This window comes from Plectropomus leopardus, chromosome 11 (assembly GCF_008729295.1).
Source record: "Plectropomus leopardus isolate mb chromosome 11, YSFRI_Pleo_2.0, whole genome shotgun sequence".
Classification (NCBI taxonomy): domain Eukaryota; kingdom Metazoa; phylum Chordata; class Actinopteri; order Perciformes; family Serranidae; genus Plectropomus; species Plectropomus leopardus.
Genome location: NC_056473.1, coordinates 1,617,789 through 1,761,967, shown reverse-complemented (window position 1 = coordinate 1,761,967; position 144,179 = coordinate 1,617,789). Strand labels below are relative to the sequence as shown.

Genomic DNA, 144,179 nt, shown 5'->3' with positions numbered 1-144,179 from the left:
TCTTGTTTATTTGTGAAAAAAGCACATCTGCACATTTAAATCTGTGCAAAAAATCATGTTCACTGTGCAAGCTCTTGGTCAGAGACCTCCTTTAAGGCAATACAAGGGAAAGCAGCAGTATGGGAAATTGGGAGAACATCACTTGATTAGCCTTAATGCAGAATGTTTGTGTCAATCTCTGAGTCTTGAGTAGCAAGACATCAAGGGGATTGTAGTCCTTGGGAAACTGACTACAAAATGAGCACAGTCTAACTACAGAGACAGTCAAACACTAAGCACAACATATTTACAAAATTTACCATATTTACAAAAGAATAAATAACAATAGAAATAGATGCTATTCTTTTTACTGTTGATAATGATTCAGCTCCAGCACTCCAATCTACGTCCACATACCAGGTGAGCTGTGTTTCTCCATATGATTTGTTGTTATTTGTGAAAAAAAAAACCCTTAAGTGAAAAAAAATAATTTGCTTGTTTTGCAATAATTTGCAATTTCTTGCTGAACAGTTTCTACATGCATACAGTTCTTCTGTGCAGCATCTCTCCAGGTTTCCTGGCATCCTCACTCTGACAACAAGAAGTTTAACTAAAAACTGTGACAAAATGTTGAGCCATTTCTTTAAACACTTAGAGGTATGTGTTTTCCTTCTGCAAGTCATCCTGTTCTCTAAAAATATGACTTTGTGTACATTTACAGCTGAACTGCTGCGGACCAACTGGTAGTGTAGATACTGCCAAAGACACCTGTCCCCAGGGAGAGCCTCTTGAGGAGCTCATTACAAAGGTACAACTACTCTGAATGTGTGTATAAATTGAATGCCAACACAGCCGTGTGCATCAGCCAAGAGCTGCTGAAAGAAAAAATAATATTTCAGCATGAAAGATGATCCAAAAGATCTAACAGATGTCAGACATGCATCAGCTCTGTGAGAGCTGGGCAATTACTATACATGAAATGATAGTGTGACGTGTGTCACAAGTTTATCAGTCTTCCTTTTGCAGACTAATTCTCTCAATCGCCTTGCAGTGTTACTATGGAAACAATGGTTTACTGAGCCTGCATGCTCTCTGGCTGTCTGTTCTATGTGCCGTACCACAAGTCATGTTCAGCATAGGCTCAGAGAAAGCTGAAATGAATCATATTTGTGTGTTGCAGAGCTGCCCAGACGCCATCGACGAGGTGTTTGACTCCAAGCTACATATCATAGGAGGAGTGGGCATCACTATCGGTGTTGTCATGGTAAGAACGTGATTAACGTCTCATATTCCAGTGCGTGCTGCCCTGGAGGATGAACACAGTGCAGAGATGAGCTAACACAAGTACTGTACTCTCCCTCTCTCTTACAGGTGTTTGGGATGATCTTTAGTATGCTCCTGTGCTGCGCCATCAGGAAGTCTCGGGAGGTGGTGTGACACCCACCATCACATCTCAGAGCCCTTGTTAATGTTGCATGATGTCATTCCCAGAGTCACATGACTCTCCGCTGCCAATAAAAACACTGCTTGTTCAAGGGGGCTAATCTAAGCAAGACTGGGTGCAGATATTTCAGATTATTACATAGTTTATGTATGCATCAGTTATAACTGTGCTGCCTACACTTAGGCCCACCTTCCTGGACTAGATAGATGCGATGTGGTTATTAGGCCCAACTATAGAGTGGGTATCATCTGTGCTTCAGTGGCAATGTAGTATAGAAATGTGTAATTTTGTGGTCATTTGATTGAAATTAGTGTTTGTGAACTGCTAATTATCTAAACAAAAGATCATATTATTATATACTGATCACATTTCTATTGCTATCAGTTGGGGTCACCTACCAGCCAGAAAAGTCATGGACCAGCGCCATAAAAATGACAACCACCACCACTTCACCACAGTACAGCAGTAACCAATGCAATCCTACAGTCCTTTTTCTTACAACACCGAAGCCAAACAATGGTGAATAGTAGCCAACTGAATGCCGAGCTGTGAACTGCAGTGACTGGTCTCTTCCAGATTGGTACGAAGTGTAGCATTTCGGTTCCGTCATTGTGACATTTCATTTGTTCCTCCTCTTTCTGTGTCCATCCCCTAACTCGCCCTTTCTGAAAAAAGCCTTTAATTTTTTTTGTCACATTTTGTAAATGTCTTCTTTTTTATTTGTAAAAGATTTATATACTTAGGTAGTTGTATGGTACATGTGGTTTGATGATGTATTTTATAATGTTCTTCTCATTTTACAGAGATTTCGGGTTGATTTATACCATATGCACTATTTCACAGAGACATAAAATAATGAGAGCAAAATAAACCAAAATATTCTGAATGAGTCTGGCAGTCAGTCAGTCATTTTCTGTAACCGCTTGTCCTCGTAAGGGTCGTGGGGGAGTGGGGGGGGTGGGGGGGCTGGAGCCCATCCCAGCTGTCATCGGACGGAAGGCGGGGTACACCCTGGACAGATCGCCAAACTATTGCAGAGCCGACACATATAGACAGACAACCACACACGCTCACAGTCACACCTAAGGGCAATTTAGAATCACCAATCAACCTGAGCTGCATGTCTTTGGACTGTGGGAGGAAGCCGGAGACCCTGGAGAGATCTGAATGAGTCTGCTCTGTGGCTATTATATTATGGCATATAACTACTTACACACAGTCAAGAAGTCAAATTAGCTTTGTTTTTTTATTAAGCCTATTCACGGGAGGCCGCTGAGTACAGTTCATTACTGAGAAAGCAAAATCTTAACTATTTAAAGCCTCTGGGAACCTAAATCACCAAAATCTTTCTTAATATGTAATTTACTGTCTTACAAGCATAATAAAAAGCATAAAAAATGATCAGATACAATCCAAATTTAAAATATTGTCATTTTAGTTTTTTCAGTTTCCTGAAGCTGGCTTGATTTGGGCATCGTTATCCCTGATGCATATCACGTAATATGGATGAAGCCAATCAAAAACTCAAAGTTAGGTGTCATTTGATGCCAAATTGAAATTCCTCAGTGCTCCTTTCAACACTGTAACATGTAACATTACCAGACGTGGCAATGCTATTCTGGCAAGTCTTCAGCCAAAGCTTTGATATAAATGCATTCTTATTATTTAAAGGCACGCTTCCAGAAGCTTTAAGAAGAACATAACCTACATTAAGAAATTCAGTATGTTATTTCCATGGCCTAGGGAGATTCAATTAATATATGTGAGCATGAAGCTAGGAACCAGAGAAATCTCGAAATTGTGATGTCATAGGCTAAAAAGTCAGGAGCTCCCATGCTTAACCTCCAAAGCTGAAAAATGAAGCCAAAGCAGTAGTGCCAAAACTGCAGATCATCCACTTTAACTGCTTTAGGCTGTCTCCAAAACCAAGTAAATCCCTAAAGACCTCCATGTTAAAACTTTCAACATCCAGAATAACTGTATTGGGGTGATTTTGTTTTAACAACTTACCTGTTTACACTTTATTCCTATCACTTAAATGACTAGCTACCTGACACGACCAGGCACTGCAGTCTGTGAGTCAGATCAGACACAATTGGTCAGATCCTCTCATCTAAATAAAGTCATTTCTAGCTCTAAAATTTCAAGATGGCGACAGCTGAAGTCCCCTGGGTTGTCTCAGTGTCATCCATCACATCTTTTTTTCAATTCATTGTTAATGAAGCAGCTCCAGAATGTATATGCTTGCTTACATCACAAATCAGAATTTTAGCACTCTAGTTTTTTGATTTGAGAGAGTTCTTCAGGATACTAATCTGGACAGTCTCAGAGCACAGAAATAAAATGTATACATTTTGAAAATTGGGGTAGTTCTTTTTTAAATCAACGCAATATCATATTGACTGCTCAGTGTGTTAGAATGAGCTGAGCAGGATACAGGGGGCATGTACGGGGCAGAAGGGCGTAGCTGCCTTGATAAGGCTGAAAACAACATCCTGGTTCCTTTCCATGTACGCAGTGGAAAAAAACATTCTCCCCCCAGCTTTCCCCTTGTTTGATATTTGTGATCCTTTTGTGTGACTCATGTAGAGTTTGATCCAAAGCACAAACCAAGCCAAGACTGGTCTCTGAGTCATGCAATCCCAATTAATTTTTGAGTTAAAAAATGATTACAGTAAACAGTAGACAATAATATGCTTAAAGAGTCAAGTTATTTCTAATGACCCACAATTTCATCAAGAAGAGGTGAAAGTAGAGTCACCCTGATTATAGCACAAGGAAGACACTTTGATTTGGTTGTTGACAGCTGGGTGTTTCCCTCCCCCACTCTGGAGATAACACTGATTATAAAAAGGAGTGTGTATATGTGAGACGACATCTCTGTGTTGTTCTGTGTTTATGCAATTTTTGTAACAGAATGTGTTCTGGCCAAAAGGAAGAGGGCAGGAAAACTGAGATAAGCAGGAGAAATGTTGAAAACATAGGAAGCATGATGAGAACCCAAGAGGAAAGAAGCCAATGTCAACATTGAGTCAATCAGACTACTTCACATTACCGCAGACTAAATCATTTGATAACAGCTGCACATTCTGTCCCATGCAGACATTAACACTATGGTGTATGATGTTTTCCTTTTTTACTGTTATTGCTAAACCTAGACTTGATTCAGGACAGGTTGGTGCACAATCAGTGCAACATTTTATTGGCCCATAAACTGTACTTTACAATAGTTATGCCATTAAATGTAATTTATTATCTCAGTGAAAGTATAAACTTGCATTACAAATGTGCATCACAAATATATTGTTGTGAGGGAAATAAATTATTTAAAAATGGGTGTCACCGTCAGAAAATTGCTTTAACAATCCGCATCAAATTGCAAATTATTTCCTCTAACTTATGAATGATACCTGAGTGTGTGTGCAGCATGCGGTATGCACTGAGAGAAAATGTGTTTATGGCTTACAGATGGGACACAATATAATCTCAATCTTCAGCCTCGTCCTCTGTGCCCTCCCAGGAAATGTTTGCAAGTCTGCGTGACTGCTTGTGTAAGGCAGTGTATGTGTGCAGCACAGCGTCCACATGGAGAAGACTTGAAACACACTGCAGCACAGCCAGAAGCAGCTTGTATTTACAGGAGACAGATTCAAGGCCCAAGTCCGGCATGAAAACTTTTGATGACATGTCAGCTTCTCTACAACAATGCATGCTTTGTTTACGCTCCTCTAGAGTACTTCTACCCCCAGCCTGTAGGAGGTTTTTGTTGTTTTCTTGTTTGTATACAAGGCTGAAAGGGTGGGAATGATTCTGAATAAAACTCAGGAGCCTTGTTTGAGTCTGAAGGAAATGTTGTGGACTGTGGGAGTAAATCTGTTGGGGAACGCTCAATAGAGCATTTGCCAAGAGCTGGCAAACAGCAGGGACACCCACAACTGTGTCATCAGAAACTGAGCTGCTGCGACCATGCTGTATGAGGATATGGTTTAAAAGAAACTCAAATGTCCCACCAGCAGGTACAACACAGCCGGGCTCCAACACACAGTGCTGGAAGGGCGGTGCACTGGGGATTTGATTGTCTGTATGTAAATACAAGCTTTCATTTGACTGAAAGTTCCTCTTTGAAGCTGTTTTTGCGGTCAAACCCATGGGCTCCGAAGCTGAATGTAGCATGCGGATGGCATCTTGAAATGAACATGCATACTGGTCAGTTTGCCCTTCTCCTGCACCACAGATGACCAGTCCACAGGGTTTGACCCTTTCCTCTGAATCATGGAAAGCCACATGAACATACCTGCGGAGGAGTAAAAAAAAAAAGTTTAATTTTGACTTCCATTAATCAAACCAGATGTAGAAAATATTGATCGAAACTGCATACAGTAGAGATGCGCGGGTTGACCCATCCAAGGTCTGGCAGTTCGGGTAAGCTTGTTGGAACACACAGAAACACTGCAGGTTTCGGTCGGGTGACTCATACAGTGACAAAGTAGCGTTCTGGTTTAATTATTTATAACTTTCAGAAACAGGCAATAATCCAGCTTCGACCTTCTATTCCCCTCTCTCCATCGCTCTCTGTCTCTCACACTGCGCTTCATCACCAGCACTGCTGCGCTCAGGCTTTCCGTTATTCGGCTTTTTAACAGATTTGACGAATCTGATGAAAATATGACATATTAAATCTCTTTGGTCATAATGTCCTGTAAAAAAAATTCTTTCTGCAAATACATGGCCTAACACCGTGTCCTAACAACAAGCAAGTGCCTCTGTCCACGCTGAATCTGTTAAATATGCACTTCTGTAACGTCATCTAAACAAAGCACTGTAGGCTACCTGTCGGCTAAATGCTTATCTAAACAGACATGTAGGTTATCAGCTGTGTGTTCCAGATCATACTTAACTCCCTTGAAACCTGGATTAACATCAGTTTTCTTGTGCTGCATTCCAATGCCTTTCATAAACTATTTGACCCTTTGTAACCTGAGCATTTGGTTAGATTCCTTCTTAAAATATAGAGAAAAAAAGGCAATAACCATCTTGGCAAGAAATGTACCACAAATTGCAATTAGTATAATTAGCAAAAGCTGACAAGAAAATTACTTAAAATTTAGTTGTGCAAAAGAGGGGAGGATAATTAGAAATCCAAAAAATTGGCAAAAATGTACAGAAAATAAAATTATAATGTTTTCATATTTACAATTGTGTTACAAATAATATAAAAAACACATACATTTTTCAGCACTTTTTTAAAGGTCATTTACTTGTATGTTTTTGTTTTTAATTTATTTTTTGCCTCATTTACAGGTAATTTTCTTGTAACCTTTTTTTCCCCAAATTTTGAGACCATTGCCAGTTTCTTGTTGCATTCTCCCTATTTTTTCTTTTTTAAAGAAATCAAATTATTTTGCTCATGTTTCAAAGGGTTAAGATGTAACCACTTGTAACCACTACTTGCTGTCTTACTATGTTTGTAATTTTATTTTTAAAAAAAAGATAATCACATTTTATATTGTGGTATTTATGAGAAGTGACATACAACAGAGGCAACAGCGAGTAGGTTGTTATTAGCAATGGTCATAATCAGAAAGTTTCAGCTCCGGTTTCTGGGTTTGAGGGTTGGGTTCAGGTTATTGATTTACACATATGTTTATGGGTCAGGCCAGGAAGACTGGTTCTCACAACGTGCGTGGTTGGTGTGGGCTTTCGAAAAACCCTGACCTGCACATCACTACCATACAGATATATGTAATCCATAATTCATAACTCTTTCTATGAATATATGTGGTATTGTATAAGCACAGTATATGAGATAGAAAGAGAGGCATGATTTCACACCTATGGGCTCCCAGCAGTATGGGTCTGCAGAAGGTCAGCGTAGCAACGTGCTCTGGTTCAATCATCCAGCAGTCGGAGACAGGTGTGGCCCCACTTAGCTGGGCAAAGAGAGACAGCTCATCCTCACTGACACACTCCACAATGCACATCCCTGCCTGTGCAGCTAAAGCCAGGCCGGAAGCCGACTGCTTCACTGCAGACAGGAGCACGGAGACGCCCAGGCTCTGCAGGTTTGCAATGACACACTCCAGTGACCTTTCTGCCCATGCACTAAACTGACCAATATTTCTCTGCTTCCTTGAATTCTCCTCCAATCCTAGCTCTCCACATCCCAGCTCTAGCACTTCTCCTGCACTGAGCACTTTTGGTTGCAGGCACCCAGTGAAAACCACAGCTTTAACTGGCTGGTGGTCAGTCTGAGGGCAGGGTGTAGCAAAGTCCCTGTGAATGACCTGCCCCTCAATCAAACGAGAACAAGTGATAGGAAAGCCTGATACAGGTGTATGCAAGGCAGGAAAGTTGTCATTTAGAAACTGAAGTGATGTGGAAGGTCGGCCATTTTTAAACTTCCAGTGAGTGAGCAGTTCACAGGTGAGGTTGCTAATAAAGTCACAGTGGGTGGGATCCAGACGTGTTTGAAAGAATGATGACAGCAGCTTTTGAACACTGTTAGAGTTTGTGTGTGCTGATGATTGTGTTTGTGCAGTGAGATCCTCCCACGAAAGACAGCATCCATATGGGACGACTCCCATGGCAATGAGATCCTCCAGCTCCTCTAATGCAAATGCCAATATTTCGCCAGCCAAGTGACTGGCAGTAGCAGCCTCTGCGGCTTCCCTGGAGTTATAGGTGTGAGACACATTAGGCTCTTTGCAGGCTGATATATGAATCATCCGAAGTAATGATGCCAGCAAAAGGATAAAGCTCTTGGATCCATCGCCCGTCACAGAGCTGTGTTTCAAGACACACTCCACTACCATCCTAATATGAAAGAAACAAAGAAATACATCAAAAGAGAAAATCTCAAATGACAAAGACTATCATAGAGAAAGAGAGGTGTGTGTTACCTGGCCACTGGATGCTCCAGTCGTAGCGCAGTGAGAATGCGTGTCCCACTGCGGCTCAACATCGCCTGTCCTGTGTCACGGGTGAACAGCACCTGTCCTCCTTCAGGGCCAAAACTGCAGATGATGACTGACTCCAACACACACACAGTCTGCAGAACATGTTCCAGGTGGAGATGCTCCACCGGCAGCATCCCAGCATCCTGAAATGCACACAAGCTGAGGTTTAAAAACATAAAATTAGGTAAGAGTTTCAACTATCATTTGCAAAAAGTATATAAAGTAAAGTATGTATATATATATATATATATATACACACACACACACACACGCACACACACACACACACACACACACACACACACACACATATATATACATTAGAAATGGGAATCGGACCAAGAGTTTAAAATTGAAAATATTTGTTTTGATTTAATCTGGTGTGAAAGAATAAACAACGTCATTTAGGCAGCAGAAATGTACTTTACTTACATCTGACACATGGCGGACGTCAATTTTGGGTCTTTGCTTACATCACATGATCTCAATTTTAATAATTAATGAGATAATACTGTGCTAAGACAGACTGACTTAAAATTGCACTTAACAGAATGGGTATGCATTATTCATAATAAACATTGGTTGGTAACTACTTGTACTAGTATCTGTTCACAGTATAATATATTTCAACTGTATACGATCTAACTCGTCATTTATCCTTTTATCATACTATATTATTCAGTGTATGTATGTACTGTGTATGTTGCCATCAAACTTTATATACATTAAAGAATAATATATATCAGGCACGAATGCAGTGTGTGGTGGTTAAATGTAAGCGTACAATCTACATTTTCGAAGTATCTTATACTGGACTTTATGTCATCTACAGAGCTACAAATTGTACAGTCTATATATTGACTAAAAATCTGAATAAATGTCTGTGTATTTTTGTTAAACGGTGAATTACCTGTAACCAGCTGTATATAATCACACATACCTACTGCATAAACCCCAAATTCATTCAGATTCTGCACTTTAAATACTGCACCATCGTGTCCATCTGCCATCTCTACAACAACAGAGCTGCCTGCACATTACCGTATTACTAAAGTTACGTTTTTTTATAACACTTCATACCCAGCTTCAGCACTTTCTTTCTGGAAGTCTTGTACGTCTAGCGCCAACCACCGAATTCAAACTCCTTACGTGGCTAACCATAGCATATGCGAGCTAGTTAGCTTAACCAATGCGGTAAACTCGTCACGGCTGCGCTTATTTTATTAATTATCTAAGAAATGACTGAAAATCAAAACTGTCCAGCTGCCAGAGAAACTAAATCATCCATTCCTTCCCAAGAACCCAGCGATATTTACAGAGAACTCACCATCAATGCAGCAGGAACCCTTCCTCTGTATCCTAGTTCCCAGGCTGCTTCTGTGGTTTGTAGCGTAGCTGTAAAGTAGATCAGAAATGACTAACGCCACCTAGCGTGAGTTGTTTTCTAACTCCACAAATATGAACAGTGGTGCATTGATTTATATCTACAAGTGACTTTGATTTTCCATTATACATGCATGTGCTAAAGAATAAAATATGTGTATATTAATTATATGATTATTATGATGTGCATATATATATGCTTACTGCATATGGGAGTGTTATGTGACTTTCATAACCTCCCTGCCTTAACACGGCTAATAATTGCAGAGCTAGGTGTCAAAAAAATACATATACAAGTTTGCAGCACCATAAGTCTTTTGATATTTTACTTCAAAAACACAGATAAAGTAAAAAATAAAATGAATAATGGCTGTATTTCTTTTCTTTTTTTCCTCAATTCTTCAGTTTCATTTTTCATGGCTAGCTGGGAAACTTGGACAGAACAAAGCCATCATTAATGTATGCAACACCTTGTGCTTTTCCTGCAGTGACAAGTCAAAGTGTCTTATGCTGCATGCATATCATGTCAAAAGATCGTAGTTTACGAGCTGGGAGGTTGTTCTTCCAGCTTCGTTGTGTTCATGTGCTTTGAAGTCATACAGTGGGAACAGCATGGAAGCTACAACAAAGAGAAGATTGGTTGCATTTTAATGTTAAGAGTGTTTAAGCAAGAGGTTGACAACTGATTCCAGTTTTTTCATATTTTTTATATATCCTATTTATTATATTTTAATATATTTTTAAGTTAAATCTAGGTCACTCTAAGTGGACAGCAGTTAACATTTATACCATATTACACTTTACATATGATCAAAAATAGATATATAATACGTATAAACGAAATATTGGCAACTTGATTATTATCGAAATTTTGTTATTTCCTCCTTGTAAATGACTTTGAAGGGAGGATCATGTGCTCATAAATATGGTAAAAATGATATTTTCTAGGAGCACATGAAGGCAGCATAAAAAAGGCCATAAAAAGCAAAAGGCATAAAATTTAGGTCCAAATTTATACGCGTTGGCACTAAGTTCAGTGGTGTAGTGGAGGGTACACAGGTATGCGGGGTATACTCTCCTCTCTGGTTGTTTACAGTACATCCACCAATCAGCCAAAAGCCACTGGAATAAGTAGGAGAGTATACCAACTTCCATCTTGGTAACCTACCCCTCTACCTAGTTGTACACCCACCTCATCAACTACCACTACACCACTGACAAAGCACACTGCAAGTGAAAATCGGCATCTTATTAGTAAATTGCCTCATATTCAATACCTTCTGTTTGCACAGATATTCAACATCCTGGGCTGACTTCAGAGCTAATAACCCCAACAGCAGATTTTTAATATTTGTAACATTTCAGTTGTGTGTCTGTACATGTGAGTTCTTTGTCCGATTGAACTGTCTTGATGTGATCTTGTTTATACAGAATTTGTTCTCAGATTTCTCTTGTAAAAGAGATCTTCATCTATCTATTTCATCCTTTTTAACTCTAAACTCACATAATCTTGGTACTCGGTCACAGAATAGCTTGTTGCTCCACATTCCCCCAATCAGAACTGAACTAGGAAAAATGTCATGCTCTTACAGCGCACATTATAGACAGAATAATCTGCAAAGGAACTTAAACTTGGACTCTCTTCCACCCTTACTGCTGCTCAAATGCCTCGTTTCAGATCTCGTTTTGATTGAGTGTAAATGTTTTTAATTATACTCCTATACCATAACATGTTTGTTTTTCTGTCTTTTTAGTTTTTGCGATTTACATTGCTCTTATTGTTTGTTGTTTTGTATGATTTCATCATACAAATGATACAAAAACATCATTGAAGATAAGGGTCTCCTTTAATTGATTTCCTGAGAGTCTCAAATAAAGTTGTGGATGAATGAATGAATCTCAATGAGCCTTCTCAATAAATAAACCAACATTAATTTTCCCTACACATAAATGTGCAGAGGACAAAAAGAGGGATTTTGTCCATGTCAGCTTAAGATGCCAACAAAGGCCTTGAGACTGTGTCACAAGATAATAAAAGAGCACACTTTATCTTAAATGTTTGTCATAAGCAAAATGCATAGTGTATATTTCTACATGTAGCAGACAGAGGTTATGTCGAGCTTCCTCTCCTCTGCCCGTCCTCATCCCCTCTCTCTCCCTCTGTCTCATCCCTCCTTCTGTACAGTATCTCTATGCATCTCTGGCACCTCAAGGTGAATGGGGCGGGGCCGGAACTTGATCTCGGTGTTGCTGCAGAAACCACATCCTAAGTTTCTAAATCAGGCAACATCATCTATACATAGACAATATGAGACAGTTCTGCAGCTCCTACCAGATGTACAGATGCACACGCACCAACACACACACATACAGAGCTGTCCACTCTGAATGTAAATGTCCTCTAGTGCTGAACTCTCACTATGCTAACGAGCCTTTAAAAAGCCATGTCACTACACTGATGAATATGCATCAGTGGCCCGGTGAGGGTGACCTGTAGGGATGGGACAGAGGTCGCAAGAGGTGGGGTGTTAGATATAAGCACCTGAGCTCCCATGAGACCTGAATGGACAGAAAAAAACACATTCACCCGAACACATAACACACTCTCACAGAGGGAAGGAACACAAGATGACCGAGCTGCAACTCCACCTATCCCAAATCTATCTTGTCCTACCCTCCCTCTCTCTTGCTCTCTCTCCTGATCTAGCTTCACACTTGATGTCTAACAACTGATGATACAAAAACTCTTCCCTACCTCACTGTTTTCCTCCGCCTCTCCTGCCCTCACTGGTCCCATCACCTTTTCTCCTCCTCTTCCCCTACCTCTCTGGAAGAAAAAGGAGTCCCTGTGAGTCCGAACGTTTCTGCTGGGACAATTGAGTAAAGGTATGCCTCTGGGTCCTTTTGTATATTTTCTCTTTGTTTCATCAATCAAAAGTACTTTGATTAATTTCTCTCTCGACTGTGCTGAGTGATAAGCAACTGTGTGGAAACCCATGAACGTAGAGGAATATTATTCAGGTGTGTGCTGGTCATTCTGCTATTTATCAGGTAGGAGCTGGACTACAAATAATCATCATGAGTTATTATTTAGTTTGTCACTCCAGAGTCAGTAATTTCCTTTGTTTCTACTGAAAGATCTTCTTCTGAAGGCTGAGAAAATGTACCATGTCAAGCTACAACCAAGACTGTTAGAACTTATTTTTTTGATAAAGATATTTTATCTTTCACGACACTTTGAATACATGTGCCACCTTGTTAGATGTGGTGTAGAAAGAGTTTTGGCTGCATTAATGACTGAAGTTGGGGGACCATATGGTGCAAACACTGAGTCATTCATTATCAACTCTGCAGCAAACATGAGAGAAAGACGCCAACGGCATCATTACGGCTTCCTTTGCATGTACCTTGAATTTTCTCCTGCAGCTGTTAGTGTATCACTGGTGGCTTCTGTTTCAGCGCCTGTCTTTTCAGAAAAAGCAGACATAAACTAATATCAGTGTCTGCCTGGGTGTGAGATCACATCTGCTGACTCAACCCCAGATACTTAATACCCGTGGTGTCTGCAGAACAGAAAATAATATATCAAAATAGTTTTGCACTTGGGAGTCAAGTCTTTGCAGTGAAACTTTTCTCTCATATACCGTGCATGACCTTGGCCCGTGATTCTCACCTCTAGCAGCTGACTGTGGAACAGCAGCGGTCCACGCATGATGCCTCAACTTCACTCGTCCCCTTCCTCTCCTCGGTCCCTCTCCACTGCATGTCAGCAGGTTTGGCAGAGACAGCTGCTTGCATATCCTGTGTTCAAGTGCTAATGCCAGGCCAGCAGAAACAGGAGAAGTCACCTAACACTGATAGTCATACAGTGTCTAGAAGCAGATTATTGTTACAAATACATCTGATCAATAATGCTCTTCTGTGTATGTGTGGATATGTCATTTGTCCAGATGCTTCCTCCAATTTGACTTTTGCACATTTTGAGGGCATTTTTGTACCTATTTCTTTTTTCCTGGAGTGTATTTTTCCATATATTGCACAATTTGTTATTTTAGGGTCAAGCCAAAATGTTTGTTTTATGTGTTTCTCTGCCAGCTTAAATCTAGATCTGCTGTCGCTCCTCAAATAATGACTGGGAACCGTCGCGCTGTCCCGCCTGTCCCGCCTGTCCCGGCTGCCCCAGACATCCCCGCTACCCCAACCCACTTGCCAAATGCAACAACCACCCCAGGCCAAAAATCAGGAAGCCACAGTCCCAACAAGTTCATGAGTGAACTGCACAGCATCCACAGTGAGTAAGACATTTTAGTCATTCTCCATCCCTCTGGACTGTGGTCCCCGTGGTCTGGTTTAACATATAAGTGTATGAGACAATTTGCACACATACCTGGGCACACTGTCCAGCCTGCAAAAGAAATACATTCATTGCAAGGTTTCAGTAACATCATCAGGCTGATGAAGGCCGAGTTACAGAAAAATTTAATAATGAAGTTCTAATTACCAAAACATAACAATAAATTTATTTCTATTGCAAGCTAGATAGTGGGCAGACACTTCTCTGCAAAGCGTGTCCTACTCATCCCTCTCCTACACACCTGTTGTGGAATAGATGTGCAAAGTGTTCTTTTGTTCTGATAACATAAATATATTCAATTATGCTGATGTACTGATATGGTGTGGCCAAACAACACTCAACTCACTACCTGATGGAATGCCAGGTGGCTCGCCAACCGTTTTCTAATTCACAATTAAAATAAATTGATTAATAGTGGGAATGTGCTTTATAATTCAGAATGTAAGTAAGGTGTGAAAAAAAGCATAAAAATAAAGCGTATTTATTAAAAAAAAAAAAAAAAAAAAAAAAAAGAGAAAAAGCCAGGGGAGGATCCTCTGGACCGCCCAGCAGAGAACTGGGCTAATTAGTTATATGTAGGTATTAATTTGTTTATTAACTGGCCCCTTGCCTCCTGTCATTTTGCAAAACTGCCCCCTGGGCAAAGCAAGTTGAGTATCCCTGGTAGCTATCAAAATTGCATTTTGAAAGATTTTTGGGTCACAAATCCACTGGTACTGGAGCCAGGCTTGACCCTTGAGGCTTTTGGTAAAGTTGGCGAGCTATCAAAATGTTATTTCATACATGGTAATTTTGGAGAATAAAAGTGCTTTAGCTCTGTCTTGTTTAAAGAATATAAATAAGATCATTATCTTTGTTCCTTATCATTGGAGGACTGGGCTCAGACAGCAATAAAATAATTGGATGGCGCATTATTCTCAGGGACGGAAAGGTGCAGAAGTGTGACTGAATGAATGAGTCAGAAAAGAATTTGCTGAAATGGGATAGATATATGACTTAATGCACATTGGACCTTTGTCTCTGTGGTAGAAGAGCACTCTGTTTCTCTTGTGTGGAAGTTATTCCTTTTTATTGGTTCAGACGTGCCAGCTGTATATGCACCCTGCTTGTAATGTTATGCGCATTTATAATGTTGAAAACTGCAAGTCATAAAAAATGTCATTTTGAATTTGAATATGTCACTTTATATCAGAGTCATATCGCTTCAGTGATGCTTTAGAACTATCAGGATGCATATGGGATGGATGAATGATAACAGCTTTTATTATAGGACACGTGGATTGCATTGCATTTTCCAGTGTTTTTGATATATTGTTCACTCTCTGTAACTTCAATTTCATTGTCTGTGTTTTTAGACTGTCTGAGAAAAAGTATATAAATCAATTATGTATCATCCATGTGTGTGCATTTTATGTGTGTATTTGCAGTGCCATCATGGGCTGCTGCTGCCCTCTGCATCGTGACTTTGTGTGTTGTGCTGTCGTGTGCTGTGTGCGTGTGGAAGAAGTGCTTGAAAAAGAAGGACAAGGACAAAGAAAAGGACAAGAAAAAGGGAAAAGACAAGAGCAACCGAGGCTATGACACTGAAATGGATGGAGGTTACAGCGAGGTAGGCTACACACACGCACACACACACACAGAGTCACACACACTCCCCCTGAAGATGCATTGTCCTTGCAATGTATCACAGTCTCGACATCCGGGTCAGCCAGGATTAGTAAAACTGTCAGTGTGTGTTAGGACTAATGGATGTTTTGCACATTGCTCATAATGTAGTAACGGTTGAGGTCTGTGATGAGTTGTTTTGGAGTGTTGCACTGGCGTCAGGGATGCAGGTCACATTTAAACACACTGATGGTGTAAAAATTGCCTGTCCCCTTTAAACAATAAATAAACTTTTGGATGGTATTCAATCGCCTCTGGCTGTGTGATCCTATGTGGTATACTGAAGGAACACAGCACAAATAGATGCTCTACAACTAGTGAGACAGAAGGCTGATTACCTGTAAAGCTATATTTTTTACCTGAATGTAATGTCTGTATGTGTATTTGTGTGTGTGCAGCCGCTGAAAAATGAAGGTACCAAAGAGACAGATCTGTCAGATAATGAGCCCAAAGAAGAGGAGAAGCTGGGCAGACTACATTTCACATTAGACTACAACTTCACAGATAATACGGTGAGATGCTGTTATTCACCATGACATGTTTTTGCCCACCATCTGCCAACTCTAAAATGTCGCCATTTTAATGTGTCTCCTTTCTCTGCCACTTAGATTCTCATCTCTTCTTATTACCGTCCTTTGCTATTATATTCTAGCTGGTAGTCGGCATCTTGCAGGCGGCTGAACTTCCTGCCATGGATGTGGGTGGCAGTTCGGACCCTTATGTTAAACTCTATCTGCTCCCAGACAAAAAGAAAAAGTTTGAAACCAAAGTTCACAGGAAGACCCTTGAACCCAACTTTAATGAGACTTTCACATTTAAGGTAAACTGAAGTCCTAGAAGTCTATAATTTATCCTGACTGGGCTCTTTATCAGCACAATATGTTTACAATGACTGTCTTTGTCGTGTGTTCTGCAGGTACCGTACACTGAGCTGGGTGGGAAGACACTGGTGATGACTGTGTACGACTTTGACCGTTTCTCCAAACACGATGCCATTGGAGCCGTGAAGATCCTGATGAGCAGTGTGGACTTCAGCCAGTCTCTGCAGGAGTGGAGGGATCTGCAGAAGGCAGAGAAGGAGGAGGTGGGAGCACACTGTGAGAGGGGGAGAGCAGCTGAACTTGAAAAAAGGAATTCACAAAGTCGGACAGGATTTTTAAAAAAAAGTCTTGCCTATAGACTTTCCATATTCAAACAGTTTTTAAAATGGATTTCCTTCTTATTTAGTGAGGTGTTTCTTTGTGTTTAGGGGAAAATGTTACTGATGCTTGATATTTCTTGGGTAAAATCTAACATTTTCTCCTTTTGATACTTGTACTTAATCCCAAAGCCAGGAGTATTGCATAGAATAGTCACCTCTGCCTCTGAGGAATACTGCAGCCTATTGTGATATCTATATTTTAGCTTCAATACTTCTATTTATGAACTGGTAAAGCCATATTTAACTTTAGAAAATGTTGCATGTTTATGAGATGAAGCACAGGTGACCATTTCAATTACCTCGAACATAAGTTTAGTTGGGTGGTGTTAGAGTTTGTGAGCGAAACGCCAATTTATTGCGCAGTCTGTCACAAGTTTGACAGCAAGGTTGTTTTTCATGATACTTAACTTTGGTCTTTGTTGTTATTTGATAACATCTAATAAATAAAAAACATCTTTTATGGTGTCAAATAAAAATTGACTTTAGGCAAGTAGATTTCTGACCGTGCAAGTGAAAAAACTTACCGTTGAACCTTTTTCAAGTTTTTAAAAAGTTCCTCAGAAATCTACTTTTTCCCTCTCTGTATTAGAGTGAGCGGCTTGGAGACATATGTTTGTCCTTGAGGTATGTGCCTACTGCAGGGAAGCTGACGGTGGTGATATTGGAGGCCAAAAACCTGAAGAAAATGGATGTAGGTGGATTATCAGGTGAGTCAAGCTGCAGAAAACTGGATTGACACACTAGATTTGAGTTGAGGCTCCTTGTCAGTGTCGATTTTTTGTGGTACAGATAACTTCAGTGCCACAATAAAATAACACATTACTTTATTTACATTTTTTATACTCTTCAATTAGTAAAAAATGTAAATATTTTCAGTACTTTTAAGCATGACTAAATGCACCCTAAAAAGCCTTGATTCATTACCTCTGGTTGACCATTAGAGTCTTACAACTACATTTTTAAGTGGTGTGTCCGCTTTCAAGCAGTTTCTAATTCAGGGAAACTGTCCGGAGCTACAATAGATGTTGTGTTTCACTGATGGAGTCACTACATCAGTGCCAGGCTGTTACTCTGACATAAAACCTCTCTGTTCTCTCTGTCAGACCCATATGTGAAGATCCACTTAATGCAGAATGGGAAACGACTCAAGAAAAAGAAAACAACAATAAAGAAGAACACGTTAAACCCTTACTACAATGAGTCTTTCAGCTTTGAAGTGCCATGTGAACAGATAGAGGTATGTCAATTTGTACACACACACACACACACACACAGACACAAACACGCACTTGCACACACACACACACACACACACACACACACACACACACACACAGAGTTCATGAGGAATGAATTTCCTTTCTGTAAGTGTTTCTGTGTGTGTTTTAATTTACAGAAGGTGCAGATAGCAGTGACTGTGCTGGACTATGATAAGATTGGGAAGAATGATGCCATTGGGAAGGTGCTGCTGGGAGGTAACAGCACTGGGACTGAGCAACGCCACTGGGAAGACATGCTGGCAAACCCACGGAGGCCAATAGCTCAGTGGCATAGCCTTAAACCAGAGGATGAAATCAATGCGCTAATATCAAACAAGAAATGAAAATTAGACCTCAGTGGGCAATGTGCCCTTGCAGCATTTACCTCAAATAATTCCAATTCATGTCTTACCTCTCCCTTAATTCTCCTAAAAACCTTAACGGAATGAATCTACCCAATAATACCCTGTCTTATTCTTGACTCGTCATTCTTATGTACTTTGAAGCTTCTTTCTTAAGCTATTCCCTCCTCCTGCTTCTACCTAAACTGCTACAAAGAGTTTTGAATAAAGACGTATCACTATGTACAGTGCTATTAAACCAGATTTTTAAAACCTACGTGTGTTTTCCTTCCTTCAAAAACATGCATGCTACGCCTGATATTAACACAATTAACCTGCAGAGGGAGACAATCCAAAGGTGAACGAAATGACACCCTCATACAACCACTATTACAACTCTACATTTATAATATTTACTGTTGCCTTTTAGGCAAATAAGTAGATGTTATTAGTTCCCTTGATTGTAATTTATGTGCTCTACATTTCCGTTTTCTTTCAATAACAATTACAATTATAGTTAAGAGCTTGGACAGTGCACTGGTTATGATGTTGGAGTACAGCCTAGACTGAAAGAAATGCCCAGATAAGTGTCTTGTTGGCATCATCGTTTATAGACAGGTTTCTCACCAGCATCACAGCCCAGGCTGAACAGACTCAAGCATATGATTAAATACTGTCCTCTCTCTTGTTCTTTGCTAAGAATAATTAAAATTTGTATCAACGTTATGTCCAATGTGATATTATATTTCCACGTTTATTTCACCTTGCATGGAAAATAAGTAGTAAAGCATCACCCATCTTTCCTAATATACTGGTAGACAGTATGTGTTGAAGCAATAGACGTGTTTCAAGGTATTCCATGGTATGAAAATTGATGGCAATTATATCTTGTGCATTTGCTTATCTACGGTATTGAAAAAAAAAGGCAACTGGACAGAAAAATCTAACCTGCAAGTGCCCATTACTTTTCCTCTTTGCCAGCCTGTTAGGCTTTATACACCTATTTTTCATCTAAAAGTTTGAAGTTTCAATTATAGTGTAATAAAATTCCACAGATTTTATTGAACCCGAACGTGTAGTAACACTTCATAATATTTTCCTCTGCTTCTTTGATAGGGAAAAGTCATGCAGAGCCTTACCGTTTGAAGTGTAGATGGCAACATAATATAAAGCAAAACAGCATTAGATTCAAAGTGGGTCTTTTTACTCAAGTGTATATGGAGGAGCAAAATTGTTCAATTAATTTTTAAATACAACTTAGTTTAACTTTACCAAAGTATAACAAATCGTATCTGCTAAGGTACTGAGCTTCAGGTGTGGCCTGGACATGAGGTTAGATTTTTTTTCTTCATGTTGTTCTACATTTTATTCATTATTTTTTAACTACTTAAGTATTTAAAAGGTTAAAAATATAAACCCAAAATAATGCAGTACAAATGAACAAGATGTTTAGTTCGCAATTGAGCAAAAATAGAGACAAGGGTGGGAGTGCACATTGGCCAAGTGTCAACACAACAGCAAAACTAAACACACTGGCTAAGTTTATGGTGAGACGGACATAACGCATCCTTTCTGATGATGAATGGAATTAAAGTAAAAGATATGAAGTGCAACAATAAAAATGTGTGCCGATATTTTCAAAGAAAGAATAAAACTGTACTAGAGGCAAGTTTTTCTGGAGATCAAAAACTGAACACATTTAACTGGAAAAGGACTTGGCTCTTATGCACTGTTTCTCAAATAAAGCTAAACAAATACATCTGAAAATTTTACATAAAATATACCCTGCTAATTGTCTTATTGTCAAGTTCACAGACATTAGCACTTCCTGCTCCTTTGACAAACATAACAGAAACTATTACACATCTCTTTTTTAAATATCAAAGAGATTTTGGAAACATCTGGAATCTCATTTCTTTGAAACCTCAAACTCTACTACCTCTGCCTCAGATGTATCATCAGTTATTATGACAATCCAGACATTAAAGCTCTTAAATGGGCTATCTTATATATATATTTTTATTCTAAATGCTAAATATTTCATTTGCAAACAGAAATGATGTAAATCATCTGCTAAGTTTGTATCTCTCCTCCTGGAACCACAGACTATATATAGAGATTCAGATTCTGTATATACAGTGTATGCCTGGAACTTAAAGATCTCCTTAAATCACTCAGCTAAATAAATACGTCAAAAAAGTGTTAAGCTTTTGGAAAATTATGTTACTTTCTTCCCCGAATCCTCTGACTTAACATACCCTCATCTTATCTTATATTATGTTATAGTACATCACATAAACCTGTTTGTCTTTCTTTGTATATATATACAGTATATGCTATCCTATTGTTTGAGTATACATGTATACATTTGGCGGTTTGTAAAAAAAAAACAAAAAAAAAAAAAAAAAAAAAACACCTGACTAAATTAGCTCATTCACATAAACCTAGTCAGATAAGCATCTTTAAAATGAGCCAGTGGTCAGCAAAACCTTAAAACAAGAAAGGATAACGTTAACGTCAGTTAACCGTAAAGTTAAAATTTTGAAGATGAGGTTATTTGCTAAACTAAATGTCTAAATCTACATAACTTGCTAACTTAACTTAGGTGTTAACATTTGTATTGAATGCTACCGTAGCTAGCCCAACCAACGTTAGCCGGGCTAATGTCTGTGCTGTCACATTATTCCTTTCCCCTGAAGATAATATGGTTTCAATTATTATGAAAATTATGAAACTTCAATTATGAAACTTTGGGGTTTCTTACTTTTTCTCTGTCTGGCGGTATGCACATTGTGGCTTAACATAACTTCTCGGTGCTGTCCCAACGACCATTTCTGCCAAAATCAGCACAAGCGCAAAGTGTGAACAGAAGGCCATTTTGGTGTCTTCTGCTCTGCTCAGTAACACCGCCGTCTCCTTCCGCTTCTGACTACGTCTCAAGTGTCACACCAGGTCATGTGGTCAGCCACAAACTGAACTGTAACTTTAGAGGTGAAAACCTCCGTGATGGATGGAGCAAACAAATCTGCGGGCTCTCTCACACAGACCACAGAGGGGAGTGAGTACCAGAGGCTGTGTGCTGGCTGAGGATGTTGCAGTGACAGAGAGCAGCGCAGGCTTACCTGCCCACACAGGTGTACTCGTCATCTGCTCAGGGGGGCTGTCGCCGCCAGGTAGGTTTAACAGCTCCGACCAAGCATCGTCCCGGTGCTACCAGACATCCTAAACTTTATCCTCCCGGGGCCACTGAGATGCACCGTTAACGTTTCGGCGGGACTTCCTTTCGGACTCTGAGATGAACTTAAAGTGGACAGTGAAACGATTTCTTCTTATGTCGTTTTCAATCTCCCACTTACTGTTTCTAGAGGGTGAGTCTGACAGTTTGACTTCTCTAAAATGTTAGAATAGTTTTGCAGTAAAGTTTGCTGCACAGACATGAATGTGAACTACATTTAACAATTTAGAGCGATTTCAATGGGTTAAGATTATTTATATTATGTCACAACACTGTATTATATTATTAAGGTATGGTGTCTTTCTGTGTATCCATATTATTTTCAGATGCCATTTGCTTTAATAAATCATCATTTATAAAACATCCATTGTATTAAACTACTCTTGTTGACTACCTTTTCATATTGTTGCGTCTAACATGGCACTCATGCCACAAATGTGTATTATTAAGATGTTTCTTATTGGATACCTCTGGATCTCCCTTTTGCTAAATTGTGAAGATGATTTAAAAATTTATAAATAACTGATACCAATTTATTTATTTATTTATTTTTTTAAAGAAAAAAAAGATGTTAATTGTATAACTTTATGTTTAGGAGCTCAGAGTCGACTTTCAGTGGCAGAGGGAAGACTACAGAGGTAAATGAAATGAGTAAAAATGAGTTATTTTCTATCATTAATAGTGTGGCCACATATATAAGTAATATTGAGAAAAAAATGTGATTCTCACACAGTTCTGTCGGCTGACTCATGGATACATTTACACTTTGTGTTTCTGTCACTGAGTGTGTGGCAGCGACAGCATATGAGTGTGTGTGCGTGTGCACTTGTGCGTGTGAGGGTTCAGGAAAGAGTGGTTTGGAGTCCGAATTCAAGTGGTGTAAAGTGCACTTAAGTCTCCCCTCTGACTGTTTCTCCCCACTAATGTGCATGTTTGTGTGTGTGCAGGAGGGCTAATGCACTTCGGAGGAAACGGGATCTCCTCGGGGAGGAGGTTGGTACACTACACCTAAGAGAACCAGAAGAGGTCAGGGCACCCACATGCGCACAACACCCCAACCGGCACAAAGCTGTCTTTGTAAAGAATGAGACACACTCACTAACTTTCTCCCACTCAACCTGACGCAACTTTTAACTTACGGCAGCAAGTCGCCAAATGCGACAGCTCTGTGTCACTTATGCTCTTATAGCTTGAGAATTATGTAAAGAACTGCTCTAAGTGTTTGCTGTTCATTGTTTTCCAAGACATACAGACCACTGCTGTCGGAAAGTACTCTGTCACGCAGCATTTTACACAACTACACAGCCAGAGATGCCTCTTCAGGTAAATACGCCACCCATGAAGCGACCCATTCACAGATGCTTAAAACTGTCATTTTCCAGACTGGTGAGAGTGAAGTTGTGTTTGTCTGTTTTTTTTCCCCCCAGAATACTGCGGCTGCCTCAATGGTGGCTGGTGTCAGGAGGGTGGTGTGTGTGACTGTGCTCAGTTCCAGGCACTGGGAGACCGCTGCCAGATCAGTGAGTAATACGCACACACACACACCTACATGTCTTCCTTTAGTGTCAGATCAGAATCATCAGAATATTCCACATGGCAACCTTGTTGCTGTTTGACAAGCACCATTCCTGGTATGCAGCAGACTAGCTGGTTAGCAGGCTTACAACTTTTTAATAATCACATACAGTATAGAGTTACACTGTCAGTTATACAGGAATGTGTATGAGATTGTTCATGTGCATGCATCAGACTCACCAGTCATTCATCAAATGTTAATTACATGCACACACTCCAGTATTAATTATGAGACTTCCCCAGATCTCTCTCTTTCTTTCTCTCTTTGTTGATACACTCCACCAGCCTTCAATCAATCCACCCACCCACATACACGTGCGCGCGCACACACACACACACACACACACACACACACACACACACATGCACACAGACACACACAAGCACACACACAGACTCCCTAAAGCAGCAGATATAAAATCACTTGCACTAAAGTAATAGAGGAAGGGCTGAGTGATGGAGTTTTTGGTTTCTATATTCTGAACGGACCCCTTTTACAGTATATCAGGAGATCTGGGGTCACAGCTATCGTAAAGAATTTTCATTTCAAGCGAGTTAATTTAGCGTTGACATGCATGTTGGGAACAGTATAGTTTCTAAAGAAACGTGTAACCCAGCTGAGGCTTGAAATGACCTGAAACAGACTATTGACAATAAGATTAAGAATGTACACATTTAGCACAATCAAGAAAACATAACCTTAAAGTGGCAAAAAGAAGTGAAAATTTCAGAATGCCACCAGCTGAAACTTCTCCCGGCTAGAATACCTTTAGTGTGCATTGTTCAGGAAGTTTTTACCAGGAACCAAGTTATTGGCAGAGGGCTCTTCCTCTCCAAAATAAACAGAGCATATGATTAAAACTGGTAAAAACACTGAATAAAGCTGTTTCACAATACAAATCAGTGTTTCTCCCACTCTGTTCGGCACATGGCAGAAGGCCCAGTTGCATATCACCTGCAAATGTGTGCTCGCTGTTTTTCTGGTCCAGACGTTAAGGAGGTTATTAGTGGGAGCCAAGTAAAACCGGTGAAAACAATCATTAAAGCAATTTCATGTTAAAAGTTAGTGTTGTTACATCCTACACACTGGACCTTTAAATAGAGTGTAGCGACTGATAAAACACTGAATAAAGAAGTATAATACTACAAATCAGTGTTTCTCCGACGCTGCTTAGCATAACAGAGATGGGCTGCTAGCCTAGCATGTGCTAATGTGCGCTCACCTTTTTTCTCTGATAACCTGATGTCTGCTCGCCTTATGTTTGATCAAGACATTCGGGAGATATTTTAACAATAGCCCAGGTCTCTCCTTCTCCAAAACAAATGGACCAGAGTACAAGACCAGTAAGAGACCACTAAAAACGCAGAAAGAAGCAGCTTCACGTTAAATACATCTGTGTCTTTCTGATGCCCTGGTCATGATGGGGTTGCTAACTAAGGTTGCCAGCACAAAAAATGCAGATAGCCTTATCTGGAGTCAGTGTTTGCCCTTTCTGGGCTTTGGTAGAAACATGGTCATCTTCATAGACAAGAACCCACTCCTGATGTATTTATTTATTAACGGTTTATTCTAAGCTAAAAAAAGAAAAAGAATAAAAAAGAGATTCTTATTATGAGGTGATTACACACTAAAGAAAACATACTTATTATAATATATTTCATTTCTCCCTATATATTCCCCTAAATTCTACACATTGGATCTTTAAAGTGAGCCATAACAACAAGCTTCCTCACGAGAAAAAAAAAATCTTGAAAGCTTCATCTATTGCAGATTATCAAGCTTCCCAGTTATAATGCAAATTTTAGAGATCAGGATCACAGAGCTTATGCCACAGAACACATGCTCTAAAAACATTAAATCTGATAGGAGATCGTGTTAATTGAAACATGGGTATCTTGTTATTAACATATCTAAAGAATCATTTACAAAATGTACCGTTTCGGATTCCCATCAGCATGACGAGCCACTCACTGATAAGATTAGAAGATGTGACTCAGTGTAAGCAGCCCCCCTCCCCCTCTGGCTTCCTTAGGCAGCATCTTGGCTTCAGCAGCTGTGGGGATTTCCTAAAACAAAGGGCTTTTTATAAAATTCAGGTATTCATTTCCAACTGATAAGTTTAATGAAAAAAGAGATGATAACAGAGATAGGATGCATGACTTGCCCTCTCAGTCTAACAAAGTGTCAATTTCTGCTGAAATTCATTTGTGTCACCACACGAAACTGATCCACTTCATCTTTACGACAATCTCGTCTGAATGAATTGTTCATTTTCCTTTCAGTACCTAACCAGGGCCAGGATAGAGACGGGATTTGCAGGTCGTGGGGTCAGCACCACTACGAAACATTTGATGGAATCTATTTCTACTTCCCTGGAACCTGCTCTTATGTTCTGGCCCAGGACTGCCACTCAGCTGCACCACAGTACACAGTGTGGGTAAGAGTACACAGATCGAAATTACCGCCTGAAATATGTGACCTGTATGTACGGGGGGGGTTTGCACAGAAAGCGTCAGGCCAATTACTAGTTATTGTCAGCCCTATATAAGCTGCAATTGCCATATTACTTTGATGTCAGACTGTGACTGTGTTTGATTACTCATGACCTATTATGTACTTTTCCCGTTCAAATTTGGGCAGAAGTTAGGCCTTGTTGAGTGCTCTTAATAATCTCATGTAGCATTTAAAACTTATGAAACACCTGATGTTTCCAGAGGCCATTTGATGTATAAATCTGGCAATAGTCTCCAGTTTTTATTGTCTAAAAATCCCATGAAAAGCCAAAAACTAATGAAAGGTCCTTCTCACTAACAACTATTGTTTAGCCTGATATAGCTTATTACTTATTCCTACAGTAGAACATAGTTGTTTTCTAGAAAAACTGGAAAAACAGTTGCACTGGATAAATGTTTTTACCATGAGAACAGACACTGAAGTGTATTTTGAGCCCTCAACAAATGTGCTATTTTCTCCTAATTAGAGTAGAGTCTGCTAATCACTACAATGCTGACTTACAGGAAATAATATTGCCTTTAAAAAGTAATTACTGCAATGCATTTGTGTTTGTAAAGATTTACAGAGTGGGAAATTCAGAGTGTGAAGAGACAGACTTAGTGATTGTCAATTTTAATGTTTTAAATTGCTACATTATCAGCAACACAAATATAAAATATCAGCAGCCTTATCATTAAGCTGAGAAGTAATGCTATTAGCATCCAGCATTCCAACTTTTGCAACATTTTTGTTTTTAAATTGCTGATTAAGTGACTTCAAAATTAAGGTCCTAAAGTGGCTCTAAATCTATCTGTCCCGTACATCCTCATACATTGTTTGATTATCATAGTATATGGAATTGTTGCAGCAATTCAGAGAGCATAACAGTGTGCAGCAGATGGTAGTAGCATCATGACCAAACAGGTGACTGTGGTTTTTGGAACGCTCAGCTCGCTCAGGTTACTGACCGTGGCTAATCCCTGTTAATTGCCATGCTTGCCCCTCTGTGACCCTTTCTTTTATTCTTTTCCATCATTTATGCTTGTCTTTTCAGGTCCACAACAGCCGAGTGTGTGACGGGAGTGTGTATTCATGCCCAAGAGCCCTCAGTCTGTTCTTCCCAAATGAGGAAGAGATCCACATCTCTGGATATCAGGTCCACCAGGGAGGCCGCAGGTATGTGTGTGGATTTGTGTGCACAAGAAACAAGGAGACACAGATAGAATTCTAGAGTCTTCCAGAAAAACATCTTGCTATAAAAAATGTCTCCCTACCCCATCCACCCCTACCATTGTGATAATGATTTTTAAAACACTTTCGCTGTCATTGTCTTGACGTGTCTGCCTCTGAAATGTCAGGTTAAGTCTGCCTCAGACTGTGGGCGGTGTGTTTATTGAGCGACTGGCCGATTACCTGCTGGTGAAAAGTGTGTTTGGCTTCTCTATGGCCTGGGATGGAGGCTCAGGCGTCTACCTGAAGATGAGCGAGGAGCACCAGGGTGCCCCCTGTGGCCTGTGTGGGAACTTCAACCACCTTGCTGGTGATGACCTCACCACTTCACGGGGTAAGACCGGCCTGACCGGCCCCTCATCCTCTTATCCCCTCTTTCAGCACCCACTCACCTCAATTATTATTATTATACACTCAACACTGATTCTGGTCAATTATAGAAGCGGTGGGACCTGGAGAGAGCAGACTGGAAGGATAGGGGAGAACTGATAGTTTGGGTTTGAATGGATGGAAGGAGCAAGAATCCTTCCTCAGATAACCAGTAATATGAACTGCGGTCCCCTGCTTGTCTGAGCAGAGAGCTGTCCAGTCCAATGAGGATGAGTTCAGAGAAAAAAGAGAGTAAACAAGTGGAAAGGCTCTGACTATAAAGCTGCTATGGACATGGCACTTTTACAAACACACAGTGTATGTTAGACTGTGTGTGAGGATCCTATGTGGCAGCAACCGCCCCAGGGCGTCGGGTCAGGACACTTTTTATGTTCAGGTGTGCTTTAAGGAGAGGCAGAGTCCATAATAAAGTTCAACTGTTTATCTGAATTTTGAGGATGTACAGTATCTTGTGCAGAGTGGTTTACAGTTGTGGCAACAATAACAAGGAAAAGGGGCATGCACAGAGATAACCTTTTGTACACACAGTTTTCATCATTTTTTCTCATAAATGCCCAATCTAATTGTTATTCTATTCTCGTGGCTTGTGTGTTGGCGGTACATACATGTGTGTTGTTTGTGTGTTTTAGGCATCCGGACAGATGAGCCTGCAGTGTTTGCTAACAGCTGGGCTGTGGATCTGCCTCATGAGAGAGCCTGCCCCTCAGTGGACTTAGATTTCAATGGTCCCTGCCACTCTGAGTCAGACATGGATGTAAGAACCATAACATAAAACATATTTCTCTACTCACTATTACTGGTGGCATACGTTTTACCACTCTACAATATATAAGTATTTTTACTGATTAGCAGAAAATAACACTAACAAAGTTTGCCGTCTCATGATTAAATCTTATTGAGTAACTTCTTGTGTTTAAAGTCAAGTTTTGTGGCAAAGTGTCTGATGGGAAAAAAACAGTTTTTTTAAACCCTCTGAGACTAGATAAAGATTGAAATAACTTCTTTCGTGCTGCATTTAGACACATTTACAAGTATCAAAACCTTCAAATCCCTGAGCAAATTGGTTGGCTTTATCTGAAAAAGAAAACATAAGAAAAGGGCAATGACCAACTTGTCAAGAAGTGTTCCACAAAGTGCAGGACATTAGTAAATTTGGAAAATTATTTTTTAAAAAGCTAGGGAAAATGTCCTTAAATACATTTTTAATTTTTCAATTTTCAGTTATTATAATTATATATTTTAAATTATTTTGTAGAATTGTTATTATGTTAAGCATATTATTTAGGTCATTGTTTTTTTCTTCTTTTTTCATTTCAATTTTAAGTAATTTATTGGTTTACTTTTAACATTTCTTTGGCTAATTTTTGGATTATTGGCTCTTAAGTTGCTCATTGCCTTCTTGCCATGTTTTTGACAGAAATCAAGCTAATTTGCTAATGTTTCACAGAATTAAACTGATCCATTATTGAGAGAGTGCTGCATTTACATCCTCTAAAAGTGCTTGTTTTGCCACTGACAGGCTCGGTTTGTTATTCTGTGTCTGACAACATTATGGAAAGGATCCCTACAGAGTGGGAGGATCCCTTTTTGTTAAAAAGTAAGATCCTTTTTGTTTAACCACAAAATCCCCAAAATTGTCATCGCCAAAGCCACCAGACTCTGTTTAAATAAACAGTCATTTTAGCACATATACAGTGTGCATATATTAACACTGAACTGTAAAAAGGTTCTTTTTATTCAACTAAACCGAGTTGGGGATTGTTGGAGGAGTGTAGAGGCAAAACAAGACAGCTTTTGTAAGTTTTATTTTGTTTCTGTTGACTTTGTGGCTTTGGTGATAATGATATTGGTGCTACTTCTGCTCAAACTAAAAGGATCTCACTGTTTAACAAAAAGGTCTTTCTCCGTGGGGATCCAATTTAAAAAATTGCTGTTCTCATTAGTCATGTAAGGACAAAAACATGGACGAATAGAGTCCAGATTGAGAAATACTGATGTTACCCTTTAATACGAAAAAAGAAAATCTCTTTTTAGGTTTTAGGAGAATGATCCTTGTTTGTTAAAAGACTAGCAGCAGTATTTATTTTGCTGTAGCTCTCTGCATATTATGTGCATTATATTCATACCATACTGTATTTATTGTTGATGTGTGCAGGATGCCATAGAGAAATGCAGTGCACTTCTCTTCTTCCCATTTCTGTCCTGTCATGAAAACATTGACCCAAATCCCTTTGTGGCCAGCTGTGTGTCTGACCTCTGTGTGTAAGTCCAACAAAACACTCACACTGGTTCTTGATACATTCAACTTTTTCCTCTCCTCTTCTGTGTTGTTATCAGTGTAAGCCCAGTTACAGAATAAACCTGCCATCACTAGCTGTAATGTAGGCTTCAATTGTAGAGACTCTTCGAATAAAGTCAGCACAGTTTCACAAAAACCTTTGATATTTTTTCTCAGATCTGATGATGAGGAAACGTTTTGTCGAGCGCTGGTTGAGTACACTCGAGCCTGCTCACATGTTGGATATCCAGTAAGAGAGTGGCGAGACAGCTTCCCTTCTTGTTGTGAGTTACCACTGTAGCTGCACATACATATTGTGTACATACAACATATTGGATCACCATTTATTCCATGCTCGCATCCTGTAATATGCCTTTGTGTGAAACTCCGACGTGTGTTTCTATGTAGATGATGGCTGTGAGGAGAGTTTTGTCTATAGAGACTGTATCAGTTGCTGTCCACCCACCTGCACATTTGAGAAGGAGTGTCTGGGAACCAATTTGCACTGTCTGGATGGCTGCTACTGCCCTGATGGTATTCAATTATCCTCTTATTTTCTGTGAAACTATGATTAGTTGATTGACCTCTAAGTTTTGCATTTCTCTTTCCCACAGGTCTTATCCTACAAAATGGAACATGTATTGCTGTTTCTCAGTGTCCATGTATTTACCATGGTACCTCATATGTACAAGGACATGTGCTTCAACAAGGATGTAGTGTCTGGTGAGTGTTGGCCTGTAATCAATAGTAAGCTTGTACTGTATCTTTGCCAATGTATGGTTAAAATACTGTATGTTCTTTGTTAGTGTGTGCATGGGAGGAGTGTGGAACTGCACTGAGAACAATTGCACAGGTGAGTTTCTAATTTCAGGACAGTTACTGAAAGGAAAATGCTACACTGAGATTAATTACGGTGCATCCTCTCCCTTCTCAGCCGAGTGTTCAGTGGTAGGTGACGTGTTTGTGACGACGTTTGACGGCAGGATGTTTCTCCAGCCGGGGGCATGTCAGTATGTCCTGGCAAAGAGCCGCAGCAGCAGATTCACCATCACACTGCAGTATACCACCTGTGCAGAGGTAGCATGCATGATTACTTGCATGCACACAAGCGCACACAAAGACTCTGTAACCATGCAGTATCCTCTCTGCCTAGATGTAACTGTGCCCCCTGTATGGTCTGTGTTTCCACAGCAGCAGGTGTGTATTCAGTCGGTGACTGTGGTGTTGGATGAAGATGTGAGTCGTCAGATCACTTTGACTAGAGAGGGGGAGGTGATAATGGGTGTCAACATAGCGCCTGTCTTACCCTATGCTGATGGTAGGAATCACAAAAGCTCATTGATATACCACGGGTTAATATTACATTTCAACTGCAGTCAGATCACAGAGAAATAATTCCTCTTTCTTTTGTAATAAAAGTTATTATTTCACCTGCATTATTTTAGAGTAATTTCATTTTTGATCATGGGTTTTGATGTTTGATGTTTTCCTATAGATGCAGTGGAAGTGCAGAAGCTGACCTCTGTGTTCACACAGCTGAAGGCAGCAATCGGGCTGAGGCTGCATTATGACGGCAGAGGGGGACGGATCTATCTGCAGCTGGACAGCCAGTGGCGTGGACTGACGCTCGGCCTTTGTGGAACCTTCAATGGAAATCTACGAGATGACTTTCTGTGAGCGAGTGCTTCCCATTCAGAGATCAATGTTGAAAATGCCTTTTGACATGACTCTGTTTGTGTGTGTGTGTGTGTATGTGTGTATGTGTGTGTGTGTGTGTGTGTGTATGTAGCTCCCCAGCTGGAATGATAGAGGGCACGCCTCAACTTCATGCCAATGCTTGGAAGGTTTCATCTGCTTGTGTTGCTCCGGTCAACCTGCCCATCATAGACCCATGTGAGATGAACCAGCACAATGGTAATGAAGGCTTCATCTGTTTTTATTATATTGGCTGTTCTTTTCATTTTAAGTTTCTTTTAATATAAGATAAATTGGAAAGGGAGGATTATCTTGAAATTTAACATGCTACAGAATGCTTCACATGACATGGATAAACTGCGTTCAAAAGGGAGCTACGCTCATTTTCAAATTTTGTACATGTTATCCTTTGATCCAAAAAAATATTTGTAGACTTGAACAACTCTCACCCAAATCTCAAAATGACAGTATTCAGTCTCTAATTTGTGATGTAAAAAGTCTGGAGCTGCTACTTAGACAGTTGGAAAAAGTGTTCTAGATGACACTGGCAGCACCTAGAGAAATGTTCTGAGTCTGTGGATATTTCCTGTTTTATAACTGAGAACACTACAACAGAAGTTTCCCCTTTCTGATTAAAAAAAAGAAAGAAAAGAAAACGAACATTGTGTGGGTCCACAAAATCTGCATTCAGTGCCTATGGAGCAGCTCCAAACTTTATACCCTATGAAATCACAAGTTTGTTAAAAAATATTGATTGAACTTTTCTATGCCCTGGAAATAACATATTGGAATTCATAATTAAGATGATGTTCCTCTTTAAATGCCAGCTGCTCCACAGGCTGCACTGTACTGACATCCTAAATATGGTTGTGATACTGTGAGCTGTATAGGTTTAGGTTCAGAGTTTGTTCAGACTCTAATTTCAAATGTGTTTAACATTGTTTGTATGTGTACCTTTTAGCATTCTATGCATCCCAATGTGAGGTGCTTTTAGGGAGTGTGTTTGCCCCGTGTCATGGCTACATCAGTCCAAACATCTACCAGCAGCAGTGTCGCTACCAGGCCTGTCGCTGTGGCAGCAGCTGCTTGTGCACGGCCTTGGCTCACTACGCTTACCTCTGCTCCAAACATGGAGTCAGCATTAATTTCAGATCACATGTCTCTGAATGTGGTGAGTCTTTGACTTCTAGGTAGCTTTTATCCATACTGTGTTTTTAATACTTTAAAATGTATGACCCCAAATGCTCATAAATTAAAACTGTGCTGGAAGTATGGCGTGGATATTAATGCTTATTTCAAAATCAGAAAAAATTAATTGAAGTTTGTCTTTGAAGTGGCTCACACATTATACCTAGAATAAAAACATATACAAGATTGAATTGCCTTGGGGGTACAGTTTATAAAAAGTGTACAATGTGTGTGTGTGTGTGTGTTTACGTAGGAGTGGTGTGTCTTGGAGGCATGCTGTACCACTCTTGTGTGTCGTCTTGCGGGCAGACCTGTCGTGCTCTGTCTAGTACAGAGACGTGTAACCTTGACGACTGTGCTGAGGGGTGTGGCTGTCCAGACGGCAGTTACTATGATGATGTGCGCCAGCGCTGTGTGCAACCGTAAGATTTTGCCACCTCATATATCATCTTAACAATGGTCATCAATCGTTATTTGGCGCGCGCGCGCGCGCACACAGACACACACACACACAAACAAACAAACAGGGGCAAACACCAACACAAAAAAGCATTGTCATTAGTGAGTGTAATGAGAATAATGACACCAGTTTCTCCTCAGGTCTCAGTGTCACTGTTATTCCATGGGTGGTGTGTCACAGCCAGGGGAGGTGACCTTCAGTGCCTCTGGCCCCTGGTGAGTCACAGCTGGCCTTGACCTTCACTGAAAAGTAAAAACTCACTTTGGCTGCTCTCTGGACTGCACATAGTGTCCTCACCATCCTCACATACAGTACATTTGCACAAACACACACACACACACACACACACACACACACACGATTTTATGATGAGCGTGACCAAGTGGGAACCTAAAAAATGTCCCTGTTGGTTTTTCAGTTCCCTGTTGGTGACTGTGTAACGACATCTAGGTCCAATGTTATATATTCGCGAGTGCACACACACACACACACACACACACACACACACTCACACACACTGTCTGATACACTTGAGAAAGCAATAAAAGCTTAAGTGATTGTCAAATGAGACGTAGAGCACTTAAACTAACCTTGTTTTTGATAACATTACCCTCTTTCTTGAACACTTGCCTCTTTTTCTCCCCCTTCCTGTCTCCTCGATCAGCCTGTGCAGAAATGGGAAGATGGAGTGCGTGCCAGAGGAAAAAGGTAACCTCTCCGCGCTCCCTCCCCTCCCTTCAGTTCCTGCTTTCCTTCATTCCAACAACAAAGTGCCGTTTCAGGCTGTGTCCCTCTTGCTGAAATCAAGAGCCTTATGTCTGTCGTTGTAGCTTGTTTCCCATGACTTGCTGTTGCGTTTGATGTTTAAGGCGACTGGGGCATTGATTTTCTTGAGTGTACGTGTGTGTGTGTGCATGTGTATTCTAGAGCCAGATAGTGTAGAGGTCGGTGAGTGTCCGGAGGGGAAAGTATACCACAGCTGCACGGAGCAGAGAGGAGGTGTAGCCTGTGCACCGACCTGCCGTAACCTGATGTTGAACCTCACCTGCCCTCCCAGCACACCATGCATCCCTGGCTGTGTCTGCCCTCCTGGGTAAAAAAAGCATCTGCTGCCTTCATGTATTGTTGTGTATTTGTGTTTTTCAGAGACCTTAAAAGTCATTTTTTTAGTCCACTTGGCAAAATGTGCTACTTGTTTTTGACTGTCCTACCTTCAAGGGAGTCACCACTCAATTTCAATGTAGTATGAAAATCACCTTGTGTATTTTGTAATGGTCAGCAAATCAAGGTTCTGCAAGTGGATTTTAATAGTATAATAAAAGTGACTGACACCAGTGGCTGCCTGGAAGCTAGTCAGTAGTTATTAACGGCAGGTTAAGTATTTTAAATGTGTATTTATTTAAGAAAGACTCACAAAGAATGTACAGGAGAATATGCTTTTGTCGGTTGCATATTAAAAGCCTTCTTCAAGGGGACCTTGACAATATATTGTACAGTGGAAGATTATCTTATTTACTTTCCACACCCATATTCCCCAACTGTATCCAAAACCCACACAGGTTACATCCAGGTTTTACGAAATTAACTTATTCAAAGTTCTCACATGTCTTGGAATACATTGCACTAATTTTCTAGTGACTGAAAACAAAGAGAGAATGACAAGTAAGATGTCCTGGAAAACCTTTTGTTGTCCTGGAAACTTATTTCAACATCTCCAATTTTCCTTTAACTGAGAGTGAACTACCAGGAGCTCCTCCAAAGAGATAGTTTTGCCATTTGAAAGGGCTAAATTATTTTAAGTATGTTGAACATTAGTGTATGGTGTAGTCCCCGTCTGTCATAACAGCTTGAAAAGTCTTGGAAAATGATCTCTAGAAAAAAGTAGAAACCCTACTTACTGCAGTATTGGTTTCAAATCAGGTGTTTTCATGTTGTTTTCCTCTGACTTTGAGTCGTGCTTCATCTGTGCAGGCTGGTGCTGCACCACAGCGAGTGTTACTATCCAGAGAACTGTCCCTGTGCCTGGCTGGGCCTTGAATACCTGCCTGGAGAAACTGTGGAAACACCATGTTACAAATGGTATACACCTTTACTGTATGTTTTTTCCCCCATAGATAGAGTGATACTAGACTGAGCTGTGATACAATTATATTATTTCCAAATTAAGATTTTACTTCATGTGCAATTTTCCATGTAAGATAAGAACTCTAACAGACTGTATCTCAGAATATTAAATATTAGAATTTAAAGTACAATGAGTTTCTCTTGACTCTTCTCATGTGAATTCTCCTGTCTGTCTCAGTGTGTGTCACCGTGGCTACTTCAACTGCAGCTACTCACCGTGTCCAGCAGTGTGTACCGTCTACAGTGACAGACACTACCACACCTTTGATGGCCTTGAGTATGACTACCACTCTGACTGTCAGGTCTACCTGCTTAAAGTGAGTAGATTCAGTGTGTGCGGTGGGGCTCTATAAGTGTAAAATGAATTCACTGACTTGACAAATTTATGGCAGATGCTTAAATTTACCTACCGAACGATGGAGTTCCACCTAGTCCTGCCCTATGGTGCTGTGATGGGCTAGAACTAACCCTAACCTACCCTGGGCCGCCCTGTAGCTCAGTTGGTAGAGCAGGCCCCCCATGTACCGAAGCTACATCCTCGCCGCAGTGGCCATGGGTTCAGTTCCAAAAGCAAAAGAAATTATCTTTAAAATTAACAAACCATAACCTCCCCTGACCTCCACGTGCCACTGACAGCAGGCGGTCACAACACAATAGGGCGGTACCGGGCGAAACACTCTGTTCAGCCGATACATGTTAGCATTTACCTAAATTTATTGGCACTGGAATGCTAATCAGGTAGTGTCAGAGTAGTTGTGCTAGACATTACGCAGGTTTCCCTTAACCCTCAAACTGTGCAAATTAAAATTAAGAATATAAAATATGCCTAATGGGAACACGTCAATATTGAAAATAACTCCCATTTATTGTAAAAAAGTTTTCACACTCACATGAGGCAGTATTTCAGGTGGTTCAAAAAAGCTATATTTCACAAAACTGCAATGGAAACACTTTTTTAGCTTTTCTAGGTCACATGATGCTATGGCTGTGTGCTTGTCAGTAGGAACTGGCTCCCTCATGATGCAGCAGGAGCTACAAGAGCTGTTATTGCATCACATAATTCTTCAAAAGTTGAGTGGATCATCCGGAAGTTTTGAATCCACAATTCCTCTGTGAAATCGTGGACTATCACCTCCCATGTATAAGGGGCTTGCCTTTCCATTATGGCTCCATAACACGCCTATGTTGCCTTGGATTGGAAATAATGACCGCTAGTGTGTTGGCTGCAATACAAATAAAGCTGCTAATGTTTTGAACATCAGTCTCCATGCTCCTTGGAATGTTATCACCAGGGGAGAAGTCACAGAACATCATTCAGTGGAAACACAGTCATCTCACAATTGTGTTTTAATCAACATTTCAAAAATATCACGTAAATTTTGTGCAGATCTGTAATGGAAACCTGTTCATGTGAGAGATTGAATGTGTTTAAGTGCAAAGGAGGAGCATCCTCCACACATTTTTGCCAAGACTGATTTAGATCTGGGAAGAAGATCCAAGCTTGTTTCTAACCCTGGAAAATAGAGTGGTTTTTAATTAGAGCAGATTAAGGTGTGTATGTGTGTGTGTACTGTGGGTTTGCACCACGGTAATGCTAGCAGACGTTGTGCAAAGCTGTAGTCACACAAAGAGGCCAGTGTTCACTTCAAACCCCAGGACTCCTGCGCTCCCAGGGATATAGAATTAGAATTAGCAGAACAGACATTCTGATTCAGACTCAGCAGGCTGCCGGCCACCGTGCAGACCTGAAAAGAATGGGGAGGCAGGTCAGAGCCGTGTGTTAATAGCCTGGAGTTACTTCCTGTTCTTGTCACCTCTCATGTATCCAGAATGTATACAGACACTGTTTCCTGAAAAGGTAGAATCAGATTTGTTGCTTGAATCTACCATGTGGGTTTTACATTTTGCATTTCTGGCTGCTGAGGCTTTAGCAAAAGGAAAATTGTGAGCAAATAAAAACATAATGCTGTGTTCAGACAGAGATGAGAGGAGCTTAGACTTACTTCTCTCGTGAGAGTAATATTTTGTCTTCCCTTCTTACCAGAGTGCAGGAGAGAGCGAGGTGTCCATTGTTGCCCAAAACAAGGACTGCTATGAGAGCGGCATTGTGTGCATGAAAATACTGGTCATTCACGTGGGACTCACCAAGATCTACTTCACTGACAACTCTGGCAACCCTGTACGCAGAATACACACATAGTCATGCTCTTTCTCTATCAATGAAGTTTATGCACCTGTGTCCCCTTTTCTCTCAAAAATTTATAGATTAAATATGATAGTACAAATCTAGTGATTTCAAGTAATATTACTTTGCTTTTCTTGCCTTAGAGTCCGTCCACTGTTGTAGGAAGAGGGTCTGAGTTTGAACTTTGGAAAGCCGGCTACTACACTGTGGTCCACTTCTCCAAGCAGGACTTGACCATCCTCTGGGACCGCAAGACAACTGTACACATCAGAGCTGGACCTCAGTGGAAGGTGTGGACTAGGAGTACATTACTTACATTTTATTGTCCTCTGACAGACATACATATGTATACTTACTGTACACTTGACAGTCAAAACATTACTGGTGAATAATACTGATGATCTCGTTACAATTCAGTGTTCTGCTGGGAAACCTTGGGTCCTGGTATTCATGTGGATGCCACTTGACATACTCCACCCACCCAAAGGCTCAGTACATTTACATGCACAGTTCAGTGGAGCTACGGTTATAACTCTATTAGGTCATTGAACTAGACTTCTGTTCTTGTCTCAGTATACAGGCACTGGGGGGGAGTCCATTTATTGACTAAAGTATATCTGACACCTCCACAGCAGGTGGAGATATGCCCCCTTCAGCTACTAGCTATAGACCTTATATAGTCTTTGATAAAGACCCAATCACGATTAGAAGTGTTTATTTATAATAACTTTGGGGTAGAACAGCTCTGAGAAAACTCTGCCTTCACACCTGAAAAAATCAATATTAGTTTAAGTGTAACCTACGTTATATTTAGAATATTTTCACAAGGTGGCTAAAATGTTTTGCTGTGGTCCCGTCCACAGCAGGATATCACTTGGCTTCCGTGCCGGTGTTGTAGGACTATATTATTTATGAGGCTGGGGTGTGACGTCTTCATTTAAAATAAATATAAAATATACAGTTTCAAGCTGTATGTCCCTTACCTAAGCCAAAATTAAAAACACAAGTCCCTCCTCAGTGCTTACATTTTTATTTTAAATGCCTTACCTGTTTAACAGCACCCCCTACCCCCTCATAAGAAAAGAACAGTCCCTATTTCTAACCACTGAGGGAGGCCAGCGTGGCAACTGAGCTCAGGCAGAATGCTTAGTCCAATTAAAATCTGACAGAGGTGTTTACATGACAGAGTGACTCGATCTCTGATCGAAGTATCTGGGTGTGTTAGTCCGACATCTAGAATTTACAACATGTTGACATGTATTTTAAAAGTGCAGTTTTAATCAAACTAACACAATAGTTTTTTTCTAACATCATGTAAACGTACTAACAGTTTAAGACCATGTGCACACCCTCGTGGCATCGACACTCACCAATAGCAGTGGCCTAGCAGGACAATGCACCATGCCCCACCACAAAAACTGCTCAGGCGTGGCCCGAGGAACGTGGCTAGACGTAGACCTGGCCCCATATTTGATCGAGTATTTCTGGGACATGCTGGCACCACACCTCAGAACCTACAGATCAAAAAAGACCAACGCCTCTGTGTCAGACACCACAGGACACCCCAATTAGTTTCTGTGTCCTTGCCTCTACAGGTTACAGCCCATTGCCATCCAAAGAGCACCACAATTGATTGGGGGTACCTCTGGAGTACTGGTAAATCCCAAAAATGCTTGATCAGATCAGGATTCTGGGAATTTTGACGATCAAGTCAACACCTTGAACTCTTTGCCGCATTCCTCAAGGCACTCCTTGAGTCCAGTTTTTGTGCTGTGGTATAGTGCATTGTCCTGCTGGGGATGCCATTGCCAGTCAGTGGTTTTAATGTTTTGGCTGATGGGTGTATGTTTAGACTGTTATTATCTAGTGAACCTAAAAACATGGTTCAGTGTCTCTTTTTGAGGAAAGAGGTAACGCCTGCACACTTACTCCATGCCACACAAGTTTTCAAGACAACGTTTCTATCCCACTTGGACCTTTGCAAAATCAAATGTCTGAAAGGATGAAGCCACACTTATATTTATACATAATGCACACAGATAGGCTGACAAGCTCTATGCTGGCAGGTGTGGTTAACCATCTGAACCACCCAGGTTGGTAAAACAATTGCCAATGTAAAATGAAAAAAATTACATAGAAAATATGTAGAAAAAGTACATAAGGAGAGAAAAACATTGATGTCAAACATATGTCCATTGATAAAAACATTATAACAAGATTTAAAAAAAAAATCATCTCTATATTAAAAATACTCATCAGTCTACATCACCTACCTTTTTTCTCATGTACACTGTTTTTTGATAGCCTTGCACCTACATGATGTGGATATAAATACCCTTTTTCAATTACTGTCTTTTCTCTCATGTAGGGCCTTCTCAGTGGGCTATGTGGAAATTTTGACAGCGTGACAGTGAACGATATGACCACCTCCAGCCACATGGAAGTCAGTAATGCCCAGACCTTTGGGGATAGTTGGGCCCTGGGACAGGTATGAGTCAGCCCAGCTCCTCTCCTCCACTGAATCTCCCTTTACCCTCTGTCCTCTGTCTATCTTTGTGTATCTCCCACCCACTTGTTCTTTCACTTCTCCCCTAGCTCTCAGTTGCTCCTGTAATTTATGTGTGCTTATCTCCCTTGAGTCCACTGTGATATTTAAGAGTAATCAGACTCTCAATCACCGTCTGTGTCTGTGTGTGTGTGTGTGTGTGTGTGTTTTAGTGTGAAAGTGACTACGTAGTTGAGCGACCATGTGAAGGCGACTTAGGCAGACAGCCGTACGCAAAGAGGGAGTGTGCTCTCCTCTACAGCGATGTCTTTGCACCCTGTCACAATGTGGTGAGTGCCAGTGAGATGATGCACACACACACACACACACACACACACACAAACTGTGCATACAGAGTGAGCTGTAGAAAGGTTATCTTGCTTGCAACAGGGGAGTAGAGGTTGGTTAGGGGTTATGGGAACAGCTCTTAACTGATCCCAGCAAATACATTGTTCCTCATAGTTAAATACCACACAAGATCCAAGCTACACAAGGACACGCACACACTCCTGCATGTTATTACAGTACTGTATTTCTCTATGTGACCAGCAGATGGAGCTATGTATATATGCACAGGGGCCACTTCATCAAAACAGTCACCAAAGATCTGACTGCAACACCCAATTTATTCACTTGACTTTTTTACTAACTAATACTTTCAGTAGAGTTGAACACAACAGACTTACAGCAACTAATCCTTGTATATTTTTTTACAGTGCATTTGATCTCATATATGGTGCATTTAATGTGTTTTTAATTCTCTTATTGATGGTTTATTATTCAGGATTTCAAAGTCAAAGTCAAAGTCAGATTTATTTGTCAATTTCTTCACATGTACTTGACATACAAAGGAATCGAAATTACGTTTCTCACTATCCCATGCGTTGACAGATATCAGACAGGACAGGGCAAACAGTAAAGTGCACAGGCACAACAGAGTTAAAAATCGAATTAAAGAATTAAAAATATAGTCTATATAACAAAACAAAAGAACAACAAAAACAAAAAACAAGAGCAAAAATAGTAATGAGTGCAGTAGAGAGAAAACAGATAAACAGAATGTAAACAGCAGAATAAATAGTGCAAAAACAGAATAATCAGTAAATAAACAGTGTAAACAGTGTAGTGCAAAAAAAGAATAACCAGTATATAAACTGTGTAAACAAAAACATTGTAGCAGCTGTGGGGGTTATTATTGCACAAATGAGAGGTAGAATTAATAACTTAACTCTCCTCAGGAGGGGAGAGAGGGGAGAGAGTTCAGCAGTCTCACAGCCTGGTGGATGAAACTGTTGGTGAGTCTGGTAGTGCGGGAGCGGAGGCTCCTGTACCTCCTTCCAGAGGGCAGGAGGCTGAACAGATTGTGTGCGGGGTGGCTTGCGTAGCTCACAATTGTGGTGGCCTTTCGGGTGAGGCGGGTGGTGTAAATGTCTTGCAGAGAGGGGAGTGGTGCCCCAATGATCTTCCCAGCTGTATTCACAATGCGCTACAGTGCTTTCCTGTTGTAGTCGGTGCAGCTCCCACCCCACACTGTGATGCAGCTGGAAATGATGCTCTCAATGGTTCCTCTGTAGAATGTAGTCAAGATGGGTGGTGGAGCACTTGCCAGCTTGAGTTTGCGCAGGAAATAGAGGCGCTGCTGGGCTTTCTTGGCCAGTGATGCGGTGTTGGTAGTCCAGGAGAGATCTTCACTGATGTGCACCCCCAGGAATTTGGTGCTGCTCACCCTCTCCACTGCAGCTCCGTCGATGGTCAGTGGCAGGTGTTGGGTGTGGCCTCTCTGGAAGTTGACAACAATCTCCTTAGTCTTGCTGACGTTTAGCAGGAGGTTGTTGTTCTTGCACCACATGGTCAGGAGCTCAACCTCTTTCCTGTAGTGAGTCTCGTCGCCCTTGGTGACGAGCCCCACCAGTGTTGTGTCGTCCGCAAACTTCACGAGGTGGTTGGAGCTGTGGGTTGGTGTGCAGTCGTATTTCTGTTGTTTGGTAGTACAACCCTTTGTAAATGAGTGCTGTCATGGCTCTTGTTTTAAGTCAAAGACAGTATCGGTATCTGCAGGTCCTTAAAAAGTCTTAAAATTAATAAAATTTAATTTTATAATTACTAGGCGTTAACACTCATGAAATGGTCTTAAATTTGATTTTGTAAGGTCTTAATTGCCTCAAACATTTTAACTAATTTCATTTATCCATCTTTTAATTTTCTGTGTGGAGTTTGCATGTTTTGCCCATGTCAGAATGGGTTTTTTATGGGTTTTCTGGCTTCCTCCCACAGTCCAGAGACATGCAGGTGAATTGGTGACTTTAAATTGACCGTAGGTGCGAATGTGTGTGAAAGTCCACATTTTTGATGTTACAAACCTTTAAACCTACCAGTGAACCCAAAACTGACCACATAAAACCTGCCTCTCCATTATATACTACTTACCTTAGTCTTCACTTACCTGCAATTCTTTAATGAGAAAAAGGTTTTGTTCAAAAATGATCTTAAAAAGGGTCTTAAATGGCCTACGGTTTCATTATTATTCCGTTCTCAGTGAGAAACAGATACACTGCACAGGGTATCATTGTGTATTTGCATGTTGTTATTAAGGTAACGTAGAGTAACTGAATCCTGTGGTATCCTGTGGCTTTGCATTCAGATTCTATGGCTTAGCCTGGAGACAAATTCCTGCTATCTTATTGTGATCTTCCTAGAGAGTGGCTGAAGTGCAAGACACCAATGTGCACTTTGAGAAAGTGTTCCTACCTTTTTTTTCTTCCTAGAGTGCCTCTCTGAGATATTATTTTTGTACCTTCTTTATCAAGCCAAAATAGTTTCAGGACAACAAAAACAACATGTACATGACGCATATATGCATGTCGCTTGGCACTCTAAACCTAGCATTAAAATATTGGTACATGTTTTATAGAGTACCGACAAAACCACGGCCTTGTACTTTACTCATCATTCTGAGTGGCAGAGAGGCAGCTGCACTGATGCGGCACTTTACCAGACAGAATTTTATTCTTTGCTTGGGCTATTAAAGAAAAGACAGTTACACAAAAATAAATGGATCCGAAGGGTAGTGGATGCGCTGAAGCTTTAATGTATAAATTCATGTTAGATGACAGAGTTTTTCCTTTTGCACTCAGACATGAAAAGTGACTGTCACATTCACTCTGGCTGTCCAGACTGATTTTCAAAACAGATGTTAGGAAAGTAAGATTTAAAAACACCAGTAAAGTTAGCCAAACAGTCCTATTCAAGTGACTTTGCTGGAGTTTTCTCCATATCCTAATTGGAGCGAAAAGCACCCATCCGAGGAAGTCACTTCTAAAGCTTGCTGTAGAAGTGAAAAACATTTTTTTCTAGCTTTTTGTCCCTTCTCTGCATAGACACATTCAGTTTGTCTGGTTTGTTGTATAAAATCAGAATGACAGGACATCTTTTGAAGCCAATATCTTTACTCAAACTCAGGGAAAAGGGAGATTCATAGTGTGATAGAAAAATTGTGTTGTACTGGAGAACACACTCAAGACATCCTGCTTTACAAGGACTTGTTTTTATTGGCAGTTGACACATGCTTTTGTAAAAGTGATGCACTTACAGATACTGTTGTTTTGAATGAAAGTTTGTACTGAGAAAAAGATTATGTTAACTTGTATAACATTTGCCCATATTTCACAGATTTTATTAAAGGGGTATTTTGCTGATTTTCAACCAGCGTTTTATAATAATAACAATACATTTTTACAGCTTTTCACAATACTCAAAGACGCTTAACAGAAACAAAAACAAAATCAATTAAAGTCAGTAAAACCATGCAGAATAAATTACAACAAAATCAGTAAAAGCAAGACAGACCAGCAAGCGATGTGCATAAATCAAACATTAAAAGCAGATTTAAAAAAGTGGGTCTTGAGGTGGGATTTGGATGTGTGGAGGGGTTTGGGGAGTGTGTTCCATAGGGTGGGGGCAGCAACAGGTCTGCTGCTTGGTCCTGAGAAGGATGGAGAGGAGGTTGGCGTCCGATGAGCAGAGGTTACGGGAGGGAGTGTATGGGTGGAGCAAACATATCATAATAATGAGGGTAGTACTTAAATGAACTGTGGTAATCTTAACTACATATTAACAGCAACTAGATCTTCCTGCTTATCTCACAGTTAAAATCGTCCGGATGACACTCTTCATGTAATTCCGCGGATTTCACTCAGTTCGTTAACATGCACAGTTTAGTGGAGCTACGGTTATAACTCAATTAGGCCATTTAACTGGACTACTGTCCTTGTCCCAGTATACAAGCACCGGGAGAGAATCCACCAAAGCAGGAGATATGCCCCCTTTTTAGCTAGCTGCAATAAACCTATATTATTTATACAGTCTGTGATATAGACTAAATCACAATCATTACTGTTTATTTACAGTAACGTTGTGGTAGAAAACTGTTAGATCACCTACATATTATCAAACGGCTCTGAGCAAACTCTGCCTGCATTCACATTCTTGCCTGACTCATAAGTAATTAACAGTCCCTATACGTAAATAACGTATCACCTAGTCCACTTAAAGTCAGACTGAGGTGTCTACATGACGGAATAGCTCGATTTCCATTTGAAATATCTGGGTGTTAGTCCAACTAAAACTAGACTTTTAAATACATGTAAACATATTAGTCCAACTGAAATCAGACTAAATTGAATTTCTCGAAATCAGACACAATAATTTGACCTTTTCTAACATCATGTAAACGTATTGACTGGCTCCAGGGTTGTTGCTTGAATTACAGATTGTACTTCTGCATTAGGACACGAAGAGTACAGAAGTTGATCAAGAGAGAGAGCCAGCTCTCCCTCTCCTTCTAACAGACCTAACTAAGATCAAACAGGAAAACTAGGTACTGATCAAATACAAACCAAGTTTTTGTTACTGTAATGCTTATTTCTTGGCTAAAAACAACATATTTAAAGAGTTTGTGAACAGTAACAGGACGTATTTGTGTCTTTACACTGCAGAGACAGTTACATGAAAAGGCCATCATTTCAGCAGTGAATTACTCCATCAACACATCTTGTTTTTTAGAAAATAAGAAAATGTCTGAATTACTTCAGACATTTTAGTAACATGACTATACTTAATTGCAAGCTTGATGCTCCACTCAGGAAGTAGCCCCTGCCTAAACTATATTTATGCTTCTCACATCTGAATAATCATAATAATACATATTCAAGTTTTGCTGGGATGAAGTATGCTGTTTTATGCATTACAGTAGCCAATGTCAAAAACACAGAAGGCCAGCTAACTTTGCCTTTAGACAGACAAACTCATTGCTGATGCATTTTGTCTGTGTGTCATAGAGCTCATCTGATCCCCTCTGCACCAGAGGTTGACCCACATTCCTTTGTCCTGATATCTCATCACTCTTTCCCTATCTGAATTATTGAAAACTACTCACCCCCTAAAAGTCTCCCCCAGAGAGATCGGCCTGGTTCACTTTCTGATTGTTTTTGTGTGTGTGTGTGTGTGTGTGTGTGTGTGTGTGTGTGGTAGGTGGATGTGGCTTGGTTCTATAGGAACTGCCTGACAGACACCTGCAACTGTAACCGTGGGGGAGACTGTGAGTGTCTCTGTACATCCATCGCTGCATATGCACACAAATGCTGTCAACAGGGGGTCACAATACACTGGAGATCGCCCTCTGTCTGTCGTGAGTACACACACACACACACACACACACACACACACACACACACACACACAATCCTAGTACATGAGTCTTGTCTGTGTTGGTCAGAGATGTGACCTCTGCTTACCTCTTTGACCCACTTTCAGCGCTCCCTCTGTGCATACACCAATACTCCACTGTTTTGCATCTCAGTCACATATTATCTCAGAGCAACTGAGATGCTTTCAACCATCTCACTCTCTTTCTTTTTTAGACATCATATTATTGAATTTTCAAAAGATTGTCTTGCTCTCTTTCAGCCTATGACTGTGAATACTATAATCAAGGTATGTATGAGTGAGGGTTAAGTCGTTTTCAGAGAGCTATTTTGATCATTGTCGTTTCCAAACCTTACACACATGATTCCCTGCTAGCTTGTCATCGCATTAATTTCCTCCCTCTTCCTCTCGCTTCCCCACAGAGCTAGGCGATGGCCCATTTTCTCTGCTGAGTGCTGTTTATCATGACACCATGTTTGGAGTGAATCGCACCAGCAGCTCAGTGTTTCCTCTGGTTAGAGAGAGACCAGGGCAGTTGCCTGTCCCAGGCTTACTGTTCAACTTCATGATCACAGCAGGCCTGCAGAAGGACCGAACATCACGTGAGTTTCCACATTCGCACAATTGCACACTACTACTTTTTATTTTTTGGTGTTGAATTAACCTCCATTCCCTTATTTTCACAGGTGTCCCCGTGGTGTCACTGGAATCTGCAGAGAGACCAAATTTTTTCCTTGTCGTGTCAGGACGGAGTCGTCTCCAGTTGGAGCGCTGGAGTCGAGGGCCAGAGTTTGGTCGCAGGGCAACCTTTATCCAGCACCAGGGGCTGTTTCTGCCAGGTCACACCTCGTTCGAGCTTGTCGGCCAACCTGGAATCTTTCTGACACTGACACGCACTGCTGCACGAGCTCAGAGATACGACACCTCAGAGGGCTTCAAAGCCAGCAGCAGCTTCACACTGGAGGGTCAGGAACACATGCATGCACCCGACATATATGCATTAGCATACACACATAAAATAACTCATCTCTAATTCCTCTCTTATGGCAGAAAGCAGTTTTGTGATTCCTTACCGTATGATGTGTGAGTGGCGCTACCAGGCCTGTGCGAGTCCTTGTGTCCACACGTGCAGTGATCCGGATGCCACTCGCTGCCAGTTCCTGCCTCCGTAAGAAGCTTGTCTCCTTAAAAGCACTCATACCCAACCAGTATGATCAATGCTTATCTCAGGAGCTGAAGTAGTGTCTGTATGTTGTAGTGTGGAGGGCTGCTTCCCACGATGTCCCAAGAACATGGTTCTTGATGAAGTCACTAGAAGATGTGTCTACACAGAGGACTGTGAGTAAAACAAATGAATGTTTTGTCTGTCTATTTTTATATGGTTTGTGAGCAAAACTCTTAGTTTATAAAGTAGTTATCTAATATCCTAATCCTCCTTTTGGAGTAGAGGTGGAAAGTGGAGTAAGATCAAAATACTCAAGTAAAGTAAAAGCATCTCAGATTTGTACTTAACAGTACTTGAATGAATGTACTTAGTTACATTCTAGCTCTGGTCAGCAGAGGGACACACATTAACTGAAGTTACAATAATTGGGATCAGTGGACCAAGAATAGTAGTATTCCTTTAGCCCCAAAATTGAATAATATAGTAATTAATAAGTCTAAAACATAAATTAAATTTGATTAAATGACATTCGTGCATTTTTTGAAATACTGTTGTAAAACTTATTTTTCCTTACTCTGGGCAACAATTTGTGGTCTATGAAAATGGGAAATGTTTCTCTTGTCTTGGTGCAAGTGCTCTGGACCACTCGTAAAAATTTCTCTTATGTCAGAGGAGCGCAAATATGGAAAACATGATCAATCCCAAAAATCAATGGGTACTAACAAAATAAGAACAATTTGTGGATGCGAACAACAGCCAATAGGAACCTCCTCACTCTAAATAACCTTTGATTGGCCAAAGTCTCCTATAATAGGCTAGATTTTTTTAACACCTGAAAAAAGAGCCAAGAGGAGGTGCAGAACTTTTGTTTTTTTTCTGATTCCACCTGAATTACAATCTGCAGAAAGGAGAATGGAGTTTTGTCCAGTAACGCCATTACCGTCTACCCTAACTTTAATGTATTATTTAAAATCAATACAAATATGGAATTACAATGTTCAATGTCTCCACTAGGTGTGTCCCTTCCCCCAACTCCAACACCTTTTTCATACGTGACACAGCCCAACAGAACTACAACAGCACCATCAACAACTACAACTACCACCACTACTACCACTACCACAAGGCCTAGAGCAACAACCACAACTACTACCACATCAACTACCACAACCACCACCAGAGCAACCACTACCTCCTCTACTACTGTGAGACCCACAACAACCACAGCCAGCACTACCACTACTCCCAGTACAACCACTGAACGTGTCACCACTCCACTCACCCTGTCTACATCTACAACTCCTCCCGCTCCTCCCACCACCATTTCTACCACTGCCACTCCCTCAACCGCGCCAGAGACATCCACTCTCAGCACGACTGAAATGACCCCCACCCAAACCACAGTAACCACAGGGGTCACTACAACCACCACAACAGCAACATCCTTACTCATTGTATACACGGAGGCAACTACATCCTCGACTTCTCCCGCACTTCCTACTACTCTTTCTTCCACCACCTCGCCCTCCACTCCTACCTTTACCACCGTTACCACACCATTAACACCCCCGCCATCATCCCCAGTAACTTCCACTTCACCTCCTCTGACCTCCCCCTCCACACCGCCACCACCCACCACAGCCGTCACGACAGCCCCCACCTCCACCACCTCTGTCCCTGAAACCACCACCCAAACCACAACCACTCCTCAGCCTACAACAGCACCTACAACCATTGCCATCCAGACCACCCCCCCAACAGACACCTCAACAGCTGAGACAACCACTGCACCATTTCCTACAACCCTGGAGCCCACTACTGAACCCATCAGCACAGAAACAATCCCAAGCCCTGACACCTCTCCTGTCACAGAGGAAGCATCAACAACGCAGCCATTCTTCTGGCCCACCACTCCCTGCACAGTAAGTGTTCCATGTACTGGCTTTTCTTGCACTTCAACTTAAACATCTTGAAGATAAATTTGCATATTAAAACTAGGACAGTGATGCAAGGTGTACTATGTAATTGATTACTCACATGGATGAATTTACTCTTAAAGTGATTAAGTATCAGTGGGACTTTTTTCACAGCAGACATTTTGACTTGGTTGAAACGTGCAGGTGTTATTAATAACAATAATGATGACTCTGTTCTGTACCAGTGTCTCAGAACGCCATGACAGTGTGACAGTGAGCCAGCGCGAACAATGTCAGGATGCTGAAACCAAATCAGCTAAATTAAATACTTTCATTTAAGATAATTTATTTTATTGACAGCTTTGCTTTTATTACTGTGTCATAATGCCTTAAGTGAAAACGGCCTTTTCCATTCCTAGAAATGTGGTACTAATTATAAAATGCTTTATGCTTTTAAAATAAAATATTATTCTAAACACTGCATTATAACATTTCATATTATTAATATGCATAGTGTTACTATATGTATGAATCCATAATCAATCTGTACATAGTATGAATCACAACATTTGTTGACAGTTACTTCTGTGTAGAAAATCCCTGCGCCAGATATATAAAATTCACCTTCATCTTGCTGCTAGACAGCCATTCAGACAGGGAACTGAAGCAGTTATCTCAAAGCCAACAGACTCCATTGACAAAAAACAGTGATTTTACTTCACAGAACACTGGAGTTGCTGGTCTAACACTGCGTCCTTCAGTTAGTGAGTAAGGTAAATTCAGCGAAAATATTACATATATAGTGTACACTTAAAAAGATTTTTTAGTCGGCTAAACTACATTTTTCTGCACCCTCTGTCCGCAGCAGTACAGTAAACCTTGGCGCCGGTGGATTTAGACACCCCCAAAGGAGCACATTACATGAAATACGTACATTTGTTGTATGCATATTATTGTATGTAATGCTAATATCTTCTTATTTTTTTCTTTTTCTTTGCTAAAAACAAATTTAGGGACAGGAGTTGGAAACTAGCAATAGCTATAATCTTGTTATGTTTAACATAAGGCTCCATTGCTTGTTTTTATCAGTGTATTTTGTGCTGTTGGATTTAATTGGCAGTCGTCTACCTGGAACTGATTGTTGCTATGGCCGCAACGTCACAGGGATCTGGCTTATAAATGCAGACACTATTTAATAATGGGAGGATGTGGACACTGAAAAAAAGATAGCTGAAAGTATACAAATGCTGTTTACCTATACAAAAAAACTGCAGATGGCTATGAAGGAGTGCCATAACGTGAACAAACTTCAGTGTCAACTTGAGTGTCTTTGCTCCCACAGCCTCCGTACTCCTACCGCATTGATGAGTGCGCTGAGCTGATCTGTTTCAATGGAGAGCTGCTGCTTCACAACTCCTCTCTGCACTGTCGTTACAACACCACGCAGCCTCAGTGCAGTCTGCTGGGCCTGCCTATTCTCATCAACACAGACCCCTGCTGTCCACTGTGGCAGTGCCCCTGTAAGTCTGCTCGTTTACATTAAAAATCTGATTTTATGAGTAATTCAATAATAGACAGGTGTAGTTATTAAAATCCATCATTTGCTGCAATAGTCTATGTTTGATTTTAATGATCCAGTTTGGTTTTGCCAGGTCGCTGCACTGTCATGTCAGACCTTCGTGTCATCACATTTGATGGCAACAACGTTGCCCTGTATGACAACGGCTCCTACATCTTGGTTAACCTGCCCAGAGAGACTATTATTGGAACTGTGGAGAAATGTCCGACCAGCCAGGTAACGTACGAAGAATAAAACATGAACTGCATCATAAGACATCTCAAAAACAATATATTTTTTGTGAAATGTTTTATTTTCTTTGTAGAGTGTAAACTCCATCAGACGAACTGTGAGTACAGTCTCTTCTCTTCCATGTCATTTCCAAATCCCTACACTTGACCCTTCGCTAAGGCCCGCCCCCCGTGGTTACTGCTGTCAGGCTTTCACATCTGGCATGTCACTATTGCTTTCTCAACAATGTCAGCAAGACATGTTCCAAATGAAATAATAGCAAGTTTTTGGAATAAAAGTTTTTTTTGGAATAAAATCTAATGGTAAAGTACTGTGATGACAAGGACATTAAAATTGAGGAAAAGTTTCCATTGATTTACATGCTACCATGATTTGTGTTTGTTGCTTTTAGTAATGCTTGTAAGTGCTATCCTCTGGGATTTAGTGTCCTTTGAGTTGTTGTGCTTTTATATTCCTAACAAAAATCATATCAAGTCAGTAAGAGAAGGGTCAAGTTTTTTTAATCAAAATCATGTTATTGTTCATTTGATTAATTTTATCATGTATTATTATATTTTCTAATTTTACTCCCCTACAGAGTCCTACAGGTGGAACATCTGGTCTATGTTTTATGAAGCTTAACATCACCACCTCCTCCTACAGAATCATTATCAACCGACTGGATCGCAAGGTGAGTCATGTTACCACCAAATTTACTGCCAAGAGTTCCACTTATCTCATGCAAATTATGCGGTTCTTGTGTGCCTTTGTGTCCGTCTGATTCTAGGTCACTGTAAACTACAGACCTGCCAAACTTCCGTTTTCCCGTCATTCCCTTTATGTTGAAGATACAGGCAGCATGTACCTGATCCACACACCTGGCGGAGTCAGCATACAGTGGTATCACAGCACCGGCATCATGGTGCTGCAGTACAACGCTCCTTATAATGCATCTGTTCCCACTCGAGGACTGTGTGGTGAGGCCACACACACACACACACACACACACACACACACACACACACACACACACTCACAGCTACATAAAACATCTATCTGCTCATTATGTCAGGTTGTTGTGACGGGAACCCAGAAGACGACTTGAAGCTGCCCAACGGTACAGTGGTCAGAGAGGTGGGAGACATGATGCTCTTCCTGCAGGCTTGGAGAGTCCACACTACAGACGAAACGGAACACACACGCAGAGTTGGAGACAACTGCACCATCGGGGACTGCTCCACCTGTCTCTCCATGCTCCACCAGCGAGCCTTCATGCCATGCCATAGCAAAGTAGCCACAGGATTCACACAGCATTTTACAGTTGTTTATCTTCTATAGTTACTTTTCCAGTGCGTCAGTACTGAAAAGATAAATTTAATTTCCATTTTCATTTATTTTATCTGTACAGAAAAGGGAGTAAAAGTAACATTATGATAATCACAGAAAAAGATCACTAGACATTTGTTGCACCCCGACCCTCCCACAGTAGAAGAATGGGTAGACACCATCAATGACGTATACTTAACAGAAAAAATCACCCTCTCACTTAATTTACAAATGATACATCTCCGAAGATATGGTCAAAATGGGTACCCTTCAAGAAAAAGACACAGATTTTAGTAATCTAACAGACTGAGACAAAAACTAGATTATCTCCATACAAAGGTGCTGAATTTTTTTCTCATTCTACAAATATTATTGTTCCATACATTCCTGTTCTATGGTCCAATAAAAGCAGGGTCTGATAAATTTAGAATACTTTTTTAATATATTTTACAGTTGAAAGTTTAATAAACAACAACAAAAAGATGAGTACAGATGCAATGCTGGTTTAAAACAGTTTCAAGTGTACCAAGAGTGTATTATTATAACTTTCAGGAATCAACAGCTATTTATCTCAGTGATTTCTAGGACAATGTATCTTTCAGCAGAAGTAGTGATTGTGACAGGCCAGGTTAAAGTCCTTTATGACTTTGGACTGGTTGTGTGTTTGCAGGTCCCTCCAGAGCAGTTCTGCGACATCATGTGGGCGGGGGACCTGCACTACAAGGACCACCAGTGTGACTTTCTTGCGGCGTACGTGGCAGTCTGCTACACACATCAAGTCTGCATCAGCTGGAGACGACACAACTTCTGCCGTAAGGAGACTCAGGCAAAGAAATAACACATAAGTACCACAGATGTCCTCATTGGTGTTTCTCGTTTGCTCATGCATTGCTAAGTGCCTGTCATCCTGTAGCATTGCGCTGTCCCCCTGGTAAGGAGTACCAGCCATGTGTGAGCACCTGCGCCAGCCGCACCTGTCTGAACAGAGAGTACTACGAGGAGACCACCTGCTCCTTCATCAGAGAAGAGTGTGTGTGCCGCAGTGGAACCATCCTGCACCGTGCTGACTCCCCTTTCTGTGTAACTGAGGACCGATGTGGTGAGTGACTGAGTAATTACATGCCTTTGTGATGAAAGCTGCACTGTCAGAGAGTCTGATTTAGTTTTGGACTGTGCTTTATATTACTCTCAGTCCCACACATGGTGTATTTACTTGTATCCAGTGTGCACAGATAATGAGGGTAACCCCAGGGCCCCGGGCGAGGTGTGGAATGGCTCTGCTCGCAGCTGCTGTCTGTACAAGTGTATGGAGAATGGCTCTGTGGTGGCTGTCGAGCCAGACTGCAACTCTGTGGCTACGCCGTTGTGTGAGAGGGAGGGAGAGTATGTGCTGGATGTGCTGGAGGAAGGAGCCTGCTGCCCAAAGAAGATCTGTGGTGAGTTTAAAGATTAAGTTCTTCTTTGCCAAGCAATGCATCTAATCCAAATGCAAACTTCTGAAGCCTTCATTCGAGACATGGTGGTTTAATCTTTTCCCCTTTTCCCCCTTACAGTATTCTGCATTTAAATGAGGATGTCTTTCCCCTGAATGATCATTTGTATGTCAGTTACTCGTACCATGTAACACTGAATTTAGAAAGTTTTTCCTGCATGCCTTAATAAAGGTGACCAAAGAATCCAAAAAATGTGAACAATCTTCATGATTGGAGTCATGGGGGACCACATTTAACAACGGCAAAACTATATCAAAGTTTCAGTCAGTTTACAAATTCTCACACAACACAAACAGTAATATCCAAGTCTCATTTATCCACCTGTATGCTCAGTGCTTCCCACACACATGCGTTTTCACTGAACCTGTAATATTTAAAACAGCTTACACACTGCAGGTGCACTACTCCTCAGGGCCTGAGACTGCTTCTGCAGAAGTAAGTAAGTAAAGTTTTTTTTTTTTATAGTACTTTTTTACAAATAAAAACCAAAGTGCTTTACATTAAAAACAGATACACAATAAAGCAAAACAGAAATACAAAATTTAAAAAAGAAGTGTTTTAAATATTACAGTCTAGCAAAAATACATGTGCTTGGAAATTATTGAGCATACGACTGACTGAAGAGTTACTGCACTGGTTGTGTGAGAGTTTGTAAACAAATGTGTTGATGAAGTTTTGCGGTTGACTAACTGGCACCCTTGTAATAGAAAATATTAGAAAGCAACAATGAGGATAAAACATATAAAAAGTACATGTAAGGTTGTGGTAGAAACCTATATGGGCTTATATAACAACCACACCCAGAAAACATATGAATAGTAGAATATAAATAGTCAAAACATCAATATGCACCTTGAAGTTGTGTGAGAATTTAAATTAATTCTCACAGATTTCAACATTTCTTGGGAAGAAAGCATTCCCTCATGTCTTCAACTTTTTGATAATATTGTATTGATTTATGTGGGTTTACCAGTTCTGTAGTTAACCAGTATCCCCAAATATTTATAATTCCAGAGACCACAAATCATGACATTTCTGTGAAAACATGATCTGTTAAATTATCTTTCCTTTCCATCTTTTTTGCTCTTTCATTCCTTGTCAGAGTGCAACATGACCATCTGTGACAGCGAGGCTCCACCCTGTGACAATGGGAACAGGCTGGTGATTGGTTACAGTGCTCTGTCCTGCTGCCCCGAGTACAGATGTGGTGAAAAAAGACTTTCATTTCTCCACTGTTTCCCGCAAAGTGTTGGCGTAAACTCTTAATTGTTGGCCTGAACTTTTACTCTCACTAAACGCTTTGCTGTGACTGGTCTTTCTCAGAGTGTGACCCCATGGCATGCCCTCCTGTGTCTGCCCCCAGCTGCAGGGAAGATCAGTTCCTGGTGGAGGTCAGGGGGAGGAAATCCTGCTGCTACTCCTACCTGTGTGGTAAGTTTTAATTGTGGTTCACAGGTCAGTGTAAAACTTAAATCTCTGGTATGAGGTTGGCCATCTGCTGTGTTTCCATCTTTTGCACCTCCATCACTTACAGCAACAAAACTGAGTGTGTTGTTTGTGTTTTCTGTTGGGGCAGTGTGTGAGTCATGCATTGAACCCATTCCAACATGTTTACATGGAGAAATTCTGGCTGTGGATCTGAACACCACCAACAGCTGCTGTCCTCAGTACCATTGTGGTAAGTTTGTGTGTATATGTGTGCTTTTATCTCTGTGTCTTTAAAGTCATCTTTATACTTTCTCCCATGTGTTGCAGTGTGCGATGTCAACCTGTGTCCTGAACCATCTGTGACCTGTGCACCTGGTCTCTCTTTGGTTCAAACCGCCGTCCCAGGGGATTGCTGCCCACAGCAGCATTGTGGTACACACACAAAAACACACACATACATACATCCTGCTTGTGGCTGATGTGCCCAGAAGTTGTTATGCCTGTCATTTACTTACATAAACTTCACACCACCTCTTTCTTTAACTTTCTCTCTGTCACTCCTAGAATGCCATTGTGAGGACAGCTCTCTCCTCATCTGTCAAGTGGTAAGTCAGCAAATGCTGCATCACAACTCACTGTCTAATCAGGTCTTTGCTTGAAGAAAGAGGAAGTGAGCAGCTCCTGTTGAGTCAGCACTCTGTTTGTCTCTCAGGGGGAAGTGCTGGTCGAGGTCCCAGACAGCAGCACCAACTGTGGCTGTCCTCAGCATACCTGCCGTATGTGTAACGCAAACATTAAAACTCATAGACACGCACCTGACACTAGTATTACAACTGACAGGGATCCTGCAGATCCTTAAAAAAGTCTCAGATCAGCGAATCTTGGGCCCTTTGCTGCATGTCATCCTCTCTCTCTCCCCCTCTCCCTACTCCTATTACACCAAAAAAATAATAATCTTAAATAGAAAATCTTAAAGTACTTTTTTAAAATTCAAATTTATTTTAAAAGAAAATAAATGAAATAAAAAAATATATATATATATATATATATATATATATATATATATATTTTGATACTTAAGTACAGTGAATATCAAATATAGTATTTGATATTCACTGTACTTAAGTATCAAAAGTAATTTTATAATACTAAATGTACTTAAGTGGTGAAAGTAAAAGTACAAGAAAATTATAGTAATAAAAAGCAAATTTGAGAATTATTAATTTTGAGAATTGTTAATATCTTCATAACATACACCACCTTAAAAATGGAGCATACATCGCCCTTGATGAATTTTTTCACAAATTAAATGATTTAAAGATCAAAGTCCAGTTTTTCCCTCCCTCCTGTTCTTTCATTCACCTGTTCACCTTATTACCTTCCTTTCTTCCTTCCCTATTTTGTAGTAAGTAACTAAAAAGTAGTGTAGTGGAGTAATATGTTACATTTTATTTGGGAAATGCAGTAGAGTAAAAGAGGAAGTTGACAGAAATAAAGTACAGATACTCAAAAAAAATGAAAAAAACATACTGTAATGAAGTATTATTACTTTGTTGTATGTATTAATACTGAGTGCGGCAGCCTGACTGACATGCTGAAGCCATTGTTTCATGTGCTGCTTCACACTGCTCCATGTCCAGGCTCCCTGCCACCTTCATATTTACCATGAGCATATGTTTTATTTGTAACCTAAGGTATGGTGTGATTACATCTCCTCTGTTTTTGTGTGTGCAGAGAAAGCAGAGGTCTGTCTTTTCCAAGGGGTCACAGTGCTGGGCCCAGGTCAGTCTCTGGTTCAGTACTTTGAAGGAGAACTATGTTACACTGTCCACTGTCTGCATCACAAGGATCCAGACTCAGGCTTCTACGCTATGGAAATTACCTCCGTCAACTGCTCCCAAAAATGTGGGCCAGTATGTGTCCAACACAAACACATTTTCATACATCACATAGTCATTGTGAGAAGCATTTCACCCCTATTACTGGCTCTTCTACACCATGCCTCATCCACTTATCCTCCCTTCTGCATCTCTTGTGCTCATCCTTCACTTCTGCATCTGCCTCGTCTTTTAGCACCAGGTATATGTAACATCCTCGGACCCTCAGGTGTGCTGCGGCTCCTGTAAGAATGTCTCCTGTACTTTCACCAACGAAAACGGGACAACAGAGCTTTTTGCTGTAAGGACAAACACATCTGCATGTGCTCAATGCTCGGCTTTTTGAGAAGTACTGATTCTAATTGTGTGTGCAGGCAGGGAGTTCCTGGGTGGAGAACTGCACACGTTACGACTGCATGGAAACAGCAGTGGGAGCCGTGATACTTGCCTCTGGGGTGGTTTGCCCGCCTTTTAATGACACAGAGTGTATTCAGGTCAGGATCTCCAAATGTATTTTATATATATATATATATATGTAGATAGATAGATAGATAGTAATTTAAAGGGAAAGTTGGCCCCAAAATCAAAAACGCAAGTTTCCTATTACCTGTAGTGCCATTAATCAGTCTAGATTGCTTTGGTGTGAGCTGATGGTTGAAGTTACTGACTGTGGAGATGTCTGCTAGAGCAAAGTGTGTCTCTTTACCGGCCCTTACTGTGTGTCCGTCATTCAGGGTGCAGATAGGAGCCTCTGGGCACACAGACCAGTCACAAACACGTTAATTAAACTTGTGCTTACGTCAAATGTTTCGCCGTTGCCTCACCCGTCATTACTATTGCAGATGTCATTTTTAGCATCACACTTCCAGCCAAACTACAGGGTCAGTATTTGATCAGTTCTGTGTGATGTTTTTAAAGCTCTGATGAAGACTGCCAGTGGTTGAAAAATTTGGGCTTTTTAAATTATTTAGTTTCTATAATAAAGGCACTTTAATGTAATTCCTCCTCGGTTTTCACGTTTTTCACATTTTTGGGGTGACTGGATTTTCTTTCCCCCTCCTGTTGGTTCCCGTTTTCTATGAGCACCCTACGCAAGTTTTTTGACCTACGTTTGATTATAGCTTATAGAGCAACAAGTCATTGCTCTCTCTTTCTCTGTCCAATGGCAATTGGAAATCTAAAAGTGCTGCACAACTGAATAATTTTATTTTAAAAAATAACAATAACCATTTCTGGAGCATAATTTACCTGAAAACACAAAATGTGTGAGAAACATTTGCATTTGTGCAAATTTGGGTTGCAAAAAATACATGTGCAATGAGATTGAATCTCTGAGACATCTTTACAGAGGGTAACTAAGTCGCACTTTCTGCCATTTCCTGCTCACAGTTTAATTAACATACGTTATAAAGGCTTTGCTCTTTAATAGAGCAGTTGACTACTGTATCAACCTTCAGCTATCTGTCAATTATGATTGAAGGCTAATTGATTGTTGTACCCATATTATGTATGAAAGGTTTATTTTCTCTTTGATGTCCACTGAATCGTATTTCACATTAACTCTGCTCTCGTCTTACTCTCCTCTTGCAGAGTGGCGGTGTGGTTCAGAGCTATGTGGACGGTTGCTGCAGGACATGTGAGTCTTCAAATTCATTTAATGCTTCTGGTGACGCTTTGAGCTGTCAATCAGAGGGGGTGCACGCCTTGTTGCCTGGCAGTGGATGGGCTTATTGGCTGAGTGGTTGGGGATGTGGTCTAATGTAGAGGGTGGAGATAAAGCCTGTTGTTGGCCTGTCACTATATTTCCCACATCTTCTGTTGACATAAGAGCCAGCACAGCTCAGACAGAAGGAATATTTGGTGGAAATGACAACATTTGGTATCATCAACAAGTCCACAAACAACTTCCTGCACTTTTGCTTTCAGAATCTCATGATATGTGATTCTTCATGTCTACTTTAATACCCTAACGACAATACTTTTGATAATGGGTAATAAGATATTTGTTACACAGGCTGTGTGGATTGAAGCTTTAATAAACAGGTAATGGTGACATTTTCTCTCTCTGTGGATTTGGCACTGCAGCCTTGCCCGCTTGCCTGCTTTTGCCGTGACCTTGCAGTGTTGGCCAATCAGGGTGCTCCATGGTTAGCCTTTTACCAATGAAGATGCGAGGTGGTGCAGGGATAGGGTTTGCCCTGCTCAGCTGCTCTTTGTAGTACATCAAATGACTGAGTTCCTTGGCTGACTGCCCAGAGTGGCCCAAAAAAGAAGCGAAATCCATGAGCATGCCAGCTGCACTCATTCCGTCCTCTGTGTGTTTGTGTGTTACGCTGAACTGTGTTTTCTGAACCAAACATAACCTTGTGTGTGTATTCTCATGACGTTCTTTGAACTGGACGGCTGCGATCCTGACGATGCTCCCAGGTGCTGGAGTGGGTGTTTTACCATTTACCGTTAATCCCGTAACCCCCACTGGTAGTACTAACTGTGACACAGGTACCACCACTTTACAGTGATTCTCTGGCATCCTGACACACAGTGACTCATTCACTTGCACTTTCAAACTTTGTGTGAATGTGTGGGGTGTGAGTCTATTTTTGTGTTTTGTGTGTCCTGTTTTTTCATCATCTTCCTCCCCCACTGGTTAACCCCCAAAACACAACATGAACAACATCTAACCTTGCATAAATCTCAGGCGTAAAACCATCCATCAGACAGTATGTAATGTGAATTATAATAAAGAAAGACTTTATCGAATCAAAGAGTGAGACAAAATGAGCTTCAGTTTTCCATTAGGAAAGAGTTAGAGATCATTTGCTCTTTTCATACATTCCAGCCCTACACAGAATCCTTTAGACTAGCTTTGATTGGCTTAAAAGTAAGGTTAAGTTGAGGTCACTAGCCAATAGGAGAGAAGGATCTCTGCTGAGAGAACTGTGTCCCCCATCACCTAACTGTCAATCAACTCAAGCTTCTACTGCTGGGCAACAAAGAGCCCTGCTCAATAGGCTTCTCAGGGTTGTGTGGGTAACAGACCTCTGCGGTAAAACAATCAAAGAGTATGTTTGTGTGTTTACCAGTGTGTGTGTGTGTGTGTGCGTGCGTGCGTGCGTGCGTGTGTGTGTGTGCATTTCTTTGTGTATGTTTGAACTTGCATCTTTATGCTTTCTGTTGTTAAAGCCTCTGGGAACCCAAATCACCAAAAACTTTCTTTATATGTAATTTCAGGTCTTACATGGATACTGAAAAGCATCAGAAATGATCAGACATGAGCCTTTATCCAAATCTGAAATACTGTCATTTTAGTTTTTTCTCAGTTTACTGAAGGTGGCTTGATTTGGGCGTAGTTGTCCATACCTCGTAATATGAATAAAGCCAATAAAAGATCACAGTCAGCTGTCAGTTGATACTAAATTAACATGTCAAAAATTCTTCAATGCTCCTTTCAATAGGGTGCATTCAGTAACACTCACTCCGAGTGCTGTGGAGCGCACTCTGGCACAAACTGGACTGGTCAATTCAGAGTGCTGCTGTAATGTACCGTTGAGTTACCCAGAGCAATGCGGTCTGGGAGTGTCAGAGCTCACTCTGGGCACCCAGTCTGGGGAGAAGGAGCAGCAAACGGCCAAACAGAGTGAATGTGTGATGAACTTAACGGTTGGTTAATTCATGGAGAAACAGAACACTCTGTGGCTTCAAACAACAGCTCTCTCATGTTATCGTAGAGCGTTTATGAACGCAGCCAGAGTCAGGGCTGGAGCAGATAGAGCTGCACCACTCCGACTCTGCTTTGCTCCATGGCTGTCATAGAGACGAGACAGTTGACAAAGGTGGGATCAAAGGAGGTGTCAATCAAAACATGATCTGCCATGCCCACACAGTCTGGAGAAATGCTGTTATCTTCAAAATTAGTTGTTTTCAACTCAGTTTTATAATAGTTTGGAACATTTATTTTCACTCAGATTTTTGTAGATACTTAATGAGACACTCAACTTTGATATGTGCATTCTTACTATTTCAAGCCATGTTTCCAGAGACTTTAAATGGCATGTCGTGTTGGTGATATTACCGTTCTGAATGTACTGTCTGAAGTGACTTGTGAGTGTCTCTCTGTGTCTGCATCTTAATGCTGTGTGAACATGTGTGTAGGTAAAGAGGATGCTAAGACGTGCAAACGTGTGGCCATTCGCACTACCATTAGAAAAGATGACTGCAGGAGCAACGCACCGGTGAGAGAAAAAAGACATGCTAACATAAAATGAAGAGGCAAGAAAATTATATACATGACTTTAGTCTTGAAATGACACTGCTGTTGCTCAGCATCACACTGTCCCGCTTACTGCTGACATATTTATTGAGTGAAAAAAAAAAACAAAAACCCCCGACCTTTTCAAAACTTTTCTACATATATACAAACACAGAGACTGCCTAAATTTTTTCATCATCCTATCAGAGGACACCTGAAACTGCTTTGCATTATCAGCCTGATGCTTTTCACACAATAAATATGTCAGCAGTAAGGGGGACAGTGTGCAGGGATCCCTCTGGACCTTCATCAAGAGTTTTTAAGTTAGTGGTCGAAATCTTAGTTTGTGTAACCAATAAATTGTGATGCTGAGCAAGAGCAGTGTGCAGGATTTTCTTTTCAAGACTCAAGTGATGCACCTGCGTCTGAGATAGTTGGCTGTGCTTATTTCTCACTTTATACATTATTTTTTTAAAAAATACAACGATGCATTGCTCTATACTTCCTTATTTCATCATATATCGTTCATCTTACAGGTAACAGTCTATTCTTGTGATGGGAAATGCCCATCTGCCACCATATTCAACTTTAACATCAACAGTCACGCACGGTTCTGTAAATGCTGCCGTGAGAGTGGACTACAAACCCGCTCTGTCACACTCTACTGCTCTCGTAACGCCACAGTGGTGGAGTACAACTTCCAAGAGCCTCTGGACTGTTCCTGCCAGTGGAACTAAAAAAGCAGAAAATAAATGAGAGCACAACTAATACAGAGAAGGTATGGATAGAGGGATAAACGAGGGGGGAGGAGGCGGTTTTTGCAGTGCTGATGAACAAGCATAAAAAGCAGCCATGTTTCATTTTATTGTTACACTTTACACTGACCTGAGTCATAGTTATAACTTAAAGGAACTGAAAGTAACTGATTTAAGTGGGAGTTTTCAAGTAATTTGTCTGCACATTAGTCTTTATTTTCTGTAAGACCTGCAGTGCCAACCCAGTCAGCTTTCTAGTGCATTTAAGTGACGGTACGATGTCATTAGCCTTCTATCTTACTGTATATTATTAACAATTGATATCATGTTGACATAGAAGTTGCATTTTTTATATCTGCGGTTCAAACACTGTACATGCATTGTGGTTTGTCTTAGGAGATAAATTTAGCCTTTGTACAAATGGAAGTGTTATTATGAGTAGCTTTGCTTCTGTAGAAAAGTCTTGAGTTTCCAAAATGTGGCCTTTTCGCTCTTTGTAGTTTCTGTATTTTGAAGTAGGGGAATAAAAGATTTAAGAGTGTCTTTGTCTCTGTCCTGATGACCCGCAACGTGTCCTTTTCACACACCCTTCCAGTTCTTCCTTTTCAAGCCCTCATTAAATGCACATGATGATTCAGCGTTTGCAGTGCTGACATGTGTTTGTGTTAGACCTCAGAGAGCTTATTGCTGTGTGGGAGTCACCACTTCATAACAGAACCTCTCCGTGTACTCAGCTCGCAGTCTGTCAATCTTTTCTCCCTTTCACATTCCTGTCATTCCACATGGGCCAGCGCTCCAACCACACCCCACGTCCAAGCCAAACCACTGCACTGTAATGAGCAATCTGGAGCCAGGGCTTATTTTTGAGGTTATGAAAACAAAATCTTAGATCTGTCTGAGACTGTTGCTGGCTGGCTGACTGCTGGTCATCCAGAGAAGTGAAGATGCTGGATTTGCCTACTGAGGACATCTCAATTTCTCACAAAGCCCCACCACATCTCTTATCCCTCTCCTCTTCCTCTCAGTATGCCCCCACATCACTATCCACCCTCCTTTCTTCTCTTCTCTTCTCTTCTCTTCTCTTCTCTTCCCTTCTCTTCTCTTCTCCTCTCTACTCTTCTCTTCTCTCCTGGGGAGCCTTGCCCTGGAGTGGCCATGTCCCCATGGTTGCCATAGTGAACTGCTCTTATCCCAACAAAGAGCCAGAACAAATTGGGCTGATCATCCACAATCTCTCTCTCTCTCGCTTTCTCTCTCTTGCCCCCCCCCTCGCGCTCTCTCTCTCTCTCTCTCTCTCTCTCTCTCTCTCTCTTCTTCACATAAGGGTTTGTGTCTCGGGAGGAAACAGCCATTGAAGGCTGACTTTGGGTGCGCGCTAAATTCAAAGTAGAGGCTCTGCGTAAAACTGAAGTCCAACGAAGTAGAGCGTTCCCCGGGATTTAGGAGGGATAGGAAGCTACTTCCAAAGACTTTCCAAGTCTTAAAAAAGTTACAAACCTTTAACTTTTTGATGCTGCAGCTGTACGTCAGCGACCCAAATAGCTTGGGACTTTCCACAGCGATGTTTACGCACAGAGTGTAATATCTCGGGTTTATGGTACTTGTGAGTTTATACCAGTGGCTGCAAACACAGACAGGATCCGCTGTGTCTCGCCCTGAAAGTGACCGTGGGGGATCAGTGACTGCCTGGAGCTGTGCGTGATGACATGGAGTGACATGTCCAATGGGTGCAACAGAGCGTCTGTGGTTACTTGCTAGTTTATGTCAGGTAAGAAAAAGGCCTGCAGCTCCCTTCTCCAATGCATTGTATATTTAATATCCATGATTCTCATACTATATCTTCTCAGGTGTATTGTGATGCTATTAAAAGGTGCTTAGTGTAGTATTTAGTGGTATGTAGCAGTTAGGTTATAGATTGCCTGTAGGGGAACTACAGTGGTCGACGCTAAAAGGCTAAAAACGCTAATAGCCTTGTACAGAGCCAGCCTTTGGTTTGATCAATCTGGGCTACTGTACAGCAACAATGGCGGTGTTGTAGGTAGCGGACCCAGCAGCTCTCTGTGTAACAGCTCGCTACAGCCCATTCTAAGGTAACAAAAACACAGCAATTCATATTTTCAGATGATTATAAAGTAATGAAAACGTATTTACTAATATTATGTCACTTCTGCCAATAGAGTTTTGCAGGAAATAGTCTTAAAACCAAAACATGCATGAGTTGGCATTTTGATTTTAGCACTCTGGCTTCCCTTTTCTCATGGTCATTGTTTTTTGGTTAGAAGCCTGAAATAAGGTCTGTGGTTAACACAAGCTGAAGAGACTTTTTTTTTGCTCTATGACATGAAATAAGTCAGTAAATACCTCACTTGTACATTCATAACAAGTGGCTAAACGCAGCTGTGGTGTAACTGTTAATGTCAGCTCACATACAGCCTAATATTAGCTTTTTACCTCTGGCAGTTGCATTTACGGTTCACAAATGGTATTTATTCGTGAAGATTATCTGGCTGAACAAAATGTGTTGGTATCATCAACTTTTGTGTGCAACAGAGGTTATTTTCTGCAGTAATCTTGAATCCAATGGAACAATACCACAGGCTTTTTGTCGAGGGAAATGATGTTAACATTACCCCTGCAGCACTCTATACAGGATTGCCATGGTCATTCAATTTAATTCATGAGATTAGTAAAAAATCATTAACGCCATGGAATTTTGTTGTATTTCATGAAATCCTCACAGTAATCTACTGTAGATGACCTTCCATGTAATTCAGCACATCGGCACATTTATTTTCTGTAACTGTTGATGTAAAGTTGTTCTAATATACATTGATTTTTGACAACGTTTTATTTACAATCACATAGCCTACCTTTCTTCATTTTCCCTTCATATAAACCAAATTGCTGAAATTATAAAAAAATGAGGAACCTATAACCAAAAACAGTGTTAGGTCCAGACAGTCCGATTGTTTAAAAAGCATAAAAGGCCTTTAATCCATAGGGCTAGAAACATTAGAAATGCACTGGCCTGCACCTTCTTCAGGTTGTTGACAGCTTTTATGCTTTTCAAACCATCCTGAGTGCCTGGACCTGGATTTTTTTATACCACTCTTATTTGTAAAATGTTCCTGTTTTTTTTTAATAGGTATTCCTTTCCATGAGAATTGATGTTTTTAGGGACACCAAAAAGCCCCTGCTGCCTCTCTTTTTTTGCTGAAATTATGTTTGAATACAGTGAATGTTTGATAAGTACCTGCTAGTGCTAGTGCTTGTCCTGAGAAGTCATGAAAAGTTTTGCCCATGACAATGTGTTGGAACCCTGTCTATTGATGCCCTTAAATGTTACTAAAATGACGTTTAAGGTACATGGAATTTAAAGTTCCTGTGACATGCGCTTTCCTCCTCCTCAGGTGGTCTTGCTGACGTGTGAACAGTATCGGGACCCTGTTGAGGTTGAAGTTGTATTTCAGTCTTTTCCTTCTGGCAGAGATTCCGACACCTATACAGTCACCTGCAGGACTGCAAGTAGCCATCTGGTGAGAACACAGCACAGGTGATAATGCAGATAAAGTCTGGTTCATCTTATATAGTCTGAGAACTAAATAATTGTCCCATATCTGCAGGTGCATGTGGAGCCCATTGATCATTCAACTTGCTCCCCTGACTGTAAAATCTCACTTCAATTAGTTGAGGATCCAAGAGGATATAATATCACACTTAGAGCCAGAAGAAATGATACGACTGTTGAAGCAAAGACTTTTCACTTCAGTGAGTCTCTGTGAACTCATCAAAGTTTTGCCGAAGAAAATTACCAATCTTGATTAGTGTTTGGTATAATGCTTATTGATGTTAACATCTTTCATCTTGTCTGTGCTCCACCTTTCTGTATTTGTGTCCAGCTCCAGTCTTCCTGTCTTCCCTTCATGTATACAGCACGGCAACCACTGCTCTCTTCACATGGACACTTCACAGACAACAAAGCCTGTCCACCTTGAGTCTATACAGCACCCACACACAATCTGTCTCACACATTGTCAACATAAACTCATCAGAGGCAAAGTCTCACTACACAGTGAAAGGTCTCCAACCTGGCACACGCTTCAAGGCTGAAGTTGTGGTGACCACATTCCTCAAACACTTAAAAATGATGCTGAAGCAGAGACTCAGCTTCGGCATGGAAACAGGTATTGTACATATCACAATCACATCACCACAACTTGATCATAAACCTTAAAACTGACTGCATGGAGGGTGGAATCTGTCAGTATTAGTTGCTGATTTATGTCTGTCTCCAGCTAAGTGTCCCTCTGAATGGTTGGCCAATGGAAGAAGCTGCTACACTGTGAGAAGGAGGGGTTTGACCTGGGGTGATGCCCAACGCAGCTGTAAAGACCTGGCAGCTGGAAGTCACCTGATTGATCTGAAAACCCTGGAAGATTGGCTTTTTATAACCTCTCACTTGCTGAGCCACAACAACCTGCTGCTGCTGTGGAGCGGACTCAACGACCAGCAGGTAGCCTCATTACAGAAACATTTTAATAAGTGGCACTTGGAAAAATAGGATTTTTTTTTCTCTTTGTCCTATCAGTCAGAGCCATAATAAATAATAACTCTGTATTGTTACTTTACATCGTCAGAATAGCTAATGTTTCCTTGAGAATGTGCACATGTACATATATTATTTAATAATCATTTCTCAAAATGAATAACATTTGAGAATTACCGTGAATATTCATGCATGATTTTATAGTAAGTAATTTAAAGACGCATTTGTCAAGAAAACCTTTTTGATTAAATATTTAAAAAACAGTGCATGCTTTTTATATCCTGCAGGAGTTCAGAAGTTACTCTGTCCCGCAAGACTGACAAAATCATGCAGAATGTGGTGGAGGAATATGTGAAAATCAAACTGAAGGACAGTAGATTTTAAAATATCCTGCAGTATCAATAAAGTATCATGCACAATATTTTGTCACACTAAGTTTCTGCAGGACACTTTCAACACTAAAACTCCTGTATTGTCCTCATCATGAGAAGCATTGGCCCTCATGCAAAAACAGTTAACAAACACATTTTCTCTTATTTTTGCCTGTAACTAGGACTTGGTCTTCTCTTGTTAGTACCCTTTCAAGTTTTCTTATTTTTACTCTTTTCTTAGGTTAGAGAAAATTTGACAAGTCGTCCAGAGCACATTTACTAAGATAAGAGAAATTCATTCAAACCTTTATTTAAGAGTTGGGAAATTATTGAGGGAGACCCTCATTTTCAATGATGCAGAGCGTTAACAATGCATTTAAGACATACGCAATCAAAAGAAACAATACTGAACCATACAAAGCAACAAACAATAATAGCAGTGAAAATACCTAAAATGGAAATGCAGGAAAACAACATGGTAAGGTGGAGAGATTATTCCATGTATATGGTGCACTGTAAGAGAATGTCATTTTTCCTAGTTCAGTTCTGATTTGGGGAACGTGAAGTAACAAGCTATTCTGTGACCAAGTACCAAGATTATGAGAGTTTAGAGTTAAAAGGGATGAATTACAGGGAGAATGCATGTGTTTCAAAGCTTTATAGGTGAATAAAAACTAATGCTGGTCACACCTCACAACCAAATGTGGCCAGCCGACCTTTTGGTAAAGATGGCAGTGGTGGGTACTGTAAGGATCACTGATTATGAACCTTAGAGCTGCATGGTACACAGCATCCAGCGACTTTAATGTCCTGGCCAACAAGGGAGTGACCTGGAGGGGTGTGATTGGGAGAACGTCCTGCCTGATCTGAACCCAAGTGGTGTTATTGGACTTCTGTGCTAGTCATGAATTGTCCATAACAACCACCATGTTCGAGCATAGGGATGTTTATAAGTGTACTTGGTACCAGAGCTCCCTAGGCCAAAGATCAATGATCGACATTGTGATCGTATCATCTGATCTGCAGCCATATGTCTTGGACACTCGGGTGAAGAGAGGAGCGGAGCTGTCCACTGATCACCACCTGGTGGTGAGTTGGATCAGGTGGCGGGAGAGACTGCCAAACAGATCTGGTAAACCCAAACGTGTAGTGAGGGTGAACTGGTAACATCTGGTGAAGGCCCCTGTCCACCAAGTCCTCAACTCACACCTCCGGAAGAACTTTTCGTGCATCCCGGGGGAGGTTGGCGAGTGGTCCTTCAAAACCTCCATTGTGGAGACAGCTGCTAGAAGCTGTAGTCAGAAGGTCATCGGTACCTGTCGTGGTGGCAACCGGAGGATCCACTGGTGGACACCAGCAGTGAAGGAGGCCTTTTGGGCTCTACTGGCCCAGGGATCTCCTGAAGCAGCATACAGGTTCCGGTTGGCCAGAAGGGCTATAGCTGAGGCGGTTGCCAAAGCTAAAACTCAGGTATGGGAGGAGTTTGGGGAGGCCATGGAGAAGGACTTTCGGTTGGCCTCAAGGAAATTCTGGCAAACTGTGAGACAAATCTGGAAGGGAAAGCAGGGCTTGTCTCAGGCTGTGCTCAGCACGGGAGTCGAACTGCTGACCTGGATTGGGATATTGTTCAGTGGGGGAAGGAGTCTGAAGACTCAGGGAATTCTTTGTCCATAGCTCTGGCAGAGGTTGCTGAGGTAGTCAAAAAGCTTCTCAGCGGCAAGGTGCCAGGTGTGGATGAGAATCACCCTGAGATGCTGAAGGCTCTGGACATAGTTGGGCTGTCTTGGCTGACATGCCTTTTCAGTGTCACATGGAGGTCAGGTACAGTGACTGTGGAGTGGCAGATCGGGTGGTGGTTCCCATCTTTATAAAAGGGGACCGGAGAGTGTACTCCAATTACCAGCTCAGCCTTCCCAGGAAAGTCTACTCCAGGGTGCTGGAAAGGAGGCTTCAACCGATCGTCAAACCTCAGATTCAGGAGGAACAATGCGGATTCCGTCCTGGTCATGGAACAACGGATCAGCTCTTTACCCTTGCAAGGCGGCTGGAGGGGGCGTGGGAGTTTGCCTATCAGGTCTACATGTGCTTTATGGATTTTGAGAAGGCTTATGACCGTGTCCCTCGGGGAGTCCTGTGGGGGGTGCTGCGGGAGTACGGGGTACCGTGCAATCTGGTCCCTGTATAACCAAAGTGAGAGCTGTGTCTGGATACTTGGCGTGAAGTCAAATGCGTTCCCAGTGGGTGTTGGCCTCCGCCAGGGTTGCCCCTTGTCTCCAATCCTTTTGGTGATTTTCATGGACAGGATCTCGAGACGCAGCTGGGGGGGAGGAAGGAGTTCAGTTCGGTGACCTCAGAATTGCGTCTCTACTTTTTGCAGATGATATGGTTCTGTTGGCTTCATCACACCGCGACCTCCAGCATGCACTGGGGCTGTTTGTGGCCGAGTGTGAAGTGGTCAGGATGAGAGTCAGCACCTCCAAATCTGAGGCCTTGGTTCTCTGCAGAAAAGCAGTGGACTGTCCCCTCTGTATCTCAGGGTCTTGTTCATGAGTGAGAGTAGAACGGATAAGTGAAAGAAGATGGGTGGATGGGTGGATGGATAGATGGACATTCCCAAAAACGGATTAAAAAATGGAGTCAACTATTCTTTTCCTGTATAAAAAGGGGAACAATTTTTTTATTCTTATATAAAAAGCCAATTACAGTTCTCAATTTATTAGTAAGGACGACAAAATGATGCTTGAAGTTAATTTTATCGTCAATTCAGATACAGATAAGGTATTTGTACTGTGCCACTCTTTCTTTGGATGTGCCATTGGCAGAAAGAATATTAAAAGACTCTGAGTTATTAGTTTTGGTGAACAGTATATATTTGGTTTTTTTTTCTGAGTTTAAAACTAACCTATGGTTATGTAGTTGGTGTTGAAGGGAGTCAAAGCACGACTGTAGGCAACTAATGGCTGACTGAACAGATTTTGCGCAACTATATAAAATCGTGTCAGACACATAAAGATTAAATTTACAGGTTTCGGAAATGGGGACAATATCATTCATATAAATTGAGAACAATATGGGACCTAATATTGAGTCCCGTTGAACACCTTTAGCAATGTTTAAATAATTGGAATGGACATCATCAATTTTAGCACATTGTAATCTGTTAAATAAGTAGTTTTCAAACCAGAGGCAACTAAAAGAATCAAATCCAATACAAGACAGTTTTTTGAGAAGTAATGAATGGTCAACAGTATCAAATGCTTTAGATAAATCTATAAACAGAGCAGCACAAGACATCTTGTTATCCAAGGCCAGTGCGATGTCATTGAGAACCAGGGAGGTTGCAGTTATGGTACTGTGCATTGGCCTGAAGCCAGACTGATAGGGAGAAAGTACTGAAAAGAAGGACAGATAGGATCTGAGCTGATTATTTACCAGGGATTCCAAGATTTTGGCCAGGCAACACAATTTGAAGATGGGGCGATAGTAATGCATGATGTCTCTCTGTTGTCACCCCGCAGGAGGAGGGGCGTCCTCTGTGGTCTGATGGCTCAGCTTATAACCAGACCAACACCATGATGTCACTATTGCCAGCCAATCAGACTGACTGTTTTGCCCTCCAGAGGAATGCCACAGGACAAGAATACTTTCTCACTCCATTCTTCTGTGACATCCCCTTACCCTTCATCTGCCAATATCAGAGTAAATAACACAATATTTTTTAGGCATACATTATTAAGAGTTTTGAGGACTTATTGAATGTCACCACCTGTTAAGCACTTTGCATGCATGTTTTTATAATTTTGCAACATTTCAATCCTTAACATATGACTGATGCTCATTTATGCTCAGTCTCAGGGAAAATAAGTAATGCAAAACCCCTAATAATTTACCAAAACAATATAATTTGTGAGCATTTACTTTCCTCACTTCCTTTGCAAGTTGCTAAGATGTTTCTCTGCTTCTTAATTCTTCACAGTTCCTCCAGTCGCTGCCTCATTCTCCTTTGAGCTGGTTCAGGTGACAGAGCAACAAGTAGAGCTTCATTGGAGTGACCTATCATCCTTAAATTCTCTTCATCTTTCATCTTTTGAGATATTCCTCCAGTACCAAGAGGAAGCAGGCGGAGAGTCCGGTCAAGGTGAAGAAAATAGCAGTAGGAGGTCAAAGGACAAAAAGGGGACACAGAGCCAAAGCAGTGTTAAAAAAATTGTCAGGGTCCCCATCTTCCTCTCTTCTAGAGGGGTAACTGTGGCAGGTTTGTCTCCAGGGAGCATCTACTCTTTCACCCTGCGAGCCTCTCAGCCTGCTAGTTCCACCTGGAGCTTGGGACAGACACGGACCGCGTACACTAGTGAGTCTGCAAACTGTCACATATACAAGTTTTATACCTTTAAACCTCAATTAATATTGCTATTATTTGCTTAAATCATTGACCTCAACAGGCTTATATTTGGGACGGGCATCTATATGGGATGGGCTTTTAATTCCTTTCACACAAAACTGTTGCTCAGCAAAGATGGAAAATATCATCAAATTATTTATTTAAACTGCTTTTTTAGCAACTCTCTAGTTTAGCTAAGCAGGTATTACTATCTTCTTTGGTGCTCGAGGTTTCAGTAAAATTAATGATTGAACTGTAGAGAATCTTACCAAATTAACCAAATGTGTACATATTGACAAATGTTTAATCCTCCTGTCATGTTGCAGGTCAGTCTGACTGGCTTCAAAGTTTAAAATTACAGGAAAAATATTTTTGATAAGCTTTTCAAGCATGAAACCTTTTCTGTCGGGCTTAATTACTGTAATGACCATTTTAATGGAAAACAAGTGACTTCTCATCAGTAAACAATAATATGTAAGAGGTGAAAAACTTATTGTTGCTCCTTAAAGTTGAATATAAGAGGTGGTATAAACATTTATATTTGTATGCATCATCTAATGATCATCATCATCTATGCATCAGCTAACTAACTTCTTATCTCCAAAGGGTAGTTATCAACTGCATAGTAGCCTCTAATTGAGACAGAAATTTATTTGTCAAAATGTGTCGCCAAACTGGGTTAGTAAAGGGGACTGGGCTTTTAATTGGGACTAGGTTTATATTTGAGGTTTAACAATAAGCAACATCGTACAGATGTAACTTTAAAAAGTTGATTTTTTCTCCCTTGCAGGACCTCTTCCTCCTCAAAATATCACTGTCGGCCTCATTACTGTCAGTCAGATCAGTGTCCACTGGATGCTGACAGATGCTCCATTAAGGCTTGGATGGACATTTATTGTGCGCTGTGTGGACATGTCTTCAAGACAAGAGAGGATAGTTGGAATGACCAACATCTTCAGGTTATCTGAGACTGGTGGGCTGCAGTCATACACTGCTGTGATTGGACGGTTGGAGTCTTACAGGAAATACAGGGTTGAAGTTTACACAGTTACTCAGCATGGGATAGAGAGCTGTGGACCAGCAGCTGTGACTGCACAGACCGGTAAGCATGTAACAGGCCTTTTTCACAGCATATAGTTTGGCTTGTCATAGCTGCTAAAAACATCAGTGATGGCTCTGTTCTGCTCAGAAGTCCCAGTAAGACTGTGTGAAAGCGAGCTAGCAGGAACAATACCAAGACCATGAAAAAGTCAATTAAATGGAATTCAGACATCATTTATTTTATTATTTACACCTGATTCTCCTACTGTTACATGTCAAAATGATTCATTTAAATTTCTGGGAAATCTCGAAAGGTATTGTTTGAAAATCAGGGCAAATATACAAATGAAAATTTCACAACTGCATGAATGTCAGGTCGTACTAGTACTCCTTTATTGTCTTACTCAGCCAGTCGGTACAATACAAAATGAGATTTGGATGGACTTTTGTTGTGAAGCCATTTTGCTGTTAATCTGACTTGTTTCTTCAGTTCTGGGTGGTAAAACCATCTCATCACGAAGTGCCAAATGTGAGCTGGCATCCTATCAAGATTTGTGTAAATACTGAGAATTTCTTGCATGAAGAAGTAATTTGGATAAGCAGCTCAACATATCAAACTCTACACAAAATGTTATCAAAATCATTTATTGCACTTTCACTACTGGAAAGATAGACCTGTCATTAAATTGGGCTATATATCAGTAGGGTTACAGTACCTTTAAAATTGATGTTGCATGACCAGAGAAAACAGAGGAAAATGCTGTGGCGTTTGCTTTTGCTCAAGATGTAGAAAACCTGCAACTACCAGAATGCACCTACTGCACCAGACCAATAAACACTGCCTCTGGTGGGTGTTGTAAAGCAAGCTTGGCCGCTGTGACACTGGAAACAATATAGTGCCCAGCTGGCAACAAAGGATCTCAAATTACATTGGCTGTATTTCTTTCAAAAACATGGGAAGACAGAAATGAAAAGCAAAAAAAGAAATGAAAAGAAAGGTTCGCAAGAAATTACTATTAGGAAATTAATTAGCTGGAAAAAAGCTATAAAATACAGAAAAGGGAAATAACCTGGAAAAATTGCTTAGAAATTATAATATTTTTTGTATCATAATTTTAAATATGTTTGTTTATTAAGATCCCTATTAGCTTCTGTGTTTACCAGCTAGCTAGCTACTCCTCCTGGGGTCTCCATTATTTTCATTAACAATATTTCATTTATTAGATTTCATGCATAAACATCCATAACATTCATATTTACTATTGCACTACACAAACTCAAAGACTGTCAAAACATACAGTAAGTCTCCATAATGATTTATCTCTTCAATAGTTAAGAAAATAAAATATCTGGAAACCCATTCGATTACATTGCAAGAAAAACTAGAATCAGAATAGAAATACTTCATTGATCCCCGGGGGGGAAATTGTGATTTGTTACAGCTGCTCAGATGCCTGCAAAGAGATACACAGCGAGTAGAAATAAGCACCAGTACCAGAATACATTTATTATATCTATAGACCTTTATTTGTCAAAATGTGTCACCATACCTGGCTAGTAAAAGGGACTGGGTGTTTGGGACTAGACTTATGTTTAAAGTTTTACAGTAATCATGTTATGCAGATAACTTGCTTCGACTTTGCTTTGTATGTTAGCTGACTACTGACGTTCTCCTCTCGTGCCTCTCAGCGGTGACGGCCCCCAGCGGTCTGGAGGTGCTGAGCATGACAGGAAATCTGACAGTCTGCTGGAACAGTCTACCAGATGACCCACCAGATGGTTATTATATCACATCCAACCCACTCATTTATCCCACTCCTGTCTCACTTTGGGTAAATCAGTCCAGTCCTGGTGCACACTGGGTAAACGAGTCTGTATGTGTTAATATGGGCACATTCACTCCAGGTCACACTTATGAAGTTGGAGTGGTCTGTGTGAGGGGAAAGGACCGGAGCAAGAGGACCAGCATCATCCATACCACAGGTAGGGGAAACAAACAACACTGCCTTTAACCCTTTGAAACCTGTGACATCAGTTTTCTTGTGCTTTGTTCAGACACCGTTCACAAGAAATCAGACCTTTCAAGAAAATTTGTTTAGTTTCTTTAAAAACTTGGGAAAAAAGGCAATGATCAATTTGGCAAGAGATGTCCCACAAACTGCAATAAATTAGGAAAAGAAGACAAGAAAATGACCTGAAATTGTTATTTTTTTTGTTGCTAATTTTGAGTATTTTTTTGTTAAGTTGGTCATTGTCCTCCTGCATTGTTTTTTTTTTGTTTTGTTTTGTTTTTAAATAGAGCCAATTTCCTCAGATTTTAAAGAGTTGAAGGATAGCTTCATCGTTTTTCAAGTCTGTCTTAAAACAATTGTCAGGTGCCCATGTGAACATTGATGGAAGTTTACAAAAAATCGTTTTATTGTACTTCTCAGTATAAAAATAAACTAAAATGCAAACTCAGGGTTGGGCAGGTGCAGTCCAAGTTGATACAATAGTAAAGTGGTGCAGACACATCAAGCACCTCCAGCTCTCAGAGTGTAAGGCACAGTGTCTAGAAATGAAAAGCTACAAAGCTTTAGTAACTTTATAGTTACTAAAGTTACTATAGTTAAGTTAGGAGCTGAGTTAGAATACTGTAATAGACCTTGTCTTGGAAAACCCACACACAGGATATTTCTACTGTGCATGTAGTCAAGGAAGGAGCGAACCCAGGAATAAGAAATAATAATCTTCATTAGGACAAATTCATTAGCACACAGGTATGCAGAGACAGTCTGAGCCCTATCTGAGAATCTCAGATCAGAGAATCACATGTTGATAAGTGTACCACGAGCCAGGCTTAATACAAGAGGATCATGCTTTTACCGTTTTTAAGCTGTTTAACAAACTTCCTATTTACATGAAATCAGCGGTCAGTTCCTCATTTTAAAAAGCTTTAAAAAACCTACCTGTGCAGACTGGCATTTGTATTCATTTATTTAATATGTAAGTGTGTACATGTATGTATATATTTGTATATATGTATGCATGTGGGTAAGCATATGTATGTGTTTGTGTATGCATATATATATATATATATATATATATATATAATATGCATATAGACACAGTGCTGCTTGCTTCTCAGTAACATACAAACACATCACACCACACAAGACATTAGCTCAATTACTCCATGGCAACAACAAAAGACAGGGCACAAAAACATGACAGTCATTGACAACAACTTCCGTCTGGAATTTTGCTAGGTGTAAATTGCACACTCCCCTTTTGCACTAGTTTTAACAATAAAGTGCAAGTGCTAAGTGTCTGCTTGTTGCACCTTGCCCTATTGCATGATTATTAGACAAATTCAGCAGCTTGACAGAGGCTTAAACGAATGATAATTTCAAGTGACTGTTTTTGCATTTTGGAATGCAAAGTCTTTTTTTTCCCGAGGTAAGTGTTTCAGACTCAGAGAAGAGAGGATGTTGAGGGTCGGCAATGATCTTTTGTGCTCTTTTCAGAACAGCTTGTTCAAAAAGGCTCTGAATGGTGGAAAAATACTGGAGCCTACGATCTTCATGGACCGTGACACATGCTGGTTAGTCTGCTTTTTAGTTGCACTGTTAGATTCCCAAACCATACAGTAATTCCAGATCTAATTATTATCTATGTGTATGTATGTATGTATATGTGTATATATGTAAGTATGGGTGTGTGTCTATATGTCAACAACATGGATGATTTATATATGTGTATATGCATATGTATGTATATGTATATGCATGTGCTATCAGGACGCACGAGTAGCAGCATCAGAGGATTTATCTAGGTCCCTTTAACTGCATGCCCCCACCACGGCACTCCAGCGCTCCAGCTGCTATTTCGAATCAATAACTTTTAACATTGAATTAACAATTACCAAGACTCTCTCCTGGGGTCTGAGCATTGGCGCCAGTTCGGCTCAATGACGTTTGCCGTTGGGATGACTGCTGGTCCCGGCAGTGAGGCTTCTCCACAGGCGGCAAAGAGAGCATCGTCACAAGCTGGAGCAACACAGGCACTCCTGTTTACCCTGCTGATTTCCCCTTGCCCTGCCCAACACCAGACCACTGCTATATGTCTTCACCGCAGGCAGTCCTAACCGATCTGTGGATGAGGGTTGTCTCCCTCCATAATACCAAATAAAGCTACCAAGGGGTCCCGAAAAAAAGGGGTCCCGATCTAATTTCCGCTTTAAAATATTGGATAGAGTGTGAAAAACATTGCTCCAGATTTTTTTGTAAATGAAGGCACAGCCAGTTCATGTGGATAAAGGTAACATCATTGTTTTTGTATCTGTCACACGTGAGGGTGATATCAGGGCAGATGCTGGACAATTTAAGCTTGGACATGTAGGCCCTGTGGACCATCTTGAATTGCACTAGGCTATGTCTTGTGCAGAGTGAGGATTTGTGTATCAATGTGATGATGGAATACAGTATAGTGAGTGCCCCTCATCACGTTCCCACATGGTTTTAATCCTGTCCATAGTTGGACATGTCAGCATGGCAATTTACATGGATAGAAGTTTTGCTGGCTGTAATCCTCCTTTGTTGATATTGGCCAGTAAAAAAAATCCCCTCCAATTTGTTTTCAGTGTAAGTGTTGGAGGACAAAATGCACAATCCTGGCTTTGTGCACAAATGTATTCAAAACTTTGATCTGACGGTAAAATGAGGCCTCAGTAGTCTGAGGTAGCCAGTGGGTATCTATCAAAGTTACAGCCTGCTTAGAATAAAATTGCCTCTGACAGTGTTTCCCTGTTGAGTTGCAGTAAAAGGATTGTAACAAAAGGAGGGAATTTTGTACTAAACAGGCTGTAACTTGATTTGACTAAAGCTGAAGCCTCCTATCAGCCTCAGATAAACTTTTTAATACACATCTGACCAAAGGAACATTCGTATTTTCTTCCCCATGGCCAGTAGGACTTCGAGGAATGATCACAGCAAGCAAAACATGCCTCAGTGTTCACATAGGCACCTGTCTTAAATAATACAAGTCATTGTGTGTCTCTGTTTCTCCCTCTCTGTCTGTGTAGATCCAATGCCAGTTCAGGTAGCAGTCCCCCTCTTAGTGGGCACAAACTCTGTACAACTCTACATCCAGCATCCACAGCTGGGTCACATTGATGGGGTCAAAGTGTGTGTTTGTCCAGGAGTGTGTGACAGTGTGTCTAAGGGACTGTGTGAGGAAACGTGTGACTGGTACCCCCTGCCTGCTGGTGTTCATATCATAACTGTTGGAAACCTCAGCCCAGGATCAGAGCAGCAGCTAAGGGTGTACAGCACAAGCCGAGAGAAGACAGGACCACCTTACTACACCCGCCCCATTAGAACAGGTGAGTTAACTCTGTTAACACTAATACATGCTGACGCACATGTGAGCCAGAGCATGTGCGCCCGACTTGAAGGAGTCAGCATAAACATTTTGGATTATAACCACTTAACCCTTAGGGATTGTTTGGTGCATTTTATATGTTTTCATTCTTCATTTGTTTGATAATTTTGGCTTTAGTCATGCATGAGGCATACATTTTGGCAAGATTGTGTATTTTTGTTTAATCTTGGAATAAATTTTTTCATTGATTAATTTCCAGCTCAGCTCCTGGGTGTCATTCTGGGCTTTTGACTTGTAATTTGTCATTTTTACTATCATCCACCTGATGATGTCATTTTATACCATATTTGGCATATTGAGAAAATACATGCTATTTCCACTAGGTGCACTGTCACAATCAGTGTTGCTGCTAATCATTGACATATCCCTGGCAGTCATCATCAAACATTTTTACTTTGCATTAAAAATGATTAGGACTGATGTTGGTTAAAAAAAAACAACTTTTTGAAATTAGAAAATAATATTAATGTATGATCATTTTTATAGCTTGATTTTTAAAAGGGCATTTTGCGCAGAGCGACGCAAGTGTGTGTAATATTTAACCATACTGATAATAACCATAATGATCTCATGACATAGTTATTGTATTGGTACCGGGAAGAGGCCTCTCACTTTTACTCTTCCTGATTGTAGCTATCCTCATTTGGCATCAGTTAAAAGTACTTTTTCATGTCCTTATTTCTTTCATATTGGAGCAATTAGGTAAATGAATCCACCCTTTATCTGGCATCACTTTAGTGGTTTCCCGTTTTTTTCTCTGATATCAGAAGTGTCTACTCATTACACTCCTTGCATGAGTCAACTTGAACACTGTGGAGTGGCGGATTCCAAGGTCTGGACCCAACACCTTTTTTGTATTAATTTCACCATTTTTGCTTATAACTCACATTTAATGATCACAAAAATCAACAGCATGTAGGTCAGACCTCAAGCTGTAAGACAGATGTTGTATTGTATGATAGATATTATTCTTGTTATGAGCCAGTATGCTTCTGAAGGAAGAGGAACCCCTTTGTAGCAAACCCAAAATCCCTTTATGTGGCTGAGATTTTTTTCTGTCCATGCTCCAAAATTGAAGTAATACGGGTGGTCTGTAGAGCGTAACTCATATCATGACACCTCTTCCTAACTGTTTGGACATGAATGAGCAAGAAAACATCAGATTGTTTCAGTGTTTTCCAGCAAAGAGGTTCTAGCCTGTTCTGTGCATCATAAATAGGATAAGTGACGTGTCTCTTGTTTGAAAAACCGCTTGTCCTGGAGAAACTTCACCTACCTCCAACCTATTTCAGGCTCACTCAGGTCTTGTAAGGCTTTTGTGGTTGCTCATAGTGTATCTGGACACTTTGTAGTGCTCATTCTGTCTGACTTTGCTCACACGCTGTATGTAAAGAAGAAATGTCAGACTGCAACGATTAGTCTATTTTATTTTATTTTATACTATTTTGATAGTCCAGTAGTCATTTTTCAGCAAAAAAGCCAAACACTTGCAATTTTTTAAGCTTCTTAAATGTAAAATTTTATGCTTTTCCTTATCATGCACAATATTAAACTGAATAGCGTTGGATTTTTGGACCGTTGGTTAGATAAAACATACCATTTATAGATCTCATGTTGGGCTTTGGGAAATTAGACATGTTCACTATTTTATGATGTTTTGTTGACAAAATGATCAAGCGGGAAAATAATAGCAAGATTAATCAGAAAAAAATCATTAGTTGCATCCCTAAATATCTATTATTATTATTATGAGAACTTTTAATGAGTGTTATGTTTGCATTATTCTTGTACAACACTTCAAAATAATGAATTGCCTAATTGCGCAGAAATGATGCAGCTCTTTTTTTATATATATATAAATCAGACCTCATCACATAATTCCTAGGTGTTTAAATTATCCCCAAAAAAAGGTGATTTTCAGTTTATTAGAGGAATAATTACAGTGTGGGTTGTGAGATATGGTTTGTGATTTCAGGTCTGGCTCCTCCGAACAGAGTGAGGGAAGGCATGGTGACGGATTCATCCATAGAGCTGCTCTGGGACCCAGCGCAAGGACACGCTAACAGCTACGAGGTCATCTGCCTTAACTGTGACCATTCATACATGGTAAAAAAGGCAGGTTTTCTCCTTAAGATTCATGTGAGCAGTAGTTAGCATGAATTTATGTATCACACCCTCACCTCTCCCCTAAGAATGTGAGAATTATCATGTATGTGCTACAGGTGCAGAAGGTGTTCAGTCAGAGTGCAATCTTTTCTGCTCTGACTCCGGGCAGATTGTACCACTTTGCAGTACGAACAGAGAAGGAGTCCTTCATAGACAGCTCCCCTGTCACCATCAACATCACTGCAGGTATCACACACACACGCATGCACTTGCACACACACATATACTCACACTGCTCAATCTGTCTATCCTAAATGACTACGTGTAATGTTTTTTTTTAAATTTGCCAGCACCTAGCCCAGTAGAGGTGTCTCTTGTCAACAAAAGCACATCATCTATATGCATTTGCTGGAGTCCGGTCAGGGGAGTTGTGAGCGGACTCACCCTGTCAATCAAAAACCAAACATCCAGCCAGGAGCTGATCATTTCTCATCAGGAGGCCAGGTCAGTCTCAATCTTGACAGGCAGTGTACAAATTATCACTGTTTTGTGAGACTGGAATCACAATCACCACCAATGAAAAACGTTACTTCTAACAACAAGTGAGTGCAACATGGTCCGCTCAAAGCTTGTGTGTAAAAGCACCGTGTGCTGTGTGTGTTTGACAGATCTTACTGCTTTGAAGGCCTCGCTGCCGGAGGTGAATATACAGTTGAAGTGATAAGCACCAGTGGGGAAAAAAAGAGTCAACCTGCTGCTATGATCCTCCATACTAGTAAGTTAAACAGTGTGAGATATATGCAGTGCTAAATATCAATTGTGTGTGTGCCCACATTTACATGTGTGTGGGCGGGAGAGAGAGAGGGGTAGAAAGAAAATTATTGGGATTATAAAATGAATGTAGCAGAAAATTAACAGTCACAGGAGAGCAGAAATATGCAAATACTGTTTAAAATACACATTAGATTAGGAAAGTGAGACTATAAAGAAAACATAGATTTCTGTAAGGTGTGCAGATTCATTTCATACCCACTATGGTAAATAAACTGCATCTAAAAGGTGTTTTCCTTTTTTAAGCAACCTCTAAAGCACTTAACAGCACAGGTACCATTCACCCATTCACACACACATTCAGTGTCTTGTACCAAAGACACTTTGCTATGTAGGCTGGAAGGGACAGGTATCAAACCACCAACCTTTCATTTGATAGATTGCTACTCTACCTCCTCGCAAATGTTATGATCGACCAAAATTAGGCTCAATACAGGAGGAATAAATCTCAGTTTTTATTATTTTTGCCCCCGCCCTGACTGTAAAGAAGCTGGGAGGGAAAATTGAGTGATATTCATCTCTACTTTGTCTGAGAAAGGAGATCGAGGTAGTGAGGGGTGCTACTGGACATTGTGTCCAAGGTTTGTCTGTCTATTCTGGTTAAACCTTGATAATGTAACCTGCATATTGTTTCCTTTCATTCTACTATTCTCATTCATGCATCTCGGACAAACATCCTGCCCTACACTCCCTCCTCCAAACCCTCATGCTCCCAGACACACCTGGCTGAAAACCTGCAATCTGTTGAGTGCACTTTGTAGTTTTATTCATGTAAAATGTACGAAAGAAATTATTCATGTTTCTATAAAAACATGAATAATTTCATGACATCTTTATCCTCCTCAAAATAAACCTATAAAATGTGTAAAAAGTTCCTGTTACACCTGTATTCACGTGTCAATAACCCAGAGTCAGGGGCGTAAATATAGACAGTGCAGGCAGGGCAGTTGCACTGGGGCCCTTGGGGTAAGGTAGCCTGTAGAGAGTAGTATTTTAGGCAGAAACTACTAACATTAACAATAACTAACAGTAACAGTACTTAGTCAGATTGCCACATTAGTAATATGCATATGTTCAGAGAAGAATTCACAATAATTTGGAAAGATTGCCATTTGCTATATATTCCTTTGAAATGTGCTATGAAATATATGCTCATTCGACATAATCTATGAGTAATCTTTAGTAAACTGATCAATTAAATGAATGCATTTGTATTTTCTTTGGTATTTTGTTGTATACATATGCGCAATGATGATATCTGGGCACTGTGTATGTTGGTTTTATCCAATATCAACTCTCTCTCGATCTCTTGATCATGTGTTGAGACAAGAACAGTATTTCTAGTTTAGGTGCATAACTGGTCAGAAGCACGCACAAGGGCCCATCATAATTGCATGCACTAGGGCCCTTTGTCACCACCTTACGCCACTGCCCAGACTGACAGTGTACGTTGATGATGTGTGAGTACATGGTGTCACATGCTAATGGAAATCTTGTCTCCAGTCCCAGAGGTGCCACAGGAAGTGGCTCTTTCGGAGCAGGTAGTGACGTCTGTGTTTGTCACTTGGAGACCACCACCAGGACAGGTGGAGGGTTACAAGGTAGGACATGTATACTAGTGCACCTGTTCAGTCCCAAAAATCCCTCACTGAAGCAGACACAAGCATTATATATTTGAACACCATCGTAACCTCCAGACATATGTGATGTGCATATATCATTTGCCTTATTCAAAATTGTTTGTTTTTCAAGTGCAAATGAATCCACTTGCGTCAGGTTCTGCATTTATCTGCTGGTTACTTAGCTACCATTGTCATCACCACTGATTGGGTTACCAACCCTTTAAAGATGTATGATCTACATAGAGCCACAGCCAAGAAGAATGACCAGGCACATTATATGCACGCACAACACAAACCCACATAATGAGACATAAATGTGAGAAATTAGTAGATACAGCATTCATAAAACTAAAATTATCAGATTTTTGCCACAAGTAATTGAAAAATAAATCAAGTGTTCTACAGAAAAAGGGCTCTTAAGATTTAAGAAAGTTTGTTTCTTTTTTTTTCTCAGCTTGTTTTTGGCCTGCGGTCTGTAGACAGGAAGTCATGGATTGAGGTGCTTGTCCGGGGCACACGTTATGAGATCAGGGATTTGATCCCAGGGTCAGACTACAGTGTCAGCATCCAGAGCGTTCTGGGCTCAGACACCAGTCAGGCAGTCCACAGAGAGTTCAGCACACGTAAGAGAAACACTCATACACACAAGCCCAAACTTTGTACAGTCTTTCAGAAAGCACTGGCCTGTCAGGACAGAGTAAGCTGTTGTTGATTTCTGAGTCATAGCATTATGCTTTTGTAACACAAATAAATAATTACAATTTGGTCTAAGGGATGAAAACTGTAAGTGTAAAATCATTTTCCAGGCCCAGCAGGATTGTGCGCCCTTCGTTTGGACAGCATTAACTCTTCTGCTGTCTCTGTGAGCTGGGACGGTGCCATCGGAGAGTTTGACTTTCACCGGGTCTCCGTGGCCAACACCTCAGTCACAAACACGCTCATCGTACCCAAGGAAGAGCGGGTTGCCGTGGTTACAGGGCTGCTGGATGGCTGCAGCTACAACTTGAGTGCTGAGAGAGTGAGAGGCGTGACAGTGGGGAGTGCTGCTTCTCTGACTATAACCACAGGTAGATGATATTACAAGGGCTGCGCCGGTCACCACCTCATTATTATCATTTGCACTGATCGCCCCTTTTCATTGAAATACTGAAACTTTCTCCACCTCTCTGACTCCATTCTTCCCTCACCTGTCCTCCATGAGTGCCAGCCCGTGTACAAGGAGTGCGTGTTGTAAATGTGTCTGCACGTGCGTTCTCGCTACGTTGGGAGCAGGCGGCGGGTTGCGTGGATCATTACCAAATCAACCTGCTACCAAACCAAGGACAAGTCACAGTGCACCCTGCACGTGACGGATATATCCAGGTACACACTCTGCTTAGATGCAATAACAAAAGCATTTACACTTCATTTCAATAAACACTTTGATAGCATGCAGTACAATGCACCCTGAATACCATCAGTGTAATGCGAGCAGTTCAAAGAGGGAAGGACTAGCATTGTAGAGCTCTAGACTCACAGCTTTATGATACTGAATATACAAACTACACACACACGAATACACATGCATCATCTCTCCTCCTATTCAACCAAAATCCCGCCCCATACTGTCTCCTCCTGACTGCCAGGTGTCAGGTACCCCCCGAAATGTAACCTTACACACCACACACAGCACAGAGTTGAGTAATAGATCTCATTATTTATTAAGTTGGCCTCATGAGTTCAACCCTGAATCATTCATTTGCTTAAGCAGCTCTCCTGAGAGAGAGAGAAAGAGCAGAGGGAGCAGAGGGAGAACATTAGCCTTGTGCTAATGAGAAGAGCCACTGTCCTCCCCAGTTAGCCACTAAAATTTTTGAATACCTAAAGATCAAGAGCTGTAATATCCCACGCGTGGACATCTAACACTGTGACCTTTTACTCATGCCACTAACCAGCTTCTAGACCTGGAGTTACTCCTGGATTACCTGTAGACCGCTACTAAAGATCGATTACTAACACTGGATGCAGCGCTCCTGGCGAGGCCTCCAACCTGCTGCATCTAAACTAAAGCTATCTCTGCTACCCAGCATGGTTTTCCACTCACTTTTGCTGCTGCTTGCACACTTGCATCAGGCATGGTTACAGGTAAGAGTTGAACACCAAATATGTGGCATTGCTGAACATATAGAACAATAACATGTAACACTTTCAGACTTTTAGACCGTTCTTGTTAAATGCTCATATTTCTTGGAGGTAACATAAGGTGTTAGTGTGACTGGTTGCCATCCAGACATACTGATGTCACAGGTGGTTGCAACACACACTAAAAAGAAAAAGACTGCAACACTGATCCGTCATGCAGACATAAACGAGCATAGAAAGAAACAAACAAGTGCAGCCACGAACAGAAACAAGCTGTCATCTGCTCACAACCACCCACCTTCACATGGATACAGATGGCTGAGGATGTAAGGTTCCTCTTCAGATAGAGTTGTGGTGATGTTTTTAGGAGGCTACATAATGAAATACATTTCCAGAAGGCTGAGTGCCCTTAGGGTTGTTGCAGAAAGTAATTAAGATATATTCTTGCTTCTATTTGGTGAGATTTTCAGAATGCGGGTATGTGTACATGGTGCACTACTACTGAAGAGATAGTGAAGTGGCCAATTTTAAAACAACAGAAATAATGAATAGATACATAACCCCCCCCAATATCCCCAAGTTTCTGTTTAAGATGAAATTACATACTTGAAATTTGAGGCGTTTTGCAAATAAGAATCACTTTAATGTATCTAATTCCAAGTTGGCAATTATGAACATTTCCTGTTTTTTTTTTTATGCAGTAGTAAACAGAATATCTGGGAATTGGACTGTTCCCAAACAACAAATGACAACTGACAAAATAAGCAAAGGAAACCAAAAAAGGAAGCAAAATGTCAACTTGGGCTTAAGAAAACTGTCATAGGCAATTTTCCCCATTCTCTTGCATTTTATAGCACATTATACATTTTTAATATATAACAGTGTTAAGTAACATTTCCTGATGCTGAGGTCACATTTGTCGTTTCATGTGTCACATTAATTGTTTGAATTTGAATAATGTCCAGTTTAAAATCCATTAAACACAAAACACATTTAGAATAGGACGAGTTGTTTTAATAAAGAAGTAGTAATAAAGTAGTGACAGAAGTATTCAGTTGCTTTATCGAAATAAAAGTACTAAGGCAACACTGTGAATATTCTCCACTCTAAGTAAAAGTCCTGTAATCAGTATGTTACTATATGTACTTTAAATATGGAAAGTAAAAGTGTAGATAGATATGATATCTATATCTATCTATCTATCTATATATAGATAGATAGATAGATAGATAGATAGATGGATGGATGGATATATAGATATATAGCATTTTAACACCTTTATTTACAGTTGGGTAGATTAATCTACAGCAATGCATCCATCATACTTTATGTGCTTGTAGCATTGCTGTCCTGTGAGAACCACTTCTCTCTTAAAATTGGTTGTAAGAAGAACAACCCTGTATTCAGCTTCATGAGAATGCATTGTCCAGCTGATCCAAGAGTTTATTTAGCTTAAAAAATAGGAGAATTTTTCTGCACATACAGGAACAATTTATCCTCGAGTTTATCACTAATATTCAAAATTAACACATCTTGAAATACATGGTTTTCATAGCACAGAAAATGTTTGAAAAATTGCAATTTGAGAAGTAAATAAAGCTGTTAGACAAACGTAGTGGAGCAGACATTAAATTGCATAAAATGGAGAAGTACAAGTACCTCGAGTTCACACTGTACTTAGTTACAACACTGGGTACTTTAGCTGTAGGGAAACCACTGTGTATTAATAATGATCTTGCTGGTCTTCTTGTGTATGCATATGTGTGTTTGTATGTGTGTATGTTCTGACCACATGTCTGTGTTTTGCTGTTTTCACAGGCTGATGTGGTTAATGTCAGTCCGGGGTCACAATACAGTGTAACGGTCACAGCAGCCTCCTCCCCCAACATCAGCCCTGGAGTTAGCCGCATGATCAATACTAATGAGAGTGGTAAGACGTGCACACACTGTTTGTTGTTGTTGACATGGGTTTCGTTTTGGGCTGTTAAAATGCCATCAGGTTCTCGTCTGCCCTCTGCTGTTTCACTTAGTCCCTGTGTAGCACATGTACACACACACTCTGAGGAAGGGGAATTAGTACAGTAGATGTGTATGTGTGTGTGTGTGTGTGTGTGTTGCCTGTTTAATTCCTCTTAGGTAACTTAAGCCTGGGCTTTTGAACCGCAGGATGAATGGGTCTGCAGTGAATGTCAGTGAAATGCCACTGCTGTGTGAGGCCTTATTCATCAGAGTTCAGCCTAAAACACACACTCTCTCTCTCTCGCTCTCTCTCTCTCTCACACACACACACACACACACACACACACACACACACACACACACACACACACACACGCTCGGGGGACTGATCCCCACCGCAGACAACAACATTATTCTTCAAATGACTCTGTGTTGTGTTGAGTTCAGATATATGAGTATCTGTATTAGATGTTTGCTGTATTGACTGTAGTTACACCGTAAATATGATGAAGATGGGATATGGAAAAACATTATTCTCTTTCCTCCTCTCTTCTTCTTCCAACATTTCCGTTTATTTCCTCCAGTTCCTCCTCCGCCTGTACCCTCAGGCCTGGAAGGAGAGCCAGTGGGCTCTAATGGAATTCTGCTGTCCTGGTTAATGCCAAGTGACATCGATATTGAGGGATACATCATCAGGTAATTCTTTGATGTCTTCTTGGAAGAACAACTATGATTCTAGATTTATGTTTGCTCTACTGACAGGGGTCAACACAAGTTGTGAGTCTCAAATTCACACCTCAAGAGAGCTTTGATGTCTTTGCCTGCTGAGTCATTGTGAGATAATGAAAGTCTCAATGCCAATAAGTATGACTACAAAGATACATACTGATAAAATGATACTTCATCTAATAAAAAATGTTGACAGTATTTTGTAAAATAAAAATTTTGCATGCAGTAGGTTTAACAAAAATGTATCATAACAATGTGTAATCTCAAGCCTTAATGACATGTTCTATAATGTTGCTGTGAAAATATTTTTCCTTTGTTCTCATGTAACATTGTGGGAACATTTTATAAAAAAACATTCTATGATCTGCCACCTCTTAACATCACTAAAACATCCTCAGTTATAGTTCAAACGTTAAGTTTTAGTCAGCATTTAATCTGACAGGAACATTTAAAATGATAAACATACTGAAAAGCTTCTTCGAACATTAGATTAAAATGTTTTCTTTAAAAAAAAATGATCACAACTTTTAGGTAACATTAGCCAGTGTTGTGGGAACGTTCCCTGCTAGCTGGGATAACACGCGCAATGAAAGTGGAGCTGTGATGTTGGAGGGTTACAGCAGACTGTGTTAGAAGTAAAGAGATGGTGTCTGCTCAGGTGCTTTTTGAGTCACTATTTTTAGCATCCATAGGTGTGCTCGGCAGAACTTTTAGGCACACTCCAATTAATGGTGACCAAAATTAAATAAAGCGTTTGCATATAGATAGTATTTGTTTATGGTCTTTTATTACATACTTTTTTGTTCTGTGATAGTGCGCCAGCTATTTCGTCATTAGGCCACTTCACTGTGTGTTTGTTGTACCCCGTTATTATGACATGATTCAGCACCGTGACTTTTGAACTTCCTTGATTTTCATGTTGCCTGCCACCCATGCTACCACTGCGGACACAAAGAGTACAGAGCTGGATCAAAAGACTTACCTTACCCCTTTCTCTCTCCTACAAACTCAGACTGAAAACTGATCAAATGGAAAAAATAAAGCAGTGCTGATTAAATATAAATCAAGATAATATTAACGCACTTCTTATTTCTTGACTAATATTTTTTTAGAAACACATTTTAGTGCCCTGTTTAGCTGCAATAGAGAGAATTTGTGAACAGGAGGTGAGTTCCACACTGCTTCCTGTGCAGTGAAAATAGAGACCACAAATGTGTTTATTGGTCTGGTATGCCGTGGAGCATTCTGGTAGTTGTAGGTTTTTTCTACCTATTTAGCAAAAGCAAACACCACAGTCCTTTTTCTCTATTTTCTCTGACCGTGCAGCACCAATTTCAAAAGGTATGCATCTTTCTACTTCATAGGTGGCGTAGTTTTATATGAGGACTCTCTTCAAATCAGTGAAATACTTTTTTAAAACTCTTCTTTGCACTGTTCTTTTGCTCGTGAAACTAACAGGATGTAAATCTTTTACTGTGCTTCAGAGTTCTTCATCCAGCCCCATACTGTTCATAAATGTATAATGTGAGTTGAAAGATGATGATCTTAAACACTGATCTCTCCCTGTAGGTACAAAGAGGTGTGTCCCTACCCTGATCCCACCTTCACCCAGGTGACCAAGTACCTGGATGTACCAGAGACACTGCTCACTGACTTCACCTCAGGTTCTACATACCACATTCAGGTAAGTTACACAATTCAAGATTCAAAACTTTATTCATATCATAAGGTAGCTGATAGGAATTCACTTTGGTCATCTCGAATACAACTTAAACCTAACAACAAAACCTTTATCCTTAAAAGAATAGTATAAAAAATGATAGAACAACCTTTCTTAACAAATGACATGGATAAACTTAGTTTAATATGTATGGTGGCCATATTCAGTGGCCAAAAACGCTTACAGTGATAGATTTTAAAAAAAAAAAAAAATCATCTTTATCTTTCAGATAATTAGGATTAACTTTGTTGGTCAAAGTCATTTGATATAGGTGGCCATTTGATTACCTGCAAAATGCACTGAAGTTTAAGTTTTGTCAGTCAGTGTTATACAACTCCTCTGTTACACCAAAGTGTCATCCATTACACTGAATGACAAATGTGTGTTACTACATACACACCCAGACACCAGCCAATCTTAGTTTGTCTCATAAGAAGCATATTCCTGGAAACTGTCCTGTATTATCATGTGGACAGATCCCTCAGGACCAGACTATTCTCTTGATCTGGCTGAATGCTGGTAATTGATCCTGACTGCATTATTAATCAGGTAAACAGATCTATGGATCAGCCATGGCTCTTTCCACTGCCTGTTGTCACTGAGCTTGAATGTGATCGTGCTTATTAGTTTTCAGAATTCATTAACCCACAGTAACCTTCATACAAATGGACTCTGAGAGATGGACACACATCATGCTTATACCTGCACATACTGTATTTGTGTGTGTATGGGTGTGCTAATGAGTGTGTGTGCATGTATCACATTACAACATCTCACCTGTGTTGGCCCACTAAGCCATGCACAAAGCTTAGCTGACAGAGTGAGAAAGCTATATTCATGTTAAATTCACCCAGCAGTAAAAACCATAGATACTATATGCTGTAAAAAACCTGTTTTAATGCATCCTTTTGTCTGTTTTTTTTTTTAAATAGTTGACAGCTGTTTTTTTATTTTCATAGGTAAAATAAGTATTGGTCCTTTACAGGCAATTGAGATAATGTCATGAACACATTTATTACAGTGGTCCTCCAAAGGCTATGACCTATGCACACTTAAAAATGTCTGATTTATGTCCCTGTTTTTAGATTTAGATTGAATATACTTTATTTTAAACACAAAAAAAACAAAATAAAAAATTAAGAGTGAACATACATAACAGATTATCAAAAGGTAACAAAAATTAACATATTATGTCCAAAAGCAGTAAGAAGAAGCAAACTGCTTGTCTAGTTCTTCCCCTATTCTGTTCTAATCCATCAATACATCCACCATCCATCCCAAAAGCTTAACCACCCTATTCATGCTCTTAATATAGCCTCAACAAAAAGAAAACCAATATCTATTTCACAATTAGCATGCTCTACATTTCCCTTCTTAATTTCTGTACCTCATGAAGAATATTGTTTTGTACATCTTTTTGAACTGTCTAGTATTTTGATTTTGATTTCTTTTTCCACAAATCACCCCACAAACAGATACGCATACTTTAAAGGATTACATTTGATTAATGTCTCTCCTCAAATGTATGTATTATGTCTCCTTTATTATATACACATTATCCTTGTCCTTTTTTTAATTTAATTTGATTATATAATTATTTGTTCTTTTTGATACAATACTTTCAGTTTTAGCTGATTCCATCTGTTTTTTTACCTGTGAATGTACATAAATATGATTTCATATATTTTTTATATGAATGCAGATTATCACTTATGCAACAACACTCTAAATGCATGATCTTTTTTGGCTTAATAAAAAAAAAATTGGCCTTATTGAAATGGCACTGATTTAACTGTGGTCATCTGAGGCTGCAGTTTTTAAAGCTGTTCTTTAGCATTACCATGCAGGTGTTATGTTTGCCCTCTGGTTGTGTCTCTGTAGGTTGATTTTCTACACATATCTGCACAAAGAAATATTTTTATATTCAATTTAAAAAAAGTTTAAATGCCCTCTGACCAATTGTAAAACACAAACATGTTTCTTCTTTATGATTAGTTGATTTATTTTTGTTAAATATGCAATGTTTTCTCTTGTTGTCCTCTATAAATATTTAAATAAGTAAATGCTTATAACTATTTTAATTTGGATGAAAGCTGAAGATGGATGTTTCAAGATAAAGTTTTGGAGATGGCCTTCAGTGTCATCCTGATAATCAGACTTTAATTGCCATTTTATTTTCACTTCAATGTTAATTTATTTTTCATTCTTTATTTTATTCGGTTTTACTCTCGTAGAAGGTCAAAGTTGCAGGCAGCAGTTCAGAAGCTGAGCTCTGTTTACATATAGTTGACACATGCATGGTGTATAATGTTGTTAATATGTTTCAGGGAGTATTGTTCCAGCTGTGATCATTGTTTGAGATAAGCACCTAATCGGGATCTCATGACTGCTCTATTGTCACGTAAATGATTTAATCATTATTAGTAATACCGATACTGATTCTCTCTCTGTGTCTCTGTCCCTGTAGGTAGCAGCCATAGTTCCATCTGGAATAGGAGCCTTCAGCAAATCTTTATACATAAAGACCGCTGAATCGCGTAGGTGTTCATGCACATGCACACTCTTGCATATGATCCCAAAATCGAAAACAGAAATTGTATATATACAGTCTGTGTGTGTGTATACATTTATTTGTGCGTGCATTTCCTGCAGCCCCCGGCCTGGTGACCAATCTGACCGCATTTGCTCAGAACCACACCTCTGTCTTGGTCACCTGGTTCCTGCCACACCGCATTAACGGCCTCATCACAAAGTTTGCTGTAAAGGCTAAACATGCTCGTACTGGGCAGACAGTCCGCACACTGGAGGTGGATGCAGAGGACATCATGACCGGAGCGCTGCCTCACTGCAATGTACTGCATTATACTCCACCCTCTGTCTTTTTTAACTGGACTTTTAAACTGCTGCTGTGAAATGTTGTGTTTGTGTCAGGATTATGGATGCTACTCTGTGTACAATATAAGGTTGGGAGTTCTTCTAATGTACTTTCCGTCTATGTGTGTCCTGTATGACTTTGTATGTATAGGATGCAGCTGATATCCTGTCCCGTGCCACTCTCAGCCCCTTAGAGATAACAGCATCGTCCTCACCCATCACCCTCTCTGCCGTGCCCCCTGCGGCCTCCTGGAGTGTGCCCATATCAGTGGGAGTTGATCAGCTACGACCTTACACCGCCTATTTGTTCGAAGTGTCTGCCTTTACCTCTGATGGAGAGGGACAGATAGCCTCTACTATGGTTCGCATGCCCGAGTCAGGTGTGCAAAAAGAAGCAAACCAGAGTTTTTTTAATTAGTGCATATACAATTAGGGATGCATGGCAATATTGGCACATTATCTGTAACTGTAGATATTGGCTTTTTGGAAGTGGTTCACAAAGTTGGCAAAAGTTACATCGTATGAACAAGTCACTTTAAGCTGTATGGACAGGACTGAGAAATATGTGGTGAGGTGAAGAGATCACTTGGAGTTCATTGCTGACGTGGACAGATCGTGAACTGAATCGTAAACCATGTGCATAAGACTCACTTACACACTTAATGGGCGTCTGAGAGCTAACCAGCTGCTTGTTGATAGGAGGAGATTGTGGTGCAAATTAATGTAGGACCATGAATTTGTTATGTATGCGTTTTTGTTCTTTTGTTTGTTTTTTCTTATAATTACTAATCTATTTTTATTTCTGTAATTTTTAATTATTATCATTATTTTATTTAGCAATTTATTGTTTATATATGTACATGTACATGTAATTTGACAATGTGACATTGTTTAAGTGGAAAAAATTCAATAAGATAATAGTGAAAAGAAAAAAAGGAATAGAGGAAACAACCAGCATGCTGATTTCTGCTGATATTAAATTTTATTTGTTTAGACAAAGTAAATATGTACAAAAAAAACATCAGCCTTAAGTTGAAGCATTTTTCTTATTTTTCACAATGAAGGAATATTACATACATTGAAAAGCATTATATTTCATGTGTCCATGTGCTGGTGGGCCATCCCTATGCGTATAGAATATGATGTTAATTCCACAGCAGAAGAGACCTGATGATCACCAAAAGTATGGGGGAAAAGTGGATGTATTGATATGGGTATAGATCTTTGTATGCCGTTTTTACAGCAAGTATACAAATCATTATTTTTGTCTTTTTGCATATTGCAGCCCCAGAAGACCCCCCACAGAACTTCTCAATACTGAATATGACATCTAGATCGATCTCTGTGTCCTGGAGCTCTCCCAACATTGTCACAGGAAAATTCACCTATGTCCTCTACCTTTATGGACCTACAGGTTATTAAATATTCACTCTTGCATGCACACAGACAGACTCAAGCTTTATATTGATAAAAATCCAAACACAATTTAATATTTCTTCTTGCCAGGATATTTGTATGAGAACAGCACGGGAGACACGCGCTTTGCTCTGGCTGGTTTGACCCCCTACACAAGGTACACCATAGCGGTCCGAGCCAAAGCCGCTGGAGAAGTGGGTCCAGCAGCACAGGATGATGTAATCACACCTGCCGAAGGTGAGACTGCTCATAAACAATTGCACTAACACACATCTTTTTGCATTTGGATATATCCCAACAAATTCACGTAGTATTATAACAAACTTTCTAGTTTAAAACTATTCTTCAAAGAGAGCTTAGACTTTCAAATCAAACAGACGTACAGAAATATCAAGGATAACACAACAAAGTCCCGTCAGTATTTGCATGCATAGAGGTGTGTTTTGTGTACTTTTATGTCTAATACTCCCTGGCTCTATTTTTGTATTTGTGTGAGTAGCACCAAGTGCAGTGCAGGACTTGATGGCAGAAGCCGAGGATTCGGTTTCAATCCGTGTGAGTTGGAGAATCCCTGCCCAACCCAACGGTCCCATCACCCAGTACAAACTGCAGGTTCTGGTTGGCGAGATTCTGCTGCAGGAAATAACCCTCACTGCAGAAATGGTAGGCGAGATGTTAAATGTTCAGCCACCATGAATGCATCACATCGCAGGTTGAAATTTAAATCCTCTGGAAACGTGTCTTGAAATAGTAAGAATGCACATATTATATCAAAGTGTAGTGTCTCATTAAGTATCTACAAAAATCTGAGTGAAAACAAATGTTCCCAACTATTAGAAAACTGAGTTGAAAACAACTCATTTTGAGAATAACAGCATTTCTCAAGACTGTGTGGGCATGGCAATTCACATTTTGATTGACACCTCATTGGATCCCACCTTTTGCCAGCTGTCTCTTATCTCCAGGACAACAGCCATGGAGCAGAGCAGAGTCTGTGTGGTACAGCTCTATCTGTTCAACCCTCTGACTCTGGCTGTGTTTATAAATGCAGTCTGACGCTCTACACTAACATGAAAGAGCTGTTGTTGGGAAGCCACGGAGGGTTTTATTTCCCCATGAATTAACAAATCCACTCTGGTCATGTGCTGCTCCTTCTCCCCAGACTGAGCTCCCAGAGTGCACTCGGACACTCCCACAGTGCACTGCTCTGGAAAACCCAACGGTACATTCCAAAAGTGGTCCCAATTTACAAAGAGTCGAGTTTGTACCAGAGTGCGCTCCACAGCACTCAGAGTGAGTGTTTCAGAACACCCCCTTTTGAAAGAAGCATTGATTTTTTACATGTTAAATTAGTATCAACTGACAGCTGCCTGTGAATCTTTTATTGGCTTTATTGATATTACGAGGTATGGATCGGGGATAATCATGCCCGAATTAAGCCAGCTACAGGAAACTGGAAAAAACAGATTTGGATTGAGACTAATGTCTGATCATTTTTTAAATACTTTTTAGTATCAATGTAAGATTCTAATTTACATATTAAGACATTTTTTTTAGATTTGGGTTCCCAGAGGCTTTAACTGTAAATCGGATTTCTATACAAAACAAAGAAAAGTGTTTTTATTTACAATGTATTGGTCTATACTATATCACAGACTCCTGTACATCCCATTAGAACTGCACTCCAAGAATACCTGTGAAGTTACATGTTACAGAGGCATTTGTCAGTTTAAATGGTAACTTTAAGGATGCTTTTTAGTATGACTTAATAAAAATAATAATTCTGCCACAACCTCATTAATGAACATATTTTTTCAGCAGGTTTCATCAACTTTTTGTAAAGTTTACAAAAGATATGGTTTATCCCACTGGCATTATGGATTGCAATAAATTATACTGCAGTGGTGCTGTGTCCACTTGCTCTACATGCTCCTCAGAAATATACAAATATCTATAATCACTGGGATTATTATTAAAACATTCATATGCAATGTTTAAGCCATGTCCATTCACTACTGTTACAGCCAACCAGAAGAAATCAAAAACTACAGTCAGACCGTAAAATGTCATTTTTCTTTCCTCAGAATACAACTGATTTGTATGAAGATGAGACACGTCCTCCTCATGTCCAGAACAATCCGGGGCGCCGTAAGAGAACTGCTGAGCTCAGTACGACCGCATCACCAATGACTTTCACCGCCACTATTTCTGATCGCACACTACTCGCTGGTATGACTGTCTCCAGCATCACACAATTGGGGCAAAGAAGCACTGACCAAATCACTAATATGGATGGTCAAACAACTGCTCACTCCATGGTCACAGAAATGCCTGGTTACAATTCTTCTTCACACTCTAACAGCACAGCGATTCCGTCTTCTGACTCTGCAGTCTCTGGGACCTCTGCATTCTCTCTCACCTCTGTGTCAGCTTCCATGCCTCCACCCTGGCTGACAAAGCAATCACATGCTGGGGATATGACCTCAGTTTCCTCCCCCTTGGCCCTGACCCCAGGCCAGCTACGCTTGTCCACACATGATGCATCAATTACAGGACACGCTACACGTAGTGCGGCAGCTTCTGGTACCACAGGTTGGAGAGCATGAACCATAAACAGTGCCTCTTTTAACTTCCTGCACCCCTTGAGATGAAGATTTTTTATCTGAAACAGTTCTTATGAATCCTGTATGTTGATGTCTTTCTGCATGCATGCTGCAGGTGTAACAGTGAGAGAGGAGGTGATGGATGTTTTGTCCGAGGAGTTGTCTTACCTGGTGTCTGATCTGAATCCCTTCACCGAGTACACGTTCAGGGTCAAGGCTTACACAACAGTGGGAGAGGGTCCAGCAACAGACATCACTGAGAAGACCAGGGAGCAGGGTGGGTGGTCACATGCTACATTACATTACATCATATTTATTTAGCTGGAAATGTTATCCAATCAGTGCATTAAACCATGCAGACAAGTGCAGAATCATGTAAGTTCATCAATTTCAACAATATGTGGATCTACTTCAAACACTACATTTAGAGATCATAGGACATAGATTAAGGGGCAGTTTACATGGCAATGGATCTATGACGTCACCGCCGCATTTTGTGCATGCGCATAGTTTTCTTCTATGATGTGTCATTACAAAGTTACATGATTGGTCAGATGGGTGTATTGGCAGGAACTCCACTGTCGATCGCTAATGCGCAGACTCTGGCTTCGAATTATGTCACCAGCACAAGATGGCAGCACCTGTATACCGGAGATTTTAGCCTCACTTAAGCATGGGGGGAAAGTGGGTATGCATTGTCCATCTTTAAATGCAGCGTATGGTGTACACGAGGATCGTTTTGAAAATGTAAGAAAACACAGATTTTTTTTAAAAACGTAAAGGAAAGAGTTTTCTGTGTCTAACCTTGACCCAAGAGGTTGGGTATTTTTTTTTTTTTTTTTTTTTTTTTTTTATCACTTGGACTAATCTATAAAAAAACAAATAAATGATAGATCCCACAAAACCTAAAAAAAAGGATATTTGTCCCTAATAATGTCCTTTACTGTGTGTTTTTTAGTCCCTAGCTCAGTGCTTGAAGTATCCTATCAAAATATCAGCTCCACCTCCATACAAGTGAACTGGGTCCCACCACTCAACCCCAATGGACGAATCACACATTACACTGTCTATGGCCTCAAACTGCACAGTAATCAGGCCCTGAAGTGGGCTACTAACACTACCAGCATATTGATAACAGGTAATCACTTTTTCTGCACAGCTTTTTACAGTCATTGTTATCATAATGATACAGGTCTGCTACTAAATCTCTCCTTTCTAAGTATAGATTTGGACAAGTATACTGGTTATAAGCTCCGTGTAGCTGCATCTACAGCTGTGGGAGAGAGCTCTCTGTCTGAGGAGGACGACATCTTTGTTTTCACCTTAGAGGACGGTATGTGCTGAACACAAACTGTATACATGAACAAACTCAAGGATCAACACATTTGTTTAAATATGAGTGGTCTGACCACATAAAATACCAGTTAATCTGTTATTGATTAAAAACTGTAATACTGTACCATCAAACTACAGAGAAAGTGACAAAGCATCTTGTGTTGTGTTTTTGGGTGCCCAGTGTTGCATGAATCTCATACTGGGCCCCTAAAACACCTCCCTATCAATATACGCATGAGACTCTTATCATCACCCTCAACATCGTCAAAGAGTGCATTTAATAATTTCACACCTATTGTTATTGTAATATGACATGCATCTGTTTCCATTGTTGCTGTGCCTCTCTCCCCCTCTCCTCCCCCTCTCTCTTTCTCTTTCCTTTGCCATGATTGTATTTCATTTGTTATTTACGACATCTATTGCACGTCTGTCTGTCCTGGAAGAGGGATCCCTCATCATCCTCTACCGCTCTTCCTGGGGTTTCTTTCTTCTTTTTCCCCGTTACAGTGGTTCTTTTTTGGGAGTTTTTCCTTGGGTGATGTGAGGGTCTAAGGGCAGAGAGATGTTGTACACTGTAAAGCCCTCTGGGGCAAACCATGTTTTGTGATAATGGGCTCTATAAATAAAATTGACTTGACTTGATTTGACTAAAACGATTCAGTGTCAGTTAGTCAGTGTCAAAATGATGATGAATATGAAATATTTTAGTTTATTTATCAAATTTACTATACAGTTTATTGTAATTGACATTGAAATAGATTTGATTAATTTGATTATGTTTGTTAAATAAGTAAATTTATCTGAGAGTGCCAATGAGTGATTTGATAATGCATCAGTCAATGACTCATTACATTTTATTCAATGAAAGATCACTGGGATTTTTCCTGTCTATGCCATCCTCAGAGCCTGACTCCCCGCCTGTGAACCTCACTGTGGTTGAGACCAGCCCCTCCACTGCCACACTGACCTGGTCTCCTCCAGAACAAGCCAATGGGATCATCCAACATTATGAAGTCCTATATGAAAACGAGTCCTACTCTGCATTGATGAACACATCTTCTAACAGCGTCACTCTGATGAACCTGAAGCCATTCTCCTTCTACAACGTGACTGTGAAGGCTTACACGCGTTTCGGCCATGGAAACCAAATGTCAGACACTTCATACCTGCTGTCTGGAGAAGATGGTGTGTTTATAGATGCACCCACACCAATATACACATACGAAAACCTTTATATCCACTGCTGAGAATTTAGTAAATATGCATCCTGTTATGTTCTCTCTCCAGTCCCAGGCAGCCCTCCGTATGATGTTTCTTACGAGTCGGTCAGTCCAAGCGAGGTGAACGTGACCTGGCAGCCTCCCCTGATACCAAACGGAGTCATTACACACTACAGCCTGGAGTTGTGGAACTCTACTCACGACCTGAACCTCACCTCACCAACTAACTACATCCACATCACGCATCTGAGGAAGTATGCACGCTACCGCATTATGGTGCAAGCTCACACACGTGTCGGGCCTGGGAACTACAGCAGCGAGCCGCTCAACATCACCACACTGGAGGACGGTGAGAGGGACGGGTGGGGGAGAGAGAGGAGAGGAGGAGGGTTTGTTTTCAGTTCCAGGACACTGCACGATTACATCATGACTGAGTTCGAAGGGCATCTGATTAAAGCTGACTTTCCTCTCGTCTTTTCCTCTTCAGTTACATCTCTCTGTTTCAGCTCATGCTAATAATGTTACATCACAGGTGTTTGGTGCCACGTGACACTCTCCCGTCACCACTGAGAGGCACAAACAGCAGAGTCATTACAACTAACCCGATTTTTTTTTTAGGGCAATATTCTCTTTCTCTCTGGCATGTTCCTGTGGTTCTTATCTGCCCACTGCAGATCTGTTTTTATCACTCATCAGTTTCTGTGTTGTTTGACCATACTCCTGTTTGTGTTATGCTATGGGAAAGTCTTTCTCCTGCATCTCAGCTCCAGACACCCCCCCTCAGTACCTCCATGCCAGGAAGTTGTCAGACTATGAGGTAGAGTTGTCATGGGAACCACCACGTGAAGCCAATTCAGACATACTCTACTATGTTGTCAGAGTTTGGTGAGTTTCTTTTTTTTTGACATTTTTAAAATTTGGTTACACTTATTAGCAACAGTCATATAGTCATCTTCATTTGGGTATTTTTACAGAGTGACCATTTTTCACTTTTTTTCACTAAAGAAACCACAAAGAAAACAAAACAACAGCAAAAAAAAAAAACGGAAAAAGATATAAAACATGGGGTGTTCAGCATGGGGTGAATAAACAAAGGGGAAGGAGTGGCGTTTCAGAGAAATATATATTTTCCACTTCTTCAAAATTTTTTCATAAGTTTCCTTTAGCCTTTTGAAACAGTAATTCTTTCCATTACAAAGATTTCATGAATGACATCATACCAGCTCTCTACAAATGGGGCGTCTGGCTGAAGCCATTTCCTTGTGATTGCTTTTCTGGCAGCTAAACTCAGCATCCCAAATAGGTATTTTATTTTTATATTTGTAGATGTTGAGTGTAAATGGTGAGTTTCTGATTCTGCTTCTCTCTGTCTGAATGCTGAAAAAGGACACTGAGAAATCTAAGCACAGTGCAACATAAATTGGTGTTTCTCTTTGTTAGGAACGAAACGACTGAACTGTGGCAGAATGTGACAGGGACATCAGTGGTTATGAATGTGGATTCAGAGAGCCGCTACAACGCCTCTGTATCCAGCTGGACCAGACTGGGAGATGGAGGAGTGCTGATCTACATCAGCTTCACCACCACTGATGCAGGTGCTGCACAATTCTTAGAGAATTTGTAGACAGCTCACTTTATCATCTTTACATACAAATGGTTTTTAAATGAAGTTTTTCTCACCTGCTGAATATTTGTCTGTGTGTCCTTTGTGTCTGCATCTCCTGGCTCTCAGAACCATTTGACCCCCCGCAGAATGTGACTTTTGCAAATGTGACCGCCTCCTCTGTCACCTTACTGTGGCACCCGCCCTCTCAACCCAATGGAATCATTGTACACTACACCTTTTACTACTCTCAGAACAACACTGTGGCTCAGCAGGTGAGACGCACACACTTTGTATAAATTATACACACAGGTGACAGATTAAAGCTGCACTAATCAATATTTTTATATAAAAAAATTGGTCAAATTACTACATGTGATGTGCAAGGTGTCGCTTGTAATGACAAACCCACAGCATATCAAAAGAAGTGGCCGAAAGGGTGCACAAAAAAGCGTGTCTCCAGTGGCAGAGAAAAGTTAAGAGCCTCAAAGCTAAGTTCAGAGAAGCGAAAGACTCAAACCAACAGAGCAGTCAGAAAACCTGCCAGTTTTACAATCAGCTTGACTGTGTTTTAGGTGATAAACCCAGCTGTCAGCTGTTACAGCGACTTGATATAACCCCATGGCGACGCACTTCTTCAGGAAGGTGGCCCACCTGAGTCGAGTGTCTTTCCTTGAGAGTCTTGTGGAGAGGCGCTGACAAATGTAGTAGAATGTAGGCCTTCGCAAATTGAAATTTTGGATGAATTCTCTTTCACTGAAGTTATTCATGTCACACTCCCACCACTCCTGGCTCCAACTCAGCATCTACACACCCCTCTGTACAGAAGTTGCAGCCATTACTCCACAAAAAGCCATAATTACACTTTCAGCCCTCTTTGTCTTCACTCTTTTCCCACTCATCATCTGCCTCCACATTCACCAGCTTCCACTGCATAATAACTTCAAAATTAAACTGTAAACACTCACATCAGTGGCCTCCATGTTTATTATGGACTTCTCCTTGTTTACTTCTGTATATGTGTGTGGCGTCTTGTTGTTCTTCTGGGCCATGTGAAGGCCATGACAAATTTACATTGCAGTCTGATGTTGGACACATTTTAAATGATAATATGAACAGCTACATTAAAAAATCGGATCTAGAAAAAAATATGAATTGAGCACTTAGGCTTGCAATAGTGGACTGCACTTGTATAGCACTTTTCTAGTCTTCAGACCACTAAAAGTGCTTTCACACTACATGTCACATTCACCCATTCACACACACATTCACACACTGGTGGCTGAGTCTACCGTGCAAGGTGCCACCTGCTACTCAGTAATCATTCACACGCACTCACACTCTGATGGTGCAGCATCGGGAGCAATCAAGGGTTCAGTATCTTGCCCAAGATGATAGGAGGAGCAGGGGATCGAATCATTGACCTTCTGATTAGAGGACGACCCGCACTCCATCTGAGCCACAGCTGCACCTAGTGAGAACATAGTCTCAATGTTTGGCTGTCCTTTTATCTGTCACCTATCTGTATGTACAGCATATATTATGCTCTTCATGACATGCCTGTTTCAGTATGTGAAAATAACCCTATTTTATCTCCACAGAGGGTTCCAGTTTCAGACTTAGCTGCCTCTGCCTCTCCTGATTCAGCCCTCTCCTACACTCTGACTCGGCTGATTGGGGGCACAAACTACACCCTGTGGATGACCTCCAGCACAGTGCAGGGGGATGGAGGAGTCCAGAGTGAGCCTCTAACCCTGTTCTTACCGGAGGACGGTTAGTCAGACATACACACAATCCCACATACACCAACATCAATAAGTTACAAAGAATAGATATAAAGATAAAATACTACACATAATGATTCAAAGTCTCATTGGAGGGCGAGTCTGCACACATTTTTCAAAACTCTTCAACTTCAAAAAATTACATAAAAACTCTGCGATTCAAGTTGTGACTTTCAGCCTGTTAGTGAAAGGAGATAACTGTCAGTCTGGCAAACCGGCTCTATTTTTGTCTATGCCTTGAAGACAGCCAGTTTGTGTTTCCTTTTGCTAAGCACGACGAAAGTTGTGAGGGATTAAAAACAGAGAGAATAAAAGAGAGAACTTATATGATGACAGAGAAAAAACAAAGCCTGATGTTGTTTAAGAAAGTTCATGCTGGGCTCATGCCACTGTGAAACTCAAATTTGGATATAATATTTAGCTGGTGTTTTGGACATCCACAGTGAAAAAAGTGAAGTGTGCATAAAGCTGATCTTTTTGTTTTTATGTTATTTTGGGAAAAATGGTGCAGACGGCAGCCACAGACTTTGTCACATACAGTTGATGTTTAATGTTTTTTTCTCTGTCTCTGTATGATTACTGCTCATACTGACTCTGTATCTCTGCCTGTGCTCCAGCTGCTCCACTCTCAGCAAAGCACCGGGATCTCCAGGGCTCCTTGTCTCTTCCGCACAGCCAAGCCCCCCTGCTGGGCTCAGACCCCCACACACACCTGGCCCCTCACATCCACTCATTCATCCCATGGATCTTTTTTACGTTTTATTTCCCCTTTCACCTTCATCTACCCATTTTATTTCTTCTCTGTGTAATTTTCTGAGGGACTGACATGATGAGCAGGATGAGTATTTTTTTCTCCTCAACTCCTTTCTTTCCCACGGTTTTCAGTAAGCAAGTTTCCCTCCCACATGCCTGTGTATGTCTCAGAATGGGCTGCTGTTTTTGTAGGATATTGTTTCTTTGTCTGTTTTCCTCTGCCGTGTCTCTGTTATTTAAATTAATGTCATGCCGTATTGTTCTCCTTGATGTGCCGTTGCGGATTTTGTTAATTACAACAATGCTGCCAATGATTATGACAGATGATGCTAATGATGATGATGATGATGATGATGATGATGATGATGATGATGGCTGGTGTGCTGTTCATTTTCCCGCAAGTGTCATAGTGTGTATGGTTGATTGATGCCTCGTAGTACAGTAAACTCACATCAAAAGGCTCATTGTTTTTCAGTCAGTGTCGTCACTGGTGGTTAAAAATAGTAACACTATTTGTCTTTTCTTCCTCCCGCAGTGCCAAGTGACTCAGTCAGGAACTTGTCTGCTCAGATCTTCAGCTCCACAGCCATCATCGTCAGCTGGGACCCTCCCATGGAGCCAAACGGCCACCCCACCTACCTGCTCACCTTACAGGAGGCTGGCCCCCCGAACGAATCAAACCAAGGGGCTACAGCTCTTAACAAGATCATTAAGCATTCCACAACTGACAATGTCTTCCTCTTCACCCGACTCAAGAAATATTTCCCCTATGTGTTCACTGTTACCCCGGCAACTGGTGCTGGGGCTGCCTACAACCACACCCGCACGCTGTATCTGAGGACGGATGATGATAGTGAGTTTCTCCACACATATATTCACCTATGGAGTGTGGCTCATACATTTTATTGTGACAATTTTTCTCTTCAGTCCCCAGTTCTGCTCCATTGCTGGTGTCCAAAAGGAACCTGTCCTCGTCCTCTATCGCAGTGGTGTGGCAGCGCCCTCTGGAGGCCAACGGGGAGATAACAGAGTATACTCTCAATGTGTTTGGCCCAGGGGGCTCCAACGTAACACACACCCCCAACACCTCCATCATCCTCACCAACCTACTTCCATACACAGCTTACAATCTCACTATTACGGCTGCAACGCGGAAAGGCTTAGGACCTTATCTGATGCTGCAGCTGCACACAGATGAAGGAGGTTAGTTTGAAAGCAAGTTTTAAATTTCTCTTGATTTTAAAATACTCTTGTTGGTTTATTAAGCTCTGCATGTTTTAGGGCCCAAATACATTTCTGACCTTTTGCTATAGTATGAACCTTCCAGACCTCTCAGTGTCTTCGGGGACGGGCCTGCTTTATGTCCCAAGAGTCCAGACAAAACATGGGGATGCAGCATTTAATGTTTATGCACCACATATCTGGAACATACTCCTAATAAACTGCAGGTCCACTGCAACACTCTGCTCCTTCAAATCAAGGCTGAAGGCTTTTCTCTTTATTGCTGCCTTTTCTAAAATCAAATATTTATTCATTTTTTACATTGCACTGTAACTTCGGCCTGGGTCTCTCAGTTGTCCAAGACAAATTTCTCCTAAGGGAGACAATAAAGGCTAATCTTATCTTATTTTATTTTATCTTATCTTGGGATGCATGATATTGGATTTTTTGGATGTTCGTATGTTTTTCCACCTAGTTACATAGAACATTAAGTCTCTGCAGTGGAATTAATACTAAGCCTACTGTAATCATGATGGCTGAGTGGCAGATGAAACCATAAAATACAATGCTTTACAAAATATACTCATTCTCTGGGATAAACATGAAGGCTACTTTAATAGGTTACATGTAAAACATTACATCATTTTTTTATGAAACAAAACTGTAAAATCCGTTCCACTTTAACAGTCTTCGATGATGCTCTTCTTAAGACAATCCTGACAATAGCCAGAACCTTGGACAATCTGACCTATTTCAACTAGTTAAACTTGCATAATTAAAGTGTCATCTGGTTGGCCTTTCATGTTATCAGCAAAGTTATTTTAAACAGATAGCAATGTTTTAGAATCAGAAGAATTTCACTGATCCAGTTAAAATTGTGGTTCATTACACTATTATCACTGGAATGCCAGCATGGAGAATGACCGCAACTAGAAATAATTACCAGCACAAGTATATAAGGGTAGAGATATCAAAATAGACATACAAAAATAGTAAATAAGTACTATTATGTGAATATTTTAAAAATAGTATGTATAATGTGCTGAGTGTTTTAAGTGTGAAAAATATGAAACTGTGCTTTATGCTACATTGCAATCTATAAAAGTGGTATGTAAGTTCAAAATATTAAAATATGAATATATATGTGCAATGTTACAATGAACAACAGAGATATACAATAATGTTAGGATAACAATAACAATACATACAATATGTGTCACATGTTAAACATGGCCTACATTCAAGAGTTGGAAGAATATATTGCACATTTGAAAAATTGCACAGAAGAATGCTGTGGTTGAAATATTGCAGTTAAGCCAGTGATAGAAAGAATTATTGCACCTTAAAAACCCTACTGAACATTTGAGGTATAATAAATAAACTAAGGAATTTCAGTTGTAAATGTGTATATTAAGTCCAAGTTGCTGCCAGTAAAGATAACATGCCAATATTATCATGAGCCCCTAACTTTAATTTTTGTATTTTATACCTGTCTAAGTTATGTTTTAACTTAATTTTCTATTCTCTTGCTCTTTAATTAAGTTTTAAATGTCCCTTTATAATGTGTTTCTTTTGTCTCAATTTTTTTAATGTCTTATGAAAAAAACACTTTGAATTGCCTTGTTGCTGAAAGGTGCTATGTAGATAAACTTGCCTTGCTTTGCCTTGCCTTAACTCATGACACAATGGGTGTATATCTACTGTCTGTCTCATCTTCTTTTCCATCTGCCTAACTTTGTCTTTCAGGCCCCATGTCACCTCCCCGTAACCTGACTATATATAACCACACAGCCGTCTCTGTGTGGTTGAGCTGGGAGCCTCCTCTAGAGCCCAATGGAGTGGTGATACAGTACGGCTTCAGGATCCAAGACCTCATCACACACACCGTCACACACAGGGTACCGTTAATTTCACACACTGAATAAGCTGCCCCACATAACAACAATATTCACACACACACACACACACACACACTCGGTAAGAGTGCACACTGTCACACTCACAGTAGCTCTAATTTCACACTCCAGCTATCACTAAGCAGAAACATTACACACAAACACACACACACACACACACACACACACATATGTGCACTGATAAAATAAAACATTATCCACTCCAGTAATCAGGATTTGATGATTTAATCTCCTGTCATATTTATCTGTGTGTGTGTGTGTGTGTGTGTGTGTGTGTGTGTGTGTGTGTGTGCGTGCGGTATGCACACTTGTGTGTGTGTGTGTGTGTGTGTGTGTGTGTGTGTGTGTAGAACTCCTCTGGTTTGTCGACCACAGAGTATCTATCAGGCTTCAGGCCTCATAGCTCCTACAAGATCAGTGTTTACAGTTTCACCAGAGTGGGCCATGGGAATCAGTTCAGCAGCCCTGTGACCTTCACCACTAACGAGTCAGGTAAAGTACACACTGTCTACACACACAGGATGGAACACTGATTTAGGTCACCGCTCTCAGTTTGTGGTTCCAAATTGATTTGTACTGTATTTTCAAATCAATTCAGAATACCTTATTTGTCCCTTAAGGGGCAATTAAAGGAGAGCAGGTTTGCAGACTAAAAAGACACAAAAAACACTTTCATCCACATCTAAAAAATACAAAATGTGACAGAGTAAGAACTTATGATAAAAGAATAAACAACCAAGTTAAAAAGACATCAGTTAGTCGCAATTCTGTGGCTGTGTTCAAAACTGCATACTAACAAACCGCATACTGCATGCAGGATCTGTATGTTCTGCATACTGCCTACATGAACCATTAAGTATGCCATTACCAGCACACTGAAGTAAACTGAAGTAATACGTCATCTCTGCATGACATGACTGTATCTATCACATTACCTGACCGAGCTAACATTAAATGAAAATTGTTTATCACATATGGAAATCAGCATTACATATTTCACTCACTGTAATGTTTACCAGTATTTATTTTAAGTCAATTCAAGTCAAGTCAGTTTTATTTATAAAGCCCATTATCGCAAAAAACAGTTTGCCTCAGAGGGCATCACAGCATACGACATCCCTTTGTCCCTAGACCCTCACATCGCCTAAGGAAAAACTCCCCAAAAAATGGAAGAAACCTCAGGAAGAGCGGCTGAGGAGGGATCCCTCTTCCAGGACGGACAGACGTGCAATAGATGTTGTAAATAACAAATAAAATAGCAATAATGACAAAAAAGAAAGAGAAGGAGAGAGGGAAAGAGAGGGTAGAGATGCACCCCAATAATGGGAACAGTAGCATGTCATATTACAATAGTGATGGGTGTAAAATTACTAAATGCACTCTATGAAACCATTTTATGTTCCGTGCAAATATTGTGTACGTTAAGAGTAGAGGCATGACTCATAATAATGGCAGTAGAAGGCCGCGTCAAGCAGTATCATGGCATTGGCGCAACCGGGACTCACAACACAGGTGTAGCTTTAGACAGGACCACAGCAATGGCAAAACGAGGACCATGATCAAGGCGAGCTAGAGGGACAGGACCAGTGCAGCCACAGCACGAGCACGACTAAAGGCAGGATCACAGCATCAGCACAGCCATCACCAAGATCAGGTGTAGCCTAGATTGCAACCAGGATCTGTGAAAACTAGGAAAAAAGGGAGCAGGAATGCTTCGGAGAGGCACCAGAGTTAGTGTAATGCAGTAAACAGACATGAGCGTTTTCAGATGGAGGGAGTAAGAGAAGAAAAAAGGAGCTCAGTGTATCTTAGAAAGTCCCCCAGCAGATTAAACTATGGCAGCCTAACTAGGGGCTGGTCCAGGCAACCTGAGCCAGCCCTATTAATAAGCTTTATCAAATAGGAAGGTTTTTAGTCTACCCTTAAAAGTGTAAACGGTGTCTTCCTTCCTGACCGAAACTGGAAGATGGTTCCATAAAAGAGGAGCATGGTAACTGAAGGCTCTGCCTCCATCCTACTTTGGGAACCACAAGTAACCTTGCGTTTTCAGAGCGTAGTGATCTTGAGGGTTGGTAGGGAACTGTGAGCTGGGACAGATAAGATAGAGCCTGACCATTTAGAGTTTTGTAAGCTTTAAGAGGATTTTAAATTCAATTCTGGATTTTACAGCGAGCCAGTGCAGAGAAGCTAAAACAGGAGAAATATGATGATCTTAAGACAAATTAAAGTTTCAAATATTCCAGTATTTGATATATTTTCTACAGTACATTATATATATGTGTGAGCTCCTGCATATTCCACCCTAACTGTACGTGACTCACCATCATTCACAATGGTTTTAACAGTTAATTATTTTAACCATATGTGTGCCATTAGACATTTTAAGGAGCCACAATGCAGTTTGGGGTGGCTGAGTATGTCAAGTAAGCTCACATCTCATCTTAAAAAGTCTTGGTAATCTAGTAAACATTTGGACATATCTCATGTATACAAAATCCACATACTATAACAGTTGAAATGCACTACATACTCAAATTTATATCATATTTGGTTGGGGTAGGGGTGCCGGGTGGCTCAGTTAGTAGAGCACATGCCTATGTGTCCTCATTGCAGCTGCCCAGGGCTCAAGTCTGATTTGCGACCGTTTGTGGCATGTCATCCCCACTCTCTCTCATCCCCATTTCAATTCAATATTATTTTTAAAGCCCATTATCACATATCACAATTTGCCTCAAAGGGCTTAACAGAAAACTCCTCCCAAAAAAACCTTTAATGGGGAAAAAACAGTAGAAATCTGAGGAAGAGCAGCTGATGAGGGATCCCTTTTCAGGATGGGCAGACATGCAATAGATGTCATAAAGAACAATAAAATTATAGAAGATGAAAAAATGATACACAGGAAAGAGAGAGAGGGGAGAGATGCGCAGCAACAGCAGTAGTAACAATAACATAAAATGTGACAAAAGTAATAGACATAAAAATTGACAAATGTAATTTATGATTGCATGTAATATTACATGCAAATATTGTAGTTTATGTATGTGGCAATGACAGTCATGTGTGTAATAATAGTGGAGGCATGACTAATAAAAATGGCAGGACTACGCAGTAGGATCACGGCATCAGTGCAACCATAACCCACGATCCTGTCATCTCTTCATCTCTCTAGCTGTCGTTTCAAAAAAAACCTTAAAAAAATATTTGGTAGGCATAGTATGTTAGTAAACGATTTTGAACACAGTCCATTGTAAATGTGTTTATCAATCTGCACACAGAGCAAACTGATCATCTCTTTGAACTCAGCTCTTATGGCTTCTAAGATAAAATCAAATTTCTTCTATTTGTTTGCAATACATGCATTCTAGAACACATTCTTGATGCCATTGGCTTATTATAGCTATGAAGGGCATGTATGAGGTCAGTGATAATTTAACATGTTGTCTCGAGGTTGTGTATAGTATCTCTGTTTTTTGCCAGCAATTTCGGTTACAGACATGTAACAGTCAGCATGTTCTTGTCCTTTTGATAAATGCATGTACACTAACAAATAAATGAAGTATTTCATACAATGATTTATAAACGCCATTAATACAATCTTCTTCAAAGAGGGTTAGTTTTTGTCAGCAGTGGAGATGCTGCTGAGCTTTTTTCACACGCACACCTGTGTGTCACTGTGAAAACTACGCAGCGTAGCATAAAACAAGCCGCATTTGATTCCCTTCAATAATGGTGGATCATAACCACAGAGCTGCTGACTGTGCAACCTAAATAGATAAATAAAAAGTCATAATGATTGTTTGGAGAAAAACAAACAAACAAAAATATCAATAAGTTGAAGACAAAGCTGACGTTTTTTAGTTATACATCATTTTTTTTTTTTTTTTAATATTTTTATTGATTTTTAATTTTCACAAGAGAAGAGTGGATACATAATATGATCCACGGGAATGAAAAACAAAACAAGCAGACAAACAGAGCAAATAAAAAATAATAAAAGAACAACAACAGCAACAACAACACCCAGCAGCTCAGATCTATATAATTAGGGTTACAGTAAAAAAAAAAGATAAAAAAATAAATACAGTATGAGCATTCAAGAAAATCCCTGCAACATTATACAAGAGACACCAGGCTCTACATACTTCAGATAGGGTTCCCAAACTTTATGGAATTGGTCTGTTCTCAAATGTAATATGCATGTAAGATATTCTAATGGCACTAGATCGAACACTACTCCTTGCCAGCCTTTGACAGTTGGTACCCTGTCATTTATCCATTGTAACAGAATATTCTTTCTCGCCGCATAAGTAAGAATACAGTACAGCCTCTTATTATGTTATGATGTTAAACGACGATTTGGGAGGCCCAGTATGAGAGACACAGGGTCCATCTCCAGTTTTAGACCAAATATCTTCTCCATTTCAGATAGTACATTAGACCAATACATTTGCAGTTTTCGACATGACCAAAAACAGTGAGTTAGGGTACCAATTTCAATCTTGCATTTAAGGCAAGTGGGTGAGAGAGTTGGATTGAAACAATGTCTGCGGTTGGGAGATATGTGCATTCTGTGTATAATTTTTAACTGCATTGCTTGAGCACGATTGCAAACTGAAATTGACTTAGCATATCTCCAGACATTCTTCCATTCTTCATCATCAATTATGATATTTAGCTCCTTCTCCCATGTGCCTTTAAGCTTCAGCAACTTATTTGGGGTTGCGAGATACATAGCTTTATACAGTAAACTTACAGATATCTCTCTGTCGGATAAAAATATTAATTTCTCAACAGGAGAACTTTCATGGTTCTCAACTAACGTAGTACTATGTAAGACATAGTGCCTTATCTGCAAGTAACGAAAAAAGTCACATCTGGGGATAGAATATTTCTCTATTATTTGTTCAAATGTCATCATCACATTATCAGAGAATAGGTCCTTCAATCTATGAACATCTTTATCCCTCCACTTTTTAAAACCAGTATCAACCATCCCAGGCTGGAAATCTGGATTATTCACAATAGGGGTAAAAACAGATGTGAACTTTGACCTTCCCTCAAGTCGACACATTAATCGCCAGGCCTTAACTGTATTAAGCGTAACTGGATTTTCACAGCTCAGTCTAATAATTTTAAATTTCTTAAAAAACAGTAAGTCCCTTAATGGATATTTTGAAAGGGAAGCCTCAACATCCAACCAAATAGAGTTTGAGTTGCTTATAACCCAGTCATAAATGTACCTCATGTGAGTACTTAGCTGGTATGTTCTGATATTTGGTAAGTCTAAACCCCCCACCGAACCTGGGAGCTGCAATGTAGCCATTTTGAGTTTTGGTCTGCGCTTGCTCCATATAAATGAGCTTAGCCAGGCATTCAGGTCTTTTATCACCCTATTTGAAAATATAACCGGAATCATTTGGATTGGATATAACAATCGAGGTAGTACATTCATTTTAACTAAGGATATACGCCCTAGCCAGGAGACAGGCAAAGAATTCCAACGCTCCAAGTCCTGCCTCACCTTCTCGAATAGGGGAATGAAGTTGGCTTTATACATTTGCTTAAATTTAGCAGTTATGAATATACTTAAATATACAAAACCTGTAGGAGACCACTTAAAGGGAAAGGAAGGTAAGGCAGCTGGTATCGAGTTGAGACTCCCAAGTGGCATGGCTTCAGACTTGGTCAAATTAATTTTATACCCCGAAAATTTGCTAAATAGATCAATAATGTTAAGTAGAGCTGGTGTTGATGTCTCTGGATCAGTTATAAATATCAAAACATCATCTGCGTACAAACTTATCTTGTGCTCATAATCAACTAGCAAGCCTCGTATAGCAGGTGCCATCCTTATGGCCTCTGCCAGAGGCTCAATGGCAATGGCAAACAAGAGGGGCGACAAGGGGCAGCCTTGCCTCGTTCCTCTGTACAATGGAAAACTGTCCGATTTAAGCCCATTAGTCAAAATAGCCGCCTGTGGATTATCATACAAAATTTTAACCCACCTAATGAAATTATCCCCTAGACCAAATTTGTTTAAAGCATAAAATAAATAAGCCCATTCTACCTGATCAAAGGCTTTCTCAGCGTCAAGAGAAATCACTAGGCCATCAATATCTATTTGCTGGAAAGCCTGAATTATATTGAGAAGGCGCCTGAAATTATTACGGGAGTTACGACCTTTTATAAAACCTGTTTGATCTTCTTTTATAATTTTAGGCAAAAGGTCTTCAAGTCGAGTAGCCAGGATTTTTGAAAGTATTTTCCGGTCCACATTAAGAAGAGCTATCGGTCTATAAGAAGAACAGGACACTGCGCTCTTCCCCTTTTTCAGTATGAGAGAAATATTTGCTTCTCTTAAAGTCTGGGGTAGTGTATTATGTAAGAAAGAATAATTAAACATGTCAAGTAATGGGTCTATTAATAAATCACTAAATTCTTTATAAAATTCACTACTAAACCCATCGGGTCCAGGGGCCTTTCCGTTTTTTAAGGTTTTTATAGCATTCGATACTTCCTCTCTGGAAATAGGAGCATTGAGATTGGTTCGCTGCTCAGCTGATATAGTAGGCAAACTAAGCTGAGAAAAGAAATTCTCCATTAAGTCAAGTGCATCACATGGTTGCTCAGATGCATACAGCCTGCAATAAAATCCTTTAAAGGTGTCATTTATAAACTTATTATCATATATGCGATTGTTCTGAGCATCACAAATGGCCGCAATAGACTGTGATTCTGATCTTTTTTTGGTAAGGTATGCTAAATATTTCCCAGGCTTATTCCCATGTTCATAAAATCTTTGTCTGGTAAATTTAAGTCTGATCTCTTCATCTTGCGTAAGGAGGTTATCCAAGGTTGATCTAATTGCAGATATTTCTTGCAATAAAGCAGGATTTGGAGAATTAACATAGGTTCTTTCTTTTGTTTAAAGTTCAGTCGTTAACAAATTTTGCTTCCTCAGTTTTTCCCGCCGTTTGCTGGTTGAAAATGAAATAATAACCCCTCTCGTATACGCCTTGATAGTTTCCCATAGCAGGGCAGGGTTATCTGTTGACTCGGAATTGACAGACAAAAAGTATCTAAACTCAGTGTTAAAATAGGATACAAAGGTATGGTCCTTTAAAATAGTTGTATTCAGTCTCCAATATTTTACCCTGTTTCCCATACCACTAAGGGAGAGATCCAGCACTACATTGGCATGGTCTGAAATAACAATACTGCCTATCTCACAAGATAAAACTGAGTGAAAGGAGAGCCCAGGTAAGAAAAAATAATCAATCCTAGTATGACATTTATGGGGTGTAGAAAAAAAAGTGCACTCTTTATCCGAAGGATGAATTGTCCTCCATACATCAACAAATCCTAAATCTTCACATATAGAACTGAGTGATTTAGCTTGTGAGGAAAGAGGCGAAACTTTGTGTGGGAATCTGTCAAAAAGGGGATTCAGTATACAATTAAAATCTCCACCCACTATGGAAATATCTGAGTGAATCTCTGAGAAATCCAGGAATACTTTAGTTATAAAGTCTGATGGGTGAGCAGGGGGGTAATAAATGTTCAGTATGGAAATAACCGTGCCTTGTAAGACCCCCTTAATTATAACATATCTGCCACTTTTGTCTTTAACACATTGTATCATTGAAAAAGGAAGATTCTTTCTCACAAGAATTGCCACCCCTCTACTTCTTGAGTTGAAAGAGGAAAAGAAAACCTGCTCAACCATACCCTGCCGTAATTTTAAATGTTTCACATCGTCCAGATGTGTTTCTTGTAAAAGTGCAATATCAATGTGTTCTTTTTTCAGAAAGGTAAGTATTTTTCTTCTTTTAATCGGACTATGGACCCCTCTTACATTCCATGTACACAAACGTAGTTTGTTACCTGCCATGCCTCTCAAGTAAACCCTTTATATAGATATATTCATTAATAGCAAAAATCTGAAACCTCTTAGTACAGTAAAAAACATCACTGAGCTGGGAGAAAAACAAATCTGAACAAGAACTATTATACAAAAACAAAAACAAATGGGGGCTACCCCTGCTACCTAACCTGCAGGGCACTTTAAATCTCTTCCACATCCCTCTTTCTGTGCAAGCCTCATGATAAAAAAACAGAAAAAGAAACAAACCTGCTAATAGTGAATGAATGAGGCTGCACCCTCTTCTTCCCTGACATTCACACATAGAATAAACAAAACTCAAGTTTGCTCACGGTGGCCCTAACTTGGTGCATGAACAAAACTGACTGATGAACATGTTATGTTATTATGTTATGCGCACGTATGAGGAGCAATCAGAACATACTCACGTAATGTGTACGGATGAAATCAGATAATATAACACCATAAAGGTTAGCTGACACACACATCACTGGGATGTAGTGTCTCCACATCTCTGCTCCAGTGAGTTCAGAAGCGCAACGGCTTCTTTGGGGGTGTCAAATCTCTTCTGTGTCCCGTTCACCGTCACTTAGAGTAGCGCGTAGTCCATGTTCATTTTCCTCAGCCGCGCCTTTATGTCATCAAAAGCCTTCCGTCTCCGGACCACCTCGGCTGAATAGTCATTGAAGAAGGAGATTCTGGGTCCCTTATTTGTGGGGTCGTCTTGGTTAGACCGACGGGCTCCAAGCCGACGAGCCGCCTCCATCATGCGCTGCTTGTCAGTGAAGTTATGAAACTTTACAATCAGCGGCCTGGGATGTTGACCGGTGCCAAGGACCGGTGTGCCCGGTCGAGCTTCAGCCGCCCTGCTTTAGTATCCATTCGGAGGTGGTCAGGGATCCACTTTTCGAAGAATTTCACTGAATCCGAGCCTTCCAAACCCTCGGGCACACCAACGATACGTATGTTGCACCTGCGTCCCCGGTTTTCGAGGTTGTCAGTGTGCTCCCGCATATCATTAACTTGCTTCTCGAGACGCGCTACCTTTGCCTCCGATGATGTCGCGGCGGCCTCCACATCAGCAATCCGTTTCTCCGCTTCGCCCACTCGGGTGGCGACCGCATGCAGCTGGGAAGTCTGTTCTTTAATGGCTTCCAGGACAGTGGAAATTTTGTTGTCAATCACCTTAGTCAGGTTATCAGTTATTCTGTCCAGGGCTTGGACAATATCTGGTTCCGTATAGCCTGAGCTAGCATCCATCGGCGTCTCAGATGTAGCATTTAGCTCTTCCTCATTTTCAGCGTTAGCAGGGCTGCTTTTCGACGAATTTTTCGTGTTTCTGGGCATGTTGTCCGATGGTTTGAAAAAATAATTGTCCAGGCTCATGTTAAAACACTTCCCGTCCGAAACTCCACACTTTTCACCGTTCGAATATGTAATGCAGAAATATAAACTGACAAATGCCACCGGAGCTCACTCAGCAACAGTGCTTACTCTACGACGCCATCTTGCCCCTCCAGTTATACATCATTTTTGACTAGCGGCCTGTTGCAAAAGCTGCACAATGGAGAGACATCACATGACTCTGTCATGTCACAGAATTATACTTACTAATGGTAAAACAGTGTTTTTTTCTGCCACACAGCATCAATATTCATTAATTTCATGCCATATATCAACGCTAATCCAGTAGAGACCTAATTTGTTTATATGATATTTCAATAGTGATCTAGCTGACTATGATGTGCTACTATCTAGTGGCTAATGCCAGACAGAAAGGCAACCATGGCGATGGAACTCTGTCTTTGATCGTTGATTGGCCACTTAATTTTTATTTTACTTCAAAACTAGTTACAGAAGGTTATGGCCCAAGCAGCCATTATGCAACCAATTTAACCCTTTAAAACCTGGACAAATTGGCTTGTTTTCTTTCAAAAACATGAGTAATGAGCAATTTAGGAAGAAATTACCTAGAAATGAGCAAGAATTTGTGTAAAAAAAAAAAGTTAAAAAAAAAAAAGTGGGACATGACCTGGATAAAAAACCATGAATTAAAAATGAAAAAATAAAATCTTTGTAAAGTAACTCTAAATTTATATTTATGAAAATTATAAGTGTAGTTATCTGGAAAATTTCCCCTAGCTTTTTAAAAAATGATGTTCTAAATCTACTTGTGGGACATTTCTTGCCAAGATGGTCATTGCCTATTTCCTCATGTATTTGAAAGAAATCAAACAAATTAGCTCATGGTTCAACGGTGTAAATACTTGTGAAAAGTGTCTCAATGCTGCTCAAGAAAATTAATGTCAATCCAGGTTTCAGAGGGTTAAGTAGCTTATTTAGTTACAAACTTCCAAGTAGTAAGTAAGCTTCTAGTGTCGATTTTACGCCCCGATGCAGGAGGCACTTGGCTGATGTGCTCCTGGATTTCTGTTAACACATCTGTAAAGTTTGTCTGCAGACTGCACATTCATAGTTTCCAGTAATTCAGAGTCCTGTGCAAAGTGTGTGTGGCAGCCCTTTTCCCCATGTGCAATGACATAACCAAGGTCAAACAAAACATTGATTTGGTCCTGTCTTCTCACGTTGGACAGTGAAAAATGCTCACTGAAGCTAATACTCGTCTAACTGTATTACTGTCTCACCTCTCTGCCTGCAGTGTCTGACGCTGTGGGGAACCTGTCTTGCTCAGGAGTGAGCTGGGATTCAATTAATCTGTTTTGGGAGCTTCCAGCCAACCCTAATGGGCAGATCATTTATTATGAGATCATTGTGAAAGCAGACTCGCAACCCTACACACACCAGGCTCACACACCAGAGTACACAGTGACTGGGCTGTCTTCAGACCAGGAGTACACGCTCACTGTGGCCGCAGTCAACTCTGCAGGACCCGGAGACAGGCTAAACTGTACTGCTTCCACTCTGTCCGAATCAGGTATACAGTCTATTTGTGTTCTGTAGCATATTTGGCTTCTAATTGTTACACAGTAATACCGAAAGAATATTTAAAACCTTTTTTGTGTCCCTTAACAGCACCATCTGCTCCTCGCTTCCTCGCCATCTCTCAGGTCACACCGAACAATGTGACACTCGAGTGGGCTCCACCGCTTTCTGTTCCAGGCCTGCTGAAAGAATACCAAGTCATTGCACAGCTGCTTTCAACTGTTTGTGAACCAAACAAACTAACTACTGCACAGCCAGCCCCAGAGGACAAACGGACCTCAGACTGCGTGGACTCTCACTTCACGATGTCGGTGAATGCTTCGGACGGCACTGAAGAGAGCTACAGTGTCACGCTCCAGTCTGTTTCTAAGTACAGATACTACCGCTTCAAAGTGGCTGCTGTAACCAATGCTGGAGTTGGAGAATACACGCACTGGAGTTACATACGTACCCTGGCTGGAAGTAAGAAAGTCATAGTGATGAAATGACCTTTTGTGTTGCCAGGAGAGAGTTGGCAGTTAGTCAGGACCTCAGGGAGAATATCTGACCGATAAATCTGTGATTTCTTTTAGGTACTCCTCTAAAAAATATACAGTTTTAGTAATTTCAGATAAGATAAGTTTCACATTCTCATGGCACTGTGTTGCTACTGTGCACTATTAATATAATAATAAACTAATATAAGCTATTAACAGGCTGTTTTAGGCTTCTTAATTTCATAGCACATAATAAGCATCCTGTGTTTTTCTTTCCTCAGACCCTGATGACCCTCCCCGTGACCTGAAAGTGACTCCCACCTCCAATGGCCTTCACATTGCATGGGCTGCTCCAGCTGTTCTCTCTGGACCCACTTCATATCTTGTGCAGGTATCCTCAATTAGTTTTGTTTTCACTTTTCTATGACATCACACACACACACACACACAAAAAAAAAAAAAAAAAAATATGACCATGTCATCACAAACAGAGTTAGTTTTTCTTATTACAAATCAACACAGAGTTGTGCTGGTCATATTAACACAATGCAGTAAAATGCTAACAAAATAAAATGACTTCAGCTCTGCCATTACCTTTGTTGTTACACCAGGTGGACGGCCCTGGTTTGAATATCTCGGCGGTCAGAGCTCCAGAGGAGCTGACAACTTTCGTTGTGACTAATTTGACTGCTTTCACTTGCTACTTTGTGACCATCACTGCCTTCACCGGTCGATTGGAGAATGCTGCCAGCGATGGGAAAGCCATCGGACCTATTGAATTTCGAACACTGGAGGAGGGTATGTGTAAATTTTTATCTTGAGTAGCTTCCTGCTGCCCAACTGTAAATATGACCATATATCTATTATTCTTGGACTCTTGTATCTTTCCTTTCTGTCCTCAGAGCCCAGAGACCCTCCCAAGAATGTGATAGTATCAGTGATGCCAGAGGAAGTGAACCGTGTGAAGGTGACTTTCACCCCTCCAGAGGAGCCCAATGGAAACATAACAGCTTACTATGTTTACATCTATGAAAAGGACCAGCTGGTCAAGAACATCAGTCTTAATATAACCCAGCGAGACCAGAATCAGCTGACTGGTGTCATAGAGGGCCTGAAGGGAGGACTCAGTTACAGCATACAGGTGAGAACACACACACATTTAACACTAGAGGTGGGACCAAGTTATTGTTTTGCAAGTCACATGTAAATCTCAAGTCTTTGCACTCAAGTCCAAAAGCCTAAACTTTGAGTTTCGAGTCCTAAAAGTCATAATGAGGTCTTTAAATAAAATGCCATTTTAACAACAAAGTAAGAATATAATACATTTACAAAAAGCACAAATCCTTTCAAAATGTCTATGAATTTCTTAAAACATTTTTGTTGGAAGTTGAGTCTCGATCTGTATTTGTCTGATTTTGACCTGAATGTTTTGCAGTTCTTTTTTTGTAGATTTTATACACAAACAAAGTTATGTTTGGTGACATGCAGCAAAGGGCTAAGGCTAGACTTGAACCCGTGGCCGCTGCAGCGAGGATGTAGACTCTGTATATGGGCGCCCGTTTCGACCAACGGAGCTACTAGTTCTTGATATTTTTCTCCTGCAAGTTCACTGAATGCTGTCAGATTGGTTTAAACAGTTGATTTGGAGAATGAAGAGTGGGCTTGCCCGGGATGAATACCAATTATGTTAGTTGATTCAGGAATTGAAGGGAAATTAATTGATTTGTGGCACACTTTTGAAATAACTGATTTTTCAACTCGGGCCTTGAGGTAAGGTATCATTCAATTTCAAGTCAAAATGCTCAAGTAATAGTGAAGTCGTCAGTATTGATGTTAGGGCACTGATACGCCAGGCCGACGGACTCCTGTCAGTCACTGTCACTCAATCTGTTGTCCTGGCTTTGCAGTATGTCCTACGCTGTTTGCGATAGTCTGCACTAGAAGAGAATCAGTGGTGAGGAAAACAAACAATCGACACAATTCAAAGGTATTTCCTCTCACACAGGCACAGAATGTATGAGACTGGTTGTTGGCTATAGCCAGGTGGTGTATAGAACAGCCATTTTTTTCTGAGACACAGGCGATTTGAGGTGATGAACAGTCAGCCTTTGTCACTCCTAATTCTTTTATGTCAGCTGTTGTGTCCTTAAAGTCTCGAGTCTAACTCAAGTCCAAGTCATGAGACTGGATTCTGTTAAACACACAGGCCAAAGCCCTAGTGAACAAGTTTGTTTAAATTGTTGCTTCCTTTTCTGTAATTCCTGTCTGTACTTGTCCCTTTTTCTGCTCTTTTCTCTCTTTTCTTCTGTCTGTTTGTAGATTTCAGCAAAGAACGGAGCTGGTCGAAGCCCACTCAGCCCACATGTCCAGATAATTACAGGGATCAGAGGTACACGTCCCTCTTTTGTGTGTCTGATCTGCACCGCTCTACAGTGGCTTTCTTCTTGCAGCAGTGCAGCATAGATGCGAGACAGAGAATCATGCCACTGCTTAGCATCATACCTCAGACATAGCAAATGTTACTCAGCAGTTTTGTCAGATGTGTGGTGATGATGTAGAGGAGAGAGCAGTTTGTCATTATTTAGATGTTAATGTAAGACTAAAACCACATCACTGTGTTCACATAACAACCTGTGTGTGTGTGTGTGTGTGTGTGTGTGTGTGTGTGTGTGTTTGCATGTCTGTGTGTGCACGTGCGTTGGTGCTCCTCTGTGCTCACACGTGCGTGTGTTGCAGCCCCAGCCAAGCCAACCCAAAGACCCCAGGCAGTGCTGGGCCATGGAGGGGTTGCCATGGTAACCCACAGGAGTATCACCATCCACATGCCTGCCTGTTTCTATAGTGATGACAATGGACCAATCAGAAAAATTCAGGTCATCGTGGCCGAGTCAGGGGGTATGACTCTTCAGAAACATTGACAGACGTCACTTTTAGTTGAATACACTTGGGTATCGGTCGTGTTTGTGCTTTAAGCCTTGAGTAGAATCTTGTTTTACAATACGTCACTCTGTCCTAAGCTCACAAAAGACAAAATGTATGCAAAAGCCGAAGGGCTTAACGTCAGTGCAAATTTGACTCAGTACCCCTGCGATTCCTTTCCTCTTTAACTGGCTTACTCATCCTGTCACAGTGAAGGACATCCACAACCTCACCAACTGGAAGAATGCTTTTTTTGATCGTCCAGCCCCGTACCTGACTGACAAGGGCTTCCCCAACCCGCCATGTTTCCTGGGAGATGGGGTGTCGCGCACAGACAAACACGTCACACGCAGTATGTCCGGAGGCGGCCGGCTTCTGGTGAGGCACAATCGCACTGCAGCAACAACGTACGTGATCGGAGGGGACGACGAATGTATAAAGGAAAACAACACTGAACATTTCTGCAACGGACCTCTGAAGCCAAACACAGTCTACGTGTGAGTGCACCACACACTCAACCACAACTTCAAAACTGCTGTATGTACATAATCAATCATAATATGATGCTGACACTGGACTGTTGTTCCATATTTACCAGGTTTAAGTTCAGAGCCACTAACATCAATGACCAATACACAGACTCAGAGTATTCAGAGCATGTCAAAACTGCAGGTATTTATATTCATCCCTGTTACTTTACATCAGAAACTGATAACATAAAAGCTGTGTAGCCCCATTTGTTGTTGTGTTTTTTTTTAATGTGATGTTGCCCCTTTGTCTCTGCTCCATCCCTCTGCAGTGGACGGGCTGTTGACCAGAGATGAGCAGATCATTCTGGGTGTCCTGCTCTCCTTCTCCTTGGCTTTGTTGCTAATCATCATCATCTGTTGCTCAGTCAAGTAAGATGGCAAAAGGCCAACTACCTGCCAGTGTTCATATGTTAAAGGTGTACTATGCAGGATTGCTGGTTACTGTTCGCAAACATACTCATCAGCAAAGCCAAAGTAAAACCAACAGATCCAGTCATGTGAGGTGTTTTGCCTCGCCGTAATTGCATTTTTTCTGTGCTTTGACTCTTGGTCACATGGCCGCTTCCATTCTAAAGAGGCCCGACCTCACCTGAGGGCTGTGGGGGTTCATACCCACTACCGTCCCAAGCACAGAAAATAAGAAAATGCAGGCAGAGGGCAGAGTCTATGCAAAAACATACACTGCCACACACATCTAATGAGGTGAAGTGATTATTAAAAGGCATTACTTCTGTATGAGTCTATACACTTTTTTGGGGGGGGGGATCCTGCATAGTATATCTTTAACCAAAACACTGCACTGTTTGCAATTTAATATTAGTGCACATAAAGCACTGTGCAATTCCTGTATAAATAAAGGTAATTTTGAATTGCCTAATTGCAATAACTCAATTTCCTTTTTATTTTGATTCTGCATTAACCTTGCTATTAACAAATTTTGGATTGACATATCAGGATCCATCAGCGCAAAAAGGAGGGAGGGACTTATTCACCCAGAGAGGCAGAGATCATAGAGACCAAGTGTAAGCTGGATCAGCTGATCGCTGTGGCAGATCTGGAGCTGAAACAAGAAAAACTCAACCGGTTAGTCTGCATGTTTAATTTTAATCTAAAAGCTTCACTTTGCCGGATAAAACATACACATTTTTAGCTTCTTAAACGTGTTTCACACTACATGAGCTCAGACTTGATTTAGCTGCTGCAGACAAGATTTTAAATCTAAGTCAAAGAGACAAAAATCTCTTTGCTGGAGCCAACATGATGTGTGCTCCTGTCAGCACAAAATCTTCTAGCGTTGTAGAATTTGTGCAGAAAATAGAAGCAGCAGCTCTATGAGACAACACAGCATCACTGTGGCTTTATAGTTTACCTTCAGTTCTCTGCAGAGCAAATCATCTTGTCTGCATCTCTCCAAACCATCCTCTCCCATCTGCTTTTTTTTCTCTTCCTTTTTTCCTCTTTTTTTTGTCTTTGGCACAAACAAGTGCACAGACAGTAAGTGCTGCCAGGTGGTGAGCAATAAAGGCAAATTCAGTGATAGTTTAGGTGTATCAAGGTCAGCGATGGCCAAGATGAGGTGAGAAACTACAGGACAGAAAATCTTTCAATATCAGCAGTGCAAACATTTCATATATTTTTGGCCAATATAGAAAGATATTAGCATGAAACAACTAATGGGCTTTTTGAACACCTTCCTTTCCCACCATCTGAACATAACGACAGAATACAGAAAGAAACCAAAAATAGAGGGTTCATGTAGGTGCAGAGTGCGGCTTGTCCTCAGGAGGAGCTGAATGAACAGGACTGTTAAAAACATGAAACCCACTTGAGACAAGAAAGATAAATAACATTGCTTCCACTTGGCAGATACCTGTCCCCTATCACTTATGTGTGAAAGTAATATAATTGCCCTACTTGAGCAAATATTTGCCTGCCTCATTATCATATGCAGTGACTCCTCGTGGTCCTGAAAGATGAAGCAGTTGCTAAGGATACTTTGCTGCGCACTCATTTTAGATGTCAAACACTTCTCAGGGTTTCTTCACACTATGGAAAACTATGAAATTTGACTTTCTTAATTTCCAGGCCTGGATAAGTATTGGCTAAAGAAAAGGGAATATTGAAAAATATTTGTTTTCCAGACTATTACCTCCATTCTGTTTTCTAAAATATGAAATGCAGAATTTCTGAAAACACATTGATCACACAAGCATTTTTCATGGAATTTATTTACCGCTGTTTAAGGGAGTGCCAGCCATAGTGAGCTTGATGTCATCCAAAGCAAGGCAAGAAGTATGAGGTGCGACAAACACCTGCCTCTACACCTGAGCATCACAGCCTGAAAAACAGGTCGGCCTCAATATGTGCCTTATAACTGATTCAAATCTGGACGACCAAATTAGTTTGAAAGAAAATGTGGTGATATCTTGTAATTGCATTCATACTTAGCATAAAAAAATAAGCAAATATTAAGCTTGTATGAGCATTTATGAGTTATGCAGTGATGTAGTTGTCACAGAAATAACTGGACTGTCTTTTCTGCGCAAGGAAACCATGTCATTGTGGCTGTGTTCATTGTGGCTTCTTTTGACACTGTAAATAAACAAGGCTGCATCTTAAAAAGTTTTTTAAGACACATTTTCACCTCTTAAATATAAAAGAGTTTATTGGGGGGTGATTGTTAATAATTTCATATTATTGTAATAACTGTTAATAATATATTATTCATTCAATATGTTAAAGCTGCAAATGGTAACTTTAATGAAAACTAGAAAATTTCGGCAGAAACTATCTACTGAAGAAACTATCACTTTATTCTGAAAGAAGTACATGAGACAGGTCTGTGAAAACAGTCTTCATATCCCTCCTCTCACAATGCCTGTAATGCCTTTCACTAGACTCACAGTGCAGCAGCAAAAACAATCAGAGCCAAGGGGTCTCTAACGCAGCAGTCAATCTATCAATAACTGCTCATGAACTGCAGTCAAAGTGTCAAACTAAGCAGTGCTGATCAAATATGAATCAGGATGTTGTTAATACACTGCCTGATTCTCACCTTAAATGTTTTCAAAGAAATATTTAACCGCACTGTTAAGCTGTGCAATGGGAACGTTTGTGACCCATCCGCCATGTTGGAGACAACTAAAACAACTTAAACTAAAATACCAAGCATCCCCCGCCAGCCGGACCACTTTATTCAATTTAAAGGTAAACACTACACTGGAGTATATTTCTGAAAACTGAAGGTGAGAAATAGGTGAAGAGGTAACAGGATCTTGATTCATATTTAATTAGTGCTGCCAAGTTTGACAGTTTGATTACAGTTCACGAGCCGTAGTTAACATGATTGACAGCTGCATTAGAGACTCCTCGGCCCTGATTGTTTTTTTTCAATAACCTGCAGTGAAGCCATTAGAAGCGCTAAAAGGCAACAGAGCAGGCAGAGGAACATGATTCCTGTCGTCAATGATCTGTTTTTGCAGGGAGAATAAAGTGGCAGTTTCAGCAAATATGAAAAAAGTTTTTTATAAATGTAAGCAGCTGTACTTTTAAAGGTTAAAAATATGAGTATAGGTAGCAGCAGTTAGTTCACTTATATTCCAAGAAGCATGTTGATGGATGTTCAAAACATTAGCAGCTTTATTTCTATTGCAGCCACCACACTAGCTGTCATTATCCAATCTAAGGACATGTAGGCGTGTTATGGAGCGATGAGGAAAGAAGAGCCCCTTGTACGCGGCCACGTATATAGGATTTCTGGAAGGTGATAGCCCACACAGCTCTTGTAGCGCCTGCTGCATCACGCCCGACGGAGCCAGTTCCTGCTGACAAGCACATAACATCATGTGACCTATAAAAGCCAAAAAAAGTTTCCATCGCAGTTTTGGGAAATATGGCTTTTTTTCGAATTGCCTGAAACACTACCTTATGCATGTGTAAAAACTTTTTTTGTGATAAAGGGGAGTTATTCCACTCTATTAGGCATATTTTACGTTCACAATTTCAATTTCCACAATTTGAGGGTTAATGGAAACCTAGTGTCTCTCTGCTTTGTTGGACTTGAGCTCTGTATCAACACCAGCCTTCTGAGCTCACTTTATGTCATAATAACACACTTTTTCTTGTCACCTTTTCCCACAGTGGCACAAATAACTTTGCACACACACGACACTCCCCTTGGCTTTGTTTTTGTTTCACCCAGCGCTTTTCTTTCACCAGGTATTCATCTTTCTTCTTTAGGCGGAAGGAGATTTATGTGATCCAGTAAGTTGTGGCTTTGACCTTTGTGTGCCTTGCTTGCATGTTGCACTTCCCTTTAATTTATCACTATGTGCGTGTGTTTCATTGTCATGTTACACATTAACGTTTAAATCATCCGTCTGCATTGCTTATTAAATGTTTGGTAGAGGTCAACAGCTGAGCGAATCAGTGACATCATCGTTTCAGCCTTTTCCTCCATCAGTGGCAGGGATTGCAGAGCTGTGCCGATACTCATCTGCTTCAGACCATTTTAATTTGTTTACCCACTCGATATCGCAAAATTGCTTGAAAGCCTTGGCGGCCTTAGAGGGCACAAGTAGCCACTTGCTTCAGCAATGCAAAGAAACATCAGCCACAGGGGGATAACCACACCATTCATTCAAGTTTACTCATGTGCACATATCTCTATAGAATGAAACATCAAAGTCAGTGTTTAATTAAAGTAGATTAGAAATGGGTGAACCTTGCTTTAACATGCAACACCACCCTCTCTGTAATAAGGATCAGTTCAGCTGTCATGCACAGAAATACCACAGTTTGGGTTGTGATTGTTATTATTATTAATTTATTTATTCTGGTTGTTGTTTGCTGTCTATTTTCATCCAGGCTGCTCAGTTACAGGAAATCACTCAAGTAAGTCATCCCTCTTAACCCTCTGTGACCCCTTAAATAATGTTACCTTCTTACTTATTTCCCAAAACTGTTTTCAAAATTCTATACAGTAATGTTACTTTCCAGTTGTTTTGTTAAATATTTTAACTAACTTCAGTCTTAATCTTAAGTGACACATATTCATTCTTAGTCAGAATTGTAATCCTTTAAATGCCAGTTTGTTAACATAATAATGACACTTTTTTGACACCAGCCTGTGGGATTAGCACCAACATTGATTTCTTTCCACATTTAGTTTTTAAGCAGTTTCATATCATAAGAAGAACTCACGTTCAAACCCCTAAGTCCCAAAATGGAACCTGTTCTAAAACTTTTTTCAAAATACTACACAGTAATATAATATTTTGGCGCAGTTTCCACTCTGCACAAGAACAAGATTTGTTTTTCTAAACAAAACAAGATCATTCATCAGAACATAAATAGAACATATGCCTAGTATATGAGTGTGTGTGTGAGTGAAAGAGAGAGTTGTAAATGGTCCCTGTTTGTAGCTTTCAAACTGCTCTGTCACACCTACAGCAGAGGGGGCTTCTCCTCCTGTTTCCTGCCATGCAGAGGTGGCATGCTCTCCTGGGGTTTTGGGCCGGTGTTGTGTCAAAGACCATTTCCCTGTCGATATGTGTGTCCCCAGTCTCCTCAAACATGTAGTTTTTTTTAAATGGTTTGATTCTTATAGCATTGATAACTTTATGGTTTTATTACTAACCTAAGTGTGTGTTAATGTACTAAATGACATACATAATTCTATTATAGATTATTCATATAGTCATTATATATCATTTATGTATGTCCATCTATCTATCTATTCTTCTATTTTTGTTATTCTCTTCTATTTTCTCCACTCCCCCTCCTTTTGTGAAATATTGCTTTTGAACACACTTTGAAATAACACCAGGGTTTGGGTCGCTATGGTGGTGGAGGATGCTGTAACTCTGCCACCATAGCGGCAGCAGCTGATGCTGTGGGAAAATCAGCATCTATTCCAGCTCCTCCAGGAACAACCTCTGCTCGATGGACTTACCTCAATTCCAGGAGGGATCAATTGCCGTCCACAGGACGCAGGTGTTGAAGGCCGAGACGTCAAGCAGGTTGTAAAACAGAACCAGTGGTGCTGGATCTTCCTCCTGCAGCTGTACGTGCCAAGTACCTGCAAAAGATAGAAAAAAAATGGAATAAATGAAAACAAATATTTTTTTCTCATTAAAAACAAATACACTTAGGCCTTTACTTTCTATAAATGCATACTGGATAACAAAAGGCACTAGGCTATAAGCTATCTCAGACAAGTACATTCAGAAGGCCAACCTTAGCTAGGTTATCTACTGCCCCTTTGCAGTGATTATAATCATTAATGATCAAAAATCAGTGTTCTGGATCAGAACCTGGATGATCTGATCAGTAAGGAAAAGGTCTAAGCTGGACTCTCTAATCCTGGACTTGGGTCCGGGGATAACACCTTTTGCTTGAGCCAGAGGTGGGCGCAACGTCTTGGTGTTGGTGGGCGACCAGACGTCCTCACTGTTCTTGGATCTCCACTCAGGAGCATCCACTGTATCACCCTGCCCATCCTCTGTGCTGTCATCAGAATCATCTGATGAATCAGGAATAAACTCGACTTCATTGTACCCATCATCTGACCTTGTGTCCTCAGTTGAGGAAGGTGGGTCGGTGCTGTCAGCGGGCAGGTGGATCAGCTCCAAAGAGAACATGCTCTCCCATCTTGTCAGGTCATTGTTTTGGTACACCACACTTTGTTTCGGTGTCCCCAAAGGTGGCATCTTTGATGCGCTGTAAGATGCCCGATGTTTTGCCGCTTGAAGGAGTGCAAGGTGTGTATGGGCCACTATGTAGGTGCATGTGGGTGTGCATATGATCAGGACAGATCACTGAGCGCCTTTAAACTTTGGTTTTATCCCTTTACTGAAGAGCAAATGGGAAAAACATGCTATGGGAACCACTGGTTCATGTTGTCACCCCCTACAGACATGTAGCCTATACACACACACACACACACACACACACACACACACAGAGGAAGAGCTCTGTGCATGCACGTGCATTTTCATGCATGTGTGTGTAAGTGGGTGGATGGGTGAAAGTGTGTGCGAGAGAAAGAGAAAGAGGGGAAGAGCCCATAGTTGAAAGCAGGGAATCATGTATTTGTTCTCCAAGACAAACATGGAGAAAATAATTAAATCAGCTGGAAAATACTAAAAAAAATAAATTTTGAGGCCAGTACTTCAGTTAGAAAGCCTTAAAAATAGAATGCACGATTTTATGCTGTAATAGCTATGAGTTCAAAAACAGTTTTTATGGGTTAACATTTGGCCATTTTTCCCCATAGCTATTTCAGTGCCTGTATTTTGGTTACACACACATACACACACACACACACACAATAATTTCTCAATACACACACAACACACTCAGACGTGCCTACCACCACACCCACATCATTTTAGTCAGTTTCCTATTCAGCTGGCCTGCAGTGCTTCACGATATGTTGAAACAGTAAAAAAGGAAATTTACATCCAGTTGATCTACAGTATATACCAAACATGAAATAATGGTGGAAAATAACAAAAAATGGTAAAAACAAAAACTTTGAAGCCGGGAGCACAGAATGACATCCTAACAATATAGAATTTATGATTGGGCAGTGGGCAGGGGGGTGAAAAATTTTGATTTTAATAGGAGTCAATAGGTCCCAAAATTGGACTAAGGGGCTAAAAGTAAAAATGTTGATAAAAGGTAGAAGGTAGATTTATTTGTCATTTTTTAAACAATGTTTAAAAAACAAAATTACAATTATTCTTGATCCTGCTACATCTTTGGAGTTTAAGGTTGAATTGATTAGAATCAGCAGCTACTATGAAGATTCCATCTGGTTGTTTGTTGATGTTGCTGCTGATGCACTGTTCAATTCCTGCAGTGCATTTTTTGAATTTGCATTAGAGTCTTGCCTCCAAATGGCTCCCGCAAGGTCAGTCCACCCAGTGCAACAGCTTGATCCGGGAAGTCAGGTGTTAACCAAGTCTCTGTGAAGATGTGCGCAGAGCAGTCCCAGATCTCTCGTTGCTGAGTGAGCCCAAATCACATCCACTTCACTCTCCTGCGATTTTACTATAATTATAAGCTTATTATAGAGGTTGAAATTGAAATCCTAAAATTAACCCCAAAATACAAAACCTGGTCAAGATTTATGCATTACCACAGCCACAATTGTTGAAAAAATTAAGATCTGACCCCTCACATCCAAAATGTGTGAAAGGAGTCCCGGAGGGTTAAATGATGTTAATCTGCACACAATAGCTGCAGCATATCTTTGTATGATTATTTTCCTCACATTCAGTGCGTTTCTGTCTCTGTCAGGCCTGTCAACAAGAGGTCTTTCCTGCAGCATGTAGAGGATCTGTGTGCCACTGACAATGCCAAGTTCCAAGAGGAGTTTGCTGTAAGTGTTTGTCTATAACCTGGACTTGTGTTTATCAAACCTGTGTAGTGAGAGTGTAGACATATATGAATTGAGACATAATAGAAAATTACCTAGATTTGCTGTTTGAAGCCAAGCTGTAGCACAGAAAAAAGATAACAGAAAGAACTGAGTTCAGACTGTGAAGATGGGTGTGAAGTGATTACAGACAAAATCATTGTCAGCACTTACCATGTTTTCTGTTTGTTTGTTTGTTTGCAACTTTCACAAATGCCAAAAAGAGTGCATAACATCCTATCAAATAAGCATTTGGAAATAAAATCTTCAAGAGCTGCACACACTTTGCTAAAATGACCCTCTTCTAAATAATACATATTGCATTTTATTATATTAGTATTTATTATTAGTATTATATTAGTATTATATTCGTATATCGCCTTTGTCTCTGTGCTGCAGCCATTGTAGACCTGACCAGGATTTATTCTAAAATTAGAGACTTCTGGTTCTCACTTAAAATTAACAGTATGTTTAAAGTCACAAAAAATGTAATAAATAACTTTGAGATAGCTGTAAAAGAGAAACTTGACTTTAATGTTTCACTTAAAGCAACAGTTCCCCCCAAACTCAAATATTTTTCCTTTTTGCTGCAGTGTATCACTCTAGATTGATTTGGTATGAGTTGCTGAGTGTGTGAGATATCTGCTGTAGAGATGTGTGCCTTCTCTTGAATATAATGTAACAAGATGGCACTTGGCTTGTGGTGCTCAAAGTGCCAAAAAATATATTTGAAAAAAGTCAACAGCAATGTCTTTTTTCAGAAATCATGACCTGGTTACTCGAGCAGTTTCATGTAGGAACGATTTTCTTTCACCACAGCTGCCAACTGTATCACTGAGCAGTAGAAAGCATGGATCTACTGCTAGCTCAGCTGGCATCATTGACCTAACTAACATTACAGCACAGCCGAGGAGGACGCCATTATCTTTTACTTTTCATGCTGTCTCAAGTACAAGCCTCTTGTCCATAAGTATGCATTCTTCTTCTGATACAGCTGGCGGGTATAACTTGAAACTGCTCACATTCCGCCTCGTAGATTACTGTGAATAACTGGGGCATGGTTTCTGGAAATTGTTGGAATTTTCAGATTTGTTTTTTTTTTTTTTTTGTCCTTTGAATAATATAATCTGAGGGACATCTAGTTCCATTATACTGAAGAGAAGGCAGACAGGTCAAGGAAAGCCTCCAAAAATAAAATCCATCCATTTGTGTGTTCCGTCTTTCTCTTTTGGAAGGCTGTCCAGGCATCTGTTTGATGCACTGCAACCAAGAATGATATATTTTCATTGCCAGTTTTCAGCTACGTGGCGACATTCTCCTGTACCTGCCTTTTTTTTCCTTTTTTTTTTTTTTTACCTTGGCATGTTTCGACAGCTGTTTCATACAGGTTTGGTGTGTTGACTGACAGTTTCTTGAGAACAGCATCCCAGGTCCTCAAGAAACTGACAGACAACAGGGGGAGTAGTTGTCCCACCAAACCTGATAGGACGACCAAACCCATATAAAACAGCTCCAAGGACACATAACAACAACATCACAACAACATCACATGACGCATGCCAAGGTAAAAACAAACAAACAAAAAAAAATCACTAGTATGTCAATGAGAGAAGAATAAGCCCAAAAAGTTTCAGTGGGGACTAAATTAACTTTTTCAACTGAAATTTTCCTTAAGCGGACCTTTAACCTTGTGTGTGTGCTAATGTGAATGCTGATGTTTTATCTCCACAGGAGCTTCCAAAACTGCTGCAAGACCTGGCCACCACTGACGCCGACCTGCCCTGGAACAAATCCAAAAACCGCTTTCCCAACATCAAACCTTGTAAGTAGTCAGACTAAAAATGAGCTTTTCTGGAGCTTTTTACCAAAATGATGTGCGCCAATGAAGATATCACTACCGCTTGCACAGCTGCATTTCAAGTTTCCACCACACTCTTCTCACCGTCCAGACAATAACAATCGAGTGAAGCTTCTGTCAGAACCGGGTACCACGGGCTCTGACTACATCAACGCCAGCTTTGTCTCAGTGAGTACCAGCTATCAGCTGCTAACAGGCCAACGGCTAACCTGTAGGGTCACTTCCTCTCTAGTCAGAATCTGATTATCAAAGTAGTTACGCAGGCATGAGACACAATCTCTTGAAGCTTATTCATTTGTGAGTGAATCATTTTGATTTATGATATCAGTAGTTAGTTAGTCAGTCAGTAGTAGTGGAGTGATTTTTTAAACTTGTAAATATAGAAATACAAATGTCTATCTCTCGCTGTCTATTCTCCAGGGCTACCTCTGTCCCAATGAGTTCATTGCCACCCAAGGTCCTCTGCCTGGCACGGTGGCTGACTTCTGGAGGATGATCTGGGAAACTGGAACACGCACCATTGCCATGCTCACGCAGTGTTATGAGAAAGGGAGAGTGCGTCATCACAGATTTACAACTGTTATGAAATTGCTCTCAGAGGACAGACAGGGTGCCGATTTGGGCTCCTTGACAACCCTGTCACCAGGAGCAGAAGATCTGATGTGTGTGTGTGTGTGTGTGTGTGTCTGTGTGTGTCTGTGTGCGTACATGTCTGCATGTGCGCGTGTGTGTGACATTTCAGATTCGGTGTCACAAGTACTGGCCAGAGGACAATAAACCGATGTCAGTGTTTAGTGACATTCTCATCTCAAAAGTGTCAGAGGAAGTCCTTCCTGATTGGACGGTCAGAACCCTTAAAGTAGAAAAGGTAACTAAGCTAACAATTCCTCACACACACACACACACACGCACACACACACACACACACACACACACACACACACACACACACACACACACAGTCTTGTCTCCATAACTTCAGCAGACGTTACCTTAAAGGTGCCTTATGTAATTTCCAGCCAACCAGTCCAACCAAATGGGACACAGCATTTCACCTTTTAAATGTTGGTCTACTACTGTGTCCATGATACAACCACAATTTACAGTCATCAGTCATAAATAAAGGTTTTCTGCAAATGCCTGTCATCTGATCTTCACATATGGCGTTTCTGTAGAGTTTGCTTTATAGCTAACATATACCATATGTGTGCGTACTGTAAACTGTTAAACATCAGAAAGACAAGGCCAGTTTCCATTAACCCTGAAACTGTGCAAAATAAAATTTTGAATATAAAATACGCATCATGGGGAACACGTCAATTTAAAAAAAAACAACTTCCATTTATCACAAAAAACCCATGAGGTGGTATTTGAGGCGATTTGAAAAGCAAAACTGCAAAGGAAACACTTTGGCTATGTGCTTGTCAGTAGGAACTTGCTCCCTGACATGATGCAGCAGGCGCTATAAGAGGTGCTATTGCATTGCATATATGCACCCAAAAGTTTTGAAGCCACAATTCCTCTGCGAAATCATGGACTATCACCTTCCTGAATTCCCTCATATGTGGCCGCTCCCACGTATATGGGGCTTGCCTTTTCATTATTGCTCCATAAATGGTAAATGGACTTTACTTGTATAGCGCTTTTTGAGTCTTATTGACCACTCAAAGGGCTTCCAAACTTCATTGTCATATTCACACAAACATTTCGAAAACATCACTTAAGCTTTGCACAAATCAGTAATAGAAACCCACCAACAGACAGAAACAACTTTGTTATACACATATTTGTAAGGTGAGCAAGTACACCATTAGCTGTATCTGCATCCGTATCTAACTAAATCCAACTAAAAGATCTTTATCCATAATCAGAATGGGCAGAGTTTAATTTGGAAGTAGGTGTGGCTTACTCCAGATGTTTGGAGGTACAGGGCTCTGGTGGTTGGTATTTTAAGCCTGAAATTGAAATGGATGGATCAGAACTTGCTGTATTTATGATAATTAGAACAATATCTACAGAACAAAATCAGTAGTGGGCTTCAGGTATTTTTTTAATAACAAGAGTAAGAGAAATCTATTTATGAGTACAGATATCAACACATTTTACTCGTATTCGTAAAAAGTACATTATCGAGTTTCATGTGAGTACTGAGCTACTCCCTGCTTTTTTGTCAGATTTCCATTAATCCATTACATTAATAAAGTAAACCAAGTGAAATGTTTGCCCTTTGTTCTGTGAGTAAATGAGCTACCAGGCAAACCACTTAAAGGAATTGTTCAACATTTTGGGAAGTTCACTTATACACTCTCTTATTGACAGTGAAACGAGAAGATTTATACTGCTCCCATGAATGTTCTGTAAATGATAAGTTGTTTACAGTCATAATGCCATGCTAAGCTAAGCTAAGAGTCTTCTAGCTCCTGCTTCATATTCGAGTGGTGCTGTCCGTCTCATCACAAGTGGATTTCTCCAAATGTCAAACTAAGAACTGTTGTTTCGTGACTTAACTGTTTACTAAACACATTTTATCCACTGTTATGTCCCACCCTTATCCAATGAGGCAAACAACATTCCACCATTGACCAAAAAGACTCATATAGGACACCATTATAATATAATTAAATCCCATGGTATTTATTAACAAAAACATGCTAACAGGCAACATAAATCCCAAGCAGAGAGGCAGCAAGACTAGCAGTACTAACACCAGAAGCCTTTCTCCTCTGCTGCTGTTAAAGAAGCTTTTTAAGCACCAGACAGGTCAAGGAGGCCTAAAATGATCAGTATGTGCAGTGACATCTGGTCTCAAGGCAATCAACCAGTAAGGCTGGGCAAATGCAGACCAGATTTCACTGTGCACTTCTGACTTCTTCTCTTTCCACCCTACTTGAGCTACCTTGCTAGGTGACACAACACACCTGGGCAGATCTACAGAGGGATAAGAACACATACATCCCTAACACACCATTTATATTTGTTTAATGTGTTGTGTTATTTCTTGTATAAATCCCTCCATGAAGCACGGGCACTATATTCTGGTTCGCCACTTCAACTACACATCGTGGCCAGAGCACGGAGTCCCAGAATCCTGCAGCACTCTCATTAAGTTTGTCATAGCTGTCCGAGCCCACAGACACGACAACACCACTATAGTGGTCCACTGCAGGTACTGTATCATGTTACTGCTGGTCTGCTGACATTGGATAGATTTCATAAGTTTCATTTACAAAGTCCATGACATGTTGTTCCTCAGTGCTGGTGTGGGCAGAACAGGTGTGTTCATCGCTCTCGACCATCTCATTCAGCACGTCAGAGATCATGACTTTGTGGATATTTACGGCCTGGTGGCTGAGCTCCGCAGCGAGAGGATGTGCATGGTGCAGAATTTGGTGAGTTCGCATTAAGTGCAAGAGTGCATTTCATCCCTGTGGTTAAATTTCCCAACCCACAGAGAATAAACAAAAGACAAGGGAAGGGTATTATACAGTATGTTGTCTTAAGTTGTTCAAGTACACTTAAGAATCATCAAAGACTCACAAATGGCGCTGTAGTTGTCCTACTTTTTTAACTTCTTGTCCTGCTGTGATCCCATTCTCATGAGGAAACATTTGGTAAATTCTTGTTTTGACAAAGGGAACGATCTGGCAGTGGATTAAAGGCATATGCTGAGCAGGATTCCCCCTCTTGAAATAGCATGAACCTATCCTAAAATTACCCCAGTCATTACTTACGAAGCAGTGGTGTGTGTCTCAGTGTCTGCAGGGAGCCTCTGCCTAGTGCCTCTGCTTCTCCCCGGTATTATGGTTTTATTATTTCTGGATCCTCTGTACATTTCTTTGGCAGTGAAGTATGAGCCTGCAGTATCTGCAGCTACACGAGCTGCTTGATTCTTTGAGACAGCAGTGTGCAGTGTGCCAGATAGACAGCTATTAGCACGATAGTCCAGTAATATACAAAAGAAGAGCCCCAGCTTAAAGAGGCCATCATTTAATTCAGTTATTTTATAAACTCATGCATGTCAGTGCTCAGATATTGGAGAGCTCTGACACCTTTAAAAGAATACTTTTATCTATAAACCCCTACAGTATGTCGAAGTCAAAAAAGGCAAATGTTACAATTATACAATTATAAATGAGCATCAGATCTTGCAGAAGTGCTTCATAATATCCCACTCTAGGCCTGCTTGTGATAGTTCTGCTCTTACAAGGTTTTTATGATAAATAATACATTTTTTGATAATACATTTAATTTATAAAGCACATATTACATTTTTTTTTACATTACATAAGCATACACAAAATAAACAGTATGCAAATTGATAACAAACAAACACCTGAACAATCACACATTAAAAGCTTGTTTAAAAAGTTGAGTTTTTAGGGATTTTTTTTGAGGGATTTAAATATGGATGTGTCAGTGCAGTCCTGAATATGTGTGGGGAGTGAGTTCCAGATTAAGGGGGCAGCTATGGAGAAGGCTCTGTCCCCCAAGGTTCAGTGCTTGGTTCTGCACGGTGGATAGAGGAGGTTTGAGTTGGAGGAACAAAGGTTGCAGGAAGGGGTGTGACAGTGAAGGAGGTCAGTGAGATAGGAGGGGGGTTGGTAGTTGAGGGCTTTGTGTGTGAGGAGGAGAATTTTGAATTGGATGTTGTGGGGTGATGTGGTAACGGGAGCGGTTGTGGATGAGGAGGCATGCAGCGGCATTTTGGATATATTGAAGTTTTTTGAGGACTTTGGAGGATGTACCATAGAGGATGCTATTGCAGTAGTCTCGTCAAGTCTCGTGGTGTTAAAGGCATGGTTGAGGGTTTCAGCAGCAGAGAAAGGGAGTAATGGTTGTATGTGGGCTATGTTTTTTAGGTGAAAGAAGGCGGTTCTGGTGAGCTAGGTGACATGTTGTTCAAAGGTGAGGTGACTGTCAAAAGTGATACCAAAATTGTGGATATGACGGGAAGGTGATAGGGCAGAGTTATCAAATTGGAGGGTGAATTTTGCACAGAATTTGTGAGTGATTTGGGGCCGATGATTATTATTTCAGATTTATTGTAGTTCAGTGAGGGGAAATTGATGTTCATCAAGGTTTTTATTTCAGAGAGGCAGTTTGTGATGATGGTAGTGATGAAGTTGGTGGATGTAAAGTTGGATGTCATCAGCGTAGCAGTGGAACTGGAGACCATGATGACAGATAATGTTAAAAAGGGGGAGAAAGTATATATATGATTAACGGTAGGGGGCACAGCAACGAGCCTTGGGGGACACCTTGAGTCAGAAGAGCTTTGAAGAGGGTGCAGTTATTGATGTGGGTGAACTGTTGTCTGTCAGTGAGGAAGGATTTGAACCAGGAGAGAGCGGTGCTAGTGATGTTGAGTGAGTGTTTAAGGTGGGAGAGCAGAATGGTATGGTTTATTGTAACGAAGGCAGCAGTGAGGTCGAGCAAAATGACAGTCAGTACATTTACATGATGTTAGAAAAAGTTGATTTATAGTGTTAGTCCTACTATAACTTGACTTTTAAAATACATGTTAGTCTGACTGAAATTGCAATAAATTTAATTTCTGAAAATTGAACTAACACATCCGGATAGTTCGGTCCTAAGTCAAACTATTCTGTCATGTAAACACCTTAGTCTGACTTAAACTGAGATGATCTGTGTGTGCCCTTCGTCGCTGTACCAGCCTCCCTCTGTGGCTAGAGATAGGGACTGTTCCTTAATCATGAGGGGGAAAGGGGTGCTGCAAAACAGGTCAGGCATTAAGCACCAAGGAGGGACTTTTTTATTTTGGCTGAGGTGAGGGACATACAAGTGGAAAAGGTAGTTATTTATTTGTGTTTTTAATAAAAAAGTTACACCGGTGGCTCAGTGGATGGAGCAGGCCCCCCATGTATGAAGGCAGTGTTGTTGCCACAGCAGCCGTGGGTTTGATTTTGGCTCATGGCCATTTGCAGCATGTCATTCCCTCTCTTTTCCCCTTTCACGCTATCACTCTGTCCTGTCTAATAAAGGCAAAAATGCCACAAAAATTCTTTAAAAAAAGTCATACCCCATCAGTATCAGTTTAAGTGCACACTATATTTAAATATTTTCTCCTCTTTACCTTCCACAACAGCCGTTCAGTGAAGTAAATGACTGTTTCTCTCAGTGGAATCTGGTGTTTTTGATAGAACAGCTTCAAATCCCCATCAGTTAGGGCTGTCTTACAGCAAAGTAAAGCAGCAAAAATATAATAACTTATCAATGAAGGGAGAGTTTGCTCAGCGCTGTTTAATTATATGTACCTAATGCGACAGTTTTCTACCCAAAAGTTATTGTAAATAAACAGTTGTGATTGTGAAACATTGTGAATTTGGTCTATATCACAGACTGTATAAATAATATCGGTTTATTGCAACTAGCTGAAAGGGGGCATATCTCCTCCTGCTGTGGTGGAGTTGGACATTCTTCCATCAATAAATGGATTCTCTCCCAGTGCTTGTTACTGGGACAAGGACAATAGTCCAGTTAAATGGCCTAATCCAGCTTTAACTGTAGCTCCACTTAACTGTGTGTGGAAACGTACTGAGTGAATGATAATTATAACAGGTTTTTCAGCTGTGTTGTACAACACAAGCACATTATTCAGAGTGGAGGCTGGCTTGACTGCAATAAAAAGAACACTTACATTTTAGCTCATTTTCCAACAACACTGACAAATAGCACACTTCAGTAATCATAGACTGTATGAAACATCCAGTAACACGAGTCATCTGTGTGCATCACTATAAGTGACCTCTGGAAACATTTCAGTTGTGATGTATTGCAGCGAGGTTCTGCAACGCGTTGTGTTGTGGCATGTGCAGCACATTCTCCTAATGCTGCACATGTCTTCAAATTGATGAAGATGTTTTCTTAATTTGCTTGTGTTTTGTCTATTTGCAGCATGGTTGCCCTGAATTAGGGATGTATTAAAATCTGTCCTGTTTCTTGTGGTTTATCTAAAAAGATATGTCTCAGCATCCCCATATCACAGAAAATAAACTGATATGAATCAATATTGCATAAAACCATGCAGTTAAGAGGCAGATTGTACAAACATATACTCATGCTTTAAACATTACAATATGTCATTGCACTGGTGGAACTATATATGGAAAATCCTCAAATGTGTACAATGATGTTCAAATATTGCACTATCCACAAATGCGTATTTTTTTGTGTGTAAAGCGGTCATATCCACAAAAATATAAAAACCATTTTCAAACACACATAACTTAGTCTGTACACATGTAATTTAATATCACATAAAAATGTGATAGGTTTTACAAATGTAAATAGTTTTACCACAACAAATACATTTAAAGTCATACTTAGATGTAAAAGCATATGGCCCATGAGCATTTGTTACCTTTTTTGTGATTTCTGTGCATTACAACAATTAACCCTGAGGGCCCACTTTAATATTTCATACACTCATTTTGCTCTGCGCACAAAATCAAGCTTTAAAAATATTATACATTAATATTATATTCTATTTTAATTTAGTTAATTTTTAACCAACATCAGTCCAAATCATAAATATCAAATATTCATTAATTTTCAGAATGTCAACCCTTTAAACAACAAGTTTTTGTCATGATGCCACTATTTTTTTAGATGAATTAAAAAAAGAAAAACAAAAATAGAATTATTTTCAATATTTTACATTTAGAGTAGATTTTTTTTTATTTATTTATGTTTTGATGACCACAGTCTGGGATATGTCAGTGTTTTGCAGCATAATTGATTGTGACAGTGCACCTAGTGAAAATTTTGTATATTTTGTCTAAATGCTAGATATGGCAAAAATGACATCATCGGATGTAAAATAGTAAAATTGACAAATTTCAAGGCAAATGCCCAAAATGACAGCCAGAAATAATACTATGCATGTTTTTATGCTTTGATGGCTGTGGGTTACAAAAAAATAGTTGCTGATAGAAAGCAAAGCAAAACCTGTCGAGGTTGAAGGTTATTATTCAATGTCCATCACGGCCCCCATGAAAGAGTTGCTCTTTGCATCCATCTGAAGCATCTCTCATGCATCTCTCAAGCAACCATATCGCTCCACTCAGCCAGAGAAGCACACTAATGAGCATGCTCTGCGGGCCAAAAAAGCCTGAGGAAGCCTGAAAACACTACTCCACATATGCACTCAGTGAGCAGCTTCTGTTTTAAATAAAGGGGAAGCTATCATGAAACACTGTATCCAGTTCTCTTACTGTCAACATCCAACATCAGCTGCAGCATTAAAGGCTAGGTTCTGTTTTTTTTTAACCTGGACCCTATTCTTCCATATTTTTGTGTCTAAGTTATTAATGGGAACAACAATTTTTGAAATCGGTCTAGTGTTGAGTGAGAAAAGAGGCTGCAATGTAACTATTTGTGGCATGTTTGTACCATTAATAAACATGCACTTAAAGTGCTTGTTTTTACCGTGACATGTTCAGATAAATATTTAAGGTGTTTGATCTTTTATAGGAATGATCACTATAGAGAGAAACCTTTTTGTTAAAGAGTGAGTTCTTTTTATTTAACCAGAAAAAATCTTGTCTATCCACCATTTCAACAATCACTAACTCTGGTTTGGTTGAAATAAACCCCATAATTACCCAATTAGATGTGTAAATATGCAGCCCCAATACAGGCTAAATTACTGGGTTTTTTTAAATGGAGTCGTGTGGGTTTAAAGATGTGCATTTAGGGCCTTTTTTGGGTTGAACATAAAGGATCTAATGCTTTAATAAAAAGGTCTTTCGCTGTAGGGTGGCTTTCCATAAATTATCTGACACTTAAAATAATAATCTGAGCCTATCAGTAGACGGGTTTCCAATAACCCCCAAATAATAATGGTAATACATTAGTATCGCTAAAACCTCCCATTTATCCCAAAATGTTTTTAACGCTGGCATGAGGTGGTATTCCAGGCAATTCGAAAAAGCCATATTTCACAAAACTGCAATGGAAACCCTTTTTCGGCTTTTGTAGGTCACATGATGCTATGGCTATGTGCTTGTCGGTAGGAACTCATGATGCAGCAGGAGCTACAAGAGCTGTTATTGCATCATATAACTCTTTCATAAATTGAGCAGATTATCTTGAAGTTTTGAATGCACAGTTCCTCTGTGAAATCGTGGACTATCACCTCAAATCCCTCAAATGTGGCCACTCACACATTTAAGGAGCTTGCCTTTCCATTATCATTCCATAACACGCCTACGTGGCCTTGGATTATAAATAATGACGCATAGCATCACTCAATGGAACCGCAGTCATCTTGCAATTTTGTTTTATCAACATTTTGAAAATTACCGCTTAGGTTTTTAAGAAATCTGTAATGGAAACCTGCCTGCTGGTGAAAAACAATTGTTATAAATTGACAATGTCTTCCCCAAATGCTTACATTTCAGGTTGCAAGCTGCAGTGCTCTTGCTCAGGACTATTTCAAAATTTGTTACTTGGACACAAAAACATGGGAAGATATGATACAGTTTAAAAATACTAAACTTAGTCTTTAAAAGACAAAATCATTTCAAATATCACTATTTGGTCTAGGTTTAAGCCTTCAAATGTTTTTTTCTGTTGCTGTCTGTCTCCTGTTTAGTTAGAAGTTAGTTAGAAAAAAATCTGCAAATGATTTTACAGATTGGTTTGTGTCCTGAAAGAGAGAGACAAAAAAGGATTTGATCTTCATTCATGTGCTTTTACTATGTTTACTATTTATTCATTTATTTTTACTGCATCAGATATGAGACAGTAGAGTCTCAACAGGTCTCCAGCTGGACTTAAGTCAGGGATGTTGTGATTAAATGCTCAGCATCACACCCTGAATTACTTCTACACCAAATTAATATGGGAATGTGCTGTCCGTGTGTCCGTGTGTGTGTGTGTGTGTGTGTGTGTGTGTGTGTGGTTTTTTTTTTGGTTTTTTTTGTTTGTTTTTTTTAAGGCCCAGTACATCTTCCTGCACCAAAGTACGCTGGAGCTTCTAAACAACAAAGGCAACAGCCAATCCATCTGGTTTGTCAGCTATTCTGCTCTGGAGAAGATGGACTCCCTGGATGCCATGGAAGGTAATCAACAACATATGAATACACACAAACACTAACACACTCAAATACACTCTCAAGCACAGTGCTTACTCCACACATTTGTACTGGTCTGCAGGTGATGTTGAGTTGGAATGGGAAGAAACCACGATGTAAAGACTAAGCACGGACTCCGTTGCCTGGGGGAGTGACCCTTCATATTTGGAGGTCATTGGGACACGACCGCCGTACAGACTCTGGACTGGACCACACAAGGTTAGAGGGAGGAGGAGAAACAGGAAGCAAACAGCGCAGGTTGAACTGAGCGATCTGTCAGTCGAATAAGACTTTGTTGCTTCACTTCAACCCACTTCTCAGCACAGTCCTCCTTTAGTGAGCCTCTTGTCCACTTGCTTTCAAAGAGAGTGAGAGAAACAAAAGGGAAACCGGAGACAAAGAGTATTAGAAGTGACAGGGGAAAAAAAGCAAGGCAGTGAGCTGACTGTGAGAGTGCTATCGCGTCTGTAAGGTACTTTGCACAAATTGATTTCACTGCGTATTTTAATTATGGTGATATCATCTATTTTTTGTAAGATATTTTATTCAGCCAAAATGTTTTTTTTTTTCAATCTCTTTTTAATTCTGACTATGTCAAAGTGTTGACCATTTCTGTTTTGGTTCATCCTTTCTCAAGAGTGATTTGCAAAAATAAAAGCAACTTGAATTTTTTCTGTCCTCGAAACATATTGCTTAAAGAATTATCCTCTAAATAAATTACGCCAGACACAAACAGATTTAAAATTGGTGCTTCATGACCAAACAAAACAGAGAAAAGGGGCTTTGGTGTTCTCTTTCCCTCAATAGGTAGAAAACCTACAACTAACAGAATGCACTGCACTGAACTAGATCAATAAACACTCTTGCTGATGGGTGACTTAATGCAAACTTTGTTTGACACAATGGCGGCTGGCTGGTGTTACAGTTAAACGGTGAGCTAAAACGTGTTTCTAAAAACATTTGAGGAGAGAAATATGCAACTCGGTAACAGAACCTTGGTTTATATTTGATCGGCGCTGCTCAGTTTTACCGCTTCACTGGCCTCCAGTTTCAGTGTGAAGGAAGCAGTATGATGTCCATGTCCAGTTTAAAAACTCTTTTTATTAAAATACATCTCTGACATTTTTTGGAAATATGCAGTGCAGTAGCAGAATCTTGATTTATATTTGATCAGCACTGCCCAGTTTTGCCATTTGATCTGAATTGTAGAGAAATGAGTGTTTTGATCTGCTTTTATACTCTTTGTCCATGGTGGCGGGCAATAGGAAAATGCAGAGGTACAGCCTGTAGTTTGAGCAAAAGCCTGTGAGAGCCAGCAAAACCCCTCTGGATAACATATTTTGTGTCATCTGGTGGAGTTTTGCCAGGGGAAACAGGGAGAGCTAGGCATTGACTTTGAGCAAAGTTTACCACAGTTCATTTACTACCCACATTGTTATGACCAAAAAAAGCTGGTTGAAAATCGACAAAGTATAACTGAAAAACATTCAAGAACTTTCCTTTGAGATCAAATTTAGCAATTTTGTCAACACAAAATTAAATTACAAGTTATCAGCTTGCTTGTCTTATTGTTTGGAGGACACACTCAGCACCCATGGAAAATTATGTCCTTTAAATCGCATGTGGTTTCACTATAACACACAACTTGATATTCTACACATACAAGACAGATTCAGTATTGCTTTCTCATCCATAAATGAATGAGTCCAGACCGGCTGTACTGTAGGCTGATTTCCCATAAGCTCCTTCATTTCACCGTTCTCCCCGTACACCTGGAGCACACTCATTCATCAGAGGGGAAGGCAGAGCTGCGGATGCAGACACTCAGGAGACAATTCTGGCATCAGCACACACACACAGCGAGACACAGTCCGAGAGTAAAAACTACTTTATTCTTTCATTCTCTTTGAACAGAAAAAATTAGAAATATTCCATTAGTAAACATGTTGCTCTTTAAGAAATCTCCCTTTTAGAAATATTGTGAGGGTGCAAAGTTTAATGACAGTGCTCCACAGTGAGGATGCAGATTGGTGCGTCTCCAGGACAACCACAGAGAGGGGTCAGGAAGAAAGGAGGGAGGAAGCAGAGAGAGGGGAGAAAATGACATCAATCAACCCAACATGCCCTGACAATAATGATACAAACATAGAATCACCCCCCCATGTACTGTAAATGAAAAAACAAAACAATACAAACAAAACGATATCATGCTGTATAGTACAAGTCAAAGTGGGATTTGCTGACTTGAGAAATCAAGCAGTGTCTAAGGTGAATGTAAGCTGGATTTGCTGTTGCTTTGGCAGCTATGTGCATGTTTGTGTGCATCAGTGTTAGGGATGGGCATGAGTACTCGAGTACTCATTTAGACATTAGTATTTACTATGTAGTACTCGCCACTACCCCTCCCTTTTATCATTTTTTATTTTTTACTATTTTAAATGGGTAAAATCTTATTTCTGGGACTGTTAAACTCCTCAGTGTCAGTGGTGACTGATTCTGGGCTCAAAGATGCTCCTTCATTGCTGCATCTAACCAATGTAACATTAACGTCAGTGACAGGGAGGTGGCTGATTTTAGCTAGGAAGGTGGTAGAGACTTGAAACTTGTATCTACCCCTGTATTTCGGGGATGGGCTTTGCAACGGTAGTTGTTCCATGTCCATCTGAGCTTCAGTTCTGGAGTTAATTCTGTTTTAATTCCATAAATTTGTGTATCTCAGCAGGGATTAGAGAATTATCACCTAATTTGGTGGCGTGTTCAGCGCCACCAAATTAGGGCAGACGCCACCCACTCCCTAGTCTCTCCAAGCTTGAGTGTGGGAGTTAAAGGCAAAAATGTTTTTCCATTCTAAATATATATGGGCTCAGAGGGTGTGAAAAGTGATGTGTGGCCAAAATCCTTCTCCCAGAAAGTGTATGGGAGCACATTTCAGACCATTTGGAGTTGATTGGTACCACTTTTGCTCAATCTTTAAAAAAAAAAAACAAAAAAAACTTCTGTTCCAGAGATGCGTCACAGTCCTCAAAGTGGTAATGGTCATGGTAAGGGCCAGGGTCAGGGTCAGGTGAGGGGATTATAACCACGATGATCATGGGATGGTGGGGCAGGTTAAGGGGTTGATTACCCGAGGCGGCATATTAACTTGAATTGGTTTAATAGACTAACTAAAGCCTGCTTGTTATGTCAATTAGTTTTTTTAATTTCTTGTGGGCTTTTTGCCTTTATTGATAGGGCAGATTGAGTGTGAAAGGGCGAGGGGAGGGTATGATATGCAGCAAAGGGGCTGAAGGTTGGAGTTAAACTCGCTGCAGCTACGGCAAGGACTTAGTGCATGGAACACCTGCTCTACCATGTGAGCTAGCTGGCGCCCCGAATTTCTCTTATTTTCTGTTATCGGCTAATTGACATTCCTGTTCTTAGGTTTTTGGGGTTTTTTGCAATTACTTGAGTACTCACAAAATAATTTAATAATAATAAAATAATTTAATGCAAGTATTCAATAATAATATGTAAAATGCCCATCCCTTGTCAGTGTATGTGGTTGGGTATGCACGTGTGTGTGTGTGTGTGTGTGTGTGTGTGTGTGTGTGTGTGTGTGTGCATGACCTGTGGTTTACTGCACGTATTCACCAATACAGCATAGCCCTTTACACAACTTTAACAGGTGACACAGCCATCTCTTAATAGTCCAATAATAATATGACACGGTATAATTTCACGATGAATGCAGATCTGTTTTAATATCAGTGTGTGTATTCTATAAAAGCTGGCTGTTTCCTGTCTCTCATAGCAGTAGG

General features: G+C 40.4%; 5 protein-coding genes across 8 annotated transcripts in view; 4 read left to right on the top strand and 1 right to left on the bottom strand.

Moving 5' to 3' along the window:
- The window catches only part of cd9a (CD9 molecule a), an 8,802-nt gene extending 6,493 nt beyond the window's left edge, over window positions 1-2,309 (top strand). For both annotated transcript variants that reach the window (XM_042496479.1, XM_042496480.1), the window contains exons 6-8: window positions 701-787; window positions 1,160-1,243; window positions 1,351-2,309. In XM_042496479.1, the coding sequence (XP_042352413.1) occupies window positions 701-787; window positions 1,160-1,243; window positions 1,351-1,416 (237 nt within the window). In that variant the 3' untranslated portion in view covers window positions 1,417-2,309. The remainder of the gene's footprint in view (window positions 1-700; window positions 788-1,159; window positions 1,244-1,350) is intronic.
- A 2,347-nt stretch (window positions 2,310-4,656) lies between these two features.
- Window positions 4,657-9,741, bottom strand: bbs10 (Bardet-Biedl syndrome 10). 3 transcript variants are annotated; one of them, XM_042495368.1, is made up of 4 exons: window positions 9,707-9,741; window positions 8,323-8,522; window positions 7,256-8,236; window positions 4,657-5,717 (listed from the first exon to the last, which is right to left on the bottom strand). In XM_042495368.1, exons 1-4 carry the CDS (start codon window positions 9,707-9,709, stop codon window positions 4,910-4,912), a joined length of 1,992 nt encoding a protein of 663 aa, XP_042351302.1. In that variant the 5' UTR covers window positions 9,710-9,741; the 3' UTR covers window positions 4,657-4,909. The 3 variants fall into 3 exon arrangements, with proteins under 3 accessions (XP_042351302.1, XP_042351303.1, XP_042351305.1); XM_042495369.1 differs by having other exon boundaries at window positions 8,323-8,538; window positions 9,707-9,725; XM_042495371.1 differs by lacking the exon at window positions 9,707-9,741 and adding an exon at window positions 9,460-9,486.
- Window positions 9,742-13,890: 4,149 nt separating this feature from the next.
- On the top strand, window positions 13,891-18,585 carry syt1b (synaptotagmin Ib). Its single transcript, XM_042495986.1, has 8 exons — window positions 13,891-14,053; window positions 15,544-15,725; window positions 16,180-16,293; window positions 16,434-16,601; window positions 16,698-16,865; window positions 17,572-17,689; window positions 18,086-18,219; window positions 18,379-18,585. The coding sequence occupies exons 1-8, from the start codon at window positions 13,891-13,893 to the stop codon at window positions 18,583-18,585; spliced, it is 1,254 nt and encodes a 417-aa protein (XP_042351920.1).
- Window positions 18,586-21,877: 3,292 nt separating this feature from the next.
- Window positions 21,878-61,664, top strand: otogl (otogelin-like). Its single transcript, XM_042495985.1, has 57 exons — window positions 21,878-21,950; window positions 22,413-22,455; window positions 22,765-22,843; window positions 23,062-23,140; window positions 23,245-23,337; window positions 25,676-25,830; window positions 26,941-27,062; window positions 27,245-27,450; window positions 28,136-28,260; window positions 29,662-29,768; window positions 29,962-30,068; window positions 30,193-30,318; window positions 30,399-30,507; window positions 30,591-30,637; window positions 30,719-30,861; window positions 30,976-31,102; window positions 31,280-31,457; window positions 31,574-31,698; window positions 32,441-32,650; window positions 32,921-33,089; window positions 33,268-33,342; window positions 33,792-33,835; window positions 34,055-34,220; window positions 35,099-35,206; window positions 35,430-35,568; window positions 37,296-37,430; window positions 37,580-37,726; window positions 39,805-39,924; window positions 40,155-40,271; window positions 45,511-45,667; window positions 45,946-45,972; window positions 46,107-46,286; window positions 46,371-46,649; window positions 46,735-46,852; window positions 46,943-47,022; window positions 47,864-48,771; window positions 50,108-50,285; window positions 50,418-50,560; window positions 50,649-50,672; window positions 51,153-51,245; window positions 51,342-51,531; window positions 51,627-51,844; window positions 52,551-52,692; window positions 52,794-52,979; window positions 53,104-53,316; window positions 54,476-54,580; window positions 54,697-54,804; window positions 54,950-55,051; window positions 55,129-55,233; window positions 55,366-55,406; window positions 55,514-55,577; window positions 56,536-56,714; window positions 56,875-56,979; window positions 57,053-57,172; window positions 58,269-58,314; window positions 60,831-60,910; window positions 61,464-61,664. Exons 1-57 carry the CDS (start codon window positions 21,878-21,880, stop codon window positions 61,662-61,664), a joined length of 7,866 nt encoding a protein of 2,621 aa, XP_042351919.1.
- Window positions 61,665-63,405: 1,741 nt separating this feature from the next.
- ptprq (protein tyrosine phosphatase receptor type Q) lies at window positions 63,406-140,797 on the top strand. The gene is made up of 63 exons (XM_042495440.1): window positions 63,406-63,450; window positions 65,093-65,218; window positions 65,306-65,450; window positions 65,582-65,866; window positions 65,978-66,195; window positions 70,118-70,298; window positions 70,576-70,950; window positions 71,771-72,082; window positions 73,711-74,004; window positions 77,084-77,383; window positions 79,418-79,548; window positions 79,665-79,794; window positions 79,899-80,052; window positions 80,217-80,323; window positions 81,883-81,980; window positions 82,456-82,624; window positions 82,808-83,068; window positions 83,203-83,363; window positions 85,941-86,052; window positions 86,666-86,777; window positions 88,380-88,494; window positions 90,998-91,067; window positions 91,183-91,382; window positions 91,556-91,784; window positions 92,690-92,818; window positions 92,911-93,057; window positions 93,320-93,483; window positions 94,905-95,412; window positions 95,539-95,700; window positions 96,382-96,561; window positions 96,649-96,756; window positions 97,662-97,943; window positions 98,046-98,327; window positions 98,743-98,863; window positions 99,419-99,573; window positions 99,711-99,856; window positions 101,183-101,354; window positions 102,654-102,971; window positions 103,046-103,321; window positions 105,086-105,237; window positions 105,606-105,747; window positions 115,797-116,072; window positions 116,171-116,542; window positions 116,838-116,947; window positions 117,168-117,354; window positions 117,459-117,697; window positions 118,876-118,945; window positions 119,293-119,451; window positions 119,687-119,972; window positions 120,074-120,147; window positions 120,275-120,374; window positions 120,960-121,088; window positions 124,224-124,268; window positions 124,872-124,898; window positions 128,310-128,391; window positions 130,159-130,249; window positions 130,377-130,453; window positions 130,706-130,840; window positions 131,028-131,153; window positions 133,306-133,451; window positions 133,539-133,674; window positions 140,247-140,370; window positions 140,465-140,797. The coding sequence occupies exons 1-63, from the start codon at window positions 63,406-63,408 to the stop codon at window positions 140,500-140,502; spliced, it is 10,803 nt and encodes a 3,600-aa protein (XP_042351374.1). The 3' UTR covers window positions 140,503-140,797.
- Window positions 140,798-144,179: the final 3,382 nt, after the last annotated feature.

What these genes read in the sequence shown, in the direction of transcription:
- syt1b (XM_042495986.1), top strand. Translation starts at nt 13,891, where the DNA reads ATGACTGGGAACCGTCGCGCTGTCCCGCCTGTCCCGCCTGTCCCGGCT. An exon ending in ACAACTTCACAGATAATACG is followed by an intron (nt 16,294 to 16,433) that starts GTGAGATGCTGT and finishes ATTATATTCTAG; the next exon opens with CTGGTAGTCGGCATCTTGCA. An exon ending in TGCCATGTGAACAGATAGAG is followed by an intron (nt 18,220 to 18,378) that starts GTATGTCAATTT and finishes TTTAATTTACAG; the next exon opens with AAGGTGCAGATAGCAGTGAC.
- bbs10 (XM_042495368.1), bottom strand. An exon ending in CTGGAGCATCCAGTGGCCAG is followed by an intron (nt 8,237 to 8,322) that starts GTAACACACACC and finishes CTTTCATATTAG; the next exon opens with GATGGTAGTGGAGTGTGTCT. An exon ending in ATACTGCTGGGAGCCCATAG is followed by an intron (nt 5,718 to 7,255) that starts GTGTGAAATCAT and finishes ACTCCTCCGCAG; the next exon opens with GTATGTTCATGTGGCTTTCC.
- ptprq (XM_042495440.1), top strand. Translation starts at nt 63,406, where the DNA reads ATGGGTGCAACAGAGCGTCTGTGGTTACTTGCTAGTTTATGTCAG. An exon ending in GAGCGCTGCCTCACTGCAAT is followed by an intron (nt 91,383 to 91,555) that starts GTACTGCATTAT and finishes TTGTATGTATAG; the next exon opens with GATGCAGCTGATATCCTGTC. An exon ending in TGTAATCACACCTGCCGAAG is followed by an intron (nt 93,058 to 93,319) that starts GTGAGACTGCTC and finishes TTGTGTGAGTAG; the next exon opens with CACCAAGTGCAGTGCAGGAC.
- otogl (XM_042495985.1), top strand. Translation starts at nt 21,878, where the DNA reads ATGAACTTAAAGTGGACAGTGAAACGATTTCTTCTTATGTCGTTTTCA. An exon ending in GCAGAGGGAAGACTACAGAG is followed by an intron (nt 22,456 to 22,764) that starts GTAAATGAAATG and finishes GTGTGTGTGCAG; the next exon opens with GAGGGCTAATGCACTTCGGA. An exon ending in ATGACACAGAGTGTATTCAG is followed by an intron (nt 57,173 to 58,268) that starts GTCAGGATCTCC and finishes CTCCTCTTGCAG; the next exon opens with AGTGGCGGTGTGGTTCAGAG.